We start from the raw sequence: 144,179 nt of genomic DNA, 5'->3' as shown, positions 1-144,179 counted from the left end.
TTCCCAAATAGAAGATCTAGTGTTCCCATCTTGACAGCAATAGCTGAACTTCGAAAAATTGGAACTTTTGCATGTGTTCATTAATGTGTTGAGCTGAATGTAAAGAGTTATTCATTTTAACAGCCAGCAACGTGCTGTCAATAAGAACTTTAATATCCTCTGGGTTTGATCATTTTCGCTCTTGCTCATCTGAACGCCCACGTAACATGTGCAGCAGCCCTGTAATGGGTAATGACAGGTTTTGTAGCCTGAGCTTTTGAACGCCGTCCAAATGTGATAAATTTGCCAAATGACGCTTCAAAAAGTCAAGTTTTCCAAATATTATCCCACTTCTTTCCACTAGTAAATTCAGGTGAGGTGACATAAATTAATGAGGTGCAAATGTGGGATTTGAAAAACTGACTAACTAGTTAACAGAAATGGCTAAGAGATTATTTTCTTTTTAATGTATTTGCATTGTTTTTTTTATTTTTATTGGTTTGTTCATGTTGAACAAACAATAATCGTAGATCTTAATACAATAAAATACAGAACATGAATGGTAAGTAATTTATAAATGATCTTGCATCATTGTTCACATAAAATAGAAATTCATTTAGAAAAACTTAGCTTCATATTTTATTATTGAAACGTATTCCTGGTAAATTAACTAGATTAAGTGATGTCTTCTAATTGGAAGGAACAAAAAGAAAAGAAAAACAAAAGAGAAAAATAAAAAAAAGAAAGAAAAGGAAGAAAGAAAAAAAGAAAGACCCTATGCCTTCCCCCAATGCTAATCCTACCCCTCCCCAATGCTAATCCTCCCCCTCCCCAATGCTAATCCTCCCCCTCCCCAATGCTAATCCTACCCCTCCCCAATGCTAATCCTACCCCTTCCCCAATGCTAATCCTCCCCCTCCCCAATGCTAATCCTACCCCTCCCCAATGCTAGTCCTACCCCTTCCCCAATGCTAATCCTACCCCTCCCCCAATGCTAATCCTACCCCTCCCCCAATGCTAATCCTACCCTTCCCCAATGCTAATCCTACCCCTTCCCCAATGATAATCCTCCCCCTCCCCAATGCTAATCCTACCCCTCCCCAATGCTAATCCTACCCCTCCCCCAATGCTAATCCTACCCTTCCCCAATGCTAATCCTACCCCTTCCCCAATGCTAATCCTACCCCTTCCCCAATGCTAATCCTACCCCTCCCCAATGCTAATCCTACCCCTCCCCCAATGCTAATCCTCCCCCTCCCCAATGCTAATCCTACTCCTCCCCAATGCTAATCCTACCCCTCCCCCAATGCTAATCCTCCCCCTCCCCAATGCTAATCCTACTCCTCCCCAATGCTAATCCTACCCCTTCCCCAATGCTAATCCTACCCCTCCCCAATGCTAATCCTACCGCTCCCCCCAATGCTAATCCTACCGCTCCCCCAATGCTAATCCTACCCCTCCCCAATGCTAATCCTACCCCTCCCCAATGCTAATTCTACACCTTCCCCAAACTCTAATCCTACCCTTCCCCAATGCTAATCCTACCCCTTCCCCAATGCTAATCCTACCCCTCCCCAATGCTAATCCTACCGCTCCCCCCAATGCTAATCCTACCGCTCCCCCAATGCTAATCCTACCCCTCCCCCAATGCTAATCCTACCCCTCCCCAATGCTAATCCTACCCCTCCCCAATGCTAATTCTACACCTTCCCCAAACTCTAATCCTACCCTTCCCCAATGCTAATCCTACCCCTTCCCCAATGCTAATCCTACCCCTCCCCAATGCTAATCCTACCCCTCCCCAATGCTAATTCTACCCCTCCCCCAATGCTAATCCTCCCCCTCCCCAATGCTAATCCTCCCCCTCCCCCAATGCTAATCCTACCCCTCCGCCAATGCTAATCCTACCCCTCCCCCAATGCTAATCCTACCCCTCCTCCAATGCTAATCCTACCCCTTTCCCAATGCTAATCCTACCCCTTCCACTAAACATGATCACCAACAAATTATAAGCAAAGAATCAAGTTTCAGCCGCCGGAGAACGGGGAAGTAGCCCCCAGAGCACTCAAGCTTATGTAATCAAGTTATGCTAATAAATCACAAATGGGCCCCATATCTTGTCAAATTCAATCATAGTTTATTTCAAATTATATCTAATTTTCTCCAAAGTCAAGCAAGACGTAATATCCTGTATCTATTGCATATGAGTAGGTCATAAACTATCTTTCCATTTAATCAAAATTGCTTGACTGGCTAGCAATGAAGTAAAAGCTACAATTCTTTTCTGAATTAGATACAAGGAAATATTTTCCTGTTGAGATTAACCAAACAAAGCAATACAGGGCAAGGATCTGATTTGATCCTGAGAATCTCTGATAGCACTGGGAAAAATTGTTCCCAAGAATCTTTCAGTTTTGGACAATCCCAAAATATCTAGGCAAGAGATGCCTCATAAATTTCTAGATCTGTCACATAATGGATCAATGTGAGAATAAAAATGGGATATTTTATCTTTAGACAAATGTATGAGGTTATTTTCAGTAAGTATAATTATTAATTACTACATTATTTTAGGTACCTAACTTTTATGCGCACATTAATTTCCTTTCTGCGCTGGTTGCAAAATGTGGGTGTGCACACGCACATAGTTTAGAGAGAACAGGGCAGACTGGGTGACACCATCAGAGAGGTGACACAAGAATTACTGTCTATAAATTTTTTGTGCAGTGTTTCAGCAGAAGTGTATTATGTATAATGTAAAAATATCCCTGTAGTTAGTTATAACAACAAAAACATTTTTCGTAAGCCCAGCTTACATGTATCAACATACCTACAAGGCTAAAACTCTATGCTAATTTACTTTTTAAACCTTCTAATGTGCTCCGTTCAGAGCTGTCATTATAACCCAATTACAATGACGCTTCGAATCACGTGGTTTTGTCTGTATGCGCTACAAGCACGCACTGTTGTTTTTGTTGCTGCTGTGTGTATGATATTGTAATTTAAAGGTGTAATTTTAATTTTGCTAGTTGTTTTATTACATTCAGTGATACACAGGAATTACAATTTACGAATAACAGTACTACAAAGAACATTGCTAAGGATTTCTGTATGGTCTGGCATGGGAGGAGGTCCATTGCGGGGGTTGGGGGGGGTGACACCATGAGTCACTAACCCTAATGATGTCACTGCCTTAGACCGTGCCAGTTTCCTGAATAAAAACTCCTACAAGATCTCTCCCACCACGCTGGTCTTCAAGGGGACCAATTTTGTCTGTAACTATCCTTTTCTCTTAATATACCTATAGAAACCTTTTGGATTTTCCTTCACATTGTCCACCAAAGCAACTTCATGTCTTCTTTTAGCCTTCCTGATTTTTCTCTTAAAGTTTTTCCTGCTTTTTTTTAATAGTCTTCAAATTCCTCATTTTCTCCTTATTGCCCATATTTGCTACACCCCTCTCTCTTCTTAACTAGATCCCCAATGTCATTCGAAAATCAAGGCTTGCTATGTCTGTTAACTTTGGCTTTAATCCTGTCAGGATACAAATTCTGTACTCTCAAAATTTCACCTTTAAAGGCCCCCCACCTACTTCCTTGCCAAAAAATAACCTCACCCAATCCAGGCTTTCTAGATATTTTCTCATTTCCTCAGAATTGGCCTTCCTCCAATTTAGAATCTCTACCTGAGGACCAGGCCTATCTTTACCCATAATTATCTTGAAACCAATGGCATTAAGATCACTGGACTCTAAGTGTTCAATTACACATACTTTTTTAGACATTCAGCATAGTAACAGGCCATTCTGACCCACAAGCCTGTGAGACCCAATTACACCCAATTAACCTACAACCCCTGCACATCTTGAAGGGTTAGTGGAAACTGGAGCACCCAGAGGAAATCCATGCAGACATTGGGAGAACGTACAAACCCCTTACAGACAGAGCCAAATTCAAACCCAAGTTGCTGGCACTGTAACAGCATTGCACTAACTTGTGTGCTAACCATGCCATCCTATCTCCTACTTCTGTTACCTGTCTTGTCTCATTCCCTAGTAGGAGTTCCAGTATTGCCCACACTCTAGTTGGTATCTCGATATATTGATTTAGTCAACTTTCTTGAACATATCTGACTAACTATAAACCATCTAGCCCTTTTAGGTATAGGAGGCCCAGTCAATTGTGGAGTGTTAAAATCACCTACTATCACAACTTTATATTTCCTGCAACTGCCTACAGATTTGCCTCTCCAATTCTTGCTGACTATTGGGCGGTATATAATACAACCCATTAATGTAGTCATACCTTTTCTGTTCCTCAGCTCCACCCATATCTTCTTCTTTGGCTTGGCTTCGCGGACGAAGATTTATGGAGGGGGTAAAAGTCCACGTCAGCTGCAGGCTCGTTTGTGGCTGACAAGTCCGATGCGGGACAGGCAGACACGGTTGCAGCGGCTGCAGGGGAAAATTGGTTGGTTGGGGTTGGGTGTTGGGTTTTTCCTCCTTTGCCTTTTGTCAGTGAGGTGGGCTCTGCTGGGACCTCAGTATATAAATCCCTCTTGTCTGTCCTAGCTGAGCACTGCTGTGATATTTTCCCTGATGAGCAATGCCACTCCTCCCCCACAGTCTCTGCAGCCGCACAGACTCCTGTTTGATCCACCAGCAACCTAGATCCGAACCCCTGATCAGGAAGCCACCAGCGTTCGAGGTCATTCGGGAGACCTCAGCAAATCCACGCCAGTTCCAATACCTGGTTCCCATCAGCCCGCAGGCTGAGTGGGCCCTTCGTCCGCAAGTTGCCTGCAGCTTGTGTGAGTCCATCAGCCACTGAACCCCTTATTGGTTTGCTGCTGTAGTCACCGCCCTGCAGGATCATCTTCTATGCTTCTCCTCAATGGGGGAGGAAGGTTCTCTCCGTTTCTGGTGCCCTTTGCCAATCTGCTGCTCCCCCGGAGTCTGATGCCATGAATGAGTGCATCCAATTAAAGGGAGTTGCTCAATGCTCAGAGTACACCTGTTTCTGCTTGGGCGTGTATGTAGGTGTGAGTATGATTAGTCTGTGCAGCAGAGCTGAGTCTCCAACTGCTTTGCGCCTCATTGTCACATTTCATTTATCTCCTCATTCACTTGCCAATTCCTTGGCTGTTCACCATAGGCCTCATTCACTCACATGCCACTCATTCACTCCCCATCCTCATTCACTTAAAAGACCCTCAAACACTCCCTGTCCCTAACTCATTAAATAGGGCCCTCTTTCACATCACAAATCTTATCTAAGTAGCTGCACATCTACAAGAACAAACATTGTGTATGTATATTGGACGTCCTTTGGTTCAAAGAAGACACGTTGTGCAGTTCATCTGTGAACACTAAGATGACTGCAGTCCCAGTCTGGAAGCTCAAAGTCTAGCACAATGCGGGGGAACTAAAGGCCGTTTTTGTAATGACGGTGCCTGCTGCTGCTTTGTGACTCCATTCACGGTTTTCCATCAGTTTTTGGCAGCACCTGTCTTCAAAACTGGTGTGGGCTTCATACCACAGGGCTCGCCAATGGGATCTGTCAGCGGCTGCAGCTTCTCGTTCTCTTGGCCTGATGCCACAGTCGGGTAGGGTTTCCTTCACAGTGTCTTTATACCACTTGCATGGATGACATTGAGGTCCCCTTCCGGTCTTCAGTTCACCATAAGGCATACGGTGGTCATCCATTCTGATGACGTGTCCCACCCACCGCATCTGGACTTGATGCTGGTGGGCTTTGCGTGACCCAAGACCTGTGCATGTATAGATAATATAGTGAGAGAGTTGATGGGAAAGAGGTTGGTCCTATCAGCTAAACATAAAAAATAGCAGTGTATTAATTGGTCTTAATGAACCAGGTATTATGGACTTTCAGCTAAGTTACTTTACATAATTCTGATCAAGTGAGATTCCAGACGAGACTTATTACATGGTGCATCAGACATGATCAGATGCATATTTTCTCCGTCTAGTTGAGGCATTTGTGCACCCAGAGAATCAACCATTACATCACTAATTTTGGTTGCATGGGGCCTCCATCTGCAGAAGCTTTTAACTATCTAATTGAATTACTTTCACCCAGCAAAGGTGTTTGAACATTCAGAGGTGTTTTGTCATTTACAGTGTGTTGCAATCCTTGGCGACTTCAACGCTCGCGTCGGCAAAGACTCAGATACCTGGCCAGGAATCCTGGGCAAGCATGTGTCGGCAAGTGCAACGACAACAGGCGCCTCCTGTTGGAGCTCTGCGCAGAACAGCGGCTTGTCATTACAAACACCCTTTTTCAGCAGAGGGACAGCCTGAAGACTACCTGGGGATGCATCCCCGATCCAAACATTGGCACCTCCTGGACTACGTCCTGGTGCGTGAAAGAGACAAACGAGATGTGCTCCACACCAGGGTCATGCCCAGTGCGGAATGCCACACTGACCACCGCCTTGTTCGCTGCAAGCTTCACTTCAAGCCAAAGTCCAGGAACAGTAAAGCCCCCAGAAAGAGGTTCAATGTTGGAAACTTGCAGTCAGACAAAGTGAAAGGAAACTTCCAGGCAAACCTCAAAGCAAAGCTTGAGGATGCAATCCGCCTCACGGACTCGTCCCCTGAAACCCTTGGGGTCAGCTGAAGACTGCCATACTGCAATCCACTGAAGAGATACTGGGCTTCTCCTTGCGGAAACTGCCAAAATGTTTGGCCTGGAAGTCAGCCCGAAGAAAACTGAGGTCCTCCATCAGCCAGCTCCCCACCATGACTTCCATCCCCCCCCCCCCACATCTCCATCGGGCACACAAAACTCAAAACAGTCAACCAGTTTACCTATCTCGACTGCACCATTTCATCGGATGCAAGGATTGACAACGAGATAGACAACAGACTCGCCAAGGCAAATAGCGCCTTTGGAAGACTACACAAAAGAGTCTGGAAAAACAACCAGCTGAAAAACCTCACAAAGATTAGCGTATACAGAGCCGTTGTCATACTCACACTCCTGTTCAGCTCCGAATCATGGGTCCTCTAACCGGCATCACCTACGGCTCCTAGAACGCTTCCACCAGCGTTGTCTCCGCTCCATCCTCAACATTCATTGGAGCAACTTTATCACCAACATCAAAGTACTCGAGATGGCAGAGGCCGACAGCATCGAATCCACGCTGCTGAAGATCCAACTGCGCTGGGTAGGTCACTTCTCCAGAATGGAGGACCATCGCCTTCCCAAGATCGTGTTATATGGCAAGCTCTCCACTGGCCACTGTGACAGAGGTGCACCAAAGAAGAGATACAAGGACTGCCTAAAGAAATCTCTTGGTGCCTGCCACATTGACCACCGTCAGTGGGCTGATATCGCCTCAAACCGTGCATCTTGGCGCCTCACAGTTCGGCGGGCAGCAACCTCCTTTGAAGAAGACTGCAGAGCCCACCTCACTGACAAAAGACAAAGGAGGAAAAACCCAACATCAACCCACCAATTTTCCCTTGCAACCGCTGCAACCGTGTCTGCCTGTCCCGCATCGGACTTGTCAGCCACAAACGAGCCTGCAGCTGACGTGGACATTACCCCTCCATAAATCATCGTCCGCGAAGCAACTGTAAATATGTAATTCAAAGAAACCATTCAGAATCTAATCAGACTGCCTCTGAGAATGCCTGCTTGTTGTAATGAATTAAGACCTTTTACATCCATCAGCTTCAGTTTCCAGTGACCTAATCACTGTCGCAGCATGGGTCTGAAGGGAGTTCCGACTGATGCAAGTGGTGTGAAAATGGAGTTACTGTACAAATCCTCTGAAATTTCACTGAATTAAAATGAACATGAAATCTGTCTCTTCTTTCAAAGCCGTTCCTTTGATCGCTCTCATTAAAATTAATGGCAATTCTGCATTCAAATATCCCATGCTGGAATTGCACAGCATCTTTTTACAATTGGAATAAAATGAACTTGAGGTTCTCAAAATATTAAATAAAGACAGAAGATGTTTTAAATACTCAGTCAGCTAGGCTACTTCTTAGGAAAAAGAAATGTAGTTGCAATTCTGGTCAAGTGGTCAATGATCATTAAATTGCCACCATTTCCTGGTTGTATTATTAACTACCACCCGGAACCGAGGCTGAGCTTTAGTAAGGCCCCACCCCGACCTTGCCCCACCATGGGCCTGGCTACCTCTGCCGCCCCTCGCTCCCCACCACGTCCTGGACTACCCTCACCACCCTTTGCTCCCCAGTGGGGGCCTGGCCACCCAGACACCACACGCTACTGGCCTCACATTTAACAGTACCAGCCACTGGTCAGACACCGCCAGCCACGCCCTCTCCTCGCACACTCTGCCAATCTTCATGCCGCCTCTGCCAGCTCCCAGAAACCACCATGCATGTCATCCCGGGATTGGCGCAGCGCCAACCCTGGCCCACAGTCACCAGATTTATCTGCGCAGTGAGTGTGAAACAATAAAAGGCTAGCCTTTACTTCATATAGCTGCCTCATGATTTACTCCAGCACATTTGTGTGTTGCACTACAATCACAGTGTCTGCAGCCATGGACATGGTAAACAGAATATATGCAAAAGTACTGAAATATCTAGGGTGGATCAGGCCCCCTTACCCTTCGGGCCCTTAGGTTTCAGCGCACTCAGCTTGATGGTTAATCCGCCACTGATTGTGGAGGGTAACATTAAAATTCAAAGTTATTGTCAGAGTATATACATGATATTACATACAATCCTGAGATTTGTTTTCCCCAAGGGCAAGGCAGAATTTTTACTTATCGGTAGAGTAAACTGTACTCAAGAAAAATATTTGTATACAAAGGAGAGAAATGTAAATAAAGAAATGTAGTCTGCACTATTTTTAAAAATGTATTGTTGCAAGGTGGTGTAGAGGAATATTTGTACTGGGATGTGTCACATTTGTGGCCCGAAATGTGAAGTTAATAAAACATTAAACACTGGTTTATCAGGTAAACTTCTTAGTGTCTTTTTATTCTCCGGTTTCCTTTGTTCTCCTGCTTGTGTTCTTATCTCTCTCATACCACGTGACTTCCGGTATATCTCATACATATTCATTATCATGACATCATGCTGTTGCAAAACTTGTTCGTGACTTGTTCATGACAATAAATTCTGATTAGCTAAGTTAAAGATTACATCATGGTGAGCAGTTGATTGTCGGAGTGGAGAGAGGTGAATGCTCCTCAGAAATTAGATATTATTTAATGTAGACATACAGAACAGTAACAGGCCCTTTACAGGCCCTTTCAGTCCACGAGTCCGTGCCACCTAATTACATCCAATTGACCTACAACCCCAGTATATTTTGAAGAGTGGAAGAAAACCGGAGAACCAGAGGAAACTTTAGAAACTTTAGAAAGGACAGAAAGTTAAGAAGAGGAGGTGGGGTAGCTCTGTTGGTAAGAGATGAGATTCAGGCGTTTGAAAGGAAGGACATTGAAACAGGTGAGGTAGAGTCTGTTTGGATTGAATTAAGAAATTGCAAGGGCAAGAGGAATATAATGGGGGTCATTTACAGGCCTCCGAAAAGTAGCTCAGATATCGGTAGTAGTATAAATCAGGAATTAAGAGTGGCATGTCAAAGTGGTAGCAATATGGTAGTTATGGGGGACTTCAACATGAAGGTGGACTGGGATAATCAGACGGGGGCAGGAACACAAGAGAGCGAGTTTATAGAATGTCTACGAGATACTTTCTTGGAACAGCTAGTGGAGGAACTTACCAGGGGGAAGTCGATTCTGGACTGGGTGCTGTGCAGCGACGCAGACTTAATAAGTGACCTTGATGTAGGGGAGCCATTAGGGAATAGTGACCATGGTATGGTTACTTTTAAGCTGCAATTAGAAAGGGAAATGGAAAGGAAGTCGGAAGCATCTGTACTTCAGTTAAATAAAGGGAATTTTGCAGCTATGAGGAAGGAGCTATCCAAAATAAAATGGGAAGATACACTAGCTGGGAGGACAACTGGGGAAAAATGGCAGGTTTTTATGGACATTTTTCACAGGATTCAGGACAAATTTATTCCAAAGTGGAGGAAAGGCTCTAGGAGATGCAAATGGCAGCCCTGGCTAACTAAGGAAATCAAGTGCATTATCAAGTCCAAAGGGAGTAATTATAAGATAGCGAAGCGGAGTGGGAAATTAGAGGATTGGGAAACCTTCAAAGAACATCAGAGGGTAACTAAGAAAGCCATAAGAGACGGGAAAATGAAGTACGAGAGGAAATTAGCAGATAATATTGCGGAGGATAGCAAAAGCTTTTTTAAGTATGTGAAGAGGAAGAAATTGGTTCGGTCTAAAATTGGCCCTTTGAAAATGGGCAAGGGTGAAATTATTACCGGAAACAAGGAGATGGCAGAGGAATTTAACAAATACTTTGCAACTGTCTTCACCAAGGAGGATATAGGTTATAGTCAGTTAGGGGGTAGTGGTCATGTGGTACCAAGAGACTTGGGGAACTTTACTGGGGAGGTAGGGGATCTAATGGATATCCGGATCCAGAAGCAGGAGGTTATGAGTAAATTGTTGGGACTGAGGGCTGATAAATCCCCAGGGCCTGATGGGCTGCATCCTAGGGTGCTTAAAGAGGTGGCTATGGAAATTGTGGAGGAACTGGTCAACATTTTCCAAAGTTCCATAGATTCCGGGGAGGTCCCTGAGGATTGGAGAGTGGCTGATGTGGTGCCGCTTTTTAAGAAAGGAGGGAGGGAGAAAACGGGAAATTATAGACCGGTTAGCCTGACATCAGTGGTGGGGAAGATATTGGAGTCCATCATAAAAGGAGAAATAGCAGAACACTTAGTCAGTAATAATAGTATAAGGGCTAGTCAGCATGGATTCCTTAAGGGTAAGTCATGCTTGACTAACCTTCTGGAATTTTTTGAGGATGGACAAAGAGGGTGGACTCGGGAGAGCCAGTGGATGTGGTGTATTTGGACTTTCAGAAGGCCTTTGATAAGGTACCGCACGGGAGTCTAGTGGGCAAGATCAGGGAGCATGGTATTGGAGGTAAGGTGCTGACATGGATAGGAAATTGGTTAAGAGATAGGAAACAAAGGGTTGGAGTAAATGGGTCTTTTTCAGAATGGCAGGATGTGACGAGTGGAGTGCCTCAGGGATCGGTGTTGGGTCCTCAGTTGTTTGTAATTTATGTTAATGATTTGGATGAGGGGATTATAAATAACATGAGCAAATTTGCAGATGACACTAAACTGGGTGGCGGTGTGGGGTGTGAGGAGGATGTAAGGAAAATGCAGAGGGACTTGGACAGGCTGGAGGAGTGGGTGGCTAAATGGAAGATGAATTTCAATGTGAACAAATGTGAGGTTATTCATTTTGGGGGAAGTAATAGGAAAGCTGAGTATTATTTAAATGGAGACAAGCTAGGGAGTGGGGAAGTGCAAATGGATCTGGGGGTACTTGTTCACCGGTCACTGAAGGCTAGCATGCAGGTTCAGAAAGCTGTGAAGAAGGCAAATGGAATGTTGGCTTTCATAAAGAGGGGATTGGAGTATAGGAACAGAGACGCCCTTCTGCAGTTATACAGGGCCCTGGTGAGACCCCACCTGGAGTATTGCGTCCAGTTCTGGTCTCCAAACTTGAGGAAGGACATACTAGCTATAGAGGGTGTGCAGCGCAGATTTACAAGGTTAGTTCCAGGGATGACAGGGTTGTCATATGCAGCAAGGCTAGAAAAACTGGACTTGTATCCATTGGAGTTTAGAAGGATGAGGGGGGACATGATTGAGGTATACAAAATCATCAGGGGGATAGACAAGGTGAAGTCTGATTACTTGTTCCCAATGATGGGGGAGACGAGGACTAGAGGGCATAGTTTAAGAATACAGGGTAGGCCCTTTAGGACGGAGATGAGAAAGCATTTTTTTACCCAGAGAAGTGTGAATCTGTGGAATGCTCTGCCACAGAGGGTGGTAGAGGCGGATTCGCTGACTATGTTCAAAAGAGAGTAAGATAAGACTCTTGTGGGTAACGGAGTTAAGGGTTATGGGGATAAGGCTGGAAAGGGGTACTGATGGTAATGATCAGCCATGATCTAAAATGGCGGTGCTGGCCCGACGGGCCAAATGGCCTACTCCAGCTCCTATTGTCTATTGTCTATTGACACGGGGAGAACACATAAACTCCTTACAGACAGAGCCAGATTCAAATACCAGTCGCTGGCTCTATAACAGCGTTGTGATAACCATGCCCCCCCCCCCCCACCACATTGATTTGCATCAATATTCATCATCTAGATTTGGAAGGCAACCAAATCTTCTAATTTCCTAGAGGAAGCAAAACTTGACAGTGGTGTGAACAGCAACGAGAACTGCAGCAGATATAATTCAAGCAGGTGGGATGGGAAGGGGCTTGGCAGATGACGTTTAAGGCAGAGAAGTGTGAGGAGTGCAATATGGAATAATGTTAAATTGTAAAGGGATGGGGCAGAGGTATACTGGGGGATGTGTGCACAAATAAATGAAAATGGCAGAGCAATGAAAAGAGTGTTAATAAGCATTCCCAATTCCAGGCTTTATCAGTGGCAGGGAAGTCACAATGAACATAGACAGAATGCTGATCTCAACTCAACTGGAGTATTCATTCCAGTCATTGTATTACAGGAAGAATTTAATCCCAAGGGCATCCATCAGGATAGCAAGAAGAGGTCTACCTCACAACCTCCACACATGCACCCTGACAGCTATGTTCTGTTCCACTTGTGACAGTGTGCCTTATTAGCCACCTCAAAAAGAAAAGAGCTGCTGGTCCTCAATCTGGAGGGTTTTCTTATGAAGAAGAAGTGAAACACGAAAGTCTGCAGATACTGTGATCATAGTAAAAAAACACAGAAATGCTGGAGGAACTCAGCCGGTCTTGTAGCATCCATAGGGGCTAAAAATATATTATTAACGTTTTGGGCCTGAGTCCTTCAAGGTGTAAGCAAAAACCTGGCAGGTGCCTGAACTAAAAGGCTGGGGAGAAGGGAAGTATGGGGGGGGGGGGGGGGGGGGGTGGTGACGCACAGAGCAATGGACAAAAGGTGTTAGATATGGAGAGGAATACAGGAGAGAGAAAAATAGAGAATTGATTGCAGGAGAGAGGTATTTTTGGCTCTGTGTAAGCAGAGCTGCTGGAAAAGAGACAAGAGGGAAAGGGAGACAGAGCTTAGTCCAGCGGCAGTTCTCAACCTTCTTTGGTCTAAAGTCCACTTGGCTTCCAGCCTAATATGCTGTGGCCCACTAATGGCAATGACTGAGCAATATTTTCAAGTCAAAAACAGCTCTGTAAGAAACATTTTTTTACCTTAATTAAAGTATTTTATTTAACATTTTTAAAGGACAAAAAATACTGCAAGCATACACTGAATATTAAAACCCTCAATCAAAATCAAAACTCAATCCACTTTGTAGTGATTGGGTGCTACCACCAGGAGGAGTCAGAGTATATAGCATCCGGAGAATGTTGTTGCTACTTTGGTAGATTGAAGATGGATGCCTTCCCATGAGGTTGCCATGTGTATGTTCTGTTCTTAGAGCAGTTTGCTTAATTAATAAATCAAGTTGTTTTCAAAAGAACCTGAGTTTCTTTATTGTAATAAAGAAACATTACATGGTACCAGGAGTGGAAGAAACAGCCAAGTTCTGCTGTGCACAGGAGTGAAGAAAAAACCCCCACCGTGTGCGTAGTGAGTAACAGTTGATATCAGGAGAGAAAATATGGAGGGTTTAAAAGATCCTAATGCTGTAAATTGGACTGGAAATACAGTACAACTCTGATTATCTGAAATCAGATTCTCCAAAATCCTCAGTTATCCAAAAAAATTTCAGAACCAGACTAACAGGGGATTCAGGCTCCCAGCAGTGACAGTAGAACATCTTGGGCTTCCAGCACTAGCAGCAGTGGACCTCAGGCTCCTGGCACCAGCAGCCATGGACCTCAAAACTCCCAGGTAGGAGTGGGACCCTTGGGCTCCCAGCACGAGCAGGGCCTTGGTGGGGAAGTGTGTCTGTGATCAGTGGTGGCCAGCATTTTTTTTGGTGAGAATTAAACTTTATTTTAAAGCTTAAAAAGCCTTACCTTGTTTGTTGTTGTATAAACATGGTTACAAGTGATTTGCTATTGCTGCTGGGCTGTTTTTAAAAAAATGACTGGTTCTCTGAAAAAACCTTTTATCTTAAATGGGCCCACTCCCAACTATTTCGAACAATCAAAGCTGTACTGTATTGACCATGAGTTTAAACAAAGGTTTATGCTGTACCTGCAAGCCATTGGAATGAATAGCGAACTGAATGCATGGAAGATTGCACTGCTACTTACCTTGGCGGGACCTCAAGCACTAGAGGTTTTCAACACATTTGTTTTTGCCAACGCAGAAGATCAGAACAAATTTGACAAGGTTATCAAGATGTTTGATGAACATTGATCATCAAAGAAAAATGAAACATCGAGAGGTATGTGTTTTGCTCACTCATGCAGCTACAGGGAGAGAGCTTTGATACTTTTTTAACAGACTTAAAATTAAAAGGAAGACCATGAAATTTTGGATTGCTGCAAGGTTCAATGATCTGTGATCAAAGTGTGTTTAGAATTAATGATAAGAAAGTGAGAGATTGCTGCGTGAGGTTCCGTGGTGGGATCTATGAAGGCATGCCAGTGAATTAGGTCTGCAGCATGCAAAAAGGTTCAGTGATAGTGTAAATGAAAGCATTTAATACTAGTCAACAGTAGTCGTGTAGCAAATGAACAGAGTTGAGCAGGATAAATGGACTGTGTCATTACATACAAATAGAACAAATATTCCTTTCAAGTTAGACATGGGGCAAAGATCAATTTGATCTGTGAGCACAATATCAGGACAATGAAGATAAAGTCATACATCCATGCAAATCCTGTACTGCTCAAAGCCTACAATGGACAGAGCATCGACTCAAGGTGAAAGTTAAAGATTAAGAGCACCTGCTCAGGTTCACAGTAGTCCCAGATGGACATGAATCACTGCTTGGTGACAAAGAATGTGAAAACTTAAGACTAGTCAAGAGGGTCTGTAATGGAAGATTTAAACCATGTTTCTGACTTTTGCAGTCTGCTTCTGCAAGGCTGAGAACTTGCCTGTTTTTTTTAGAATTAGTAGACCCAGGATGCCTATTTAGTAGACACCACCATGGGGCCCAGGATGCAGTTGAGGATGCAGTTTTCTTTTGTTGGTCGCAGACTGTCAGGAGACTTTGAAGATAATTAAACCATTTGTTCAAAGAGATAAGATCTGAAGTAAACAACTTTTGGGTAATATAAGCCATGGTCCCACTGCTGAAGGGAGAGACTCTCCAAGAGGAGGCAACATCTCTCAGCAAGAAGAAGAACTTCAAGAGTCCAGCTAACGTCCCAGTCGAGGGAGGTAGAGAAGCTGCTCCTGGTGCCCCGACAACTACTTCAAGTGTGCAGTCGTTCCCTCGCTTCGGCAGTTGGGACCAGTCCAGCCATCGATAAATATAATTGGGAAAGGCTTGCATATTGTAGTGTGAATTCAGCTTTAGATTCAGTAATAAAGACTTGTATAAACTGAACTGCTCTCGGTGTGTGTGTCTATTTTCTTTCGGTAGCTTGAACACTGTGACCAATCTAAAACGAACAAAATGAGAGGTATAAGTTTACCCAAGACAATTGGCGCTGCAAGCAGGATTGGTCTCAAGATGTTTCGCCGAAAGAAAGAGGTGACCCCTGAGCAGTTCTTGATTCTGGGATGGAGTTCCAAAGACGATGGGTTTGACATGTTGGCCAATACCCTGTCTTTGTTGGGACCACCCTTCAGTTGGGACGAGAAGTTAGATCCATCAAGTGCGCCTCTGGGAGAGCGGGTTGCCACTCTCCTTCGAGAAAGTAAATTTCCTGTTAAAAAGGGGATGCTGACGGACAGTTTTTGGCTGCTGGCCACAGCCTTATGCCACTGTGAAACAGAATTAGTTCAGCGAGAAGTAGAATCTCAGCGTAAGAGAGAGCAACTAGAGGAGGAGCTAGAAGCCCTGCGACAATGCTGTTCCATGATAAGTGAGATTGTTTGCACCAGTCAGGACCGAGCCAAAGAATGGGAGGATAAGCATGTCCAAATGATCTGCCGTAATATTAAACTTCGGCAGCAGCTCTGTGCAGATAAAGAAAGGCATGGAGTAGATCCTGATCCACATCGTATTCGTGCCATGATAAGGAATGGCAACGATCCTGATGTAATTGATGAATGGGACGGGAATATCTGGAAAGATGACCATGGTAATAATGCAGATACTCCTCAGCATGTGCCTAACAAACTGCCCTCTCCATCTGCTGTTCACGCCTGCCCCATAAGACAGCAGACTTCCCAAACAGACGGAAGGGGGAATGATGTAAGGGTAGAGATTGAAGGGATAGATACCCCGATCTCCCAAGAGGACCCAGGGGAAAATACCCAAACCCCTGCTTATGCTCTATGGCCCACCGCCTCTATGGGATGGCCTAGGCCTCGTCTCGTCCACTGGGCAAAGGACCCTGTGGGCCAAAGTGGGAGCAGAGGTTAAGAGCAGTCAATGATACGTGACTTCTCTATAAAAGAGCTGGCTGCCATTGGAGATCGATTTAGGCAAAAGGCAGGAGAAACTCTGGCAGCCTGGCTCCTGGGTGTCTGGGAACAAGGAGGGGATAATATATATTTAACCCCTGAGGAATTGTTGGGATGAGGAACATTGACTACTGATATCCGGCTCACTGATGAGCTGCGGGGTAGAGGAAGAGAGGTGGATTACTTACTTGCCACTCTAGGGGATGCCCTGCTACGAGTATACCCGTCACCAGTAGATTGGGATTTACATTTACAGAACAATTGGGCCACCCCAGAGGAGGGTATAGCAGTAATTCGTCAGCAGGCCCTGGCCTCTGCCTTGTATGCAGGGCAATGAGATACAACAAATGGTTAACAAGGCTCTTATGGATAATAGTGGCATGTGGGCCTGGAAGCCCCCGAACCATACTAAAGAATGAAGGTGTGGGCAGGGCTCCCATGTCTACTCCATTGAGATACGGCGGTTACACGGGGACCCACGGCCCTACATACCGTTAACAATCCATTGGGGTGGGGGGTAATGACCGCCAACATTTGGCCTTGGTCAATACCAGTGCGGAGCACTCGGTGATTCCGGGTAACCCCGACCTCTGGACTGGACCAACCTTTCGAATAGAGGGGTTTGGAGGAGCGGTCACCCTGGCAAAGGAAATAAAGTTCATGCCACAGTGGGTGATAGCCCTTCCCCTGTCTGGTTACATGCCCTGGTGGCTGCTTCTGATGAGTGTATCCTGGGTATTAATATGTTGGCCAGTACAGCCCTTAATACTAGCCAATGGGGATTTGCATTTGGAATTCGGACTATTACAAAAAAACTAGTAGTGAGTCAGGCTAAGTGGGATCCTGTGATGGCGCCTCCCCTCCCGAAACCAGTATGCATTCCACAATATCGCCTCCCTGGAGGGCAAGAAGAGATTAGTGCCACCATCGATGCTTTCCAAGAAGAAGGGGTAGTGAGGCCTGCAACGTCGCCCTTTAATAGCCCTGTTTGGCCGATCCAGAAGCCAGATGGCTCCTGGAGAATGACAGTTGACTATCGTTTTTTGAACAAACATGCCCCACCACTGGCTTCGGCAATTCCGGACATTGTTACCCTTATTGAAAACATTTCTACTGGGAACTCAGGAACATGTCATTGATCTCGCTAATGCCTTCTTCAGTATTCTTATAGACGAGGTCTCACAGGATCAGTTCACCTTTACCTGGAAGGGGCGCCAATATATCTTTACTCGCCTCCCTCAGGGCTATGTACAGTCTCCCACTATTTGCCACAGCCTAATTGCCTGTGATTTGGAGATGGTGACAGTATCGCCTTCCCTCTCAATTCACCATTATATTGATGATGTGATGATCCAAGGGGCCATGGAAGAGATGGTACAGGAAGGTATGGAGAGTGTCCAAGATACTCTGATGCAAAGAGGGTGGGCCATTAACCCCGCCAAGGTACAGGGCCTGACCCAGACAGTTATCTTCCTTGGAATTCAGTGGCATGCTGGAGAACAGGTGGTTCCCGATAAAGTTCGCAATAAGATCGCAGTCTTGGCCACTCCTACTAAGAAAAAAGAGACCTAGCGTTTCCTGGGGTTATTGGGATACTGGCGATGCCATATTCCACACTTGGCATTGCTTTAACGTCCTCTATATAAGGTTACCCGAACGAAAACAGACTTTATATGGGGTGATGATCAGGAAAGGGCGTTCCAGTCCATCAAGCAGGCTATTCTTCAGGCCCTGCCCATTGCTCCCCACATCCCAGATACCCCCTACGAACTACAGGTCTCCGTTACTGATGATGTGGCATCCTGGAGCCTCTGGCAGAAACAAGAAGGCTGCCGAGTCCCTCTGGGATTCTGGTCACGTATCATGCCCGAGGCTGCCACTCGTTATTCTGCTTTTGAATCACAGTTACTAGCCTGTTACTGGGCCCTGCTGGAAACTGAAAGAATGACAGGCGATGCAGATGTTCAATTACGACCTGCACTTCCAATAATGAACTGGGTCCTGGCTAATGACGCTAATCTAAAGACCAGGCGGGCTCAGCAGTCTTCTATTGTTAAATGGAAGTGGTATATTCAGAGTTGTGCAATCAAGAGGGCCTGAAGGGGTGGGCCGCATACACGAATAGGTGGCTGATCTTCCGTCTCATCATGAGGACGTTGTACCCCCCTTGCCGCCTCCCCTACCCCCTTCACCAGTTCAGTGGGGTAAACCATATGATTCGCTCACTCCAGCAGAACAAGAGGATGCCTGGTTTACTGATGGTAGCAGCCAGTGGGTGCAAGGAAAGCAGAAGTGGAAGGCAGTGGCTTACCATCCCAGGTCAGGAACTCACTTATTGGAGGAGGGGGATGGTGGCTCCAGTCAGTATGCTGAGTTGAAGGCGGTCACTTTACCACTAGACCCCCATGATCACACTCTTCGCTTGTTTACTGATTCCTGGGCTGTGGCTAATGGACTAGTGATATGGATGCCTGATTGGCAAAAGAACGACTGGCTGATACATGACTGCCCAGTATGGGGCAAACAGTTGTGGCAGCTGTTGTGGGATGCTTCCCATCATTGTGAGATAACTGTATATCACATTGACGCCCATACCAATGCGACGATGAACATGGCACAACATAATGCAGTAGCAGATCAGCTTGCCACTATCAGCCGTGCCGATACTGTCCCCCTGGCTCAATGGGCACTCAAACAGAGTGGCCATTTGGGGGAGAAGGGATCAGCTATGTGGGCTCGTACACATGCCTTACCCGTCCATCAGGACGATGTCCGCATGGTCGTGCATATATGCCCAGCATGTCAGCTTGTGAAGTCCCGCACCATTCCTCTTGGTCCACATGGCCGAATAAGACGGGGAGCTCGCTCAGCTGCGGTCTGGCAAATTGATTACATAGGCCCCATGCCAGACTGTATGGGTAAACGTTACGTCCTAGTAATGGTTGACACCTTTTCAGGCCTGGTTTTTGCTTTTCCCACCAAGATGGCTGACCAAGCTAGCACTATCCAAGGACTAAACCATTTAATTTCTCGTTATGATGTACCAGAAGAAATTCAGTCTGATAATGGCTCGCACTTCTCCGGGAAGGCAATCTGTGATTGGGCATCTGACAACAGTATTTTATGGGTCCACCATGTTCCTTATTACCCACAGGCTGCCGGGTTAGTTGAACGAATGAACGGCTTACTGAAGGAACAAATTCGTTTGTTAACACCACTGGGAACCCTGAAGGGGTGGTGTCATGTGCTGCAGCAAGCAGTCGACAATTTAAATCATCGCCCTTTAAAAGGAGGTACACCTTTCCACCGACTTCTTCACGCCTCTGAACTACAGCCTATTCCAGAGGAAAAACAATCATTGCCCCCCCACTCCCGAACTCGAGAATGCCGGACAAAAGGTATGGGTGGCACCACCAGGTAGTGGCCCTCCTGTAAAAGGAGAAAAAGTGTCACCTGCCCAGGGTAACACTCGGTGAGTAGCTATTGAGGGACAGGATGGTTTAGTTTGTTTAAATACTGAACTGCTCTCGGTGTGTGTGTGTATTTTCTTTTGGTAGCTTGAACACTGTGACCAATCTAAAACAAACAAAGCGAGGTACAAGTTTACCCAAGACAGGGTCTATCACATTAACAGTGACCATGCACAGAACAGCATAGAGGAAATACGGGATCAATTTCTAGACATCTTCAAGGGTTTTGGAGTTCTACCATTCACCTATAAGATACAGTTAAAGGAGGACGCACAGCCAGTAGTGCATGCCCCAAGACAGGTTCCAGTGCCACTGAAAGAAAACCTCAAGCAAGAACTCAACCAAACGATGGCACTATGGGTCATAAAGAAAGTGGAGGAGTCCACAGAGTGGGTGAATTCAATGGAGTGTGTCAAAAAATAGGAATGATGATCTACACATGTGCATGGACCCAAAAGACTTGAATGCCAATATAAAGAGGTAACATTGTCAGATTCCAACCATGGATGAAATTTCAAGTGAGATGGCCAGTGCAAAGTTTTTCACTAAATTGGATGCATCCCAGGGCTTCTGGCAAATAAAACTACATGAAGATAGCACAAAATACACATTTAATACACTGTTTGGCTGATACTCCTGTCTGAGGATGCCTTTTGGAATTTCCTCAGCTCCGGAAATGTTCCACAGGACAACGGAGCACATCTTAGAAGGCATGTGCGTGTGTACATGATCCAATGGGAATCCACATATAAGCAACACGAAAGGCTCATCAAAGTGCTACAACACACCCAGAAGTATGGATTAAAGTTAAACAGATAAAATTGTCAGTTTGGTGTGAAGGAAATCACCTTTCTGGGAGATAAAGTGACAGAGGCAGGTGTGGAGTCAGATAAGAGCAAGATTAAAGCAATTTTAGAGATGCCCAGACCCATTGACAAAAAGGCATATTGAGAGTGCTGGGAATGATCAATTTTATCAGGAAATTCATTGCAAACCTGTCTTCCAAAAGAATGTACAGGACAAATGTGAATTCAAGAAGGCAGACAACCACGAGGAAGAATGGGGATGTCTGAAGACCATTCCAACTACAGAACCAGTACTTTTGATGATTTTTTATGGGTCCAAGAAGACAAAAATATCAATGGACAGACACTTCAAAAGATGGAATAGGTGCCGTACTACTTTAGACTATAGGACAGGATTGGAGGCCAGTAGCTTACACATCAAGGATGCTGACAACATCTGAACGTCGAAATGCACAGATCAAGAAAGTGTTTAGGTCTGGACTGTGAACTCGAGAAATTCCACAGTTATGTGCATGGTCTACCAACATCATGGCAGAGACAGATCACAAGCCATTAAATGCGATAATCAAGAAAAATCTCAGTGAAGTGTCACTAAGAATCCAAAGACTGATGATGTAGCTACAATGTTATGACTTTGAAATTGTGTGCACACCAGGGAAACATAGTGTCAGCTTATGTGTTATCCAGGTCCACGACACAGAGTGAAGTACACAATGAGAGTTCCATGTGAATCTGATCACTGAAACTCTTCCCTTATCTTTCATGAAATCCAAGCAGATCACAGACAAAACAGAAAAGGACACAGTTCTACAGAATCAAAAATATGAATGAAGAATGGCCTAGAGGTGAATGTCAGCCATACTACAACTTTGGAGCTGAGCTGAGTTTTGTCAATGGACTTCAACTCAGACAGAGCAGAATTGTCATTCTTCAATCACTGCAACAAGAGATGCTGAAAAGGGTGCATGAGGGGCACCTTGAAAACATGCAAGAGGAGGGCTAGAACAGCTATTTATTGGCCAGGGATAAATGCTAATGTTGATAGGATGGTTTTATGCTGTGAGACCTGTTTGAAGAAGTGCACACTTAATAGTTTGTGTTGCTGATGTTCATGTTACATTTGTATTGAACTTTAAATTGAAAGAATACTGTATTAATCTGCCATGTTGGATTAAACATCTCATGAAAGGGGATGTAGTGTTAGAGTACTAACACCAGGAGGAGTCGGAGACAGTGTGTCACATCTGGGGAATGTTGTTGGTAGATTGAAGATGGATGCCTTCCCATACAGTCTCCATGTGTATATTCTGTTCTTAGTTCTGTTTGCTCAGTTAATAAATCGAGTTGTTGAAAAAGAACTCAAATTTATTTATTGTAATAAAAGAAATATCAGACACTTAAATGAGACCCCTGTGCAATGAGAAGGCTGACAGCATCAAAACCTTCTATGAGATGTTTTTCTTGCTGTAGAAATGCTCCATTTCCAGGTTCCTTTCCATTCCCTTGTAAAAGTCCACGTCCTTATGCTGCTGTTGCGGACGAATCTTTGTCAGGTGCAGCTGCAACTTGGGTGGCCACAGAGAGGGATCTCCGAGAACCTTATGACACAGGACACATTGACCTCTTAATTCGCCATGATCATAGAAGGATGTGAATCCGAACTTCATGTATTGGTCATCAGGTTTTCCAAATTATGAAGGATATAGACAGAGTAAATGTGAGTAGGCTCTTTCCACTTAGATAAGGAGAGATAAATACAAGAGGACATGCTTTAGGGTGAAAGGGGAAAGGTTTAGGGGAACTTCTTCACTCAGAGTGTGGAGGGAGTGTGGAATGAGCTGTCATCTGACGTGGTAAACGTAGGCTCAATCTTAAGTTTTATGAATAAATTGGATAGATACATAGATGGGAGAGGTCTAGAGGGTTATGAAATGGGTGCAGGTCAGTGAGACTAGTGGATGATGTTTTGGCATAGACTAGAGGGGCTGAATGGCCTGTTCTCTGTCCTGTAGTGTTCTACGGTTCTATATCCGCATTTCATCATTTTCGAAATGATTGTAAAAAAAATTTTTTAAATTACTTGAATATGAAATGAAGAAAAAAGAAATTTTGAGACATAACCCTTTTTAAACTTTTGGAAATAGATTTGTTTTTGAGATTAAAAAAAGTTCTGATAACTATACCCTACTATCTCATTAAACATTGATGCTACATTAAAATATTTAAAAAACACAACTAAAAACAAGAATTACGCGCCATTATATGCTGTTTTTTAAGTTTAGTGTTTCAAAAACAGTGTTGCCAAAGAGTAATTGTACTACTTCTTGGTGCATCTGTTAATTAGTAACTTTTTAAAATGGTTTTTTCATTGTTTGTCTGTCTTAATTATAAATATATAGTTCCAATGTTTATTGACATAACATGTACAGTTGTCAGGCTTTTATTATTAGTCTCAAAAATAAGTAATTTGCAAAAATCTAATAAACGGTTATATCTAAAAAAACAATTCTAGAGGAAATTAATATCCAAATCGTGATAAACCACATCAAATAACATAAGAAAACATTAAGTTTATTACAATTTATGAAGGGTTCATCTTCCAGATAAGTACCATAGATAACATGATCTGTTAGTTTATGTTTAATTTATTTCTATCGTGTTGGGACATTTCCTTGAACGTTAAAGGTTATTCATTTGTTTGCAATAGCCAAGTAAGCATAACATATGCTACAGTCATGCAGTCCCATCCAGGGTAAACCTTCAGTGAATTTTTTTCCAAAAAATAATTTGTAAGCACTTTTAGAGGAGAAATATAGCATATGTCTTCCCTCATAAACAGGAATCTCTGAGTCTTGACTGAAGAACACACTTGTGAATTATCTGAATCTGTCTTGTGTGGAGGTCTGATGGGAACTGTGACTGAGTGCTGAGTGCCAAGCTGCTTGGAGTGACTGACAGCCAGATGACCTCACTGACCTCCGTGCCAGATTGCTACCCCACCCAAGGACACCTGGAGGACCAAGACGTGACTTTAGACCCACCCTGACCTCAGTGGGTTGAGAAGTCTTCATGAATCACATGGAAATGTGGTGTGGCCTCCCAATGGGCCATGGCCCACTGGTTGGGAATTGATGGGTTGAAGACAGGGAAAGATGGGGAGGGGGGTGGGGGCTAACATAAACCAGAGAAGTCAATGTTAATGCCATCTAGTTGGAGGGTGCCCAGACAGAAGATATTGTTCCTCCATTTTGCAGGTAGTCTCACCATGGACAGACATGTCAGCAAGGGAATGGGAAGAGGAATTGAATTGTGTTACCATGGGGAATCCACACTATTTGTGGCAGACAGAGCCAAGGTGGTCAATGAAGCGATCTCCCAGTCTGTGTTCCGTCTCTTCAATATAGAGGAGACCACAATGGGAGCACCAGATCCAATAGACGACTCTTGCGGGTTCATAAGTGAAGTGTTGCTTCACTTGGAAGGTCTGTTTAGGGCCCCAAATGGTGTGGAGGAAGGGAGGAGATCATGGGTGCACGAGACAGCACCAAAGTAGTCCTAGAAATAGTTGAGGAGCCTTGCCCATGTAGGCAAGAATTAGTTATCCAGATTGGTGCACAATGATTTCCACTGAAAGGAAAATAAAGGATATCAGCAGTTGTTTTGATTTTTTTGAGCAAACTTTGTTGGAAAAATAGTTACCAAACACTGATTTCCAAACTAAGGGTCAACTTTCCTCACTTTGCTTGCTTTCCTGCCCTCTTCTCATCGGGGAGGAGGTACGGGAGCCTGAAGATGAAGCATAAGGACAGCCTCTTCTCCTGCGTAAGCAGATTCCTGAATGGACAATGAACCACAGACAAGACCTCACTTATTCTGATTTTCGCCCTAATTTCATGACATATTCCCGGCAATAAATCCCGATTCTGTAATGTGAGAAGCAGAGGTGCCTTCACAGATTTCACTCGAGACAAAAATTGAGAACAAAGAACATTTATTTTACAACAGTGCAAAGTTGGGTGCTTCCCCTTACCCTGGGAATACACACACGTACTAGGGCTTACCCAACTTTTTATACATTCCATTTCTGCACAGAGGTTCCTCCCCCCCTTAACATTCTTCTGCCTCCTGGATTGGTTTGGCATTAGGTAATTCTGCCTACTTGCAGTTTGTGTGCCTTTCTGTGTGTATAGTTGTTTACCAGGAAGTGTCATGTCTTTGTTCTTATTCATAAATCTCAACCCCCAGGACTTGCTAAATCTATCTACTATAAGACCCCTATTCTATTATACTTGCTTAACCCTTCTTCACAATCTATTCTACTCCACCCTTATTCAACCCATCATAATTCATTCCTATTTAGCACTTGCTTGACTTCCCTTATTCCTTTATCCCTTCACCCCATCCTAATTCATTCTTATTTAGCAATTGATTAACTTCCCATATTCCATTATCTCTCAATCCACCCTTTTTCTTTAGCTACGCTTAGTAAAACCTCAATCAGGAAGTATTATTTTAAGCTTGGTCTTTTTCCCAGTGAATGAGTAAATGAACTGCAGCCTCAGCATCATCAGACCGAGTTTGGAAGGCATACATCATTTGGGTTGTAGTGTCCTGACGAAGGGCCCGTTGAATTAAACACTGTACACAAGGCATTAGGCAGGGAATTATTATGAGGGCTAAAATAAAAAGCCCAGCTGCTATAAGGGCCGTGTGTATCCAACTCCAGTCGCCAGTAAAAAGTTTAGTCCACCACGTACCGGACCAAGGATGCCAAGTCTGGACCAGGACATGGGAAAGTTTTCGAATCCCTGAAGAAATATTTTTTACTGCCTGGCCATTGTCATCAATATTCAAGCAACAATTGGTAAGGTTCAATTTTCCACAAATACTGCCCTCAACAGCCAACAAGTAATCAAGGGCCAGGCGATTTTGATAAACTGTAGCACGTATCTGTCGTTGTTCTTCAGCCAATAAATCCAAGGCCGTCGCTGTCTGATTGGTGATAATTTCCAAAATTGTCTGGAGTCTGATCAAACGATTTAGTATATAAATGGGGGTTGGATATCCCCATGATCCATCCTGAGCCCAAGAAGCAAGGCCATAATATGAAATAATCTTCATCCCAATTTCCAATTTTAAGTTCTCTCTTTGGACGAGTATCTTGAGGAGATTGTGGGATTAGGCGCATATATAGCTTGGTAGAAAGGTGATGGTCGGCATGCAAAGGCAGTAAGACAAATTGAGGTTGAATGATTCCAATACAAGTGCCGCTCCAATCGGGTTCTAAAAAGGTATAAGCCATATTCCCACAAATCCAATATAAACCCTCTGGTGCATATTCATATGGGATAGTTTGGTTCCAGATCTGCCGAAGCGAGGGGATGCCCCAGTAAGGGTTTTTACCTAAACAGTTCCATATGTCACTGGTGTCATTGATACTCTCATAAGGCACACAATCCGAATCGTTTTCCATAGAGAAATACCAGGTAGGTGTTGCGGGATGTCAAACAGCTGTAGTATTCTTGAGCAGCTTAAGCCGTTTATAACTGGAATCCCCCTTATAGTGACGGCCTTTAACCTTCCGAATGCATTCGTCACCCAATGGATGATTTGCAAGATGCAAAGTTTAGGGGGGGGGGGGGGGCGGGCGTTCAATTTTATTGTTGTACCATTAAAGCATAGAAGTTCCCATATATCCAAAGGCTCACCTTGCCAGGGCCAGGTACCGTCTTTAGTTGGCCCTCCGCAAATCCAACAATTCTTCAACCCCAGCAAGTCAGCTGTTCATTGACTTAAATCTACCCATTTATTGTCACCTAACCGGTGAGTAGCAGCTTGTCTGCGAGCATTAGCATATATATCCTCTTTATTCCTACTCCAGGTATAGCCCTGACTAATATTCTGCTTATAATTCTCCCACCATCTCCTTTCTACCATATTCTTGGCACTTGTCTTTTTAATACCCGTAGAGGCTGGGACGCAAACCCAATCCATTCCCCTAGGACAGTTCTGCTTCCCTGGTCCATGTTGGGATCCTAAATTAAACCATAATAAATAAGGTACCCCACTATGAATACACTCTATACCCATGCCCTGTCTGCATTCTAAAGGTAAACTTGTCCATTCTTCAAAGTAACTATCACCTCTGCTGCCCCTATTCCAGGAAGACTTTATACATTGTGTACAATCTTCTTCAGTATGATGCTGAACCAAGCCATGAAAGACCTCAACAATGAAGACACTGTTTACATCCGGTACCGCACGGATGGCAATCTCTTCAATCTGAGGCGCCTGCAAGCTTACACCAAGACACAAGAGAAACTTGTCCGTGAACTACTCTGCAGACGATGCCGCTTTAGTTGCCCATTCAGAGCCAGCTCTTCAGCGCTTGACGTCCTGTTTTGCGGAAACTGCCAAAATGTTTGGCCTGGAAGTCAGCCTGAAGAAAACTGAGGTCCTCCATCAGCCAGCTCCCCACCTTGACTACCAGCCCCCCCACGTCTCCATCGGGCACACAAAACTCAAAACGGTCAACGAGTTTACCTATCTCGGCTGCACCATTTCATCAGATGCAAGGATCGACAGCGAGATAGACAACAGACTCGCCAAGGCAAATAGCGCCTTTGGAAGACTACACAAAAGAGTCTGGAAAAACAACCAACTGAAAAACCTCACAAAGATAAGCGTATACAGAGCCGTTGTCATACCCACACTCCTGTTCGGCTCCGAATCATGGGTCCTCTACCGGCATCACCTACGGTTCCTAGAACGCTTCCACCAGCGTTGTCTCCGCTCCATCCTCAACATTCATTGGAGCGACTTCATCCCTAACATCGAAGTACTCGAGATGGCAGAGGTCGACAGCATCGAGTCTACGCTGCTGAAGATCCAGCTGCGCTGGGTGGGTCACGTCTCCAGAATGGAGGACCATCGCCTTCCCAAGATCGTGTTATATGGCGAGCTCTCCACTGGCCACCGTGACAGAGGTGCACCAAAGAAGAGGTACAAGGACTGCCTAAAGAAATCTCTTGGTGCCTGCCACATTGACCACCGCCAGTGGGCTGATATCGCCTCAAACCGTGCATCTTGGCGCCTCACAGTTCGGCGGGCAGCAACCTCCTTTGAAGAAGACCGCAGAGCCCACCTCACTGACAAAAGACAAAGGAGGAAATACCCAACACCCAACCCCAACCAACCAATTTTCCCCTGCAACCGTGTCTGCCTGTCCCGCATCGGACTTGTCAGCCACAAACGAGCCTGCAGCTGACGTGGACATTTACCCCCTCCATAAATCTTTGTCCGCAAAGCCAAGCCAAAGAAGAGACAATTGGATGGTTTCCCAAAAATTGGGAACCAGCAGGAAAACAATACCACAAATAATAAAAATAACATTACAACAATTTTTGTCGGTGGAGCGTAACTTTCAGTCCAGAAGGATGCGACACTGCATGCCAGGTTGAGGGGATATTATCAACATCCTTATTCTGTGGATTAGCACACTTAATGCATTGTTCGTGAGTCCATCCCTTTTCTTTTGTTCGTACTGCAGTGTCTGTAATCAAAAGTACACAATAAGGGCCATCCCATATAGGTTCTAGTTTATGGTCTTGCCACGCTTTTACATATACCCAATCACCAGCTTTAATGGAATGAATAGGATAGTCCAGAGGTGGGTTTTGAGCTAATAAACCCTTCTGTCTTAAGTCATATAAAGAAGTAGAAAGTCCCTGTAAATATTTAGATATATATTGGTCATTAGCCTCAGGGGTAGGGGAATCGGTGTGGAATCCCATCTAAGGAAGACCGAACATCATCTCATATGGTGAAACCGCAAGATCCTTACGGGGAGCTGTGCGGATCCTGATTAAAGCTAAGGGTAAGCATTTAATCCAGGAGAGGCCAGTTTCCTCATGAAGTCAAGTGAGTTGGTTTTTCAGGGTCTGATTCATCCGCTCAACTCTGGGGGTGCCATGGGGTATGTAACTGCCAATCTATTCCCAAGATTTTACACACCCCCTTAGTACCTGAGAGGTAAAATGTGTACCTCGATCTGAATCAATAGTTTGCACAATACTGTAACGTGGAATAATAGCCTCTAGTAATATCTGAATAACGGTGTTAGCACGATCATTAGGGGTCAGGAAAACCTCAACCCATCGAGTAAAATGATCCACCATTACTAGGAGATATTTATAGACCCCTATCTTTGGCAATTCCGTGAAGTCAACTGTATTCTTTGAAACGGGCGTACGGCTATATCGCGACCCCCAGGTCTTACATAGCGCATTACTTTCTTATTCACTCGCTGACAAATTGGACATCCCTGAGTACTCTGTTTGGCTAAGGTGTATATTCCAGAACAATTAAAGGACCGTACAAAGGCTTCAACAAGTGCTTGCATTCCCCAGTGTGTCTGCTGGTGGAGCTGATCAATAATCTGACGAGCCAAGGCTTTATTCAGGACTTGGCGTACCTCTGCCGTCCACCATAACCCAACTGCAGTTTGATGCATTCCCTGGTCTTTCATATAAATCTCCTCCTCCAGTGAGAAGATGGGAGTCTTTTGAATCTCATGTGGGATGGGGAGTAACAGCTGCATCTCTATTATTTTTGTTAGTGCAGCCTGTTTGGCAGCTTCATCTGCCTATCTGTTACCCTGGGCTTCAGGACTGTCAATAATTTGATGGCCTCGTACATGAACTACAGATATCTCCTCAGGTAACATAAGAGCATCTAAGGATCGAACAATTAAGTTCTCATGGATCAACTTTTGTCCTTTCCTGGTTATCATTCCCCGCTCTTTCCAAATCTTTCCAAAGGTGTGTACAACACTAAAAGCATACTTGGAGTCAATATAGATTGTGCCCACCTTACCCTCTAAACCCCAGAGATCTCTACAGAGGGCATACAATTCACAGGATTGGACCGAACAATGACCGGGAAGACGGCCGGACTCAATCACAGCTCCTTCATTCCTGTCCACTACACTATACCCGCTGTAACGAATACCATCAATGCAGCGGGAAGATCCATCAATAAACCATCTTTCACCCTCTCGTAAAGGTTCATCGCTTAAATCATCTCTAATTTTTGTCTGTAAATCTATCACTTCTAAACATACATGCTCTAAATCATTGGGGACAGTATCAGAATCTGGAGAAACCAAGAAGGCGGCTGGATTCTGATCTTTATTTGTAATCAATGTCAAATCATCCCTATCCATGAGAATTGCTTCATACTTTAAAATTCTGGAATCGGTAAGCCACCTTCCGGCACGTTGTAAAAAAAATGGTGCGGACTGTGTGAGGGGTGCAAACTGTCATCGGGGCACCAAATGTAATTTTTCGTCCTTCCTCTACTAGAATGGCAGTGGCTGCAATTGCTTGCACACATTCTGGCCAACCACGACAAACAGGATCTAAAATCTTCGATAGAAAGGCAACTCGTTATCTAAAGCCTGCTCGCTCTTGTGTTAATACTCCTATGGCCACACCATCTTTCACATTGGAATATGGCTTATTTAGGTCGGGTAAGGCCAAAACTGGGGCATTAGTAAGACGCTGTTTCACCATATCAAAATCTTTAATCTCCCCCTCCGCCCAGACAACAGTTTCACCTCCTAGAGTCGCAAGTTCATCATAAAGAAATTTAACCAGGCTGGAATAATTCTCAATCCAAATCCTACAGTATCCCAACAAATCAAGGAATTTCCTAAGTTCTTGAGCATTCTTCGGAAGCAGGATCTGCAAAATACCGCGTATTCTCTCTGGACTTATCTTCCTAATTCCTTGACTAACCAAATGACCTAAGTATTTAACCTCAGATTGAACAAATTGCAACTTCGATTCACTCACTTTAAGACCCTTATTCCCTAGAAAATTCAAAAAATCAACAGTGTATTATTTAACCGAATCATACATTTCCCCCGTGATTAATAAATCATCCACATATTGTAATAATCGCCAATCCTCTCTCCGAGGGGCCTCATCTAGTACCTGTTCCAAAACTTGGCCAAACAAATTTGGTGATTCCGTAAAATCCTGGGGAAGGACCGTCCATCGGTATTGATTTTTCCGTCCTGTAAAGGGATTTTCCCACTCAAATGCAAACATGTCCCTACTGTCCATTGCCAAAGGGCAGGTCCAGAAGGCATCTTTGAGATCAATTACACTGAACCACTTACTATGGGGGTCAATCTTACCCATCAACATCTAAGGGTTAGGTACAATCGGATAACGGGTGAGAATAATTTTGTTTAACTCTCTCAAATCCTGTACTAATCGGTATGTGCCGTCTGGTTTTTGGACAGGTAAAATTGGAGTATTAAAAGGTGACATGCAGGGTTCGAGTATACAGTCTTCACCAATTGCTCAATTACTGGCTGCAGCTCCTTTCGGCCAGCCACAGGAATCAGATACTGTTTTCGTCGAACTACCTGGTTGGGGTCTTTTAGAGTAACTTGCAGGGGAGGAACATCTAACCCTCCTCTATTGCCTCTTTTCGCCCATACCCTAGGATTTATTAGTCCCCAATCCTCCTCCGTCAGCACATAAAATTGAACCCCGATACCCGAGGTCTGGTACCGATAGTCAATTGGTCCTGTAAATCACGTCCCAACAAGCAAACCCCAGCTTGGGGAACTAATAAAAGATCCTCTGTAACTATCTTTCCTCCCATTTGTATCTTTACATTTTTTAATTTAGGGACTGCAAAATCTCTTCACCCCCACCCCCGAAATCATCACCATCCCTTCTGTTTTAACACCCTCGGGCCGTTGTAAAATACTAGACCGGGCTGCCCCGGAATCTACTAGAAAAGTCATTTTGTCACCATGGGGTCTATGCTTAAATTTACCAATGGTTCTCCGTGCAGCCCCACAGTATGCATTAGCTGAGAACCGTGACCCCCCTATTCATAATCTGCCTCCATCAATGTGTAAGATCGCGTCTCCCTGGCCCGCATCGGGCATTCCCTCTTAAAGTGTCCCTCCTTTTTACAATAATAGCATACCAATGCTCTTGTTCCCAATTTCTGCCAGGGTCTCCATGGGGTCCCGGGAACAGTCGCCATCCCCGGAATCCTCCTGTTAGAAATTAAAGTACCTTTAAAGAAATTGCTCGAGACAAAAATTGAGAACAAAGAACATTTATTACTACAACAATGCAAAGTTGGGTGCTTCCCCTTACCCTGGGAATACACACACATACTGGGGCTCACCCAACTTTTATACAGTCAATTTCAGTATCAGAGTGCCCTCCCCCTTACATTCTTCTGCCCCCTGGATGGGTTTGGCATAGGTAATCCTTCCTGCCTACGTGCAGTTTCAGTACACTTGGAGGACCAGGGGGTATCCTGTGGGTGCCCCATCATGTCATTGTCCTTATTCACACCTTCCTGATTCTCTGGGCTACAGTCTCTTGATATGCAGAGTTGACTCATTCTATCTAGGGTTGGCTAATTTCATATGTATAAATCTGTGTATGGTTAGCTAATTAGAAATGTATGACTTGGTACTTCTGTCCAGGGCTAGGAGACCCTTATCTGATCCAGACTACCTCAACTTCCTACATTCTATTGTACCTTACCATTCCTTATCTTAGTCCTATGGTCTTGTCACAAAGACTAGAAGATTCTTATGTTAATCGTGCTGACTCTGCTTTCCTGTATCCTAAGCCCCAAGCTTATCCTGTTTGAACTGGTTACAGCCATTTTACTGATGAACTTTAGTTTCTTCCATGTTCATAATTTTAGATCAATTTTCCCATCTCTCACAATCCTCACTTTTCTTTTAGATCAGTAATACTGATCTTTCACCATGATCAGTGTTACTGATCTTTGGCTACTAGTGTCAGTGTGACTGATCCCCCCCCCCCCCCCCCTTCCTCACTTTTCTTTTAGATCAGTAATACTGATCTTTCAAGTGTAAGGTGTAGTTTTATCCAGCTGGTCAATAACCGAATTGTAACACCTGTGTAAAGTCTTTAGGTAGGGGAGCACCATGAAGGTCAGAGTAGCGAGTCCAGCTGCTTATTAGGGTTGCGAGTATCAGGCTCCAGTTCTCAGTAAAGAGTCTAGTCCATCCCACATCAGTCCGAAGTTGCCACGTCTGAACATGGGCATGGGCAGATTCACGTTGAAACATTGAAGCAGTGTCTTTTAACCACCCGACTTTTGTAAGCATTGTCCTGACGAAGTCTGTGAGAAACGCTGCCTTCAGCAGCGAACGAGTAGTCAGGCGGTTCCGTTGAATTGTGGTTAGTATATGATGTCCTCTTCAGCCCCGAACCCTAGGGCCACCGATCTCCGAAGGCTGTTTGGAGCCTGATATTAAAGTGTCAAGCAGCTCACGTTGTTGGAAACTGGTGCTCCCCTTCACGGGGTGATGAAAAGTGACCAAGCTGGGGGGGGATTGTTTCTTGTGATTTAACTGTGTGTTGCAGCTTGTCTGCTAACATTAGCATATATATCATTGAACTTGTGAGTTGCAGCCTGTCTGTGTACATTAGCATATGTATTAACTCTCTCTCTCTCTGCTACATGTACAATCCTGACTACCATTCTGTCTGTCTTTGTCCCACCATGTCTTTTGTGCTATCGCCTCAAAACTCTTGTCTTTAATACCTGTGTAGGCTAAGAGACAAATTAAATGTACTCCACTAAAGCTGTTCAGTTCCCCTGGTCCGTATTGGAATCCCTTGTTAACCCATATTCCACTATGACTATACATTAAATCTATGCCCTGTCTACATTCTAAAGGAGCACAATTGTAACCTCTGCTGCCCCTATTCCAGGGGGACTTAAAACATAGCGAGTACTGAAGTGACATATCCATTTAACGAACAATATTCCAAAAAATGAATAAACAACAATAAATGTAAAACCCATTGAAAACAGCAATAAAATACAACAATAACTGAATAAACAACAATAAATAAACCATTAAAATACGACAATAAATGTAAAACCCATTAAAATACGGCAATAAAGAATACAACAATAACTGAATAAACCATTAAAATACGACAAAAATGTAACATTACGGCACTTTGTCAAGGCGCAGTGTAAGTTTCAGGTCTGATGGATGAGGGACTGCACGCCAGGTTGAGGGTTGTGTCTGTGTGTCGTGATGTTGTGGTTCAGAAGCTGGTTTAATTCTTTGAATGTGGGTCCAGCCTTTCTCTCTTGTTCTTACTGCGGTGTCTGTAATTAAAAATACACAGCAGGGACCATCCCAGGCAGGTTTTAGTTGATCCTCTTGCCATGCTTTTACATATAACCAATCACTAGATTTTAATAAAATGAATAACAATCTGACTTTCCTTTGTGTTAGTGTAAAAATTGTAAAATGAAACACAAACCATATTTGCATGGGTTTTGAATATGTTAGACCTTATTAAAATGCAGTTGGAGCTGCTTGTCTGTATGGGGCACAACCCTCCAATTTGTTAGAGTGGGTACATAACAGACATTGCAGCACAAGAGCCCCTGCAAGAGAACTTGAAACATATTCAACCTTTAGTTCTGCCTTAAGTAAAATGCCTTGTGTCACAGCTCACAGGAGCTGGCCTTATTTAAAACAGTCTGTAAAACAGGCACCAAAAAAAGTTAAAAGATGTTCTTATGAAGATTGCACACACAATAATTTAAGTACAGGCTAGTTTCTATTACATTCCACTTAAAAGTTCTGCTGCATGAATCCTGGAGCTTGTGGAGTCATTATTGAATCAAGAAATATTGGTGCCATGCCAATCTCATTCTAACATGCCAATTTCTCCAGTCCTTAAGTCAAGATGTACTGAATAGCATCTGGTACAAGATCTGTGAGTTCTTAATGATATTATTATTCTTATGCACCCAATTGTTCTGAACTATGCCACCAATTTAAATCATATTCCACCTATTGCAGTACTCACACAGCACCATAGACCAGTTCGCAGGTTTATTTCTCCATTAAGCTGAATCCAGTTGCGCAGGGTTTACCTCCGTGATTATTTACAATGTAACTTCCGCACTACCGGATTTAAATATAAACCTGATGAATGGGGGAAAGTTATCATGAATTAAATAACAGCGGCAATACAGAGAAATTGTGCTGAGGCATTAATTTCACTCCGGAGGAAAATGCACCAGAGAAATGAATGATTAAACTTATAGGAATCCCCATAGGAATCCCCAGAGGTATCTTTATTCTCCAGAGGTGGGTGATCTTTAAACTCACGGACCTTGACTGCTGAATGTGTAGAAGAAATACCTCTATCTGCAAGACAAGAGCCTGAAGCCTCAATTTCAAGTGCCACAGTGCACTTAAAGGGACATGCACACTCCTGCTTCAACTGGCTGAACCAGCCACTTTACACATCAGATCCTTTCTTTATCTTACATACACTTAAAATAAGACGTGTAGAACTCACCCTATTTGCGCAAACATTTCTCCCTGCAAATGTTATAACATCACTATTCTCAGGTACTCCCTGTGCAAAATCACATTTAAATACAATTTATTTCATAAATTGGAATTAACTGGTAGTTAAATTCGCTAATTCTACAGTATTGAAAAATGATCCTTTATGACATTTAATTTTTAGCATGAATTTTAATCAATATTGGTCAGTGACTGAAGTGGGAAGTCGTGATTTATGAAATTATCTCTGGTCTCTACTCTTCCACTCCCGACGCTTCTCCCAACATTCAGGAGCTGGCACACAGTCCCTGCCTTTTTCATGTTACTCATCTACTATTACTTTAACTGCTTGCATCAAAATGTTAGCCTTTGCTTTCTGCTTATCCTCAGATGTCTGGACAAATGCTTTTTGTGTGATCTGTAGAAGCTGGGTTATTCCCTGCTCATGCCAATTTTCTGTCTTTTGTAATTTTCTCCTAATGTCTGGGGCTGAGTTGGTAACAAAACCTGTTAGTACCAATTGTTCCCCTACTGGGGATTCTATGTCGAGACCCCCATATTGTATATATATTTGGTCCCAAAAATTGGTCTAACTGTTCGGCACATCCCTGGGGATCTTCTATCAGGGAGGTCAGTTCTTTCTTAAAGTTACGCACTTCAGTACTGGTCAGGGGCACATTTACGAAACCGAGACCCTCTCCCATGGGAACTTCCCACAGTGGTCTCATCCAGTTGGTTTCTTAGCTTATTAGGTCTGGGTTCCTGCTCCCTGGGAAATGAATGAAAGGGTTCTGCCCTTTCTTCCTGAAGAGTCTCACGCTGTTCTGAATTAAAGTTACCTCTCTCTCCTGTCAACAGAGGTGGTAATCGAGTGCTTTGTGAGCAAGTTATCATACCACTCCTGCTCTCTTCTCTAGTGGTGGGGGAGGTGGGGAAGGTGCAGAAGGGTAGGTTATAGGAAGGGGAGGAAAGATAGGAGCCGGCATAGGAGGAACATAGGGTGGAGGGAGGGAATGTAACACATCCCAACCCTGTGATTCAGGGACAAGAGGTTCCTCCTCTCTCTTATCCCTGAATTCTTTCTCATTCAAAACCAGCTGTTCAATGGATCCCTTGAGCCAGCAGGCTGCATATTCCCTGCTCTCAACATTGTCTTTCTGGTTTTGATAGAGCCATAGGTTCAAAGCTTTACACATCCATTCATCCTCGGATCCGAATTTTGGCCAGTACACGGAGCTCCCTTTAACCGGGTATTTAACCCATTCAATACAACAATACCTGACCATCGTCAGTTTGTCTTTACCACGGGTCTTTCCTGTGCCCCACTCAGATAACATCAACCCAAGCGGGCTGTACGTAGCTATCTGGTGGTCACGTCCTGTGTCAGGACTCTCCTCTTTACTGCCCGTTATTCCCATGCTTAGAAACAAGTAAAATACCTGACCATCGTCAGTTTCTCTTTACCACGGGTCTTTCCTGTGCCCCACTCAGATAACATCAACCCAAGCGGGCTGTACGTAGCTATCTGGTGGTCACGTCCTGTGTCAGGACTCTCCTCTTTACTGCCCGTTATTCCCATGCTTAGAAACAAGTAAAATACTCTTACCGAGTTCTAGTAGTACTGCTCTAGCGCGCTTCCTTCCGTCGTTTGTTCTCAATGCCTCTTCTCGGATATCACTCGCTTCTTCCACTGACCAGCCACCCGTCGCCCGTGAGTCCAGCTGAATCAGCCGGGGTGCACCTACTCTCGTCGTCGGGGTACTCTGTCAGTGGAGGGAGTGTGATCCCGGACGAGCCCCCATTTGTTAGAAATTAAAGTACCTTTAAAGAAATTGCTCGAGACAAAAATTGAGAACAAAGAACATTTATTACTACAACAATGCAAAATTGGGTGCTTCCCCTTACCCTGGGAATACACACACATACTGGGGCTCACCCAACTTTTATACAGTCAATTTCAGTATCAGAGTGCCCTCCCCCTTACATTCTTCTGCCCCCTGGATGGGTTTGGCATAGGTAATCCTTCCTGCCTACGTGCAGTTTCAGTACACTTGGAGGACCAGGGGGTATCCTGTGGGTGCCCCATCATGTCATTGTCCTTATTCACACCTTCCTGATTCTCTGGGCTACAGTCTCTTGATATGCAGAATTGACTCATTCTATCTAGGGTTGGCTAATTTCATATGTATAAATCTGTGTATGGTTAGCTAATTAGAAATGTATGACTTGGTACTTCTATCCAGGGCTAGGAGACCCTTATCTGATCCAGACTACCTCAACTTCCTACATTCTATTGTACCTTACCATTCCTTATCTTAGTCCTATGGTCTTGTCACAAAGACTAGAAGATTCTTATGTTAATCGTGCTGACTCTGCTTTCCTGTATCCTAAGCCCCAAGCTTATCCTGTTTGAACTGGTTACAGCCATTTTACTGATGAACTTTAGTTTCTTCCATGTTCATAATTTTAGATCAATTTTCCCATCTCTCACACTCCTCTATCCCTACCTCTGACCTGGTCTCTACTTCCCCCCTCCCAACGCTCCTCCCAACATCCAGGAGCCGACACACGGCTCCTAACACTTCCTTGCTTTCCATCTACAACTTCCTTTACTGCCTGCATCAAAATCTTAGCCTCTCCTTTCTGTTTTTCTTCAGACCTCTGGACGTATGCCCTTTGTGCGATCTGCAAAAGCTGTGATAGTCCCTGTTCATGCCAATTCTCTGTCTTTTGTAATTTCTTCCTGATATCTAAAGCTGAATTAGTAACAAAACACGTCAATACCAACTGTTCACCTGCTGGGGATTCTATATCCAACGCCCCATATTGCTGGATGGCCGCACGTATCCATTCGCGTGCGACCATCATTAGTAGTCTTATCCCAATTTGGGTTTACCAGGGGAATTTTAGCTTCTCCAGGTATCGCCTCTGCCCCCCCCTGGTGTTCCCTATCCCAGACTTTGATCCCTGTCTGGCGGATCATTCCACGCTCATCCAAAGTAAATAGAGTCTTAAAGATAGACAGTAATTTATCCCAGGTATATATATATATATATATATATATTAGGTCCCAAAAATTGATCTAATTGTTCTGCACATCCCTGAGGGTCTTCTATCAGAGAGGTCATTTCCTTCTTAAAATTGCGCACCTCAGTATTAGTCAAAGGCACATTCACAAATCTGAGACCCCCTGCATCCCCTCCCAAGGGAACCTCTCATAAAGATCTCATCCAGTTAGTTTCTGGCTTATCTCCTCCTCTATGATGGTTAAGTTCCTGCCCTCTGGGAGACAAATCAAAGAGTCCTGCCCTTTCTTCCCGAAGGGCCTCACACTGTTCTTCTGAATGACCCTCACAATCAAAGTCTCCTCCCTCTCGTATCAATTGAGGCGGTAATTTTGCACTCTGTAAGCGAGTCATCATACCACTCCTACTTTCTCCTTTCTGTAACTGTGGAGGGGGAGGGGAAGGTGAAGAAGGGTAAAGCGTAGGGGAGGGGAGGGGATGGGAGCTGGCACAGGGGAAACAAAAGGTGGAGGAAGGGAATGTAACACATCCCATCCCTTTACTTCAGGGGCAGAAGGTTCCTCATCCTTCTTATTTGTATCTTTCTTCTCGTCCAATATCATCTGATTAAATGATTCACTAAGCCAACAGGCTGCATATTCCCTACTCCCGGTATTGTTTCCTTGATTTTGGTAGAGCCAGATGTTCAATGCCTGACACATCCAGTCCTTGTCGGATCCGAACTTTGGCCAATATACTGAACTCCCTTTTATCGGATTCTTAACCCATTCCTGACAACAATACCCGACCATGGTCTGCTTATCCTTCCCACGGGTTTTCCCCGCACTCCAATTGGATAACATTAGTCCTTACGGACTATGTTTCGGTATTTTATCCTCCCATCCTTCTTAAGGACTTTTTCCCTTGCTACTTCCTCCTCCCATATTGGCAGGAAAATGAAATTCCTCTTACCGGAATTCAGTAGCTATTCCTAGCGCGCTTCCTTAACGTCCTCCCGTCATTTGTTCTCAATGCCTCTTCTCGGATATCACTCGCTTCATCCACTGACCAGCTACCGGTCGTCTGGGAGTCCAGCTGAATCAGCCGGGGTACACCTACCCCCGTCGTCAGGCGCTCTGTCAGTGGAGGGAGTGCGATCCCGGACGAGCCCCCCAGGTTGTGAGAAGCAGAGGTGCCTTCACAGATTTCACTTGAGACAAAAATTGAGAACAAAGAACATTTATTTTACAACAGTGCAAAGTTGGGTGCTTCCCCTTACCCTGGGAATACACACACGTACTGGGGCTTACCCAACTTTTTATACATTCTATTTCAGCACAGAGGTACTCCCCCCCCCCCCCCCCCTTTACATTCTTCTGCCTCCTGGATTGGTTTGGCATTAGGTAATTCTGCCTACGTGCAGTTTGTGTGTTTCTGTGTGTATAGTTGTTTAGCAGGAAGTGTCATGTCTTTGTTCTTATTCATAAATCTCAACCCCCAGGACTTGCTAAATCTATCTACTATAAGACCCCTATTCTATTATACTTGCTTAACCCTTCTTCACACTCTTCTACTCCACCCTTATTTTACCCATCATAATTCATTCCTATTTTCCTATTTGCTTGACTTCCCTTATTCCATCCTTCACCCCATCCTAATTCATTTTTAGCAATTGATTAACTTCCCATATTCCATGATCTCTCACAGTAACAACCGTTTGCCCCTGTCAAGGTGCTATCCCAGCGTAATTTCAAAGGGAAGTGGCCACTTTAAATCTCACTCGGAGAGCTAATGATTGTTAACAGGAGCACAGAGTTTCTGGCACATTTTCGCGGCGTCGGGTCGGCGTGTAAGGAGGGACGAAACGAGTGAGGGTGCGGGCTGCCGCGGCGCGCCGCCTCCTGAACCGCAGGGATGGAGACGAGGTGCTGGATCCGAGTCGGCTTCTTTTCCCTGCTGGGGCTGGTGGCTGGGTCCATCTGGACGTACAGCAACCAGCTGGGTCAGAGTTGGGGCAGGATCACTCCTGCCTCCGGACTGTCACGGGGGGCGGGCGAGCCCAGCGCCGACTTGCAGCCTCTCTGCGATTCCTACTTCCAGGGGAGAGGGGCGTTCCGTTGGAAGAGGAGCGGGGCGGCTGAGCTGGGACGGGGCGACCCGGAGGAGGGGGGCTACTGCGAACGCCTGCGGCCGCTGCTGCACGCCAGCCGGAGCCCGCCGCCGGCGGCGGAGGAGACCCTGTTCCCGCTGGCTTTTGTCATCACCGTGCACAAAGACGCGGACACCTTGGAGAGGCTCTTCAGAACCATTTACCGGCCTCACAACCTCTACTGCATCCACGTCGATGCCAAGTCCCCCGCGCATTTTCAGAAGCGCCTGCACCTTCTCCAGAGCTGCTTCGCCAACGTTTTCTTCCCGTCCCGGGTGGAGCCCGTTGTCTACGCCGGGATATCTCGGCTCGAAGCCGACCTCCGGTGCCTGGCCGATCTCTTCCAGATGAGAGGCAGGTGGAACTACGTCCTGAACATGTGCGGGCAGGATTACCCCCTGAAAACCAACCTGGAGATGGTCCGTCACCTCAAAGCCTACAAAGGGAAGAACATCACTCCAGGCATATTGCCTCCGAAGCACGCCAAGCTCCGCACCAAGTTTGTGTACAAACAGGTCCTCTCTCTCAATAATTCCTACGTGATCGCAACGAAGAAACTCAAATCCCCACCTCCTCGCAACCTAACGATTTATTTCGGGTCGGCGTATTATGCTCTGACGGCGGAATTTGTCGGATTTCTTTTGAAGGACCGGCGAGCCCTGGATTTGTTACACTGGTCGAGGGACACGTACAGTCCCGACGAACACTTCTGGGTGACGTTAAACAGGATTCCAGGTCAGTCTTCACACGGACTCAACCTTCACTGGGATGGCAGAAAAGCCGGGGTCCTTGAAAGTCCACCTTGTACCTTCCAGTCCATTTCGAGGTGGTAGAAAGAAACGCCGAGGTTTTTTTGGAGGCAGCCCCCGTGAGTAGCAATGCTCAAACGACCTTCTGGGTCGCTTCATTGGAGTCTCCCTTCACTGTGGCTTTCCCTTGGAAGGGAAGGGGCGATTAGAGGGATGGGATGATGGGGGGGGGGGCGGAAATTCCTGGCCCGAAACGTCAGAATTTATTGTTGTGAGCAAGTCACAAAATTCGTTGTTTTACGGCAGAATCACAGGGCCAACGTGAGTGCAGGAAAAGTCAGGCGGTGTCTGTGGTTCTTCGATCGTTCAGATGGCAGCTGGGAAGAAGCTGTCCTTGCTCCGATGTGTGCTCGTCTTTAGGCCCCTGTCCCCCATGGCAGCAGGGTCTTTGAGGATCGAGGCTACTTTTTAAAGACATTGCTTCTATTGGTAATATAAATTGGTTACCCTTTTACCTCCTATTGTCTTCTGTGTGATCTGAGTCTGTCCAACACCCTTGGGTATTCCATTCCTCTCCATTATGTCCAGAGCAGGGAATGTGATGCCCATATTGTGGAGATGCTTGCACCTCCCACTCTCTTCCTGGGTCCACTCTCAAGGCCTCCAACTCCTGATCTTAAGCAATCAACCTTGCTGACCTTATCTGGCATCTGTTATATGTAATGAGATTTGGGTTTGTCAGATGATCATTTCTGGAGCTCCCTGGTATGACCAAAAAAAATCTCTGCTCCGAGTCTCTTCATTCATTTGGGTACAAAATCCAAAGATGCCAGACTGTGTGCAAGCAATGAAGAAAACGTGGAAGGTTGAGAGAGGAGGGGCAGAGAGAGCACTGAATTATGGGGAGGGGGAGAGACTGAGGGAGATGGAGCTCAGACTGATCAATAGAATGTGAGAATTTGAGAAATGACAATGAAATAAGAGAAGAAAGAAGAGATGGGGAAAAAATGAGCTGAGGTCAGAGTTGCAACCTGTGGCTGGATGGGAATGCCATTCTATTATCACCATTGGAGGTAGACGAATGCGACAGAAATTAGTAGCACTTTCCTTTTCCAGTGTATCCAATCCCAGACTGAATGCCTTTATAAATGAGGTGAAGCAAAAATGTCCAAATATTCAGAGCGAGGCTTTAAGTTCAAGCCTCTCAGTACCCACAGGGTTTCGTAGATTTGGCAGCTGGGAACCAATTAGATGGGCAAGGTGGGATTACTGAATTGTTTGCCGGCTGAGATTAAAATTGCAAAGCCTTCAACCACAGAAGTACTTAAAAAAGAAACAAAAAAAAAAACAGGTGGTTACCTGATCTCTGCTCTAATGTAAAGGTTCCATTATTGTCACATAGTACTACATTTAGACTGTAACATGTAATTCTTTAACTTTTTCTACTGTCAGGAAGACAGAGTTGCCACTTTGTCCAGTGCCCCTCTCAGAAATGATGCCCCAGTGAGGACCAACCTCATGACCCCTGGTTTTCAAGACCAATCAGAGCCTCGGTGAATTTGCCTTCTGCAAATCGGCTGTTCAGACTCTCACAATATCCTCCAACAGTTCTTCATTTGCTGCAGAGCACTTCAGGATTTTCTCTGACCATGGAGAGATTTTTTTTTTAAACTTTATTTAAAATTTTATGACATGAATAAAATAAAAATTACATTTAAAGAAATAATAAAAAATAAGATAATAAAAATTAGAATACTACATCATTAAACTACACAAATTAACCCCCCCAATAATTATAACACAACATTAATCATCTAATTTAAAATTAATCCAACCCTCCCCCCAAAATAAAGAGTGAAGAATTAATTAACAATGTTGTAAATAAAATAGAAAAAACCCCACTTACAAAAAAAGGATAAAACTTAACAACAAAAAAAATTACTAACAACAAAAAAAATATCAATACTAAAATAATACCCTTAAACATATATTTAAATCAAACATATTTCATGTATTTAACAAATGAAATCCACTTTAAAACTAAATTCAAATATTAAAATCATATGTCAACCACATATCTGTTATACAAAAAATCATAATTAATAATACATAAATACAGAATTTCCATTAATACCAAGTTTCCTTTATAATTCATCGAGAGAACAAAAACATACCTGAGAAAAACAATCAGATAAACTTTTTATTCCCTTCCCCTCCCCTTATATAAAAAAAGAAAAAAAAGTTCAAACTCTTATAAAATTCTCCATATTCTTCATTTATAACATATTCAAAATTCTCTATCAAAATTAACTTAATTTTATTAAACTCTTCTCCCTCAATGTATTTGTACTTAATTTTCTTCTTCTTCTTATCACCTTTCCCCTCATCTTCCTCTTCATCTAATTCAACATCCTCAATCTTTGACTTATTATCTTCTGTGACATCATCCTCTTAAAAAAGAAAGAAAAAAGAGAAAAAAAACCCAAAAAAAAGAGAAAAAAGGAGAGAAAAAAACCTCCTAATTCCCTCTCAATTACAATCAAAACAAAAAGAGTTTAAAAAAAATTATTTATTTTAAAAAAATAATAAAAAAAATCTTCACTTCTTAACCCAAAAATTAAAAAAAACAGGTCGGAGGTCACAACTACCTCCTCCTGTTTAAACCGCCCAAAGCGGTAACTTCCCCCAAAATATTGGGTGTGAGATAACTCACAGGTAGCTGATGACTTCTGGAAACTAGTGCCCACCCAGTTCCCTCTCCCAACTCCCATTTCATTAAACTATCATCATTATTTAAACTATTTAAACTCTTTTCAAAAAAAAGATAAAAGATTTAGTTTTTTAAATCAACGTTACCACTTCGATCACCATTGCTTCCATTTCTTTTAAAAATCTGGATACCACCTTACATCTCTACTCTCTTTGGAGACCTTGAAGGACTACATCATTCCTGAAACTGCATGATTGGGAGAGACTAAGCAAAGTCCATAACCTCTTTAGGATTGTCAAAGAATTTTGGCTAATTTCCATCCTAAAAAATCTTCAGTACCGCAGAATACCTGAATGTTGAAGCTGTATCCTCAACATTAGGAGCATAAACATCAAGCAAAGTCCATGCCTCATTAAAGATTGTACAATTTAATTTTAATAATCTTCCACCATTTTTCTCTTCACTCTGTAACTAAAATGGTAGATTCTTATGTACCAAAATTGCCACACCTTTTGCCTTAGAATTAAACGAAGAATAAAAAACATGCCCAACCCATTCACGTTTGAGTTTCAAATGTTCCTTATCTATTAAATGAGTTTCCTTTGCCATTGCGACCACCGTTTCTTCCATTTCTTCCAGAAATCAAATTCCCTTCTTGCAGCTCTGCCGTCTTTGGAGACCGTGGAGGACTACGTCGTTCCTGGAATTGCGTAATTGGTAAAGACTGAGCAAAATCCATAGCTTCTTTAGGATTATCAAAGAACTTTGGTTGATATCCATCCTGAAAAATCTTCAGTACCGCAGGGTATCTAAATGTTGCCTTATATCCTTTTTTCCACAATAATTCTTTCTCAGAATTAAATTCACGTCGTTGAAACATAATTTCCTGATTCAAATCCGGATAGAAGAAAACACGATTACTCTGAACCATCAAAGGAGATTTGTTTTTCTGTGCATTTCTAATAGCCATACGCAAAATAGTCTCTCTATCACAGTAATTTAAACAGCGAACCAGAACAGGTCTTGGATTCTGTCCTGAAAAAGGTCTCCTTCTCAAAACTCTATGAGCCCGTTCCAATATTAAACCTTCAGAAAACTTATCTTGTCCCAACACTTGTGGAATCCATTCAGTGAAAAATTTTCTTGGATCTGGCCCTTCTATGCCTTCTGGCAAGCCGACAATTTTCACATTATTCCGTCTGGATTGGTTCTCCAAATAATCAACCTTTTTTGCTAAATTTTTATTCTGACTCTGTAACGTTTCAATTGTTTTATTCACATCTTGCAATTGATCTTGTACATCAGATAATCCTTGATCACACATCTCAAGTCTTTCAATAGTTTCAACTTTAAAAGCTCCATAATCAGCCATCTGTTGAGTATTGACATCCACCAATGCATTAATCTTAGAAGTAAGATTATTCATAGAATCACCTAAATGCATCATTGAAGAAAATATCTTATGTTCAAGACTCTTGAAAAGTATATCAACATCAGTAGATCCAGACATAGTGGGATCCTGCTGTTCTTGTGGAATCAGAGGACCTTCTATCCCTTCTTTTAATTTAGTAGCTTTTCTTACAGTTTGACTCCGTGTAAGAGCCCCTGTCACAGACCCCCCAAAAGTATCAGGAGGCTGATGATCAGGGTTATCTTTGATCCAAACCTCCTTTAAAAGCTTCGTTACGTCAGTATCTGGAAGAGCTGTTATAACTGGTGGTATAGCAGTCAAATAACAACTCTTTCACTCTCCAACTGGTGGCGCCCCAGCTAATTCAGCAGTCAAAGTCTCAGTAGACGTTGTTTGAAATACTGGCATCCGGCCAGCCCTTTGTTCTAAAGGCAGCTGAAAACGACCTTCAGAAAGACTTACGGAATCAGAACGGAGCTCCAAGGCCGAATTCTTCGCTTGTTTTCCTGGATCCATTTCACGCTGAGTCGTGGCTTTTTGTAAACAAGCAGGCTCAGATAATTTCGGAAAATATAATTTTTTAACAATCTGTTGATGTTTCCTTTTACTTTTTTTTAACAAATGTACCATTAGGTATTAATTCAACATTTCATACTATTTATAAACTTTTTAAAAAAGTTTTAACGGGCACTTAAAGACAAAACAATAAGTTAGAGTCAGGAGAGGACTGGAAGGCACGTCTGTTCCTTACGCCATCTTGCCACGCCCCTGACCATGGAGAGATTGATTGGTCATTGATTCTTGTTTCTGCTGACTGGAGCGATGGTGTTTGAGATGCATTTGTATATTTTTAGTCAAATTTTTTGGTGGCTATAGACTGGTGGTGCAAAGCTCTAGATCAGGGGTGTCAAACTCAAATTCACGGAGGGCCAAAATTAAAAACTTGGACTAAGTCGAGGGCCGAACTAAATATTTATTGAAAATTTTCAACAACATCTGCATGTTTTCTCTTCTTTCAACATATGTAATGTTAAACTTTAGGATATAACTTTAGGAGGATAATGTTACAGGTCAGGAGTAGGTAGCTCAAGTTCACCCTTTGCTTGACCTGAGGGAAACCTATTTGGTCCCTGTGGAGATGTAGTCAGCATTCACAGGCTGTGTCCATTTTGGCCTGCATCAGGACTCAGCATTTCCTGCTCACTCCTCAGGCTCTAGGCCTCTATTCACCCTCGACCCACCATCCCTCTACCTGACCAGTCCTTTACCCAACCTCTACTCACCCCTCACTCCACTCGCTCTGTCTCTACCCACCCCATCCTATACACGCCCCTCTACTGCCTCTCCCCTCAACCTGTTCCTCCCTCTACCCATCTCTCACCCTCTAATCACCCCTCCCCTACTCGCCCTGCCCCTCCCCTTTTACCTCTTCCCTATCAACCCCTCCTTCTACTCATCCCTCCCTCTAACTGCCCCTCGCACCACCATAACTTCCCTTGCTCATTACTCCTCACCTGCACCCTCTGCCCACCCCTGCTTACCCACCCACTCAGGCCCAGCGCGCTGCCGATCAGCCTTTGCGGACAGCCACCATCTCTCTCTTCACGTGCAGGGCCGAACCAGCCGTCCCTGGGGTCTGCGCGGGTGCAAGCGCTGAAGGCCGTGGCGAACGGGAGAAGTGCGCTCGCGCTGTGGAAGGGCCGTCCGGTGCCAGTTGCGCGGGGCTCATGCTGCCCGGGGGCCATGCGCAGCCTGCCATGCCTGTCGCGCCGACAGGAAATCACAGGCGCTCGCCCATCCGCCGCACCGCTCGACAGGTGGGAGAAGTGACTGGTTGTGCGGGGAGCCTTCCAACTGGCTTGCCGGCTGATGACATCGACAGACTTCTCGTGTTACAATTTCTCGTGTTACAATGGGGAAGTATGTGCAATGAAGGGGGAGGATGGTGGGGGTGACATGACCAAAAAACAGCATTTGCTCTCGCTGCAGGGCGGGCCACCTCTAATACATTTTTGAAATGATCTTGCGGCCAAATATAATTATATCGCGGGCCAAATTTGGCCCGCGGGCCAGAGTTTGACATGTGTGCTCTAGATTTTGGTCACATTCAAAAACCTATGAGAAGTTTGATAGGTAGGCCTATGTTATGTGCTTGGCAGATTAGAAAACACTTTGCCATTTCTTTTCGTAATTTTTTTTTCCAAAAATTCTACATAGTGATATTTTAAATATATTAAACCTTTTCTCACAAACACAACAAACAAAAACAGTCCCTCCCTCCACCCCTTCCATACATACAGATCTGTTCACCATCAGAGCTTACATATATTTTAATATATACAGTTGGGTAAACTGTTTTTGTATATATAATAGTTTAATATCTTTGTTGTCCCTTTTTATTACTGTATCTGTGCCCCTATATGGTCCAAGTATGGCTGCCAGACCTTTACAAAAGTGTCATATTTGCTCTTTAAGTTGTATGTGATTTCCACCCCCCCCCCCCCCAACAATATATAACTGTTCATTTCCACAGTCCATCATACTACGAGTAGAGGGGAGTTAGACTTCCAAGTGATCGCAATACATTTTTGCTACAACCAGTGCTATTTTTATAAATGAGATTTGATATTTGTCACTTATTTCCATGAAATTACATGACAGATAGAGCTCTGGGTTGCCCGGGAAGGCCACTCCTGTTATCTTGGCTAATTTTTCTGCAATTTCTTGCCAAAATGGCCTCATCTTCACGCACGACCACGTGGCATGTAGAAAAGTTCCTGTCTCAGTCCCACAGCTGAAACAGATCTCTGAAATTTTGGCTTTTGATCTTTTGTGGGTTAAGATATAATTGGTGAAATTTAAAAAAACTTCTGAACCAGTCTATATCTTGCATTTATAATTGACGTCATCCTGTCCTTACACCAATCTGACTAGTTTCTTTCTGAAATCACCACTCCCAAGTCCAACTTCCATCTCTTCCTTGACCTCTGCCACCCTGGTTTTGCACTTTCGCTCTGGAGAGCACTGTACATTTTTGTTGTAAATTTGGGTGTATTCCCCATCCAGACCATTCGTTCAGTTTCATTAGTTTCAGGTGGGGGTCAACGTTAGTCTCCATCTTTCTCTTAAGAGCGATCTAAACTGGAGAAAACAGAAGGAGGTCCCATTTGCCACTCCGTATTTGTATTTTATTTGTTCAAAGGACATAGTCCTTAATATATCTTATAACTTTGTCATACCACAGATTTAATATTCTATTGCCCATATTCATAGGCAATAACATATTTACTCAATGGTGCTTTAATTGATATCCCTACATTTTCCCCCCATACATTCATTGATTTCTTGCCATGTTCTAATCATGTGCATTAGAATGGGGTTATCATCTTTTTCTTTAGAGATTTCACATTCCATTTATAGATAAAGTCCTTTGCTTCCCCCTCTTCCATTGAGTACATTCCCATGGGTTATCTTCAGTGAAGAAGGCTGCAAGAAATCTAGCATATGCAGCTAGGTAATTTTTTTTAAATCTGGATGTCTAAGTTCTCCCAGCCATGTCAGTTTTTCCAATGCAATTCTTGGAATTTATTATTCCATAGGAACTGTCTGATATGGTTGTTTAGTAGCTTTAAAAAGTTTTTAGATAATGAAATAGGCAGTGATTGAAAAAGGTATGGCAGTCTTGGCATCACTTTCATTTTGATGCAGTTAACCTTTCCCACCAAAGTAATCGGTAAGTCTCTCCCTTTCCGTAGGTCTCTCTCTATCTGCCCAGGAAGAGGAACATAGTTTAGTTTATACAGATTTTGAAGTTATTGTCAGTTGCTGTTCCAAGATATTTTATTCCATCCATCTTCCATTTAAATTTAATTCCTTTTTGGTATCTTTCATATTCAAAATTTGTTAATGGCGTTATCTTGTAGTGTCTGTGCTAAGATGAGATCGGTAGTCAGCGGGTTTGTCCAGAACTCATGAGTTTATTTTGTCTAGTGCACAGCGTTCTTAAGGCACTTGAAACTCCCACCCCCCGGGCCATAAGTTACGTCAAGGCTACGTAAGCGCGTAGCCTGGGCACGTGCGGGCTCCTTGCTCTTAACAGAAGAGAAGGACGCGCAGTGCCATCTTTGGTGTGGCTGATCCAATGGCCGGTGTGTTACACTCAGAGCCAGTTTGCCTGACCACCAAGTGCATGGATCATCACACAATTCCCCCCCCCCCCCCCCCCCCCCCACCAACCGCCCAAGAACTAGCGATAGTGTCCTCATAGTTCAGAGTGCTTAGGTGGCCTACCTCTAGGTTTGGCTGGTTTACAGTGACCTGTTGTTCTAAGTCCAGATGGGCTGGCTTCAGGCGATTGATTGTGAAAAGGTCCTCTTTTTTTTTCCCCCCCTCCCCCCCCCCCCCCACAATGTCCAATGCAAAGATGAACCCATTGCTACACATCACTTTGTATGGCCCCTCATACGGCTGTTGAAGCAGTGGGTGGTGTGTGGCCCGACTGACAAAGATGTACTCAGTTTTTTAGGTCCTTGGAGATGGAGGTGGGTGCCTGGCTGTGGTGGGTGGGGGGGTGGGGTGGGTGTCAGGTTATCAAGTCTGTCATAGAGCTTTTGTCTTCTGCCCCCCTCAGGGTGAGGAGAAACTCGCTAGGGAGGGTTATAGACCATTTCTGCTGATAATGCCTGTAGGTCTTCCTTGGGTGCAGTATGGATCTCGTTGAGGACCCAGGGGAGCTTATCCACCCATTTGGGGCCTGTGAGTCATGAGCGCTGACTTGAGATGTCTGTGGAAACGCTCGACCAGCTCATTTGACTGCGGGTAGTAGGCAGTGGTGTATTGTAGTTGGGTTCCCAGCAGACTGGCCAATGCTGCCCATAGGCTGGACGTGAACTGGGCCTCTCTGTCAGAACTGATGTGTGCTGGAATGCCAAAGCGAGCTACCCATGTTGTGACCAGAGCTCTGGCACAGAAGTTGGATTTGGTGTCAGTGAGTGGAACGGCTTCGGGCCACCTGGTGAAACTATCCACTTTGGTGACGAGGTACCGTGCACCTCTGGACACTGGCAGAAATCCCACAATATCAGCATGAATGTGGTCAAACCTGCGACTGGTATCTTGAACTTTTGGGGGGCAGGTTTGGTGTGTTTGTGGACCTTGGCTGTTTGACACTGAGTGCATGTTCATGCCCAATCACTGACCTGCTTCCTGAGTCTGTGCCACACAAATCGGGAAGAGGCTATTTGAACCATGGTTTGGATTGAGGGCTTGTGCTAGGGCCTCTTTTGCTTGAAGGAAAGTGTCAGCAGTATCGTCATTCCAGGTTATGTCTTCTTTGTACCCAATCTCAGGTTGTAAAGTGGGCTCCTTGTTCTTAATGGAAGAGAAGGATACGTGGCGCCACTTTGGTGTGGCTGATCCGATGGCATGCACATTACACTCTGAGCCAGTTCACCTGACCACCAAGCGCCTGGGTCTCTGCAATCTTGCTTTTATCCATATTTATTTTGTAGCCTGATATTCTTCCATATTTTTCTAGTGTTATAATTTTTCCAAAGATTTACACAGTTCTGATAACACATAATCGGCGAATAGACTGATTTTGTGTTCTTCTTGTCTGACTTTGAAGCCCTTTATATCCGGATCCCTTATTATCTCTGTCAGTGGTTCAATCGCTAAAACAGTGGTTCTCAACCATTTCCTTTCCACTCACATACCACAGTATTCCCTATGCCATCGATGGTCTGTGATTAGTAAGGGATTGCTTAAGATGGTACGTGAGTGGAAAGGGAAGGTTCAAAACCACTGCTCTAGACACAATTGTTACTGAAATATTTTGCTTGAGAAAAATTGTCATTAGCCCATTTCCTTTGGAGTTACGAAACTGCACATAACGAGTCAATGAGGTACAGTTAAAATAGTGGTTTTCAAACTTTTTCTTTCCACCCGCATGCCACCTTAAGCAATCCCTTACTAATCACAGAGCACCGATGGCATAGTGAATACTTAAAGTGGTATGTGAGTGGAGGGGGTGGGGGAAAATGGCGAGAACCACTGGACTAAAATAAAAAGTGTTGGAGACGAGGAACACCACTGATGTCTGATTATTACATTTTGCTATTTCTGGCTGTGCTTGATTCTGAGACTGGACATTATGGGAATCATAAAACCAAAGGAAAGAAGTGGAGAAATGGGGTCTGGTATTGCATTGCCCAAGTTAAGTTATGCTGTAACACTTAAAGTTCAGGATTAAACTTCAAAATTAAATTACAGCAACTTTGTGATTTTAATTTTTGTTTTAGTTTATCCCAGTAAAACATTTTGTGAGTGACCCATCTGCACTGTATGTCAATCTCTGCTCCTCTTTCAAAGTAAATATACACTGGACACTTCCTGGTATCCTGTAAAGAGTTTGGACTTTTAAAACTCCTGATTCTCCTAAAATGATTAAAAACTGTGCTGAAGTCACCAGTTGATTTGACCTTCCGGTGAAGGTCTACAAACTTGAAGACTTCCAGCAGGATCCAATAAGGATTAAAGCTGTTTAACCAAAACTTCATTATAGGTTACAAATTCTATAGAATGAAATCTATAATTGCACTTTTTTTAAATATAAACTTTGAAATGGAAACTTCATAATTTTATTATTACTAATTTACAAAACCAAGTGAATGAAAGATTACTTGTTTGATTGAAAACCAAAATGGAAGATTCTTGAAGTCTGCTGCTTTTAATTTCTGCCAGCTTCATTCTACAGGTGTGCCTGGTTCAATGCCTTTAGCAGCCTGGCAAGGAAAGTTGCGTGCTGTAAAGTGGCAAAATCAGAAAACCCACGATGGTTGTCATGGTAATGTATTTAGACCCTTATCCTTTGAGTTCTACTTATCATTTGTTAGTTCAGTAAAATTGACTTACAAAATGTACCAGGGGTGTAGGTTAATGGGGTGTAAATTGTGCGGCATGGACTCGTGGGCCGAAATGGCCTGTTACCGTGCTGTATGTCTAAAATTAAATTTAAAATTTAAATTTCAAAAATTTTAAATATTTTGTATGTTGATTTGTCATCTCACCCTGGATAAAATGCATTTTTTTAAAATCATTTTGCAACAGTGAAGCTTAATTGCATTGGTTGTTTAAAGTCCTTTGCATTTTATGGTTTTCATGTTTGCTGTTGTGAATGAAGAGTTTTATAGTTTGTGCATGAATCAGAATTTATTGGCATGAACAAGTCACAAAATTTGTTGTTTTACGGCAGCATCACGGGGCAAACATTCATATAAACCACATTACAGAAATAAATTTTAAAAATAAGTAAGGCAATGTTTGGTTCATTGATCATTCAGGAATCTGATGGCAGCAGGGAAGAAGCTGTCCCTGTGCCACTGAGTGCTCGTCTTTGGGCTCCTGTACCTTTTTTCTGATGGTAGCAGATTGAAGAAGGCATGGCCTGGGTGGTGGGGGTCCTTGAGGATAAAGGTTGCTTTTTTAAGACACCGTCTCATGTGGATATCCTTCATGGGGTGAAGCCTGTGATGTTGCAGGCCGAGTTAACAACCCTCTGGAATTTATTGTCCTAAATGTTGGAACCTCCATAGTAGACAATGATTCAACGGGCCAGAATGCTCTCCACGGTACACCTATAGATGTTTTTGAGAGTTTATGGTGACATACTGAATCTCTTCAAACACCTCACAAAATGGCGAGCCTTCTTCATGATTGCCTTGACATGGAGGCTAAAGACCAGATCCTCAGAGATGTTGACATCCAGGAATTTGAAGTTCTTGACCCTCTCCACTGCTGACCCCTCGGTGAGGACTGGCTTATGTTCTCCTGAAGTTCACAGTCATGACCTTGGTTTTGCTACCATTGAGTGCAAGGTTGTTGGTGTGACACCACTCAATGAGCTGATCTATTTCCCTCCTGGATGCTTCCTCATTGTCATTTGTGATTCTGCTGACAACTGGTGTCATTGGCAAACTTGTGGATAGCGTTGGAATAGTGCCTGGCCGCACAGTCATTAGTGTGTAATGATTAGAGCTGTGGGCTAAGCAAGCATCCTTGAAGTGTGCCTATGTTGATAATCCATGAGAAGTTGCTTCCAAGGTGGAAGAAGTCTTTCTTTTCTCGTTTAGCTACATTCCTGTTGCTTGCTTCAATTTGATTTCCAAATAATTCATTTATAAAAGGTGATATAAACTTAAATCAAATGACAACTTTAATTGTGTCATATAATAATTGTGTGTTCTGATCAGAAGAAAGATCAAGAGAGCTTTCATCATAGTGATCTACAGAGAGAAATACTGTGAAATTATCTTGTTGCAATTTGTGTTGTATATTTCAGAATTCTGGCCATGCCATTTGTACCTTTCTGCTGCCTAAATTGTTTCTTCACATTTTTACCCACCCATGAATTTTTGCATCATATGAAAACTGCTTCATTTCTCTTAATTTATTTTACAATGAGCAATGTAATGATGGTGATCGTGGTTGCATGGCCACTAGCAATGCTGTACTGTTTGATTATACTTGGTTGCCACCAGGGGTTGACACAGATCAGGGCCCTACAGTATGCTGTATCTGTAATGGAGACTTGCAGCCTCACGGCATGCCTCATGATGCTGTTTACAGCAAGTTTAAAGTAAAGGACCTTTTCCTTCATCCATGTGTTGTCTAAGAACTCACACATACAAATACAAGATGAAACATGGTATCAGAAGTGAGATAAAGGAAATTAGAAGGAAATACTTTAAAAGATAAAATCTAAAGTCAGCAACTTATCAGTGAAGAGAAGCTAACACATTGAAAAATAGAAGGATTATACCCACCAGTGAAACTTCAGCTGACAGGTAATGTGGCTGAAAATTGAAACAGATTTAAATAGCATTTTGAATTGTATTTAGTGACAGTTGGAGCTGATGAGAAAAATGATAAAGTGAAAGCATCAGTTTTCTCACATGTCATGGGTGATGAAGCCCTGTTGATGTATAATAACTTCACATTTGCTGCTGAAGGAGACAAAATGAAACTAGAAAAAAAATGAAACAGTTTGAGGTATACTGTGTACCTAAACGTGACGTTTGAGAAAACGTGTGAATTTGGTGGACTGACCGACTCGCTGATAAAAGACAGATGTGTGTGGTATTCCAGATAATAGTCTAAAGGAAAGACTGCTAAATGAGCAAAATCTAGACCTGGAAAAAGCCATAGCACTCCGTAGGGCTGCAGAAACTGTAAAAACACAGGCAAAAGAGCTGTTCAGTGAAACTAGCTGTAACATGTATGCAGTGAGCAAGAACAGACATAAACCATTTAACAAAAAGCTCATCAAAGTGGAAAGAGAGGTGTGGCCAGCGAACAAAAATGAAAGGGACAATCGAAAGCCATGTCGTTGATGCGGTACACAACACCTACCAAAAATGTATCCAATGTATGGTAAAACATGCAATGTGTGCAACAAAAGCAACCATTATACCCGTTGCTGTAGGAACCAAGTGCAACAAAGCAAAATTCATGAAAGGGAGATAAGAGGAATTCTATGTAGATGTTGTGACTGAAAACAAGGAAACAGAGACTGGATGTTGAGATTAAAAGTGAATGACATATACATTTCAGTTAAATTAGATACTGGAACACAAATTAATGTAATATCAGAGATTGATTTTAAGAAGATTAGACTGAGACCAAAGATATATGGAACAAAAGTGAAGGTGACAGGATATTCAGATACCGATTATACCAGTGCAAAGAAAATGCATGGTCAAAGTGAAACACAAGGACAGAGAGCACATGCTAGCATTCATCGTGGTACCAAAGGATGTACAGGCCATATTAAGTTTAATAGCCTGTGTGAAAATGAACCTGGGAAAAAGAGTCCTCATGGTGGAATGTGAAGGAGAGACAGTCTATGATGAACTCATGAAAGATTACAATGGCCTCTTTCAGGGTCTAGGCTGCCTTCCAGGAGAACACACAATCAGAGTAGATAAATGTGTGCCACTGATAATACATCCATGCAGAAAAGTTCCATTTGTGCTTCAAAAGCAACTAAAGGCAGAGTTGGACAGGATGGAAAGCCTGAATGTGATTCAGAAGATAGATGAGCCAACAAAGTGGGTGAGTTCACTCGTCGTTGTGGACAAAAAGAATGGAAAGCTTAGAATTTGCCTGGATTCAAGAGATCCAAACAGAGCAATAAAGAGAAAACACTTTTAAGCTTCCGACACATGAAGAAATCATGTTACAGTTTGCAAATTCAAAGTTTTTCAGCAAGTTAGATGCATCATCAGGATTTTGGCAGTTAAAATTGGATGAAGCAAGTTCAAGATTGTGCACATTCAATAGTCCATTTGGGAGATACAGATTCCTAAGGTTACCCTTCTGAAATGTCTCAGCTCCATAAGGTCTATAAACACCTGAATGGAGTTGATACCTCCGTGGATGACATCATAGTCTGCGGAGCCGTCAGAATGAAGCATGATGGGAGACTAAGGAAAGTGCTGGAAGCAACAAGGAAAGCAAACCTGAAGCAGAATAGAGAGAAATTCCAGCTCGGGATGACAGAACTAACATTTGTAGGAGATATTATTGGCAGTGAGGGCACCAGTCAGATCCCAAAAAAGTGTCTGCCATTGGGAACATGCCAAGGCCACAATGCAAAAAGGACATAGAGGTTTAATGGAATGGTCAACTCTATGGGTAAATTCATATCCAACCTCTCAGAAAAGATGGCCTCCATTGAGAAGATGAACAGAAAAGAACATTGAATGGGAGTGGGATCATGACCATGAAAAGTCATGGAGGGAACTAAAGAAACTGCTCACAGAGGAACCAGTTCTGAGGTTTTACGACCCAGCGAGACCCATCAAGATATCATCAGACACATCACATAGTGGGCTCGATGCAGTTATTCTGCAAAAATAATGATGACTGCCAACCCATTGCGTATACATCACGATCAATGTCAGACATGGAGACGCGATACGCTCAAATTGAAAAGGAGCTGCTCAGCATCACATATGCCTGTGAAAGATTTCATCAGTTTGTGTCAGGACAAGCAATCAGTGTAGAGACTGACCATAAGCCCTTGATTGCATTGTTTCGAAAGCCATTAAAGGAATGTCCACTAAGAATACAAAGAATGATAATTAGACTGCAGCCTCATACACTGAATGTGGCGTACACTCCGGGTAAACTAATGTACACAGCAGACACATTGTCAAGAGCTGTTGACCATGAGGGAGCCCACAAACATCAAAATGGATGGAGGCATGAATGCTTTAGTGGACATGATCACAAATGCACTGCCTATATCAGATGCAAAAATGGAACTCAAAGTCAGAGACAAACAAAGATGAAACACTGAGACAACTGAGAAAAAACATCTTGGATGGATATCCCAACATAAAGCAAGACTGCTCACCCGATGTTTCAGAGTACTTGAACTGCAGGATGGAACTATCAGTGTTTGAAGACATCATCTACAAAGGAAGTTAAATCCTTATCCCAAAGAGTCTGAAAAAATAGGTGCTAAAAAGGATCCATGGACATCTCAGAATCGAAAAGTCTATGAAAAGAGCATGAGAGGTGATATAGTCAAGAATCAACAATGATATAACAAATGAAGTGTCAAACTGTACAATTTGCTGAAATATCAAGCAAGGAATCCTACAGAACCACTAAAGCCACACCCAGCACCATACAGACCTTACCAGAAGGTAGGCACTGACCTATTCGAATGTCAAGGGAAGGACTATCTTGTAGTCACAGACTACAGATTACTCCCTGTATCCAAAGGTGTGTAGACTGAACACCACCACTGCAGATGCTGTAATAACAGGTTTGAAAGCAATATTCTCCAGACATGGTGTGGCAAGCAAGGTCTTCACAGACAATGGACCCCAGTTTTGCAATTTAAAGTTCTGACAGTTTGCCAAAGAGTGGGACTTTGTACACACCACGTCAAGTCCTCATTTTCCACAGTCCAATTGTATAGTGGAAAAGTCAGTACAGACAGTGAAAAGACTGACGTACAAGCCAAAAGACAATGGAACAGACTTCTGCCAGAGCATGCTAGTATACCGCACAACACCACTCGAGTGTGGAATGTCACCAGCACAACTCCTTATGGGACATAGGCTAATATCAAACCTACCTATTCAGGAGAACCTCCCAAAAACAAAAGAGGGGGAGAAAGTTCAAAGAACAACAGAAAGAAAAGCATTACTTTGGAACAAAAAGCCTTCTGGAACTCTACACTGGTGACCAAGTAAGGCTAAACTTATGGACTCAGAAAGGAACTGTCCTGGTGAAGTCCAACCAAGATCATACACCAGACAGATGAAGGTGGTGTACTGTGAAGAAATAGAGATCTTCAAATTGGACCAGCCACAGGAGATGGAAAGACAGATACTGTTGAACAACTTGAATGCACAGCTGAGAAGACATCGTCGGAGGCAACAACACTGATTCAAGGACAATCAATCAGTTGATCATCAAGACATGGGAATCCTCCTAAGAGACTCATTGAGCAAATTTAAAGACTCCTGTTATAGAATGAAGTAGTGTTATCTTATTCACTTTTCAGGTTTTAGTGTATGTAAATGTGAACACAAAACAAGTTTTAAAAATGTTAACATGAAAATTTAAGTTCTTGGTGTTAAAGATAAAATTGCAGTTATACTTTTAATTAACATGTTTTCTTTGTAAGCTGTCCTTCGTGAGGTTTCTTAGTCGCCTTGACATTATATGTCATACATACCTTACACTCTCTGATATGGTTCTCCACCATCATCGGCAGGAAGGGGTGCTACCAATGTATCAAATACCTTATCATCTGTTTCTTCCCACAGTGGGTTAACCCATGCGCTTCCTCCAGGAGGGGTTTCATGAGTCCAGATGGTAATACTGGCCTACCGTCCATTGATCTCCACAGTCCCTGATCTTTGGTTGCCCCCCTTTCTTTCCATACCATCATTTCCTGGGGTGATGCCTTCACTTTTTCCTGAATTATTACTCCTACCTCACAAGGTGGCAATAAGTCCTGTGCCGTTCTCTCTGCCTGCATCATAATAAACTGAAGGCCGTACCCTGCTGCTCTTTTTGCGGCTGTATCCGCTTCCTGATTTCCCCGAGCTACCGTCGTATTTGTTTTATCATGACCCTTACATTTAATAACTGCTACTGCCCTTGGTTTCAGGAGGGCCTCAGCCAATTTCCTAACATCCTTCTCGTGTTTAATTGGGGTCCTTGCTGCTGTTAAAAATCAACTTCTAATCCATTGACTAAGCTCAACCTGTATTGTCCCTTCCACATATGCCGAATCTGTATATATATATACCTCCTTTCCTTCTGCCCATTCTAATGCTGCTATCATTCCCTGTAGTTCGGCCGGTTGTGCTGACTCCTTCCCTCTCACTGTCCCTGTAATAATTTTTTCAAATCATTCTGTAGTTTTCCGTACTACCGCATAGGCAGCTTTTAATCTGTCTGTGGGGTGTCTGTAACAACAACCATCTGTAAATAGGGTTTCGTCTGGTTCTCTCAAGGGTGTAGCCTGTAAATCAGGTCTTATTTTAATATCCCTTAGAACCCTCTTTTCACAAAAGTGTGGCTCTCTCTCTCTCATATTGTCTGCCATGTTAATGCCTTCATGGGTAAATGTAATATTTGGAACATTCAAGATCTTCTCCAGTCTTATCAGCTGCAGTGACGTCATTGTAAACGCCGTCGAGTTCACAAATGCCATAATACTGTGTGTTGTTAATACCGTCAGGGCATGTCCCATCACTATGTGTGCCACCTTTTGTAAACTTTTTGCTATCTCTGCTGCATGTCTCGTACATGGTGGGTGTCTGTCTTCAGTCGGATCCAGTGTGATTCTCGCATACATGAGCACACATCTTCCGCCCACTTTTTTCTGAAAAAGGACACAATTAATTGTGATAGTAAGAGCTTGCTTAAGAAGAATAAAACTCATCTCAGCCTGTGTAGTCCAATCAAGTGTAGCCCCCAGATTCCTCATCCCCTTCTCATTCACCAAAGTTCGCAGTGGATGTGTCAACTCACCATACGATGGGATAAACTGCCTACTATAACCCGTCAAGCCCAAAAATAAAAGCATTTCCTTAACTGTCTTTGGTTTTGGATGATGTAGTATCGCTGTTCGATGCACAGGGTATATTCCTGTACCTTTCGCTGAGACCATTCTTCCTAAAAAGGAGACCACTTGTCTGCAACATTGCAACTTTAAACGAGAGACTTTAAAACCTGTCTTGAACAGCTGCATTAGCAGGAGCCTTGTGGCCTCCAAACAGAAGACATGATCAGGTGCTGCCAATAAGATGTCATCTACGTACTGGATCAGAACTACCCCACCTGGCAGTACTAGCCCCCCCAGCTGTTCTTTCAAAACCTGATTGAAAATCCCTGGGGATAAGATAAAGCCCTGCGGGAGTCGAGTATAACGTAACTTTATACCTCTATACATAAAGGAAAACACATCTCTTAATTGTTCTGGGAGCGGCAAACAAAAGAAAGCATTTGCTAAATCTATACAAGAGAACCACTTGTGGTCAGGGGTTAACGCAGTCATGGCGGTATATGGGTTTGGTATTAGAACTGTGGGTGTTCGCACAATACCATCGATGCGCCTTAAGTCATGGGCCATCCGATATTTGCCCGTGTCCTGTTTCGGAACAGGTAAGATGGGCGTATTCCAACTCGAACATGAATGCTCCAACACATTAGCCCATCAATGGTATCTGCCAGACCTGCCAGCCTCGAGTTTATGGGGATACTGTGTCTGCCAAATGAGAGTATAATCTGAAAGTTCAAAGATTATGGGATCAACCTGCTGGCAAAAACCCACGTCTGCTGGTCCCACTGACCAAAGGTCCTCAGAGAGAGAATCTAACATAGGGGCAGAGTCGGGATGATCCATCCTTTCTCTACCCTGAAAGCGTTCAATCTGTCTATGCTCAAGGAGGACCTGATCATTTGAAGCGTACAAAATCCTGTATGCCTGACCAGATGGAGAAAACTGCACTGTCGGTATTTGAGTATCGGACCAGTCCCTCAAGGACATCAAGTTCTGACACATTGGTCCCAAATCTTTTGCCTGGTGATTAGTGCCAATTGCAAGTGACATGAGGAATGGCCTCATCGGCCATCACATACCACTCAAGCTGCTCAGATGTCAGTGCAACTGTAGAGGCCACTCCCTCCTTTCCTAACACTATGTAGTCCGAATTGATTTCCCATTTCATGCCCTCTACCTCTTCATAAAAGGCATGCTGATAAATTTCATCCCCATCTCTATTGTAAAAGAGGGTAACATGGAGGGGGTCCGAGGGAGGGGTATACGGATGTAACATCTGGATCCACAGCTTCCATTTATTATAAAACTTTAGCAGCCCTCCCTTCTGTGGGTCCTCCGGTTCCAGCAGTCCCCAGTAAATGTTGGCCCACAGTCCCTCAGACGAGGATCCTCCAGCGGCTGACAACAACATCTGAGAACCGGAACGAATCGTAGTTAATGAACAGTTCACTGAATATCCATTTGGAAAGGTGACCTCTATTCCATTGGGTCTGCAAAGGACCGATGCTCCACACCTGACCAGCAGATCTCTGCCCAAAAGATTAGTAGGGCAGATTGCCGACAGAATATATTGATGTGCAAAGTGTCCTGCAAACGGCAGATTTTCTGGTGTACCCGAGAACCCTACCAACTGGACGCTAAGGGATGATTTTTTTAGATTGAAACTCAGCGCCGGTAAGTGTTGAAAATCTGGCACCGGTATCTACTAAAAAGGATACTTCTGTGTCCATCACTTATATTTGCAGGAAAGGGTCTGCCAACCCAGCCTGCTCTTGGGTGCTCGGGCCCCGTCACTGCTGGCACCATTGCTCCTCCTCCTTTAGCAATGGGAATTGTCCTGTCGGAGCTATAGCCGCATGGGGTACTTTATGTACCGGAGGTGGTACTGATGATTTCTGGGGCTGTACCCAAGGTTCATATTGTAGTGGTCCATATCCCCTTCCGCATATTAGGGGGCACTCTCTTTTCCAGTGTTCTGGTTGACCACATCCAAAACATACAGATGGCTGCATTTGTGGAACACCCCGACCTCTCCCTCTTCCTAGGAATTCCCCCCATTGGACCTCCAGTCCTGTTTCCATAGGTGGAACCCGGTGCCCAAATTGGGGCTGGGTGCCAATACGAATTATTTCCTTATGGTGGCTGTGGTGGCTGCTGAATCATCTGGTTTGCACCCTTTGAGGGATTATTTTTTGTCTCATTGGCCTTTTTCCTAGCCTATTCCAATTGGAGCTTAAGTAGCTGCACTTGTGCAGACTCCATACTTTGTTTGTCCTCCTCTTGCTTAGCCCTATAACGCCTCATATGATGGGTCAAATGCTTTTCCCATTGCTCAGTCGAGCAACCAGGAATATCAGGGTTATTCTCTAACGCCTCTCTGACTACAGCTGGCAACCCATTCATTACAGCAGACCTAAATAGTGTAGTTTGCAAGGGTTCTGTGACAGGGTGTACTCTGGCTTTATCTGTCCAAGTCTCTTTACACTGATTCAAAAAGGTCGAGACCTCCTCGTCCTCCTTAATGGAAAATGTCAGGGACTGCATGACACCGGGGCAAACGGGAAACTTATTCCGCATTGCACCTCCTAGTGCCGTAGCATGTTTTGCAAATGGTTCGGCATCAGGGCACCTAGTGATTCCTGCGACCATTTCTACCTGCTGTATTTCCCACACCCCACGCTGTTTGCCTAATAGTGCTCTCCAGTCCCCATGGCTATCTTATGTCCCATCGTATGTTTGCAGAACTTTCCCATCCACGCTCCGCCTCCCTCAGTAGGAGGTGGCATTTTATCCAAAACACAATTCATATCGGTGAACGAGAAGGGTTGATACCTTTCCCCAACTTGCGGTCCCTTATAAATTAGCGGCATCTGTCTATACCTTTCTGGAGGACGTAATTCCTCCCGGTCTCGCAACCCATATCCCGAAGGGGAGCGAGCTCTTCCCTGACCCTGTCCTTTATGTGTAGTCATTTTCCCCCTAATCGTTATTTGATGTTCCATATCTTCATCCTCACTTTCCACACTATTTGCACTTTCACTTTCCTCGTCCTGAACTCTTTCTCGCTGCCATCTTACACTCACTGGGTCCCCTCCCCTCCCTGTCTTCTCGACTCCCTGTTGTTTGTTGTGAGGAGTGGGGGTGGAGTGATCCTCTGACATTCCTAACAAGAAGGCATTCTCAAGTGTTTGTTCTTGCTCTCTCTCATTTGATTTTTCCAGTCACATACTAGTTTCCTTTACTTTACATACATCATCCTGTATTCCCTTCATCAATTCCTTTATTGTCTCCACACTTTCCTGCACAACTACTTTAAGTCTCTCTTTCACCTCCTGGAGTTCGTGACCTGCTAATTCAGTGACATTCACTATTCCCTCATTTATCTGCACCACTGGCATCTGGGGAATCGGATAAGGTGGTGGCAACGTCTCTGGTAACTTTGGATAGTGCGGGCTGATGGCTTAACCTCCTCTGTCATCTCCTCCACCTTTTTCTCCTTTGTGATAGGGGATCCCTTTTTAGTAGCATGCTGAAGGTTTGTTTCCACAGCCATGCAAGCCAATGTCATATTATGTAAATTTGCCCTCCTCTGTTCCTTCGCTTCCTTCTGTTGTTTAAATTTTCTTCTATTCAAGATAGACCCTTGTCCCTTATTCTCATGTTCTCCTTTGTCGCCTCTCTTTCGGCTTCTCCTAAGTACAATACAAGCTTGATTTTTTTCTAATCCTAGCGGCACCTTCCCCTGACTCTGCAGCTCTTTCCATATCTTATCATATTGTTTCATAACCTTTCCTTCCTCCCCCTTTCGCAGTCCTCCCACCAATTGACTCCTTGTTTTTTCCCACTGCTGGTTCACAGATGGAGGAATCCATTCACATCCCCCATACTTCTGACATTCATCCCCAAATTCTCCTTCCATCTTTTGTTCTATCTTTTTCCCTTCAGACCTCGTAATTCAATGAGTCTCTCACCTGGTAGAATTTCGCCACCCGTCAATCTACTTTGAACCTTCACACTTTGTTATAAACACAAAAGGAAAACTCAGCACAATACTCAAACAAATAACTATACAATACTCAAACAAATAACTATTATACAATACTCAAACAAATAACTATTATACAATATGTTAACTAAATGGCCAAGAATTTTAACTTTTATGTCTATGTCTCTACTAGGGGACTCTAACCCCTATTCCTCTAGGGGGACTCTAACCCCCGCTTTTTCTCCAGGGGACTCTAACCCCCGGATTTTCTCTGGGGACTCTAACCCCCGGATTTTCTCCAGGGGACTCTAACCCCCAGACTTTCTCCGGGGGACTCTAACCCCCGGATTTTCTCCAGGGGACTCTAACCCCCGGATTTTCTCCAGGGGACTCTAACCCCCGGATTTTCTCCAGGGGACTCTAACCCCCGGATTTTTTTCCAGGGGACTCTAACCCCCGGATTTTTTTCCAGGGGACTCTAACCCCTGTTTTCTTTAAGCTTTATTCATTGGCTTCTACTAGGACTTTTGCAGAGTAGTGACAACACACAATTTTATCGTTGCCAGTCACAGAACTTCGTTTAAACAGGCGTCTGCTTACCTCCTTTTGTTGAGTGGCCACTTGTTGTTATCACCACACCACAATTGACCGTTGTTTCGTCTCTTTCTCTTCCGTCACTTCTCCATCTTCATCACATCGGGGTCACCAAATTGTCGGACTCTGGCTTTACCCTCCCCTCAATTTGGACTATGTCGTCTGAGTCCAGCATGCTCGTTGAATGAAGTGACAGGTGAAAGTATTTGGTTTCGCAATAAGTTTATTACATAGCACAAGAATAAAGCTTAACAGAGCTCTGATTCAGTCGTTAGTTCATAGGTCACCTGCTCAGTGAGCTATTCCCCAAGACCGACTCCTACTGTCCAGTCTTTTCTGTTTATATAGATCAACATTGTTACACTGAACAAAAGTTGGCTTTCTTTGATAGGGTCCTTGCCTAAGATGTATCTCAAGCAATTTTCTGCTCTGCAATTATCTATGGTGCAGCCCTCCTGTCTTAATCTCCAAGGCCAGAGCATTCTGTTGTTTTAGTGTAACCTTGGGGAAGAAAGTATTTTCTCTCTTTGTATTTGGAGGCAGCAAATTCTACACATACTATAATCAGCCAACTTTTCTACATACTGTGGCTGTTACTTAATTGCATTAATATTTCCCTTAAACAGTATAATTGAAGTAAATAGTAAATTGTTACATAGTAATGGATTAATGAATACATAATGAATAGTACATAGGCATAACATAGTAATGGATTAATGAATACATAATGAATAGTACATGGGCATAACATAGTAATGGATTAATGAATACCTAATGAATATTACATATGCATAACATAGTAATGGATCAATGAATACATAATGAATAGTACATAGGCATAACATAGTACTGGATTAATGAATACCTAATGAATAGTACATAGGCATATTTTCCATGATTACTTAACCCCTTGGTTCCAACAATTGGTACCTGAATATTTAGGGAAAGTAATTTACTCTTGTGAAGATTTAACTTATAACCAGAAAAAAAACTAAATTGCAACAGCAAAGATAACAGAAGGAATTGATTTCTTGGGGTTTGAAACGTATAACAAGTCATGCACATATAAGGATAGTTTATGAATGCTTATCTCCCCAAGTAATTCCCCTTATATCATTAAAGAGGCTGACAGGTGGTTTAAGAAGGTTTACAAAATCTTGAGGGGTGCAATGAAGTTTTATTCTTTTTTCCCCAAGGTAGGGCAGTATAAAACTAGAGGGCATAGGGCTTTAAAGATTTAAAAGGGATCTGATGGGAAAACGTCTCACACAGAGGGTAGTGGGTAGATGCAATTGGCTGTAGATGCAGGTACTTATGACATTTAAAAAAAAAACATTTGAACAGATGTGTGGATGGGGAAGGTTTAGAGTGATGTGAGCCAAATCTAGAACTTGATTGGATGGACAATTTGATTAGACTTAAGGGCCTGTCTCTGTACGGTATTATTCTGTAATTCTAATACTTGTCTGATTTCATGATTTCACAAACCTCCCAGGATATTGAAATACTAGGGAGGCACATGTAATCCCATTGCATTGGGGTGGGGGCCAGGGGGGGGAAGGAAAATGGGAACAATTGATTTGTTGATCTGATCTCAGTTATGGGGATCAATTCTGAAATCCATGCTGAAAATCCATGTTCAAAGCATTGTAGAATTTAGCAGTCGTCCAAGGGAAAGTAATGCTTGACCAGCCTGATGGAGGTGCAGATGAGAAAGCAAAAGAACTTGTGTTTTTATATTTAAAAAAAAGTCCCAGAAAAGTTGAAGGCTGATCCATCCCATGAATCTAATGATGCGCATCCCAGAGATTTGGAAAAAAGATGGCTGCAGTAAAACTCTGATACTGCAGGACCCTCAGGATTTGGTAGAACCAGATTAGCAGATCTTCCAGACTATGGGATGAAATGAATGTAATTCTCCAAAATTACTTTTAATTTGTGATTTTTTTTTGGATGTTACTCATAATCATTATAAATTTTCCTATGAACCTGATGAGACCATAAGATGTAGGCCATTCGGCTCATCGAGTCTGCTCCATCCTCCCACTCAGCCCCATTCCTTTGCCTTCTCCCCCTAACCTTTGACTATTCAGATACCTAAATACACCCAACATATTAAATACACCCAACGACCTGGCCTTCTAGCAAATTCCAGAGGTTCACCACACTGTGGCTAAAGAAGCGTAAAATTCTTTAAAGAGAGTGCAGAGCTAGGGGTCTGGGTGAGTCAGAAGGAAACTCAGGGACCAGGACTGGGTGGAAATGGAGCAAGGCTTACATCTATGGTGAGCCAAATGCTTAACATAGAATATTACAGTATAGGCCCTTTGGCCCACAATGTTGTGCTGACATATCTATTTATCATTTTTAAAGAAAAACTTCCCTACCTCGTAACCCTCTATTTTTTCTTTCATTTATGTGCCTGTCTTAAATGCCCCTATTGTTCCAGCCTCCACCACCTCCCCAGGCAAGGCATTCCAGTGAACTACAAAACTCGGTGTGTTTTACCCCTGATGTCTCCCCTAAACTTTCCTCCCTTCACTTTGTACAGATGTTTTGCTACTCATACCCTAGGAAAAGGTGCTGACTGTCTACCTTATCTTTCTTTCTTTCTTTCTTTGGCTTAGCTTCGCGGACGAAGATTTATGGAGGGGTATGTCCACGTCTGCTGCAGGCTCGTTGGTGACTGACAAGTCCGATGTGGGACAGGCAGGCATGGTTGCAGCGGTTGCAAGGGAAAATTGGTTGGTTGGGATTGGGTGTTGGGTTTTCCCTCCTTTGTCTTTTGTCAGTGAGGTGGGCTCTGCAGTCTTCTTCAAAGGAGGTTGCTGCCCACCGAACTGTGAGGCGCCAAGATGCATGGTTGGAGGCGATATCAGCCCACTGGCAGTGGTCAATGTGGCAGGCACCAAGAGATTTCTTTAAGCAGTCCTTGTACCTCTTCTTTGGTGCACCTCTGTCTCAGTGGCCAGTGGAGAGTTCGCCATAGAACACGATCTTGGGAAGGCGATGGTCCTCTATTCTGGAGATGTGACCCACCCAGCGCAGTTGGGTCTTCAGCAGCATGGATTCGATGCTTGCGGACTCTGCCAGCTCGAGTACTTCGATGCTGGTGATGAAGTCATTCCAATGAATGTTGAGGATGGAGCGGAGATAGCGCTGATGGAAGCGTTCTAGGAGCCATTAACCTTTGGTGTTTCTGAATAATCGTATGGTGGATTATCAGGGCTTGACTGTGGTTACCGCTCTAGTTGTTCTGCAGTTTCTAGAACTGTACCTATGAATTGGAGGTGAGCAAATATGACCCAACCCCCACCCTGCTTTAAGAAAGGAAGGAGAGAGAAAAGGGACCAACTGAATTTTCTAGCATTTTTAATTTCGACTGTGCCTTTAACACTCATTGTCTCACAGCTAATATTGACAGTAATTAAAATTACTAATTCTATTCTAGTGCAAAAGGCCACTCAAATATGTGCTTAAAATGATCCGCATCAGTGATGGGACCAACTATTTCAATTCTACACCCCACTCCCGCGCTGACATGTCTGTCCATGGCCTTGTACTCTACCAACTCAGGGCTGCCCGTAAATTGGAGGAGCAACATCTAACATTCCGTCTGGACACTCTCCAACTGGATGGCATTAATATTGACTTCTCCGGTTTCTGCTAGACCACTCCCCATTCTCCCTGATTTCCTTATCCCTCTGTCTTCCCTCCTCCAGCTCTTCCTCTCCATTCACAGAGCCATCTCCCCTCCTGTTTGCTGGTGTGCCCTCCCTCCCTCATCCACCTATCATCCCCTACCTGTGGCACTGTGTTCCTCCCTCTGTGTGGGGAAGGACCACAGTCTAGAGCAGTGGTTCACAAATTGCTTCCCTAAACTCACATACCACTTTCAGCAATCTCTAGGCCATCAGTGCTCTGTGATTAATAAGGGATTGCTGAAGGTGGTGTGTGAGTGGGAAGGGAAGGTTGAGAATCACTGTGCTAGACCCAATTGTTACTGAAATATTTTGCTTGAGAAAAATGATAATTGGCCCATTTCCTTTGGAGTTATGAAACCGTGCACATAACGAGTCAATTAGGTACGATTTAAAAAAAAGTGGTTTTCAAACTTTTTCTTTCCACCCCCATCCCACCTTAAGCAATCCCTTACTAATCACAGAGCACCGATGGCATAGGGATTATTTAAGGTGGAATGTGAGTTTAGAGGGGAAGTTTGAAAATCATTGGTCTAAGATCCTCCCATTATCGGGCATTGAGAGGCTGAGACTGAGGAGAAATCCTTCAAACAACAGAGGGGGGAGAGGTAACAAGGTGCTACAGGGGTGGCAATGGTGTATTTTGAGAACAAATGTAACAATGTGTGTTGATGGGAATGTTGTGACAGTACATAGATATGTTTGTAGGAGATAAATTGGGGCAGGGTTTGTTAGTGTAGGTCACATACAAACACTTTAAAACAGATCTTATTTAAAGTTCTGGAGCTCTGCTAATGCTAGACATGTCGGCCCCAGGGCTGAAGTTGGGAATGTATGGAGATGATCGACACGATGGGTGTGAAAAGGTTTCCCCTTTTGTAAATAATTTATTGTGAATAAATTCTTTACAGAGAAGTATTTTGGAGAAAATAAGTGCTTGGAGAAAAAGCATCCAGCTGCACTCCGCCATGATGGTGTTCAGGAATGTAGTTGGATGAACTCAAAATCCTGTAAAGGCAGAGAAGTTGTAGAGATGTGGTCACACTGAAGATGTAGACTGCAGGCAGTTTTTATGATCTCAAGGAAGAGTGAAGGGAAAGGCAGAGAGTGGCCTCAATATGATGGAGCCTGGATTAGTACTTGGAATTATGATGTTGTGACCTTTAGGGACATGTGGTTGCAAGTGGGGTCAGGATCAGCATCGCAATATTCCTGGGTTTCAATGTTTGAGACAGCATAGAGGAGGTAAAAGATGTGGAGACTTTGTGTTACTAATCAGGGAGAATGATATAGCACCACTCAGAGAGGACTTAATGATGAGCTCAACTGATGAGGCAATATGGGTAGAGATCAGAAATAAGAAAGATGCAATCAATATGCAATAGGCCTCCAACTAATCACCAGGACAATGGAGGAACAAATATATAGACAGATCATTAGGAGTTGCAAAGACAACAAGATTGTCACAGTGGGAGACTTTAATTTCCTTAGTATTGACTGGAACATCCTTAAGTGCCAGAAGTTTAGCTGAGGCAGAATTGGAGAGGTTCTCAAAGCAGCATGTACACAGTTCACCAATGCTATCCTAAATTTGTAGAAGCGAATGTGCCTGGTAACATGATTGGAGTTGCAGTGGGGAAACATTTTGAGAAGAGTGATTGCTCTTCCTTAAATTTCAAGATGGTTACAGACAAGGATCAGCTTAAACTAGCAGAAAAGTACTTAACTGGGGCAGGGCAAATAATGACATGATTAGACAGGAGCTGGGGAAAAGTAATGGGGAGCAGCTGTTATTGGCTTGTCAATTAGAATTCCTGTCTAGCACGTTCCAGTGCTAAGAAAGGATAATGATGGCAAAAAAAAACCTTGGATTATGAGAGAGATCATGAACTTGGTCAATAAGAAAAAGAAGACGTACAGTGTGTAAAGTTTGCAAACCAACAGTCAGACAGGGTCCTGGAGAAATATAAAGATTGTAAGAGTTGAAGCAGGCATCTGGAAGGACAAAAGGGGGTCGTGAGATGCCCTTGACAAGCAGGATTAAAGAAAATCACAAGATAGTCCATACTTAAATTTAAAACCAAGAGGATGATTAGGGAGAGGATGGGATCGCTCAAGGATGAAGGAGGGAATTTGTATTTGAAATCAGACGAGTGGGTGAGGGGCTAAATGAGAAGTTTGCAACAGTGTTTACCAAGAGGAAGGATGTGGACAGTGATAGGGAGCATAATGTGGTGAATGCTCAGTATTAAGACATTTTGAGATGAAGGAAGAGGTGGTGCTGGGTCTTTCATGGAACATTGAGGTGAACTGGTTATTGAAAGAGGCATGTGAAGAGTTGGCTGGGGCTTTGACAAATGTCTTTGCACCCTCACAGATGACCGGAGCGGTCCCAGAGGACTGGAGAGTGACTAATGTTTTACTTGTGTTCAAGAAGGGAAATGGGATAATCCAATAAATTCTAGTCCAGTCAGCCTCACATCAACTGGAAAGAATACTCATGGATAGGATTTGGAAAGTCATGGTGAGATTTGGGACAGTCAACTTGGCTTTGTGATGAGGCAATTTGAGATTTCTCAGGAGCTGACAAATTTGGTTGCTGAGGGTAGGGGACAAGGTCTCTCATGGTAGGGTGATTCAGAAGGTTCAGATGCATGGATAGTTGATCGTTTGGATACAAAATTGGCTGGCCCATGGAAGATGGAGGGTAGTGGCAGAAAGTTGTTGTTTAGGCTGGAAATCTATGACCAGTGGCGTGCCTCAGTGATTATGCTGGGATCCATGTTTGTTTTTGTTTTAAAGTTCATTTAAAATGTTGCAAAATACAAGCATACACAAACAACAAAAATCCCTCTAAATTGCCCCCCATACCCCCCCAACCCTCTATCCCACCCCTTACTATCCCTCTTTCCCCCCCCCCCCCCGAGATCATCATACAAAAAGAAAAGTATTAAAACACACAAAGTGGGTTAAGTTACAATACATCATTTCAACGATTCAAACTAAAATGATATTTTTTTAAAAACTATTTACTTAACATGTAAATTCATACATTTCAAATATGGAGGTCACATTTTTTCAAAAAAGGAATAATTATTTCTCAAATTATATGTAATTTTCTCTAAACATAAGCATGATTGAATTTCATTATGCCACCTCTGTCTGCTCAACTCTACATTTTTCCAAGTGACCACTATACACTTCCGAGCTACTGCAAAACTCAATCGAATAAATGCTATCCAAGATTTATCCAAACTTACTGCTAATGGATTCATATATCCTAATAAACACAGCCATGTATCCATATATAAATCAATTTGAAAAAAATTTAATAAACTTTTCCCAAAAAGGTTTAACCTTTGGACAATTCCACACAGAATGTACAAAAGTACCTATCTGATCTCCACACCTAAAACACAAATCAGAATCTCTAAAGCCATACCTCTTTAACTTTTCAGGGGTTAAATATAACTGATGTAAAAAATTATAATTAACTAAACTATAACACACGTTAACTAATTTTGTAACACTTTGTAAAAATAAATCAGACCATACCTCCTCAGGAATAAACATAACTAGTCCTGTTCCCATTTATCTCTTACTTGCAATACATCTACCTTCTTCATTTTTGACTGTAACAACGAATACATTTCAGAAACAAACCTTTTCTTTCCCTTATCCATAAGCAATATTTTGAACTTCGATTATATTGGTAATATCATTTCTCGCCCAAACTTATTCATTAAAAAATCAAATAAGCAATATACAATGTATTTTGTGTTATTCAAAATTTCTCCCTAAACCTATCAAATGAAAGAAATAAACCTGCTTCAAAACAATCTTCAATTAATACCAAACCTTTTAAGTCCCATTCTTTCAAATAAGAATTATTCATTGAAAAAGGAATCAAACGATTTTGATATAATGGAGTTTTAATTGAACATACTTCTTTTGACCCTATAAAGTTGATTCCATTTACTCCATACTTTGAATATATGAGTTAAAACCGGTAACTTATATGTTTATAAAAGCAATATATTCCATTTATATATGAAATTATGTATTGATCTTTCTTGTATCTGATCCATCTCCACATAAGCCCACATTGGTGGTTGATCAGTATCAAACAATCTACTAATAAACTTCAATTGCACTGCCTGATAATAATTTTGAAAATGTGGTAATTGGAGACCTCCCAAATCATATGACCACGTCAACTTTTACATCGATACTCTAGATAATTTACCTTTCCCTAAAAAAGAGCATATCACTTTATTTAATTCTTTAAAAAATTTCCCTGGTACCGGACACGGAATTGATTGAAACAAATACTGAATACGTAGATATATATTCATTTTATTACAATTTATTCGGCCAATTAATGTCACCTTCCATCGATTCAAATCAGATTTAATTTTATTTAACAAAGGTAAGTAATTTAAACCATACAGATTCTTAAATTCCTTATCAATAATTACACCTAAATATTTAATCTTCTCTGACCATTTAAGTTTAGTAATTTGCCTACAATCTGAGTAAATCTTCATCAGATATAGGTTATATCTCATTTTTATCCCAATTTACTTTATACCCTGACATTGACCCACAATATTTTAACAATTCTTGTAAAGGTTGTAATGAATTGTTAGGTTTAGATAAATATATCAACACATCATCTACAAATAAATTGATTTTATACTCTTGCCCAATCATAATGCTTTGAATATTTATATTTTGTCTAATTGGGCTAAAGGTTCTATAACTAATGCAAATAAGGCTGGTGACAATGGACAGCCCTGTCTAGTTGATCTGTAGAAAATAAATACTTGAGAAATCTAACCATTTGTCACCACTTGTGCAGAAGGACTCATATATAATGCCTTAACCCAACCAATAAAAGATGGTCCAAATTTAAATCTTTCCAACACTTTAAATAAAAATTTAAATAGAGGTGGGGGGGTACCACTTCTGTGGGGTTTTTTTCTTTAGAGGGTTTTTTTCTTCAGAGGGTTTTAAGAGGTTTTTTTTTTAACCGAAGCTTCAGTGTTGGTTGTGTTAAAAGCTATTTTTTAAGATAAAATTAGTAAATTGAATTTTAACGTTAAAGGGATGAATCATCCGATAAAGAGGAAACATGTCTTGGATTACATTAAGATGATGAAAGTGGATATTGCTCTCCTACAGGAGATGCATTGGATGGAAAAAAAACATTTGAAACTAAGAGAGACTGGGTTGGACATGTTTTGGCATCCTCTTTTAATTCTAAGGCCAGGGGAGTGGCGATTTTGGTAAATAAGAGGGTACCTTTTATATTGGAGTCTGTTTTTGAAAATGTTGGAAGAGTTTTGAAGGTGAATTGTAAATTGTTTTCTGAAACTTGGACTTTATTGAATTTGTATGCACCGAATGAAGAAGATGTACAATTTGTAACTGGTACCTTTTTAAATTTGAGCCAACCAAATGAGAATATAATGGTAGGTGGGGATTTTAATTGCTGTTGAATAAATCTCCAAAAATTGTTAAGAAAACTAAGATGGCTAAAATGGTAGTAGAAGTGATGGAGGAATTGAATTTGGTTGATATAAGGCGACGTATTCACCCGACCGAGAAGGATTATGCATTTTATTCTGTTCATCATGATTCATTTTCTCAAATAGATCTCATTTTGGTTTCAGCTCATCTACAGGCAAGGGTTGATTTGGCAGAATATAAAAGTAGAATATTGTCAGATCATTCTTTATTATTGATTTCTTGTGAGATTGCTGAGAAAGTTGAGAGAAATTATTGTTGGAGGTTTAATGAGATGTTACTTAGATGATCTGAATTTGTTGTGTTTCTAAAGGACCAGATTAAACTCTTTTTGGAGATAAATGAGGGATCAGTACAGAGTAAATTTATGTTGTGGGAAGCTTTGAAAGCATATTTGAGAGGTCAAATTATTAGTTATATGGCTAGAATGATAAATCAATATACATTGGAACTTTCTGAGTTAGATAAAGAGATTGAAGATTGAGAGAAAAAGTGTCAGGAGAATGCAACGGAAGATAAGATACAGTTATCTAATATGAAACTTCGTTATAATACAAAACAAACTTATAATTATGAAAGATTGCTTTTGAGATCAAAACAATGGCATTGAGTTAGGTGAAAGAGCACATAAAGTTGAAAACTAAACAAACTTCCAGAACAATCAATGCAATATGTGGAAACTTATATGATACTTATAAACCACAGGAGATAAATGAGGAATTTTGTACTTTTTAATCAGGATTTATATACATCCAAAGATGATGTGGATATGGAACAAACTGACACTTTTTTTGTCTAATTTGAACTTAGCTTCTTTGGATAAGCGGGAGGTAAAATTGTTAGATACACAGTTTACGGATTTTGAATTAAAAGAGGCACTACAAGCTATGCCGATTGGGAAATCACCTAGTGAGGATAGATTTACAATAGAATTTTATAAGGAATTTCACGATTTGTTGTTTCCAGTGTATATGGATGTATTGAAACAGGTAACAGATACTGGGTTATTTCCTGAATAATTTTTGAGAACTTTGATAACAGTTATAATAGAGTTATAAGTTGGTTCTTATAGACCTATATCTTAATGTAAACTATAAGATTGTAACAAAAGCTTTGGCAAATAGACTGGCAATTTTTTAAACCAAAATTAGTGCATCTGAATCAAATGGGGTTTATTAAAAATAGATATTCAGTTGATAATATTACTAAATTAATTGGAATAATTAATGCATCAAGACAGCAAGTTAATCAACCAATGATATCAGCATTAGATGCTGAGTTGAGTGGAAATTTTTATTTAAAGTGTTGGGATCCATGTTGTTTGTGACGGACATAAAAATGACAGATGAAAAAGTAGGAGGGTAGGTTAGTCAGTTTGCAGATGAGGCAATGATGGTGTAGAGGGTTATCAAAGAGTCACAGGAATTAAACAGTTACAGATATGGATAAAGAAATGGCAGATGGAGTTTATTCCAGACAAGTGTGAGGTGTGGGAATTTTGCATTCAACCTGGTCATGTTCCAAGGTGAGGGCTTTCTGGAAAGATTTGGGAAATCTTCTAGAACAAATCACCAAGATTTGAGTTCTCCAGATACCAGAATTGTTTATATTGGGAAATTTAGCAGATGTAAGACCTAAAATTTTTTTATTTTTTTTGTCACTGACAAAAGGCAAAGGAGGAAAAACCCAACACCCAACCCCAACCAACCAATTTTCCCCTGCAACCGCTGCAACCGTGTCTCCCTGTCCCGCATCGGACTTGTCAGCCACAAACGAGCCTGCAGCTGACGTGGACATTTACCCCCTCCTTAAATCTTCGTCCGCGAAGCCAAGCCAAAGAAAAGAAGACCTAAAATGAGGCTGTTAAAACACCAATTAGAATTGGTAAAGATTGCATTGGTGGTGGCCAGTTACCTGGAAATATAGTGTATAGTGGTTACCTGGACTCATTGGAAAGCAAAAATATATGCTTGTATTCCCCTGGAGAAAATTACATATAAACTTAGGGAAAAAATATGATGTTTTTCTAAAAATTTAGAGTCCATATCTTCAACAAGTAGGTGTAGATTCTGAATGGTGCCCCCACACCCTCCCCCCCCCCCCCCACCACCCTCAGCCCCCTGCATCCGGGAATCACCTGGGAATCTGAGTAAGTCGGGATGTTTGTCTCTTGGCAGGAGATTGGTTAATCCAATGAAACCTTTTTTTTGTCTTTTTCTTTTTTCTCTCAATTCTATTGACTATTTCTCTCCTTTTTTCCCATGGGTAGACAGAAAGGGGGAGGGTTTGGGGTTGTTTTTATTCTTCTTATTCAAGATCAACATCGAATGATAAGATTGTTTCTTTTATGCAAATGATGAATCTCATATTTTCATATTGATTTGAAATAAAATGATCAAGAAAAAGTGTTGGGTGTTGCACTTTGGAGGCTAATGCTAGGAGAATGTATAGAGTCAGTGGTAGGGCTCTTTGAAGTAATGATGTGCAGTGGGATCTTGGAGTCCATAACTCATTGAAAGAGGCCACGCCATAGGGTGTTAAAGAAGGTGTATGGTACACTTGGCTTCTTTGGACAGGTTTTGCACATAAATTAAGGAAGTCCTGTTGCAGCTGCATGAAATTTTGATTGGGCTGCACATGGAATGCTGTGTTCAATTCTGGCTGTCCCATTACAGGAAGGAGGGAAGTGGAGGTTTTTCAAAGGGCACAGAGTATGTTTCTCCAAGATCTTGCCTAATTTAGCAAGTATGTGTTGTGGGAAGATATCGGACAAACTTGAGTTGTTTTCTCTGGAGCGTGTTAGGTCTGCTTTGTTCATGAATGAGTGAGACAAACACCAGACTGAGTCGAAATCAGGGTTCTTTGTTCTTTATTACCGGATTGTAACACTTGCGACTAACAATGTTAGTCGGAGAATGCATTCTGCCGTTATCAGCAAAATGGTGATTTTTTTATACCCTTGGATACGTGCTTAGAACATCATCATATCATTACTTGTCCAATGACTAAAACTGTTGCTATCCTTTCCCTGCTAGCTTCCTGCCTCTCAATCCATCAATGTCTCTCTTATCTTGTAAGTACAAGGATGCATTCACATCTTGTTACAGCCCTGCACAGGGTAACTCCTTACACATTCCCATCTCATGATGTTTTACCTAACAGGAGTACAAGGACACATCCCCTTCTTGTTACAGCCCTGCACAGGGTAACTCCTTACACATTCCCATCTCATGATGTTTTACCTTACAAGCGTCGGATGCTCAGGGAGACCTGGTACAAGTGTGTAAAAATAATGAGAGGCATTGATAGACTTCTCGGTGAGAATCTTTTCTCCTGGGTGAGGGGAAGAAAAACATCACATGCTAGAGAACGTGTTTACGATGAAGTGGAGAAAGCTTTAGGGAATGTGCAGAGACTATACATAGAAAGGAGTGGGTGCCTCTAAAAGGTGGCCAGGAGTAGTGGCAGAGCAGACTCAATGGGGTGAATGGCCTACTTCTGCTTCTATATCTTATGGTCTAATGGACCAAGAGAATGGAAATGGTTCCCTTGCTGAGCAATTGAACCTGCTGTAACTGAGGAAGGAAAAAATAGCACCTTTTGTAGTATTTAAATGGTGAAAAATTGTAAAATGAGAAACCTGGAGGTGCTTGTATGTGAAATCTCAAAAGGTTGGTTAGCAGGTAATCAAGAAAGCAAATGGGATGTTGGTGTTCATTGCTGGAGGGGTTAAGTTTAAGAGCAGGGAGATTCTACTACTCTTGCGTTATTCTTACAGAAGGGAGATTGATCAGCTGACTGAATCACAACAACCTTGCACTTGATGTTAGCAAAACTAATTGTGGTCTTCAGGAGGGGAAAATCAGGAGAACATGAACCAGTCCTCATCGAGGGGTCAGTAGTAGAAAGGCGCTGCCTCTTGTACATTTCCTCTGGAGTGAAGACACAAGTGAAGGTGCTACCTTATGAGGAGAGATGGGTACCCTATGACTTTACTCTAGAGTTCAGAAGGATGATGATAGTGGGGGTGGGGAGGGTCTTGTAAATGAAATGAATAGACAAGATAGAAGCAGGGGGCTTTTTCCACTGGCAGGCGAGATGAGAAATAGGGGGCATAGCCTCAAATCCTTGGGAAGTAGATATGACGTGAAATGAGGAGAAACTGTTGAACTGAGAGAGTAGTGAATCTGTAGAATTCTCTGCCTAATGATGCAGTAGATACCACCTCATTCAATGTATTTAAGACTAAATAGATGGATTTTTTTTGAAAATCAGGGAATTAAGCGCGATGGGGAAAAGGTGGGTCGGTGGAGCAGAGTGTATGCCAGATCACTGAATGGCGAAGCAGGCCCTACGGACCAGATGGCCAACTCGTGCTCCTATTTCCTCTGTTCTATTCACGCCAGGGGTGGAATGATTGCCAAGTAAAACAAAAATTATAGAACAATGCAGGGACGTGCTCCAAAGTTGAAAGATCAGCAGTGAACTTATTAAACAATGGACCAGAATCAGAATTTATTGTCATGGAAATGTCACAAAATTTGTTGTTTTGCTGCAGTTTTACAAGTGCAAGTATTGTTATAAATAACATTTGGGGGAGGGGAATTAGTACAAAAGAACATGCAGTGAGGTAGTGTCTGTAGTTCATTGTCCATTCAGAAATCTGATGGTGGAGGGGATGAAGCTGCTTTTGTATCGTTGGGTGCTCATCTTCATACTCCTGCACCTCCTTCCTGATGGTAGCAGTGAGAAAAGGGTATGGCCTGGGTAGTAGGGTCCTTGAGGATAGAAGCTGCTTTCTAAGACATTGCCTCTTGTAGATGTCCTCGATGGATTGAAAACTGATGTCCATGATGGTGCCGACCAAGTTCACAACCCTGTAGTTTTTACCTGACCTGTGCATTGGCCCCTCCTTGTCAGACAGTGATGCAGCCAGTCAGGATGCTCGCCATGGTTCACCTGTAGAAATTTGCAAGAGTCTTTGGTGAGCATTCTTCGTGGTTGCATTGACATGACGGCCTCAGGACAGATCTTCAGAGATGTTGACGCCCAGGAATTTGAAATTCTTAACCCTTTCCACTGCTGACCCCTCGATGAGGACTGGTTCATGATCTCCTGATTCCTCCTGAGTCCACATGATTTCCCCCTCCTGAGTCCACATGATTTCCCCCTCCTGAGTCCACATGATTTCCCCCTCCTGAGTCCACATGATTTCCCCCTCCTGAGTCCACATGATTTCCCCCTCCTGAGTCCACATGATTTCCCCCTCCTGAGTCCACAATCAGCTCCTTGGTTTTGCTAACATTGACACCACTCAATGAGCTGTTGTTATGACACCACTCAATGAGCTGATCTATCTCCCTCCTGTTCTCTTCTCCATTAGCATCTGTGATTCTGCTGACAACCATGGTGTCATTGGCAAATTTGTAGGTGGCATTTGAATTGTACCTGGCCCAATAGTCATGGGTGTAGAGCTAGTAGAGTAGAGGGCTAGGTCTGGTGAAAGGTTCGTTCCTGGTTCATTGTTCCAAGTTATCAGTCTGAGTTGGAAGAAAATATCTCGTTTAAAGTTTCATATGAAAGATGGTGCTTCAGTACAGCTCTAGGTGTCAACTTTGATTATATGCTGAAGTCCCTGGAGTGAGGCTGCAACCAGAGTTCTATTTACAGAGGTGTTTTTTTCTGCCCTGAACTGTTGCTCACTCAGCAGTTTCTTTGCTTCCTGCAAGTTTAAATATTCAGAATCAAAAGAATCAACATTTATTGTCATGAACATGTCATGAAAATCATTGTTTTGTGGCAACGTCACAGTGCAAATGTGGAGATAAAATTTCTTTTTTTAAAAAAGTGCGAAAATGAGAGAAAGTGAGGTCATGTCTGTGGTAAAACTATTGTGGAGAAACCAATAGGCTTTAATTCACTTGAGAACAGAGCACATCCTCACTGTTCGGTAGCCCTGCACTGAGATACAGGGGGCTGTGGAACAACCACCTTTATTCAGGAGTCTGCAAGCCTTCCTCATGACATGGAGGCAAAATGCACATCTGTTCTTCAGGTAATTTTGTCAGGTTGCATAATTTTGCAACAGGATTAGTTTAGTATCCATGGAACAGTTTCAGGTGGGGGTGTTGTAACACTCCCACTCCCCTGTGAACAAGCTTTGTTTCCCTTGGCTTTGTTTTTAATTTAAAAGCATGCAAGTCGGCCATTAATCTTGTCAGATTCAAAAGACAGGTATGCTGTAGCATTTTTTTAGAAAAAGAGATCTGAAATCTTAATGATGTCCCTGATTAATCTACTGCTTCTGCCTGGTTTCCATCAATGCCTCTACAATATTTTGCATAAGATTATGTGAACCAGCCACACCGAGATCAATTTGAGGTGTGTTGATTAATGAAACACTGATTTTAAAATTCCATTTCTTGTTAGAATTATGGTTGCATATAATTGATTTTCAAATACACCTCTCATTTGAACAATGTTAAACAGATGGCAAGTTTACCAAGAATTTTTAGCTTTCCATTGTCCAAATGCTTTCATTAAAGGGGTCCTGATCAAATGATGTCTGACCATTTCTACCCATGGATGCTGCCTGACCTCTTGAGTTCCTTCCAGCATCTCTTTAGGCACTTTCAGACGGCCAATTGCCCCACTTGTAAAGCCGCATGTTTAGGCAATATGCAGCTGTTTTGAGGCCACCTGAATGTGCAGCAGGCGCTCTTGAGGCAAGCTTCGTAACCTTTCTCCGAGAGGGATTATCAGCTCAGCTCAGTGGCTCCCCCAGCCACCTGAATGCAGCTGGCTGAAAGCGGATGTTAAAGGGTCTGGCTGCTGATCACAGCTGACACTGGGCAGGAGCTAGAGTGTGCTCACAGCCGCACCCTGTGCAACTGTGTCCTTCAGGTGGCCAGCGTTGCGCTTTAAACGCTTCCGCCTGAACAGCAATTTAAAGGGCCGCTTCTGCTTCTTCAGGTGCATTCTTAGTGTAGAATGCACCTGATAAAGCCTTTTATTTGCTCAAGATTCCAGCTGATTGAAGGGTGTCTATTTAGAACAGACAGGCGGAGGAATTCCTTTAGCCAAAGCATGTGGAATTTTTTGCCACAAGCTGTTGTGGCAGTCAAGTCATTGTGTGCATTTAAGGGAGAGATCGATAGGTTCTTGATTAGCCAGGGCAACAAAGATTATGGGGAGAAGGCTGGGCAGTGGGGTTGAGTGGAAAAATGGATCAGCTCATGCATGGTCTTATTTATTAGTTTGATAATTGTATCGATGCCATTTACAATCAAATTAAAGGAAGCTCTATTTCCCTCTTGCAAAGTTTACATATCCTGTTTTTATAATCCAGTGAAACAAAACCAGAAAGTGCCAGAAATATTTAGTGGGTCAGGCAAAGTGTGTGGGAAAAGAAGCAGAAAGATATGGAGATGGAGATAAAATAAGCTTGCAAAACTGCAAATAAAGAAGAATGACTGGAGGGATAAGGTGTAAACAGGATTATCTGGTTAGTGAGTAAATAGCAACAATTAAAAAGTAAGAACCAAGACAAAAGCTAAACCCAATCTGCTTCAGGCCAAGGTGATGGTCTTCCATTCTGGAGACGTGACCCACCCAGTGCAGATGGGCCTTCAGCAGCATGGATTCGATGCTTGCGGACTCTGCCAGCTCAAGTACTTCGATGTTGGTGATGAAGTCATTCCAATGAATGTTGAGGATGGAGCGGAGACAACGCTGGTTGAAGCGTTCTAGGAGCCGTAGGTGATGCCGGTAGAGGACCCATGATTCAGAGCTGAACAGGAGCATGGGTATGACAATGGCTCTGTACACACTGATCTTTGTGTGTTTCTTCAGGTGGTTGTTTTTCCAGACTCTCTTGTGTAGTCTTCCAAAGGCGCTATTTGCCTTGCCAAGTCTGTTGTCTATCTCTTTATTGATCCTTGCATCAGATGAAATGGTGCAGCCGAGGTAGGTAAACTGGTTGACCGTTTTGAGTTCTGTGTGCCCGATGGAGATGTGGGGGGGCTGGTGGTCATGGTGGGGAGCTGGCTGATGGAGGACCTCAGTTTTCTTCAGGCTGACTTCCAGGCCAAACATTTTGGCAGTTTCTGAAAACCAGGACGTCATACGCTGGAGAGCTGGCTCTGAATGGGCAACTAAAGCGGCATTGTCTGCAAAGAGTAGTTCACGGACAAGTTGCTCTTGTCTTGGTGTGAGCTTGCAGGCGCCTCAGTTTGAAGAGACTGCCATCCGTGTGGTACCGGATGTAAACCATTGTTGAGGTCTTTCATGGCTTGTTTCAGCATCATGCTGAAGAAGATAGTAAAGAGGGTTGGAGATCGTATTCTATGGCGAGCTCTCCACTGGCCACTGAGACATAGGTGCACCAAAGAAGAGGTACAAGGACTGCTTAAAGAAATCTCTTGGTTCCTGCCACATTGACCACCGCCAGTGGGCTGATATCGCCTCCAACCGTGCAGCTTGGCCCCTCACAGTTCAGCAGGCAGCAACCTCCTTTGAAGAAGACCTCAGAGCCCACCTCACTTACAAAAGACAAAGGAGGAAAAACCCAACACCCAACCCCAACCCACCAATTTTCCCTTGCAACCGCTGCAACCAGGCCTGCCTGTCCCGTATCGGACTTGTCAGTCACCAATGAGCCTGCAGCAGACGTGGACATACCCCTCCATAAATCTTCGTCTGCGAAGCCAAGCCAAAGTCAAAGTCACATGGCCAGGTTCCAGGTACAGGAACAAGAGGGGGCAAGTCCAGGCACACCAGCCTTTATTGGGAAATCCGGGGAGGAGCCAAGGGAGGGGTTAGGGAAAGTCAGGGAGGTTCGGACTTTTCAGTCCATACTTCTATGCAAATGCCTTTCACCACATTCACCCCTTCTTTGAGATAAAACCCGGCGGGGTGATGTGGTGACACAGAGCACATAATTTATTTTATTACATATATACATCGTTCATAGTGTCTGTCACAGGTTCAGCCTGCCCAGTGGTCTCATGATCTTTTGTGACTTCTGCGGTGCTGAGCGAGGCCCCTGTTGTTCCTGCATCGAGCTCATAGGACTAAGTACCTGTGTGTGTGGAATTTTGGTTATTGAGCCCTTCGCTGCCTGTTGGGGTGGGCTCCTTGCTGGCAAGATCTCTGTGGGATTAACTGCCACAGGTGCTTGACTGGTAACTGGTGCTGGAGGGAGGGATTGTACAGTTATCTGGGGGGGGAGGGCAGGAATACATCAAAACCCTGGCGTGGATGGACGCTGTTTCAAATGACCATCTGGTTCTTCTGGGGTTACCTGATCAGTATTAGTGTACCCTGCCCGGGCCAGGTCTCGTACTGACACGGTGTCCTTCCTCCTGTCCTGGTACCACACAAATGCCTATTGTGGGTTTGCGTGTACCAGATGCATTCTTTCCACCAGGGAATCTGTCTTGTGGGGTCTAATATCTCTGTGAAGAAGTACCGGCCCTGTTATCGTCAGCCAGACTGGCATAGTGGATCTGGATGTGGACCTCCTGGGAAAAGAAGAGTCTCTCGTGGGGGGTGGCATTCGTAGCCGGGCACATCAGGGACCTGGTAGCATGCAGCATGTCCGGTAGTACCTTTGGCCATTGGGAGACAGACATTCCTTTTGAGGTGAGGCCAACAGGATTGCTCTCCAGATTGTACCATTCATCCTCTCCATTTGCCCATTCCTGCAGGGGTTGTGGCTAGTAGTTCTGCTCATGTTCTCCAGGACAGAGCATTGGGTGGCTCATTAAGCTTCCCAGGCTGGTATAGGATCTTATAATTGTAGGTGGAGAGTTTAATTCTCCACCGCATGATCTTATCATTTTTTATTTTACCCCACTGTTTGTTGTTAAACATAAATGCAACAGACCTCTGCCTACAGATACTGTTTCAGCTCCTGACTCATGAAGGAGGAACCCCTGTCACTGTATGTAGCTGGGGTATCCAAACATAGTGAATATGGTCCAGAGTGCTTTGATGACCATGGTTGCAGTCATTTCTGGACAAGGGATAACAAATGGGAACCAGGAAGTAGAGATTCCTATTATTGGATGGGAGGGGACCCTTGAAGTCCATACTAAAATGTTCGTAGAGATGGGTTGCCTTAATCAGTTGGGCTCTATCCGGTCTGTAAAAATGCAGCTTGCATTCAGCACAATCCGAGCAGTTACAGCACAGTTCCTGAACTCCTCAACTGAGTAGGGTAAATTTCTAGCCCTCACAAAGTGATACAGGTGGCAGAGCTTGTCATGCAGGAACTTCAGATGATCCACTTGTGCACTGGCACATGTTCTCCAGGACAGAGCATTGGGTGGCTCATTAAGCTTCCCAGGCTGGTATAGGATCTTATAATTGTAGGTGGAGAGTTTAATTCTCCACCGCATGATCTTATCATTTTTTATTTTACCCCACTGTTTGTTGTTAAACATAAATGCAACAGACCTCTGGCCCGTCAGCAGGGTAAATGGTCTACCAGCCAAATAATGCCTCCAGTGGTGCACAGCATCCACTATAGCCTGGGCCTCTTTATCAATTGCCGAGTGCCTAAGTTCTGGGCCCTGGAGTGTTCTAGAGAAAAATTCCACTGGCCTGGCTGCCTGATTCAGCATGGCTGCAAGGGCAACATCAGCGGCATCACTTTCCACTTGGAATGGGATGGATTCATCAATGGTATGCATTGCCACTTGGCAATCTCATCCTTGATGCCCTCGAAGGCTTTACGAGCCTCCGCTGATGGGGGAAAGTGTTGTCTTCACTAATGGCCGGGCCTTGTCTGTGTAATAGAGGACCCATTGGGCATAATAAGAAAAGAACCTAATGTACATTTTCAGGGCTTTCAGGTTCTGGGGTAATGGTCGTTCCCTAAGGGGGGGGTGCATTTTCTTGGGGTCTGGGGACATGATCCCTCCCTCCACCAAGTACCCTAGTATCACCAGCCATGAAGTGCGGAACACACTTCTTCTGATTATATGTCAGGTTTGGGATTTTTGCTGTGGCAAAGAATTCCATTAGATTCATATGGTGTTCCTCCACATCATGGCCGCATATAGTGACAATATCCAAATACAGGAACATTGCCTTTAGCTTGTGATCATCCACCATGCGGTCCATCTCCCTTTGGAACAACGATACCCCATTTGTCAGACTGAATCGCACCATGCGGAACTGATACAGCTGGCTGTCAGCTTCAAAAGCCATGTAGGGCCTCTCCTCTGGGTGGGTTGGGATCTGATGGTATGCTGACTTAAGTTCTATGGTGGAGAAGACCCTATATCCCCCTTTTATTACCAACACCTGAGCTCGCCAGGGGCTGTTGCTGGGCTCAATGGTGCCCTCAGCCACAGCCTCTGGACTTCAATTTTAATTAAACGTCTGTCCTCCGGGCTATATCTCCTGCTTTTGGTGGCTATTGGTCTGCAATTCTCTGATAAGTGCTCAAATAGCAGACGTGTAGGGACTCGAAGGGTGGACAACCCATACATACTGCCAAGCTTACTCTAATTGGCTGGGCCGAATTCCTCATTCTGAACCATGATCAAGGGTTGTGGACCGTCAAACTGCATCATTACACTTCCCAGCTGACACTGGAAGTCTAACCCCAGGATAACAGGCCCACAGAGTTTGGGCATTACCATGATTTTAAAATCCCTGTCTGTACTCCCTGCCCCGCACCCTTAACTCAACCCAACAGTACCCACACGACTGCGGAGTGGACTTTAGATGCCAGGGATATTTGACGCTTTTCTGGAGACACCTTCAGTGTACAGCGCTTTATGCACTCCGTGCGGATAAAACTTTCGGTGCTCCCTGTGTCAAACAAACAACCTGTGACATGACCGTTTATCTCAATGTTCATCATCGATAGCGCCAGCTGGTGAGGCCTGTACTGATCCAGCGTCATGGAGGCCAGAGTTAGGCCTGATTCAGAGTCACCATTGAACCTTTCCTGTTGCTAATATGTTGGACAGCGCCTCAGGAGATGGCTGCCCCCAGTACTCACACATGGCTGGGACCGGAGGTGAAGTTAGTGATCGCAGATCCAAAGCCAGAAGTGATGTTAGCAATCGTCATCCTGGTGACTGCTCCCCCAAAGATGGTGACCCGTCCCTCGGATCACACGTGGCACTGCTGGTAGTGGGCTGCCCCGGCACACCTTTGCATAGTGCCCTTTCTTTCTGCAATTTGAGCACACTGTATTCCTAGCCGAGCAAGACTTCCAGGGGTGCCTGACCAGCCCACTAAACTCGCACTTGCCAGCCCCGGCCGCTGCTGCCGTTGGTGCCATATCCCAGTATGGCAGCACTCTCGTTCCCCATGTGGATGCCAGATTGCAGGCAACGTAGGCCTCCCCCAAATCCAATACTTCGTGCAACATGCAATTGCCTTTTTCCAGGAGACTTTGACGGACCTGGGTCGATAGCATGTTTGTCAGCAGTCTTTCCCACTTCAGCTCATCAGCATACTCGGACGCACTCACTGCGGTACACCTGCAGGCTCTAACCAGCTCTCTCATCACCTGTGTGAACGGTGTGAAGGGCTCCCCAGGGGCTTGACGCCGGGTCATTAATTTGTATCTCTTGAACATTGGGTTTGTCGGGGTCCTGTACTGCTTCTACAGCAGGGCCATCACCTCGTCGTACTTGGCCAGGTTCTAGGTACAGGAGCAAGAGGAGGCAAGTCTGGGCACACCAGTCTTTATTGGCAAACCCGGTGAGGAGCCAAGAGAGGGGTTAGGGAAGGTCAGGGAGGTTCGGACTGGCCAGCCCATACATCTATGCAAATGCCTTTCACCATGAGCATATGTGGGATTGGTGAACCATGGCAAATGGGGAATGACTGGCATAGGCAGCAGATTCTAGATAAAGGGTCCAGACAGAACCTTGGAGGGTGGGAAAGTGGAAGAAAATGGGAGGTTCGTAGCTAAATTGATGAGTTCTGCATGGGTGCAAGAAATGGCCCCGATACAATCATCAGTGAAACAAGGGAAGAGTTGTATTTCATGAAGCCAGCTTAAATGCAGGGCCAGCGCCAAGGGGAGGACATTTCCCCCCCCCCCCCCATTAAGGGATTGTGACCCCCCCCACACACTCGCAGCCATTTCCCCCCCCAAATGAGGAATTGTGACCATTCCCCCCCCCCCACCACATCACTAGTCTCCACACATTATAAGCAACATGTTTCCCTGTTACGTTGGAGATCGGGGGGAGTGTGATGGTGACGGCGCATGTGGGCATTTCCAGGGGAATACAACTCTACATTTCCCGATTCCATCGTGCAATATTCCATTTGTTTATCCACCAGATCTAGTTGATAATATTTTTCGATTGAATCCTTCTCAGAAAGGATTCATTGGAATTGTATATGATGGATTATTGAAATTACATCCAGTACTTCATGATAAGATTAAAAAGGTTTGGGAAATGGAACTTGCAAGGCCCTTATTGGAGGATCTATGGGACAAGATTCTTAAACTAGTGAATACATCTTCAATTATGTGCCCGACATTCATTAATCCAACTGCAAGTAGTGCATTGTGTTCACATGTCCAAAGTTAAGATGGCTTGTATCTTTTCTGATATTAACCCTACTTGTATCAGAAGCAAATTTGATACTGCTACATTAACACGTTTTGGCCTTGTCCATCCTTAGAAATCGATTGGAAAGAAATGTTTAATATCTTTTCAACTGTATTTCAGGTGGAACTACGACGCAATCCAATAAATGCTCTTTTTGGGGTTATTGACCCAGACATAGAGAGTTTTTTTGTACCTGGGCAACAGGTTGTGGCCTTCTCTACATTATTGGCTGGAAGAGTCATCCTGTTCAAATGGAAAGACTCTAGACCTCCAACATTATTCTCATATTGTCTTTTTTAAGTTTAAAAAAAAATTAGGTATCATGTATGTGATTCATCGGGAAAATTTGAAGATTCATGGTGACCTTTTGTGTTGTAATGTTATTAAATGTACTCACTCTTCCAGATGAGATAAAGTTTTACCTTTGTTTTTTTTTGATTCATTAAATCAAAAGCAACAAAATATCTGTAACCCTCAGGACAAGCTGCTCAGATGTTTTTTTGGTTAGTTTTTTTAAATAGAGTAGGTTGGGTGGAGATTTTTTTTGGTCTTTTCTGTCTTTATCCAGTGCTGCATACTTCCTGGCTACTGACAAGGTGACATGCACAGACTGAATTTGTCCATGAGGTTTCCCTGAAGGTATAATTCCGGATCCTGTGGAAAATCCACCTTTGTAATTTTATTTTCAGAAGGTCTCCCAGGTCCTCCCAGGAGGATCTCACCTTTGTACACAGCCAGGTTGAACACATAAAGGTTCCAATCTCCACACTACATCAAAAACACATTTCTGAGATTTTGGGTTTAGCTCTATGTAATTTTTGTGGTGTGAGGTACAGTTGATGCAGGAAATTGTACCTGACATTAATAAATGCTGTCATGCTGTTCAGACATGGATCTGACCAGCATCACTTGTGGATTGTTGTGCCCAAATCCGACTCCTACTTTTCCCTCGACCTGTCTTAAGCCCGGCTTCAGGCCTTCACTTTGGAATACGAGATGCATCGTAGAGATAAAGTTGCGCTTATTCTCCTTTTGAATTAGAATCTCCATGTCACTACACACAGGCAGGGCCACAGAGAGTCCTGAATTATCCCTTAAGAAAGGTTTTAGCTGAAGATAGCAGAAGAAAGTTTTTGTAGGCAAATCATATTCATTCCTCAGCTGTTTGAATGAGATGAACTGTTCTTGCTGATAAAAATCCTCGATAGACCTTCTGGCACCAGGTGTCCAGGATCTTATTATCCAGAGTCATGAGTATTAATTTGTTCTGGGTCAAGGGCGTTTTAGGAAATATCCCCACCTTTAGTCCGATACATTGATTTATTTATTTTTTTTGCCATGCCTGATTACATGTTTTAATATGGGTTTGTCTGTTTTCCTTATTATCAATTTAGTGTCCCATTTATATATAAACTCTCCTGTTAACTTTTCTCCTACCATGTTCAGGCCAATTTGTGCCCAGAAGGGGGTACCACCTTCCTCAAAGAATGAAGCAATAAACCTCGACTGGGCTGCCATTAGTATTTTTTTTAATTCATCAATCTCAGACCTTCCAATTCATAACCCCAGTCAACTTTTCCATGGAGTTTCTAGCCACTTTACTGTTCCATAAGAACTTTCTGACACATCCGTTAAACACTTTAAAGAAGCCCTGGAGCAATGGAATGCGCGAGGACTGAAACCAGTATTGTTGTCTTGGCATCACTTTCATTTTAATACAATTAATCTGGCCCACCAAAAATTGAGCAGGGTTCCCCAAGGTCATCCTCAATCTTCCAGAGCAAAGGGTGATAATTAAGTTTATATAAATTGTGTAGATCCTTATCTGCTTTTATCTTGTTATGAACTGCGTGTAACGATCAGCAATAGGCAATGAACCAGACAATGTTTAATTTTAAAACACTAATTTTATTTCTAACTCTTGGACATACAGACATAAATTTAATGTTAAGGATAGTTTAGTCTGTCTGTCTGTGTGTTATAACTAAACCATTACCGTCCTGGCCAAAATCTAGAAAGTTACTTCAAAGTTCAGTATTTCAAATTCAGTGTTGAAACACAGACCTTTGTAATTTGCTGCCCAGAATTAATGTTGAACTGATGGGAAGACTGGAGTTGTGGCTGCTACAGACTCCGAATTCTCCTGCAGTGCCTTGAAGAAATGTCCATCCATGTGAGCTGTGGTCATCCCAAACCTTTTGTAGGTAAGAGTCAAACTGGGCGGCCTCACAAAGCTTCCATGACCCTGGCACAGGTTTCTCCAAGTGACTCTTGCTTCCCAAAATGACCCTCCTATCTCGGGTCAATCCACTGAAAAGTCATTCACAGAGCAAGCTTTGCTCTGAATTCCACAAAAATGGCTGGCCACATGAGCTGCTTTCAAAGAACTGTTTCCTCTCCAGCAGTCAGGTTCTCCCTTGTAAAATCACAATGTCTTTATTGAATCTGGAACAGACTGTGACAAGCCTTCCCTCAGTTCTTCCAATGTATAGAATTGTCGCTGTGCTGTAACTTGTGAAATTTTAAATGTTAACTGTAACCATTCAGTCCCTCCTGTCTATACAGTGATAATCCCATTTTACTAAAACAGGAACTCATGATACCCCAAATATTTAATGCCCTCCTGCAGCCACTTAAATTGACTCCCTTGTTGGTATTGTCTGTAATATCCCCCTCTATCAAGGGCATAATTTCACTCTTGTCCAGATTTATCTTGTACCCAGAGATCTTGCCATAATCCTCCAGTGTGTTCCACAGCTTGGCAAATGACCCCCACCCTCACCCCCGGGACAGTCAAATATACTAAACATGATCAATGAATAAATTGATTTTGTGTTCCTCCTGGCCCACTTTGAACCCCTTTATATCAGGTTCCTGTCAAATAGCTTTTGCCAGCGGTTCAATGACTAGCATAATCAATCCGGGGGACAGTGGACAACCCTATCTACTGAACCTGCCCAGTGGGAACACTGGAGATGTTGACCCATTTGTAATAATTTTAGCTTGGGGTTTATGAAAGAGCATCCTTACCCAATTAATAAATGTTTGTCCAAATCCAAATCTCTCCAGTACTTTGAATAGTCCCATTCCAGTCTGTCAAAGGCCTTCTCTGCATCTAGAGCTATGGCCACACCTGGATCCACCCCTGACTGTGCCAGATGCACTATATTGAGTAATCCACATATATTTTCTTCTGAGTGTCTCTTTTGTACAAATCTAGCTTGATCTGTTAGCTTTGGTAAATATTGAGCCAACTTATTGGCCAGTACTTTAGATATAATTTTATTATCTACATTCACTAATGAAATGGGCCCATCTTTTTTAGGGATCACCGTAATAATTGCTGTTGAGAAAGACTCCGGTAGGGTATGTGTCTCTGCCATCTGGTCCACCACCCCCATAATAAGGGGCATTAAAAGATCTTTAAACTCTTTATAAAATTCAGCGGGGAACCTATCTTCCCCCGGTGACTTGTTAGCCTGCAATGAGCCCAGGGATTTCTCAACCCCTTCCCTAGAGAAGGGGGCACTCAGGCCTGCTTGTTCATCTTGATCCAAACTTGGTAATTCCAATGTAGACAAGAAATTGTCTATTTTGGCAGGGTCTCCCGTTGATTCTGATTTCTACAAGTCTGTATAGAAATTCCTAAATGTTTCATTTATCTCCTTTGGTTTATGTGAAATCTAAGAAGTGGGGTGGGGGAAAGGAAGAACAGTGAATCGCATTATTTGTTCCTGAGACCTCCTCCACCCTCACCTGCCAAGACAAGACTTTATGGGCCCTTTCCCCAGCTCATAATACTGTTGTTTTGATCTTACGATCATCTTTTCTATCTTGTATGTCTGCATTGTGTTGTATTTGAGCTTTTTGTTCGTTAAATTCCTGTATTTATCCTCAGAGTCCGATCTTTGAATGTCTTTCTCCAATTGGGTTATTTCCTTTTCCAAATTGTTTTTCTCTTTCATATGCCTCTTTTTGATATATTCAATTATCTGGCGCCTTAAACAAACCTCAATGTATCCCATAATAAGAAACTATTGGCAGAAGAGGGACAGTTTGTCTCACAGAACAAATCTGAGCTCTGATAAAATGACAAAATTCCGGTTTCCCCAACAGCAACTGATTAGGACACCATCTATACGCCATGGCTTGTTTATCTGGCATTACAACGGACAGAGTCAAGGGTGAATGGTCAGACAGTAACTGAACTGTGTACTCAGCCTCCACTATCCTACCCTCCAAATGGGACAGTGCCAAAAATAAGTCCATTCCAGTGTTAGCTGCACTGGCCCTTTTTACTTTCCACACCAACTTGTCTAAGACTAGATCTAGATAAAAGTTAAAATCCCCTCCAATCAAAATGTTCTCATACCCCTCTGTTACTTTCAAAAATGTATTTTGTATAAATTTCTCATCATCAAAATTTGGGGTAAATAAATTCATAAGTGTCCATGATTCTGACAATGTATCATCACAAATCTCCCAGCTGGGTCAACAACCATGCCCCGGAATACCACCAGAACACTTCCCTATGAGAATAGCTATTCCCCTGGCCATGGAATTAAAGGAGGATATCACCATTTGGCCCACCCACCCCCTTTTTAACTTCGGTCTTGATTTGTTAGATGGGCCTCCTGCAGAAATACTATATCTGCTTGCATTTTCTTTAAGTGTGCCAAAGCTCTTTTTTTCTTTATCACCCATTCAACCCATTGACATTAATACACATGAATTTAATTATCTTATCCATTACCCCAGAGCCTCTCCATTATTTTCCCTCCCTTTATTCTTTTTTCATAATACGTCCTCTATCCAACTTGTCTTCCACAGATCCCTGACGCAGATGGCCACGCTCCAAGTAAAATCTGAACAAACCAATACCAACAAATCAGGAAAAGAAAAAGACAAATACTCCCAAAATTACCCCCATCCTCTTCACCACCCCCTCCCCTCTTGACCCTCTCTTCCCCTCCCACCACTAATATCCAAGATACTGGTGCCAACTCCCCCATTATTTTGGAGTGTGTCTATTGCACCCATCTAACTCCTTCACTGTTCTTTCTCCCTTCCTAGAGGTCCCCATATTAACTCTTCATTTAACTTTAACATTCATATTCTTAAATAATATTTCCATCCAAATTCTTGTATCATTTACAAGCATTTATTCCCCCTTTTTATGCCTTTTTCCACCTATTAGTGCTCAATCCCGTGAGGATGGCAAGGCTTCCATATAGGGCATTGCCTCCCTAGCATCTGTTTAAAAAAAAATTCTCCCCTCCAGATTGTATTACTTTTAAAGTTTTTGGGTGAAAGAGAGTGAACTCTATCCCGCTCTGTCTAAACTTTTTTCTAACCTGGTCAAATTCTTTCCTGTGCCTTAACAGCACAACAGTAATATCTGGGTAGAAGAGAACCTTCCTTCCCCTGCATTCTTCTGGACCCCCACCCCCTTCACTTCAACTACTGCCGCCCACAAAATTTGATCTCTGTTCTGGTAATGAAGAATCCTAAACAGGACAGAGCAGAGTTGATTGGGGCCCGGACTTTGGGGGATGGGGTGGGGGAGGAGGAGAGAAGAGACTGGTGGATCTTCTCAATCTTCAACTCCCCCTCAATTTGGTCCTGCCTCAGTACTTCTCAGATACATTTTTTTTTAAGAATCCCACTGGATCTCTTCCCTCCTTCACCCCTACTATTTTAATATTGTTCTGCCCATAAAATTGACCAAGGAGTCAATTTTCTCCCTTATCTTCTTCCTTTTCCTCACCCATGCATCTATTTCATTTTCATTCCTGTCCAATCTCTCTTCCACTTTTTCAATTCTTTCTTTGTCCTGTCTCCAATATTTTTAGTGTCTTTTTAATTCATAAAAAGGACTCCATAATGTCTCTTTTAGAGGGCATCAAGCCCCTTGCCTCTTTCATTTCCCCCTTACCATTCATTGCTGTCTGGTGCCTTGGGTCATTTTCTGATGGATCCTTCTCCCTATCTGAGTCATTTTCTTCCTCCTTCGATGTTGGGCAGAGATTGCCTGCATTTCCCGGCCACCTGCCTCTCTGTCGGGCCTTGATACCTGCCCAGTCGCATCATTCCCACGGTCTGCGAGGCTTGTTGCCAGCAGTGTCTGACACCATTCCCGTTGCTTTGACCGCAGCTCCTTCCCAGCCCCACTGTGGATCGGCCTTACCAGCATCTCTTTTGCTCACCCCTCCGGGTGAGCCCTTCTCCTGCAGGGCTGTCCTGCTGCTGATCTAGACATAGGCCCGAGGTTGGCCTTGCTGTCCCGGCCGCCATGAGGTGGGCTTTCCCATCGCTCCGTGGGCTCCGACTTCTCCTGCCATTCCAAGGTTGGTGTCTTTTCTTTCCATTTTTCTCTCTATTCTTAATTTGAAAACATCTTCTGTACTGCTGAATCTTCTTTTCTTGGAAGAATTTTGTTTTTTTTTCTATCTTTTATTTCTAATTCAATGGGGAACTCCTACTAGTTGTCTGTTGCCATTTCCAGCCCCAAATTTTCTTAACCATCATTTTGTGTTGTATTTTTGTAAACCATCTATGATTGCACAATATTCACGGCATGGTTAGTGCAGTGTTAGCATGACGCTATTACAGTGCCAGTGACCCGGGTTTGAATCTGGGATGGTCTCTGAGGAGTTTAAGTTCTCCCCATGTCTGCATGGGTTTCCTCTGGGTTGCTCTGGTTTCTTCCCACTCATCAAGACATATCAGGATCATAGGTAAATTGGGCAGCAGGGGTTGAGAGCTGGAAGGGCCTGTTTACCATGCAGTAGGTCTAATTAAATTAAATTCTTTTCACCAGCTTTCTACTAATTGGTTTGGTCAAACACTATTCATCTTTGACAGGTTCACATTGATTCTCCTTGGTTAACTCATCCTCTATAAGTGCATGTCAATTTTAATCCCTGATTATTCATTAACCCAGCATGCAGTTGTTATTGACCTTGAATCAAGTGTCTTTGACTCATTTTTGTATCCTTAATCAAACAACTTAATCATGAGGTCTTTTAAGACTGCAAAGCCACAGTATCTTCGTAGACATGGCCCGTCATGGGAAGCCAGCTTGTGTTTGCACACTGAGCACAAAAAAGCCAGCTCTGTGAGATATTTCACACTGCAAGCCGGCTTCCTGAGGCAAAGGAGGCGGGATGTTTATCGCATCAATGTCGGCATCAACTGTGACGTAAAATATGTATGCCTGGAAGTATCATTGCAAAATTATTTGAATTTCCCGCACTTTCATTGTGGGCTGAAGATGTCATCACCCCTTCACGTTTTGGCCTGGCAAAAGGTGGAGAGGGAGGGAGGGAGAGAGAGAGAGAAAAAAGCCCTCTCTCTCAGCTGGTGTGTGTGAGAGACAGTACAATCCAGGAAGAACTGATGAAAAGTTCGAAAAGTAGTGGATGGCTGGAAGTGCTATCTGTCTGATGTGAGGAACAGAAGGTGCTCTGTTGTAACCATTTTAGATTGGTCACAGAGCACTATCCCCCACCGCTGACAGTACCCCTCTTGGTAGATTGAAGACTAGTGAGTTTGGACCCCTTGTGATGCACTGCTGCAGCAGTAAGCTGACACAAGACTCGAGAAAGACTTTACAACAGGCTTTATTCAGTTAAAAGTCTCTGCTACAGTGGTAACTGTACTGGTGACTCCTGAGTGCCTGGCTCGGGAGGGGCCGGCTCAGGATTGTATCCCAGGTGGTTGATTGACAGCCAGCTGGGTGGAGTTTGGTCTGTTCAGATTGGCTGATTGACAGCAGGCTAGGTGTGGTTTGTCCTTTGATGATCTTCCTGTAGGTGCACAGGTCGCCCCCTGCTGTAGGCTGGTGGTGTATCACCACATCACTCCAATCCACCTTTGATTTTTTTTTACAAAGAGCTCGAAGGCAGAGAAAATCCAGCGTTCAAGATTTGTGTAAAAGGGCTTGTGCAGATATTAATTTAATCTCCTAGTTTCTGCATTTTAGAAACAGAATGAGGAAAAAACTGGAGAGAGAAGCAAAAAATAAAAATATTTAGTTTTATTCAGAATAACCAAATCAGTTTGCTCATCATACCTTGGAGGGCTGAAGCCTGAAACATTAGTCATGCATGAAGAACTGCTGAGTTTCTCCAGCACTGTGGATTTATTATAAAAATATTTAACTTTTGTTGAAATAATCCAAAACCCTGGAGGATTGATACCGCACATTTGTGATTGAAATTTAATGGGAGAACCAGAAAAGCAGACCTGAAATGTTCACTAAATTTGAATGGTGAGTAAAAGGGCAAAAAGTTTGTTCAAAGCTAGCAAAGGGGCTGTCTAGAATTTACAAAGAAGCTGCAGGTCCTGGAAACATAAGCAACATCATTGGAGAGAAAAACAGCTAACGTTCATCAAGGAGTCATTCAATCATAGGCAGAGCCTAGAATAGTATTTTTGGATTCTGGTGTTGAGCAGGGCCTGTAAAGTCCAGTGACTTCAATACTAAGGGTAGCCAGGGAGAAAGAAATCCATTTCTGTTAATTTCGTCCTCCTGTCTCCTTTTCTCTTTCTCGCTCCCAGCTCTTGCTCCTGTCGCCCCTTCCCTCCTGTCACAGAACCAGAACCAAAATCTATTCTCACCTTTCCTCTCCTATCCAATTAATGCCTTTTGTTTGTCGGCCTGGACTCCTCCCCCTCCCATTCTTCCCCCTTTCTCTTTCATTCTTAATTGAGATGCCTGCCTGCTTTTTTTTCTTGTGCCTTTGAGGAAGGCCACAGGGCCCGAAATGTCAGCTCTACATCTTGCTCTCCTCTGGATGCTGAGAGACCAGCTGAGTTCCTCCTGCTTTTACTATGTGTTTTTGGCCTGGAAGAAAACTATTTGTTTATCCTTTCAGTGAATTTGGAAGGTTTTGCGGAGATGGCACTGGTGGTGTTTTCCAGCGATGTACTTCAGTGATTACACTTCTTTAATGTGCATCTTAACTACAGCTTTTGAGCCAACATTCAATTTTTCCTTGGTAAATGTAACATGGCTGCCTATTCTTGGGTATGATTTGTATTGGGAAAAGAGTGATCGACTGTGTTGATTTATTTGGGAGAGGGAGAGAATTGTTTCTGTTCAGCAACTTTGTCGAAGAAAGCAAATGCATTGATGATATTTCCTATGACAACCAGAGTACTTCCCATACTCTTTTGCTAAGAGTTTCTTTTATTGCTTACCTATGGAAATTATTGTCTTTTGCCCCTTCATGCAATAATTGGTAATCCTTGGTCTGTCAGCAAATGCTTTACTACAGTTTTAGTTGCCCATTCAGAGCCAGCTCTCCAGCGCATGACGTCCTGTTTTGCGGAAACTGCCAAAATGTTTGGCCTGGAAGTCAGTCTGAAGAAAATTGAGGTCCTCCATCAGCCAGCTCCCCACCATGACCACCAGCCCCCCCACATTTCCATCAGGCACACAGAACTCAAAACGGTCAACCAGTTTACCTACCTCGGCTGCTCCATTTCATCTGATGCAGAGATCGACAAAGAGATAGACAACAGACTCACCAAGGCAAATAGTTCCTTTGGAAGACTACACAAAAGAGTCTGGAAAAACAACCACCTGAAGAAACACACAAAGATCAGCGTGTACAGAGCCGTTGTCATACCCACGCTCCTGTTCGGCTCCGAATCATGGGTCCTCTACCGGCATCACCTACGGCTCCTAGAACGCTTCCATCAGCGCTATCTCCGCTCCATCCTCAACATTCATTGGAATGACTTCATCACCAACATCGAAGTACTCGAGCTGGCAGAGTCCGCAAGCATCGAATCCATGCTGCTGAAGACCCAACTGCGCTGGGTGGGTCACGTCTCCAGAATGGAGGACCGTCGCCTTCCCAAGGTTGTGTTCTGTGGCGAGCTCTCCACTGGCCACTGAGACAGAGGTGCACCAAAGAAGAGGTACAGGACTGCTTAAAAAAATCTCTTGGTGCCTGTGTCGGACTCTGGCTTTAACTTACTCTTAATTTAGTCTATGTGTAGTCTGAGTCCAGCGCGTTCTTTGAATGAAGTGATAGGAGAAGGTATTCGGTTCAACAGTCAATTTATTACACAGCACAAGAATAAAACTTAACAGAGCTCTGGGTCACTCATTAGTTCATAGGTCACTTACACAGTGAGCTACTCCCCAAGACTGACCCCTATTGTCCAGTTGGCACAGTTTATATAGGTCAATCTTATCACACAGAACAAAAGTTGTTTTCCCTGCTAGATCTTTTTGCATAAGGGTTATCACAAGTCATCTCCTGTTTTGCAGATTTCTGGGGTGTAGCATTCCCATGTTAATCCTCCAGGCCAGACTATCCTGTTGTTTAGATCTGAAATTAATTCATCCCCAGATATTTCTAATCACCATTCGGTCCCTGTCTGGCCAATTTCTGCTGTTCTCTTTAACACCTCCTCGTGCCTTAATCTTCCTCCTAGACTGGTTTTCCATTCCCTTTGATTCTTGCGGGCCATTCTTTGTTCTGATCTGGCCTGTGTCTCCTGTGCTACTTCCCACCTCCTTCAGTTGAGCATTCCTCCTAAATCGTTTTATGCATATCCTCTCCCTGTATCTTGGGAGCAGCCAATTTTGTTCAGCCAACTTTGCTCCATGCTGTGACAGCCACTTAGCCACATTCCTCTTTCCCTGACTCATGCAGTCCAAATGAACTTATTGATTAATCATTTATTTCATACTGTTTTAACCCCTAGATTCCAACAGTCCCCCTTTTGGTCTCATGAAAATGAGACCAACCACCAGTTAACTTATTAGATAGAGAAATCCGGGTTACATGCCAGGGTTGGCATTTCTGATCCCTTGTAATCATTACACTCTTGAGAGGGCAGTAGGGACAAATACATGCCTTGGGGTCTGGGGATGTCTCTCTGTGACAGCGCTCGTTGAATGAGGCACTGGAGGCAGGGAAGGATGCATGGGATCAGAATCAACGCCAAAACCACAAATCCAGCAACTAGTACTATAGTATGTATCCATCCCCAGTCTCCAGAGAACAAATTTCCCAGCCATGCGCTGCCCAAGGGTCGCCAGGTCTGAACCGGGACGTGAGCTAATTTGCGAATACCTGAAGAAATCTCCTTTACTGCTTGCCCATTGTCATTGATTTTTAAACAACAATAGATTCTACCATCAACAGTCCCCGGAGTCCAATATGTTATTTAAAGGGACCCGTTCAGAAAGTTCTTAGTCCGTAGTTGCTCACAGGTTCTCAGTCGCCGCCGTACGAATCTGTTCCAGGGTCCGTGCTGGTGGGTCCGTGGCTGCACACTGACTCCAATGATACCACGTCTCGCCTTTTCCCTGTAGTCGAACCGCGTGGGACGTCCTCTCCACCCCTCGGTAGGGTCCTGTCCACCTGGGCTCCGACCACTTTCTCTTGATGACCTTTAGCAGAATCCACTCCGCGACTGAAGGTATCGGTGTTTCCCCTTCTCTGTTGGGACCTGTGACCTGTTGTGAAAAATCTGACACCAGAGCCGTTAGTTTATCATAATACATCTTGCATCCCATTGAACTTACCTCATTCTTCGTAGTCTGACTTCCGGCTCCCAGTCCCGGGAACTGGTGCCCCGTTCGTAGTTCATATGGAGTGAATCCTGTCACAGAACTTACCGAACTCCTTATTGACATTAATGCCAGAGGCAACGCATCCACCCAATTTAGTTTGGTCCGTGCCTGTACTTTCCCGATCTTACCTTTTATTGTTTGGTTCATCCTCTCCACTATTTTCTGCCATGTTAATGCCTTCATGGGTAAACGTAACATTTGGAGCATTCAGGATCTTTTCTAGTCTCGTCTGCCTTAACGAAGTCATTGTAAATGCTGTCGAGCTCACAAATGCTACAATGCTATGTGTTGTTAATACCGTCAGGCCATGTCCCATTACTATGTGTGCTACCTTTTGTAAAATCTTTGCTACTCCTGCTGCATGTCTTGTACATGGTGGGTGTCTGTCTTCCGTTGGGTCTAGTGTGATACTCCCATACATGAGCACACATCTTCCACCCCCTTTTTTCTGAAAAAGAACACCATCAATTGTGTGTGCTTTTTCAGAAACATCCAAAAAGAAAGGTAGTTTATAATTTGGAATCGCCAAATCTGTAGCTGTTGTAAGAGCTTGCTTCAATAGAATAAAACTCATCTCAGCCTGTGCAGTCCAATCCAGTGTAGCTCCCAGGTTCCTCATCCCCTGCTCATTCACCAAAGTTCGCAGTGGATGTGTCAATTCACCATACGATGGGATAAACTGCCTACTATAACCTGACAAACCCAAAAACGAAAGCATCTCTTTAACTGTCTTTGGTTTTGTATGATGTAGTATCGCTGTTTGATGTGCAGGGGAAATCCCTGTGCCTTTCGCTGAGACCATTCTCCCTAAAAAGGTGACCACCTGCCTGCAGCATTGCAGCTTTGAGTGAGAGACTTTAAAGCCTGCCTTAAACAGCTGCACTAGCAGGAGACAGGTGGCCTCCAAACAGGAAGCATGATCAGGTGCTGCTAATAGGATGTCATCTACATACTGGATCAGAACTACCCCACCTGGCAGTGCTAGCCCCCCCAGCTGTTCTTTCAACCTGATTGAAAATCCCTGGAGATAAGATAAAGCCCTGCGGAAGCCTAGTATACCGTAACTTTCTACCTTTATACGTGAACGAAAACACATCTCTTAATGGTTCTGCCAGCGGCAAGCAAAAGAAAGCATTCGCTAAATCTATGCAAGAGAACCACTTGTGGTTGGGGGTTAAAGCAGTCATGGCAGTATATGGGTTTGGTACTGGAACTGTGGGTGTACTCACAATACCATTGATGCGCCTTAAGTCATGGGCCATCCGATATTTGCCCGTGTCTTGTTTAGGAACCGGTAAAATGGGTGTATTCCAACTAGAACGCGAATGTTCCAACACCCCTGAATACCTAAGGCCATCAGTGGTCTTTGCCAAACCTTCCTCAGCATCAGGTTTGTGGGGATACTGCATCTGCCAAATAGGGGTGTAATCTGACAGTTCGAAGGTTATGGGATCAACCTGCTGACAAAAACCCACATCTGCTGGTCCCACTGACCACAGGTTCTCAGGGAGAGAATCTAGCATAGGGGCCGAGTCGGGGTGATCCATCTTCTCTCTACCATGAAAGCGTTCAATCTGTCTATGCTCAAGGAGGACTTGATCATATGTAATGGACCAAATTCTGTATGCCTGAGCAGATGAGGAGAACTGCACTGTCGGTATTTGGGTGTCAGACCAGTCCCTTAGGGACTTCAAGTTCCGACACATCGGTCCCAAATCTTTTGCCTGATGAGTAGTGCCAATTGCAAGGGTGACATGAGGGATGGCCTCACCTGCCATCTCATACCATTCCAGCTGTTCAGATGTCAGTGCCACCGCAGCGGCCACTCCCTCCTTTCCTATCACTATGTAGTCCGAATTAATTTCCCATTGCCTGCCCTCTACCTCTTCATAAAAGGCATGCTGATACATTTCATCCCCATCCCTATCGTAAAAGAGGGTCATATGGGGAGGGTCCGAGGGAGGGGTATACGGGTGTAACGTCTGGATCCACGGCTTCCATTGATTATAAAGCTTTAGCAGCCCTCCCTTCTGTGGGTCCTCAGGTTGCAGCAGCCCCCAGTAAATGTCAGCCCATTGTCCCTCAGACGCGGATCCTCCAGCTGCCGCCAACAACATCTGAGAACTGGAATGCAGTGTAGTTATTGAACAGTTCATAGACTATCCATTTGGAAAGGTGACCTCTATTCCGCTGGGTCCACAAAGGATCGATGCTCCGCACTTGACCAACAGGTCTCTGCCCAAGAGATTGGTAGGGCACCTGGCTGACAAAATGTACTGATGTGTAAAAGTCTGTCCTGCCACAGAAGTGACTAGTGGTGTAGAAAACGGCAGATTTTCTGGTGTACCCGAGAACCCTAACAGCTGGACGCTAGAGGATGATGTTTTATCTTGAAATTCAGTGCCAGTGAGTGTTGAAAATCTGGCTCCCGTATCCACTAAAAAGGATACTTCCATGTCCATAACTTTAATCTGCAGGAAAGGGTCTGCCAACCTAGCCTGCTCGTGGGTGCTCGGGCTCCGTCACTGTGGGCAATATTGCTCCTCCTCTGTCAGCAAAGGGAATTGTCTCCTCGGAGCTAGAGCCGCATAGGGTGCCTGATGTACCGGGGGTGGCACTGACGATCTCTGGGGCTGGACCCAAGGCTCCTGTTGTGGTGGTCCATAGCCCCTTGCCCCCGGGTCCCGAGGCTCCCAAACTAGGGGACAGTCTCTCTTCAAGTGTCCTGGCTGACCGCATCCAAAACATACGGCTGGCTGCCTTCGTGGAGCACTCCGAACTCTCCCTCTTACTCGAAATCCCCCCATTGGACCTCCCATTCTGCCCCCATCGGTGGGACCCGGTGCCCAATATGGGGCCGGGTGCCAATTAGTATCATTCCCTTGTGGTGGCTGCGGTGGCTGCTGAATCATCTGGTTCGCACCCTTTGAGGAAATCTTTTTTTTTCTCATTTGCCTTTTGCCTAGCCTCTGCCAATTGAAGCTTAAGGAGTTGCCAGACTCCGTAGTTTGTTTGTCCTCCTTTTGCTTAGCCCTGTAACGTTTCATGTGATGGGTCAAATGTTTTTCCCATTGCTCATTCGAGCAGCCAGGAATATCAGGGTTATTCTCTAATGCCTCCCTAACTACAGCTGGCAGTCCACTCGTTACTGCAGCCCTAAAGAGTGTAGTCTGCAAGGGATCTGTGGCTGGGTGTACTCCTGCCTTATCAGTCCAACTCTCCCTACACTGACTCAAAAAAGTCGAGATCTCCTCATCCTCCTTTATGGAAAAGGTCAGGGACTGCATGACACCGGGGGGAACGGGGAACTTATCTCTCATTGCCCCTCCTATTGCCGTAGCATGGTTGGCAAATGGCTCAGCATCGAGGCACCTAGTGATTCCTGCGATCATTTCTACCTGCTGAATCTCCCACAGCCCAAGCTGTTTCCCCAATAATGCTCTCCAATCCCTTATGGCTATCTTATGTCCCATCGTAACTTGGCAGAACTTTCCCATCCACGCTCCACCTCCCTCAGTCGGAGGTGGCATTTTATCCAAAATACAATTCATGTCAGTGAATGAGAAGGGTTGATACCTCTCCCCAATTTGCGGACCCTTATAAATTAGCGGCATCTGTCTATATCTTTCTGGAAGCCGTACTTCCCCCCTTTCCCGCAACGCATATCCCAAAGGGAAGCGAGGGTTCTCCTGACCCTGTCTTCTGTGTGTGATCATGCTTCCCTCTCTGCTTCTCCTAAGTACAGTAACAGCCGGATTTTTTCAAACCCTCGTGGTACCTTCCCCTGACTCTGCAGCTCTTTCCAAATCTGTTCGTACCGTTCCCTAGCCTGTCCTTCCTCTCCCTTCGGTCATCCTCCCAGTAATTGATTCCTTGTATTTTCCCACTGTCTGTCTACAGATGGGGGAACTCCTCTGTCTTCCCCGAACTCTTGCCCTACATCCCTTATTACTCCTTCCATCTCTGTTCCGATTTTTATCCCTTTAGACCTCGTACTCCCTGGCTCTCTCTCCTGGTAGGATTTTGACACCCTGCACTCTACTTCGACCCTTTCCACGTTATATAACCACCAGATGACCAGCAGCTCCCTGAAAACAGGTGTTCCCCTTCAGAGATGATCAGAGAGAGAGAGCCAGCTGGGGGATTATGTGTCTCGTGGTTGTGTTAAGTGTCTATTGTTTGTTTTGCGGTTAGCTTGTTAGTTTCCCCCTTTGTGTGAAATGTACATTGTTTGTTTTGCGGTTAGTCTGTGTACACTGATGCCTCACTGTGTGACTGCCTATCCCCACTGTGTTTCCCTGATCCGTATTCTAAATACCTTGCCTCTATGCCCTCTCTACCCTGTAAAACAGTACAATCTGTAACCTCTGCTGCCCCTTTTTCAGAAGTACTTAAAACATCGAGAGTAATACAGTGATATACACAGCAACAATACCAGCGTGCATGAAAAAACAGTTAAATGCCGAACACCTTATACAGATACTTATTACTATTATGGTACACGATTCTTAAACAAATACTTATTACACACTATAGAAACAAATAACTATAACACAATACACCTTATACGAATACTTATTATACACTACTATGGTACACGATTCTTAAACAAATCCTTATTATACACTATAGAAGCAAATAACCATCACCATACACCTTATACTAATTGGCCAAGTGTCTAAAGCTATCTCTCGAGATCGCTACGAGGGGACTCCAACCCCGTTCTACTAGGAGGACTCCAACCCCCTTTCTACTAGGAGGACTCCAACCCCCTTTCTACTAGGAGGACTCCAACCCCCTTTTACTACAGGGGACTCCAACCCCGTTCTACTAGGAGGACTCCAACCCCCTTCTACTACAGGGGACTCCAACCCCGTTCTACTAGGGGGACTCCAACCCCCTTCTACTACAGGGGACTCCAACCCCGTTCTACTAGGGGGACTCCAACCCCCTTTTTGTTTTATTCTTTGGCTTTAACGAGGGCTTTTGCAGAGTAGTGACAACACACAATTTATCTTTGCCAATAGCAGAACTTCGTTAAAACAGGCGTCTGCTTACCTCCCTTTGTAGGATGGTCACTTGTTGTTATCACCACACCACAATCGACCGGTGTTTCGTATCTTTTTCTTCCGTCACTTCTCCATCTTCATCACGTCGGGGTCACCAAATTGTCGGACTCTGGCTTTAACTTACTCTTAATTTAGTCTATGTGTAGTCTGAGTCCAGCGCGTTCTTTGAATGAAGTGATAGGAGAAGGTATTCGGTTCAACAGTCAATTTATTACACAGCACAAGAATAAAACTTAACAGAGCTCTGGGTCACTCATTAGTTCATAGGTCACTTACACAGTGAGCTACTCCCCAAGACTGACCCCTATTGTCCAGTTGGCACAGTTTATATAGGTCAATCTTATCACACAGAACAAAAGTTGTTTTCCCTGCTAGATCTTTTTGCATAAGGGTTATCACAAGTCATCTCCTGTTTTGCAGATTTCTGGGGTGTAGCATTCCCATGTTAATCCTCCAGGCCAGACTATCCTGTTGTTTAGATCTGAAATTAATTCATCCCCAGATATTTCTAATCACCATTCGGTCCCTGTCTGGCCAATTTCTGCTGTTCTCTTTAACACCTCCTCGTGCCTTAATCTTCCTCCTAGACTGGTTTTCCATTCCCTTTGATTCTTGCGGGCCATTCTTTGTTCTGATCTGGCCTGTGTCTCCTGTGCTACTTCCCACCTCCTTCAGTTGAGCATTCCTCCTAAATCGTTTTATGCATATCCTCTCCCTGTATCTTGGGAGCAGCCAATTTTGTTCAGCCAACTTTGCTCCATGCTGTGACAGCCACTTAGCCACATTCCTCTTTCCCTGACTCATGCAGTCCAAATGAACTTATTGATTAATCATTTATTTCATACTGTTTTAACCCCTAGATTCCAACACCTGCCACATTGACCACTGCCAGTGGGCTGATATCGCCTCCAACCGTGCATCTTGGCGCCTCACAGTTCGGCGGGCAGTAACCTCCTTTGAAGAAGACCGCAGAGCCCACCTCACTGACAAAAGACAAAGGAGGAAAAACCCAACACCCAACCCCAACCAACCAATTTTCCCTTGCAACCGCTGCAACCGTGCCTGCCTGTCCTGCATCGGACTTGTCAGTCACCAACGAGCCTGCAGCAGACGTGGACACACCCCTCCATAAATCTTCATCCACGAAGCTAAGCCAAAGAAAGAAGAAGTAAATAGGGCCTTGTTGGTGCAGTAGGCAGCACTTTAGTCTCCTAATCTGTAGGCAGTGAGTTCAAGCCTCACACAGGGAATTATTGTACCAATATTAATATTTGGGGAGAATTTGTAAGATTTAGAGTCGGTCACATACATTCACACATTTTAAAAGCGATCTTATTTGAAAGACTGAAGAATTCACATTGCAGGATCTCTTGGAGAATAAGCACCTTTCATAAGTAGATGTTAATTGAACTGACTTCTTCATAAAATGCTTGACCATTGTCTTGCTGGAGTCCTGCTGTCTATCAGTACCCTTTGACAAAGTGCTTACAAGTATGGTCAAGGATCAACTCTGGATTGTACCCTAAGATAACAACTTGAAAGAAGAAAGAACTCCTGTTGTTTTGCTCAGGAAGGTGGGGGTTTTGCAATACATGAGTCACATGCTCTCTTTGGAGTTTCAGTTGGAGAGGGAGGGAGGGAGAGAGAGAGAGAAAAAAGCCCTCTCTCTCAGCTGGTGTGTGTGAGAGACAGTACAATCCAGGAAGAACTGATGAAAAGTTCGAAAAGTAGTGGATGGCTGGAAGTGCTATCTGTCTGATGTGAGGAACAGAAGGTGCTCTGTTGTAACCTGAAAGAAAGAGGTTACCATCTGAAACAAAACCCTGATGGGGGAAGTTTAATCAGCGAGACATTGAGGTGACTAGTTGTGGTACCTCAGTTTGTGGAAATCCTGGAACAACAAATCTCTCTCTGCAAACTTTACGAGAACCTTCCTGAGCGATAAACATTTATCTTTCAAGCACCAAAGCCTGGTGAACTTTTTACGTTAAATTCTGTGCATTGTATTGTGATTGCCTGCAACCAGAGAACTTGGAAGAAGGAGAAGTGAGGTTGAACTGTGAACCAAAGAACTTTCCTTGAATTAGAAGGGGGTAATTTGGGTTAGTATGGAGTATAGTTAAGTATAGAGATAAGTTAAAGTTTGATTCTATTTTCATGTTTGAAGTTGATTAAAAATAACTTGTTTTAAAAACCACTTGTCTTGGTGAATGTCTATTGCTGCTGGATTTTGGGGTCCTTTGGGCTCGTAACACTAGTTTGGGTAGCATGGTTAGTGCAATGCTGTTACAGCACCAATGACCTGTGCTGTCCGAAAGGAGTTTGTATGTTCTCCCCATGTCTGCTTGGGTTTTCCCTGGGGGTTCGTTTTCCTTCCACCATTTGAAACATACTGGGGTCGTTGGTCAGTTGGGTCGGCACAGGGTCGTGGGCCAAAGGGGCCTATTACTGTGCTGTCAGTGTACACTTTATAAAAAAAACTTTGCCTTTTGTATTTGTTGAGACCAGGAATTCAATATTTTTAAATGGGTGTTTAACAATTCAACTGCATTAACCTCTACTTCTAATTGATGTTGCTTGAATAATATTAATGTGATTGTGAACTTAAGACTTTTTCTTTGTCTCACAGGTCATTATTCCAGAGGTATTTGTATCTATGGACCTGAGGATTTGAAATGGTTAAATGGAAACGATGCATTATTTGCTAACAAATTTGAACTCCACACCTACCCACCAACTTTGGAATGCCTTGAATACAGGATTCTCAACCGCTCTCTAAGTCAGAATAACATTACCTTGCGTTAAGATTTCTGGTGGAGGGGAACTCGAGGGAAGCATCACAACACATGAGAACAAGGGAAGGATCAAAAACCGAGGCATGATCTGGAAAAGACTTGAGTCATCACATTATTTCTGCTTTAGCAACTGTTTAAATTGGTTGTATGAGCATCAATTTATCTTTTGGTACTGTAAAAATTTTGTACACATCTCTTTATAAATGATTCTTAAGAAATTCATTCAAAAATAAAGCAGTTTTTAAAAAAAAAACTTGAATACGTTACTGGGTGTAACTTGCTCTCCAAGCTTCCATATTCATTTAAAGATTGGGAAGCAGAGTGGGAAGTTGTGTAGAACTTGAATGCATTCATTGTACGTATTTGTGAGAAGATTTGCTGATGAATTTTGGACCGTAAGGTAAGAGTACAGAAGTGACAGGAGACAGGAGTTTTTCCCCATTGTTGTTTGTTAATTTGAAAGCTACCAACTCCTTTTGAATGCTGATGGGTGGGAGAGTAGGTCAGAAAGTAGACGTGCTAAAATTGTTTGTGTGACTGTGGTGCAGCAGGCAGATACAAAACACAGAAAGATTGTACTACAGGTTTTAATCCACTTAAAGTCTCGCACACCAGTTCCAGTCTTGATAGCTCCACGTATGACTGGCCTGGGAGGGGCCGGCTCAGGGTCTATAGCCAGGTTGGTTGATTGACAGCTGGGCAGGTGGTCTTCCTGCAGGTACAAAGGTCACTCCCTGCAGTAGGCTGGTGGTTGTATCACCACATTCACCCCCTTCTTAAGTCCGGGCGGGGGGTGCGGAACGGTGCCGGTTGTATCTTACAAGTTTAGGCGGTCTGGCTGCCTTCTGTGCCTCCAAGACCGTTGCAGGGTTGGCTCCTGGTCAAAGGTTGATGAGGTGGGGTTGCCTGAGGGTCGGCTAGGCCCAGGGTGGGCAGTGTGGTGTCTGGCAGCAAGGGGGTGGGAGGGCGTCTGGTCCTTGAGAAGTAGAGGAAGGAGGTCGGCTTCTTTTTTTTTAAACTTTATTTAAGATTTTATAACATGAATAACATATAGGATTACATTAAAAAAAAATTAAGAATAAAATAATAAAATTACAATACAGTATCAGTAATCTAAATAAACTATACCCTCCCCAATAATTATTACACATTAATAACCCAACTCAAATTAGCCCAACCCCCCCTTTCCCCCCAAAATAAAGTGTGAAGAATTAATAAAGTTAATAATATATGTGAGAAAAAAAACCCACTTACAAAAAAAAACAAAAACATAACCGATTAAAATACTAACAAAAAGAAAAGTAATTAATACTAAGATATCAGACTTAAAAAACATATTTAAATCAAACTTAAATGCATATATTTAACAAACGGAGTTAAGATGAAACATATATTTAACTCAAACTTAATATAAAAAATTAGTAAAGTTAGTAACATTATCAAAAATTCTTAAACAATAATCAATTCTTAAAAAAAATTGTAGCATGAAAAAAAAGATGAAAAAAACTTTCTCTATAGAGATAAACCTTCACCAAATATCAACTAACTTCACATCTATCATCATATTAGTCACATAAACCACCATCTTAAAACAAAATTCAAACCTCATTAAGCATTGTACAATTCAATTTTAGTACTCTTCCACCATTTTTCCCTTTTACTCTTGAATAGTTATCCAATAAAAGCTCCAATACCACATTTAAATATCCCCAATCATTACGTTAAAATTCAGATATCCAAATAATAAAAACACATCTACAACGAAATCTATATCTTCAACAAATGGAGCATAAACCACAAACAAAATTCAAGCCTCATTAAGAATTGTACAATTCAATTTACAACTTTCACCATTATTCCCTTCGTTCTATAACTAAAATAGCAAAATAATATACACCAGAATTACCACTCCTTTCACCTTAAAGTTAAAGAAAAAATAAAAAAAAAATTATCCATCCCATTCACATTTAAATTTCAGAAATTCCTTATCTACTGAATAAACTTTACAAAAAAAACCACATCAATTTTTAGTTTTTAAACAATCAAATACTTTCTTATGCTTTTTTTTATATTTAAACAAAAAAAAACCCCTTCACTCTTTAATCTAATAATACAAAAAAAGGGGAAAAAAACGGGTAGGAGGTTAAAAATACCCCCTCCCATCTAAACCGTGCAATGTGGTAACTCCCAAAAAAAAATGGGTGTGAGATAACTCACACGTAGCAGATGACTTTCAGGAAATAGTGCCTATCCAGTTCTCTCCCCCAACTCTCACTTCATCTTAAACTGACATCATCATTATTTAATATCCCTTTTTTAAAAAAAAATTAGAAAAAAAAAAGGAACTCTTCTTTTAATCAGCTCCAACTGCCGAGTCACCATTACAACCATTCCTTCTTGGAGCACGGCTCTTTTCTTCCATCTCTTGTCTCCTTAGAGATCACGGCGGACTATGTCTCTGTTGAATCTGAGTAATTGGCAGCTCTTGAGCAAATGCTATAGCTTCCTTTGGAGAATCAAAGAACTTTGGTTGGTAACCATCTTGAAAAACCTTCAAAACAGCTGGATATCTAAAGGTTGCTTTGTAACCTTTCTTCCACAACAACTCTTTAGCAGGATTGAATTCCCGTCGTTGGAACATAACTTCTTGACTCAAATCCGCATAGAAGAAAACTCAATTATTTTGAATCATCAAGGGTGATTTTCTCTGTTGTGCATTTCTAATAGCCACTCGTAAAATTATTTCTCTGTTGTAATAATTCAAGCAACGAACCAAAACAGGTCTTGGACTTTGACCTGAAATGGGTCTTCTACGCAAGGCTCTGTGAGCACGTTCCAGTATTATACCTTCCGGAAAATGTTCTTGACCCAGCACCTGCGGAATCCATTCAGTAAAAAATTTTCTTGGGTCTGGTCTCTCCATACCTTCCGGCAAACCAATAATCTTTATATTGTTCCATCTAGATTGGTTTTCCAAATAATCAATCTTTTTCACCAAATTTTTATTTTGAGTTTGTAAGTCTTCAACCATTTTGGTCACATCAAAAACTTGATCCCGTATTTCGTCTATATCTTCACAAGAATTAAATTTATCTCTCACTTCAAGCTTAAAAGCTCCAAACTCAGCCATCTGTTGAGAATGTATTTTCACCAGAGTATTAAACCTAGTACCAAGTTCAGTCATAATCTTGGATAATCCCTGCATTGTATAAGATAATTTAGATTCAAGATTCACAAAAATCTTTTCAATTGGAAGAGATTTTGGCTCAACAGATTCCTGCTTCTTCTGCAAAACCAAAGGATCTTCTGTTCCTTCCTTCATTCTGGTTGCCTTGCTTGTAGTATGACTGCGTGTGGAAACCCCAGCCACAACCTCTCCAGCAGTGACTGGAGGACGCTGGCTGGGGTTTTCCCCAGTCCATAATGTATTAAGTTTTCCCAGTACATCAAGTTGTATAGGTTCTTCTATCTCAAGAGGTGCAGTTTGCAGCGCCACCTCTACAGTTGACAAATGCCTTTGAGTAACTCTTTGTTCTAAAGGCTGTTTGAAGCCCTCTTTAGGGGGCTCTACCGATGTAACATAGAGCTCTACATCTGAACACTGTACCTCTCTCCTGGGATCCATTTCACACTGAGTCCCGGTGTCTTTCTTGCAGGTAGGCTCCAAAACTTGAACTTTTGGAAAAAGTAGATTTTTGATGATCTGTTGTCGGTTTTTTTGCTCTTTTTCACCAATTGTACCATCATAAGTTAAATTAACAGCACTGAAATTATCTAAACTTTTAAAGAATTTTAACGGGCATTTCTAGACAAAACAATAAGATAGAGTCAGGAGAGGACTGGAAGGCACGTCTGATCCTTACGCCATCTTGCCACGCCCCTGGAGGTCGGCTTCTGAGTGGGTCAAGGTTGGGCGGGGTACTCATGGTATGGGGGGGGGAGTGAGGCCCCTGCTGGTACCAGATCCCTGGTCAAGATAGTCTCACATCCATTGAGGTACTTGATGTAGGCATAGTTCGGGTTCGAATGGAGAAGGAGCACCTGCTTGACCAAGGGGTCGAACATGTGGGTCTGCACGTACTTGCAGAGGAATACCGGTCCTGGAGATGGCAACCACGTTGGGAGGGAGACACCAGTCACAGATTTCCTGAGATAAGGTACTCATGAGGGGTCTGATTGGTAGCCATAAACAAGAGCAACTGTATGGGGTGGAGTGCCTCTTGCCAGTAGTTGAAGGACCAGCCTTTGGACCTCAGAGCCAGGAGGACTGCCTTCCAGATCACCCTGTTTTCATACTCCACCTGCCCGTTTCCCCTGGGGTTGTAGCTAGTTGTGTGACTAGCCGCAATGCCTCACGCTACCAGGTACTGGCGCAGATCCTCACTCATGAAGCTGGACCCCCAATCACTGTGGATGAATACCGGATATCTGAATATGGTGAAGATCTGTGTCAGAGCCCTGATAATGGTGGCTGTGGAGATGTCAGGGCAAGGGATGGTGAAGGGAAAACAGGAGTATTCATCTACGACTGAGAAGAAGTAGACGTTCTTGTTAGTGGAAGGCTGGCCGATACTAAGCCACTTGAAGGGCCGAGTAGCCTTAAAGACATGGGCCTATGGTGGGTGGAAGAAACGCGGTTTGCACTCTCCACAGACCCTGCATGACTTGGTCATGGTTCGGACTTCTTGGATGGTGAAGGGGAGGTTCCGGGACTTGATGAAATGGTACAGGCACGTGACACCCGAGTGACAAAGGGAGTCGTGCTACGCCTACAGTTGGTTGGACTGCACAGTGGCACAGGTCTGGAGCATAGAGTCAAGGGAGTCGTTGAACTTCTTCAGACTGTACTGGATGTCGTAGCTGAACGTGGAATACTCGACTCTCCAGCGCAAGATCTTATCTTCTTCAACTTGCCTTTGTAGGTGGTGCTGAACATGAATGCCACTGCACGTTGGTTAGTAAGGAGGGTGAACTTCCTGCCAGGTAGTGGCGCCAGTGGTGGGCCACTTCCTCAATCACCTGGGCCTCTTTTTCAATGACAGAGTGTCCGAGATCTGAACTTTGGAGGGTCCTGGAAAAGAAGGCCACAGGTCAGCCCCCTTGGTTGAGGGTGTCTGCAAGGGCAACATCAGAGGCATCACACTCCACCTTGAATGGGGTGTCCTCATCCACGGCCCACATCGTGGCGATGTCCTGCCTGATGTGAGCAAAAGCTGCTTGTGCTTCGGGTGGGGGGGGGGGGGTGAAGGTGGTGGCTTAAGCCAGTGGGTGGACCTTGTCTGAAAAACGGGGAACCCACTAGGAGTAATACAAGAAGGGCCTTGAGTGTGTGAGGGAGGGACATTTCCATGAGGGGGCACATGCGTTCGGAGTCGGGGCCAATGACACCATGTTCCACAATGTACCCTAGATTTTTTCTTTCATTTAGTTTTTAAAATATAATTAACTTTGTCTTAGACCAGTGGATTTCAAACCTTTTCTTTCCCACTTAAGTAATCCCTATGCCACAGGTGCTCTGTGATTAGTAAGAGATTACTTAAGGTAGTATGTGGGTGGAAAGAAAAAAGTTTGAAAAAAAAAGTTTTAGGCTATTTATGGTCAAATTATCATCTTTGTTGTATTTTAAAACTTTATTCATAATCTTTTTCCTCATTGGTAACTAATTTAGACTAATACATGCAAATATGCTGGAGAAACTCAGCCAGTCTCGCAGCATCCACAGAAGGTAAAGATATATTACCAACATTTTGGGCCTGAGTCCTTTAAAGAATAAACAGAAAACAGGAAAGCTTAAGAATAAAGACTGAAGACAGGGTGGGGGAGGAGTCCAGACCTACAAAAGGTGTTAATTGGATATGATAAGAGGAAAGGTGAAAATTGATTTTGGCTCTGTGAAAGGAGACGGGGAAAAGGCCACAGGAGGAAGGAGAAGGGAAAAGGGGGAAGGAGAAAGGGAAGGGGGTGGTTAATATAAATTGGAGGAGTCAATGTTAATGCCATCTGGTTGGAGGGTGCCCAGTTGGAAGATGAGGTGTTGTTTCTCCAATTTGCGGGTGGTCTCAGTCTGGCAGTGCATGAGACCATGGACAGACAAGTCAGCAAGGGAATGGGATGGGGAATTGAAATAGTTGGCCATTTGGAGATCTATGAGACAGAGCTGAGGTGCTCAACCAAACGGTCTCCCAGTCTCTCCAATGTAGAGGAAGTCTCCTCTTGGAAGGACTGCTTGGGGCCCCGAATAGTGCTGAGGGAGGACATATAGGTGCAAGTGGAGCACCTCTTGTGATCATAGGACTAGCTGCCAAGGAGACAATTGGTGGGGAGGGAAGAGTAGACAAAGGAGTGTTGGAGAGGGCAGTCCCTGCAGAAGGCAGAAAGGGGAGGAGAGAGGAAAATGTGTCCAGTTATAGGATCATGTAGCAGGCAGCAGAAATGGCAGAGGTGAATATTGGATGTGGAGGCTGGTGAGGTGGTAGGTGAGGACAAGAGGAATCCTGTCCTTGGGGGCGGAAGGAACCAGGGCAGATGTGCGGGTAATGGAGGATCTGCAGGTGGGTGCTGAGTTGATGGTGGAAGAGGGAAAGCCACTTGTGTGGAAAAACGAGATATCTCTAATGAACTGGCATAGAAGACCTCATGCTGGGAGCAGATGCAACTGAGACAGAGGAAATGAGATAAGGGTATGGAATCCTTACAGGGGACAGGGTGGGAAGAGGTGTAGTCGAAGTAACTATGGGCGTCTGTTGAGAGTTTGCCTCCCAAGATGGAGACAGAGAGATCGAGAAAAAGGAGCATGTTGCTAGAGATGAACCAAGTGAATTTGAAGTTGGGGTGGAAGTTGGCAGCAAAGAGGATAAAGTCAATGAGCTCATATGGGTGCAGGAGGCAGCACCAAAGTGGTCATTGACGTAGCAGAGGAAGAGTTGAGGGACCTTGCCTGTGTAGGTTGCAGCATGGATTGCTCCATGAGGCCATCAAAAAGGCAGACAGTGCTGGGGTCCATGTGGGTGCCCCTGACTACTTTCACCTGGAGAAAGTGGGATGAGTCCAAGCTATTGAGTGTGAAGACAAGTTATGCCAGCTGGAAGAGGAGGGTGGTGGTGGAGGGGGACTGGTTGGGTCTTTGTCCAGAAAGAAACAAAGGGCTTTGAGGCCTTCAGTATGGGGAATGGAGGTATATAGAGATTGGATGTCCATGGTAAACATGAGGCGATTGAGTTCAGGGAACTGGAAGTTGTTGAAGTGATGGAGAACGTGTGAAGTGACCAGGATGTAGGTGGGGAGGGACTGGACCAGGGGAGACAAAAGGAGTCGAGGTAAGCGGACAGGAGCACGCGGACACAATGGGTCTGCTGGTTCAATGGAGTTTGTGGATCTTGGGTAGGATGTAGAAAAGAACAGTGCAGGCTGGAAAACAATAAGTTTGAAGGCCATGCCAGGGAAGTGACTAGAAGTGATGAGTTCAGAGATGGTGAGTAATACAGTGGTTTGATGAGTTTTGGTGGGCTCCTGTTGGAGGCGTAAGTAAGAGGAGGTGTCTGAGAGTTGTCGTCTGGCTTCGGCCAGATAGAGGTCAGTGCGCCAGACCACAGCAATGCCACCCTTGTCTGCAAATTTTATGTGAGGTTTGGATTAGTGTGGAGAGATTGGAGAGCCAGACGTTCTGAGGAGGTGAGATTGGAATGAGTGAGGGGAGTAGTGAAGTCAATACAGTTGATGTCCGGACCTTTATATTTCTAGTCAGAAATGTAAAGGTCCAGAGCAGGTAGATGTCCGGAATGAGGTGTCTAGGAGGAGGAAAAGGTTTAAAGCAGAAGTGATCTAAGTGAGGGGTAGAGAATCCTGGTTGTGGTAGAGGGCATGGTGAAGACCAGGCTGGGGTTGGGAGGAGAACCAATGGGGTGCAGGGTGTCGGGAAGGGGAGGAGGATGGGATAGATCAGGAGATAGAAGATCCAAGGGAGGGGAGGGTTGGGGAAGTTAGAGGGTGGAGAGAGAGAGGCTCGTGCACTCCCAGAGCCAGGGTGGGAATTGGTGATGGAGGTTCGGCCCCGTCAGTTGCAGGGGCCAAGTTGAAGATCTATGTCAGGAGGTCACCAAGGCAGCAGTCTCCAGGTAGGTGAGCTTCGGATCCTTGATGGATGCGAGGTGTGCTTACAACTGGTGGTTGAAGGCAAATTTAGACTAAACCCTTAGCTCAAGACAGAGAAAACAACAAAAAAGCTGCCACACTTAATATCATTCATTCTATGGCTCTTCCTGACTCCGAGCACTGACACCTCCATGCTGGTTATTTTGGGAAAAAGGAAAGCCAAAGACAAATTTGCAGACTAGGGTGATAATTTGAAGCTTTAAGTGTAAATGAACACATGGACAACCTTAATGGTTAAGGGGTCATGAACTTTTCTTTTCATCTTTTGAGTTTGTTAAACAATTGTACTATTAATGGAATTAATAGACTATGTTTGCACCTTGGAATCTGCCTCAGCATTAAATGCAGGGGATTGTTTGGTCAAATTACAGTTGTGTCTTAGGCTGACTGATTGATGTGTGGTATTGTAGCAATGTGCCATGATAACGACAGAGTCCGTGGCAACCACATGGATGGGCGGGTGAGAGGGCGGGGAAGCGAGCGCATAGAGCAGAGGGGGCAGTGAGAGAGCAGTGTTGTGCCATTCACCAGGGGATGCTGCACATCTGGAGTGGTTTCCATACAGCTGGAGGCTGACCCAGAGGTCAGAGTGGAGAGGAAACAAAAGGTAGTGGCTTGCGACAGGCCGTGAGAGCTGAGGAAGGAGCTGGCTGCAGCTCTTTCCAACCTGATGACATATGATATTTATCAGCACCAAGATGTTTAAACAGGACAAGAATCCAGTCCTCAGCTGGAGTATTGTGTGCAATTTTGGGCTCCTCGTTTAGGAAAGGATGTGTTGATGTTGGAGCAGGTTCAGAGGAGGTTCACTAGGATGTTTCCAGGAATGAAAGAGTTATATGAGGAACATTTGATAGCTTCTGGTCTGTAGTGATTGGAATTTAGGTAAATGAGGGAGGAACCTCAGTGAAACATTTTAGATATTGAAAGACAAGATAGATAGAGCAGATGTTAAAAGGTTGTTTCCCCATGGAGGAAGAGTTTAGGATAAGATGGCACAACTTCAGGATTGAAGGGTGTCAGGTTAGAACAAAGATGTGGAGGAATTTCTTTAGCCAGAGGGTGGTAAATCTGTGGAATTTGTTGCCAGGTCATTGGGTGTATTTAAGGCAGAGATTGATAGCTTCTTGCCAGGGCATAAAAGGTTATGGGGAGAAGGCTGGGCAGTGGGGTTAAGTGGGAAATATGGCACCCAAAACTGTACACAGTGCTCCAAGTGAGGTCTTACCAGTGTTTTATATGCTGTTCCTCCTCCACTGACTTAACCTTTAGGGTATGCACATGGTGCTGCTGCCACACAACACTGACTTTCATGACATTTATGATAATAAATTCTAATTCTGATCCTGCATGAAGACTCCCAAGCCCCTCTGTACCTTGGAATTTTGAATTTTCTCCCCATCTAAAGAATAATCTAACTGTCTGTTTCTTCTACCAAAATACATAACCATACATTTTCCAACATTACATTTCACCTGCCACCTCTTTGCCCATTCTCCTAATCTGTCCAAGTCTCTCTGCCGTCTTTCTCTATCTTCACCCACCCTACCACCTATCTTGGTGTCATCTACAAATTTAGACACAAAGCCATCTATCCCATAATCCAAATCATTTATATACAACATAAAAAGAAGCAACCCCAAAATCAGCCCCTGTGAAACACCACTGGTAACTAACTGGTAGACAACCAGAATAGGATCCCTTTATTCCATTCTCTGTTTCCTGCCGACCAGCCAATGCTCTACCATGATTGTATCCTTCCTGTAATTCCATGGGATCTCATCTTGTTTAGCATCCTTATGTGTGGCACCTTGTCAAAGGCCTTTTGAAAGTCCAAATACAGAACATCCACTGCATCTCCCATCTGTCCTACTTGTGATCTCTTAAAAAAACTGCAATAGATTTGTCAGGCCTGATTTTCCATGCATCTCCAGGTATTCCATAATCTCATACTTGAAAATCGACTCCACCAGCTTTCCAACCACTAATGTCAGGTTAATAGATCTATAATTTCTATTTTGCTGCCTTGCTCTCTTAAACAGTGGTGTGACATTCGTGATCCTCCAGTTCACCAGAACCATGCCAGATTTCATTGCCTTTGAGGAACCAGCATTGAATTTTCTTCATAAACAGCTATGGTACTGGAGGTGAAGTTACACTCAGAGTGCTCCTAGCAATGAAAATATATGTTTTAAGAAAAAAAAACAAAGATATTTTCCCATCAGAATTACTTGTTTCCTTGTTAGTTATGTCACAAAACTCATTTTACTGTTTCCACTGTTAAATATGCATTTGAGATGCTGGATCTTATTTTTATGCACAGCTGGTAATGAACCACACTAAACCCTTTAATGGGGAAGGGTTGATGTTAATGGTAGTGTAATGGCAATGCCATGCCATGAGATTACAGATTAAAAAGGAGGACAATTCTTGCCAATGCCTCAAGACCCACAGGACTTCATGGTTTTAAGCTGGCAGATCTGTTGTGCATTTATCCTGTTTTTAAATGTGGAGATAACATAAAACATGATGAAAGTATCTTTATGACCCCCCCCGCCCACCCCGCCCAGGATACTTCTTCTAGTGGAATGATGCAACTGCAGCGGAAAGATTGGTGAGGACGCATTTTTCCCTGTGAAATACTTCTCCCACTACCTGTACCAGATCCAGTCCGGCAGGTGAGGACTTGGCCAGATTATCAGTGATTGACACTGAAGTCCTGACCAAGAAACATGTTCTGCACTTGTTCCTCTCAGAATCTCTTTTAAATGTTGTTCAGGATGGAGACATACCAGTTCAGCTGCTGAGGTGAGGTGGGCCATGAGATGACGAACATTATGGGGGCGATCTAATTCACTGAGGTTTCATGGGGTCAAGTCATTGCTGAGAATGTCTTGACCACCCCCTCTTGACCATACAACTGTGCCAGATCCTGCCAGTGATGGAGGAGCTGAGGAATTTTTTTTTGAATGAAATTATTTGGCAAGAATGGCAATGTCTGACTGTTACTTATATGGTTTGTGACAAAGTTCTCACATTTAAACCATCTCCTTAGATGTTAGATGTGGATTTTACAGAGTGCATTGAGTTGGTGTTTTTATTGCCGTAAGCCAGACAAAGATTCACCATCAGCAGAAATTGCCTGGTGCCTCTTACAGTCAGAGAAAGAAAAGCAAGAGATTCCCCTCCCCAGTCAGTGAATGACCATGGATTTGCATCCAGCGCTCCCACAGCCTCTGCAGTACATAGAGCAGTCCAAACAGTGTGTGTGTGTGTGTGTGTATATTATACAAAAAATATACATACACGCATACATACACATGTATAAAATACACACACACACACTCATTCACTCGCACACACACTCTCATGCTCTCGCATATATCTATCTATCCATGCACCACTCAACATCCATGATGTGTTCTGTGAAACTGGGCGTTAAGCGATGTGGATGTTCTGTGAATACCATATACTGTATATACTTAGCAAAGCTATATGGGATACTGAACTTGTGCTAAATTAAACTGGTTTCTCTGGCATTGGTTTGGTAAGATGAGAGAATTATTTCTCCATTTTAGCAGACAGTGAAGTGTCAACTGGGATCACATACAAGGGTGGCACAGGAAAAATCTTTTCCTGGAAGACAATACTAAACGTGTGGGGTTTTCTCACAATCCAGTAGTTCCATCATACTCATCATGACCTGATAAGATCAGATACTATTATTTGTCATGAAATAAAACAGAAATGAAATATTACACAAAATTGCCTTTAGTCCACAAAGATTTGCCATTAGCATTGCCGGGCACCCTTTATGAGGCCCTTTCAAACTGCTGTGTTAAATTAGGTTAACTGGGCAATTTGCCCAGTTAGCACCCCCGTCATGCAGCAGTTAGAAAGGGTCTGACCCAGTCAACCCTGTAGGAATCCATCCGGGTCCCTGACCTACCTCAGGGGTAGTCAGGGAACCCAGTTAAACTTACCTAGGTCTCATCCACAGGCGATTTAAAAGCAAAAATGGCCCACCCGCTTATTCAATTGACGTCAGCGCGTGCATGTGTCCATCACCAGGCAGCCAGCATCCAAACATTTGGTGGTACTTCTGGTGAGTATGTGACGCATCATTGCAAGGGCGGGATCCCTCTTAAATCGCCAAGTTTACAATTTAATGGGTAGATCCCCCTGCAATTTAAAAGGTGTTTCCAGCACCTTTGCCCCAGTAATCGCTCCCAGGACCCAGGAGGGCTACCAAGGTGTTATCATTTCATTACAGATTATTTGATGAAATATTGTTAAATTCCCAAAGTTGGATTCAAATCTTGTCTCTGGACTCATAGTTTGACCAGTATGTTACTCCCATCAGTTGGAGCTTTACTTAGTGACCCATTCAGCCACCTCTTTGCAATGCTTCCAGCTGGTCTGACAGATAATTTATCTTGTACCTCAGAAAAAATGCAAGGCTCAATACAACCAAAGGACACAAAAGCACAGGTTGAAGCATTGTCAGATTGCGCCTTGTATTTAAGTACACTGGATGCTGTTCTGGGTATGCTCAGAGGTCACCAATATTGTCTCATTTGATAGGATATGAGAGAAAGTGAATGAGGAAATTGGAAGTCAAGGTAAAATATCTGGATATACTCCTTTGTATCAGAATCAGCTTTTTCCCCTTTATGAATAATAATTAACTTAGGATTTGTGATCAGAAAGGTATTAAGATAGTAAATAATTGTTATGAATTGAATCATTATTTTTCATTTGAGAGAATGAAAGAGAGATACCAAATACCAACCCATACAGTTTTTTGTTATTATCAAATCATTGTTGTTGCATGATTTTTATGGGAGAAAATTTGGAGCTTCCAAAGGAATCAAAATTTGAAATGTTAATTAGGGAAGGTGGAAAGAAAGGATTTATGTCTGAAATGTATAAATTACTGCAACAAAAAATGTTTAAGATTGATTTACATAAGTCAAGATTAAAATGGGAAAAGGATTTAGGGGTGGAATTTAGTATAGATCACTGACAAACTATTTGTAAAAATAGTATAACTAAGATTATTAATGTTAGATATAAACTTGTGACAGAGTATATAGAAAAATTTTTGGGAGATAAATTGGGAAAGGTTTGTTAGAGTAGGTCACATGCCAACACTTTAAAACAGATCATATTTGAAATACTCGAGACAGTGGCTTCTCACACCTTTTTGCAAGAGCTTTGAAGAGTGCTCCAGAGACATCACTAATAGATTCTTGTTTATCAAGGCAACAGATGAAAGAGCAGGCTGAAGCTGCTATTGTCTGCAGGAGAGTTTTTCTCTCAGGTTCAGTATGTGAGAGTGAGAGAAAGAGAAGCAGAGATCACTGGACAGTGTCAGCCAGCAGAAGTTGCTGGGACTGAAACAGGACAAGCTGGCCAGCTTTTGGAAGATAACCTGGTCGAAGCCTTTGTGGTTCATGCAAGAGGAGAGGACTGGCTGGCTATTGTTTCACTTGGAATAAGAAAACCAGAAAGGAACTCTGTGATGAACTGAAAGAAAGAGGTTATCATCTGGAGAACCCTGATGGGGCAAGTTTCATCAGCAAGACACTGAGATGGCTGATGGAAGTACATCAGTTGTGGATGTCCTGGAACAACACATCTCTCTCTGAAAACCAACAAGAACCTTCCTGAGCGGTAACTATTTACCTTGCGAGCACCAAAGCCTGGTGAACTTTATATATGTTAAATTCTGTGCACAGTATAAGAATTGCCTGCAACCAGTGAACTTCAAAGAATGAGAAGTGAGATTGGACTGTGAACCAAAGAACTTTTCTGAACTTACACACACATTACACATAAGTGCGCTTAGAATCAGAAGGGGGTTAAGTTAGGTAAAGTAAGTTACTTGTGATAAGTTAAAGTGTAATTCTGTTTTCATGTTTAAAGATAATTAAAATCAACTTTTGTTTAAGTAACCATTTGTCTTGGTGAATATCTATTGCTGCTGGGGATTAGGATCCTCTGGGCTCATAACATTTTATGGGGGCTCATCTGTTCAATTTGAAAATTCAAGTTTTTGTGATTTATTAGTTAATTGTTTTTTTTTTCAAACTAATTTAAACCTTGTATGTGGAAAAACAGCAGCAATGGATGTTGATAAATTTTTGTCACAACCATCATCTGCAGAGCTGAAGAGCAAGAGGAAAGAGGAACTGATGGTTATTTCTAAGGCATTGAAACTGACAGAAGTCAAGCATTGGATGAGGAAAATACAAATACAGAGGATTATAGTGAAATATTATATAGGTGATGGAAAATTTGTTGAGACTTAGAAAATTGTACAGAAGATTGATCTGTTGAGTTGCAATTGGAATTGGAGAAATTGAGGGTGGAAGAGGAAATGGCGAAACGTAAATTCGAGTTGAGGACACAGCAATATGAGGCTGACCAAGCTGAAAGGCAAAGAGGCTGAAAAACAGAGGAAATATCAGGCAGAGGAAGCTGAAAAATGGAGGAAATATGAGTTAGAGGGAGCTGAAAGATGGAGGGAGGATGATGAAAGGCAAAGAAAATATGACTTGGAAAAGATTGAAAGGGACAGACAGTTTCAATTAGAGAAGATAAAAATGGAGATGGAGGGAGGTAAGAGAGTTGAGGCTGTAATTCCTGGGGAGATGTTTTTGGCTAGTAGAGAGGTAAATCTACTTCCTCCTTTTGATGAGGGATTTTATACATCAATTATATTTAACTCAGGAATGATTAAAAAGATATCATTTGATATCTTCTGACTTATGTTTTCGATGTTAGAAGGAGAAGGGGGCTTTTTTGCATTCAGCATGGACATGTGAAAAAGTTAAATATTTTGGTCTAGGATTAGAGAATTTAAAAAAAAATGTTTTTAAAATTAAATTTTCTTTGGACCCATTAATGTTTTTAATTAGTGATATAAGTACAGTTGGTTTGAAATTAGGTTTGGACAAATTTCAAGTGGCTTTTTTAAGACTAGCTTTAGCAGTAGCAAGGAAGTGTATTGCAATTCTGTGGAAAGATCAAATAGAACTTAATTTACAAAGATGGCATTCAGATTTGAGATCTTGTATTCCTTTGGAGAAAATAACATATAATTTGAGAGATAAAAATATTGTTTTTAGGAAGCCTTTAATTTGGATTACAGGGATTTAAAATTTTAAAGATCTGGACCTGTATGTAGCAGGATATTCCCATCACACAATGATTAATTATGGTTATTTCTCCTCAACTCTCTTTTTCTTAATTTCTTTCTTTTTAATTTTCTTTCTTTTTAAGGGTAGAGGATTTTAGAAGTTAAGCATTGGGATGTTGGAGAGGGGGGATTAGTATAAGGGGTTGGGGAGGTGTAAGGGGAGGGTTATTTCTTTTTTCTTCTTTTTATATTAACTATGTTTGTTTGAAGATGTATTTTGCCTAATTATTTTGTATGATCATGATTGTTAAATTTAAATAAAATATTCAAAAAAAAATGTGCCCGTTCTTGAACAATAAATTGCACTGAAAGACCATGAAAGACCTCAACAATGAGGACAGTGTTTACATCCGGTACCGCACGGATGGCAGTCTCTTCAATCTGAGGCGCCTGCAAGCTCACACCAAAACACAAGAGCAACTTGTCCGTGAACTACTCTTTGCAGACGATGCCACTTTAGTTCCCCATTCAGAGCCAGCTCTCCAGCGCATGACGTCCTGTTTTGCGGAAACTGCCAAAATGTTTGGCCTGGAAGTCAGCCTGAAGAAAACTGAGGTCCTCCATCAGCCAGCTCCCCACCATGACCACCAGCCCCCCCACATCTCCATCGGGCACACAGAACTCAAAATGGTCAACCAGTTTACCTACCTCGGCTGCACCATTTCATCTGATGCAAGGACTGACAAAGAGATAGACAACTGACTTGCCAAGGCAAATAGCGCCTTTGGAAGACTACACAAAAGAGTCTGGAAAAACAACCACCTGAAGAAACACACAAAGATCAGTGTGTACAGAGCCGTTGTCATACCCACGCTCCTGTTCGGCTCTGAATCATGGGTCCTCTACCGGCATCACCTACGACTCATAGAACGCTTCCATCAGCGCTATCTCTGCTCCATCCTCAACATTCATTGGTATGACTTCATCACCAACATCGAAGTACTTGAGCTGGCAGAGTCCGCAAGCATTGAATCCACGCTGCTGAAGACCCAACTGCATGTCTCCAGAATGGAGGACCATCGCCTTCCCAATATCGTGTTCTATGGCAAGCTCTCCACTGGCCACTGAGACAGAGGTGCACCAAAGAAGAGGTACAAGGACTGCCTAAAGAAATCTCTTGGTGCCTGCCACATTGACCACCACCAGTGGGCTGATATCGCCTCCAACCATGCATCTTGGCACCTCACAGTATGGTGGGCAGCAACCTCCTTTGGAGAAGACCGCAGAGCCCACCTCACTGACAAAAGACGAAAAACCCAACAGCCAACCCCAACCAACCAATTTTCCCTTGCAACCACTGCAACCGTGCCTCCCTGTCCCGCATCAGACTTGTCAGTCACCAACGAGCCTGCAGCAGACGTGGATATACCCCTCCATAAATCTTCGTCCGCGAAGCCAAGCCAAAGAAGGTATATTGGACTTCTTATTTTCAACACTAGATGTCACTGCAACTACTCGACTGGCCGTTACAATATTACTCATCAATGAAAATGTTTATCTCAGTTTAAAAAATGTTTACCTCGGTTATTAAACATGGCAGAACCGGAAAGATGGAAAATAGCAAGGGAATGCCGAAAATTTCAAACATGGTGGAAGGAATCTATTAACTTTAATTGCCTATCTACAGATTTGCACAATACATCATGATCATTAAGGTGGACACTGGGCCATGAACTGTATTCACTGTAGAGGAATATTGGAGACTGCCTTGACCCTTTCTTGATCTTTTCTCCTATTCTTATTTTGCACCCAGGGTGCAAACTACTTTTTGAATGAATTTTTAAAGAGTATTATTGTATTCATTTAAAAGCACCAGATTCAGAAATGCCTCCTGTAATATGTGAGCATATCAATAAAATACTGTAATGCCAACAGTTAAACTGATGTATAGTTATTTTGATAGAAACTGAATTTTCCATGGTACAGGGGTTTTCTTGTCTAAAAATACAATTTTTCTTGCCATGTAACTGCTGGTTGAAACTGCCAGGTTTAGCATTGTTTCCTTATATTTTTCTGTATGTGGCCCACAACCAAAAAGGTTTGGCCACCCCTATCTTAAAGCATTTATTCAATTTCTTTTTTAAATGTACTTTTCTGAGAGAGCATTCCAGATCATTGTAACTTGCCACATGAAGGCAGCTTTCCTTATATACTCTGAAGTTCTCTCACCATTTGCTGAATCCTCTGGTTACTGAATCCTACATGGTGGAAACAATTTCTCCTCATTTGTTCATCAAAATCCTTTATAATTTTATGCACCTAATAAATATTCTCTTTATTTTCTTCTTGGAATAGAGAAATTCTGTTTTTTATCCAAGTGTAAAATGAAATGGAAATGGCCGAAAAGTTTTGTTGTATAGAATTTCTAACAATACAGTCTCCAATGTTGCACATTTTCTTTCTGAAAATATTGCCAGTGACTGATGGAATAAATATAATATTTATTATCAACAATAACTGCTTCGTTAAGGAATGTGTCATGTGATGAATTATTCTCCAGGGAGCAGTAAATGTAATATTTGATATGAACAATATCTGTTTTTGTCAGGATTATGTAATGTGACTAATCTCTGAGGTACAGCATTATTTATAAAAAGTTCCAGTGATGCATTCTATGGCGAGAACTTCAATAAAGAGGAAACACCTTGTCTTGAGTTACTTCTGCCTCATGTATTTGTCTGCATTATATTGACTCTGTTCAATTTTAGGAACCTGCAGAGAACAATGTCCCACATTGTTGCCGTAGATAAAATGGCAAAGAGTCATAGCCTTCAAAAGCAACAGAATTGTGTTTTATTGGCAGGGTAGTCTGGGAAACACACAATTAATCTTGTTGAGATGTGGACTCCAGCACCAGAAGAGTGGCATGGTTGGTGTAGCAGTTAGTGTATTGCCTTTACAGCACCAACAATCAGGTCCTGGATTCGAATCCACCGCTGTCTGTAAGGAGTTTGTACATTCTCCCGTTGTCTGCATGGGTTTTCTCCAGGGGTTCTGGTTTCCTCCCACTATTTGAAATGTACCGGTGGTGTAAGTTAATTGGCTGTAAATTGGGTGGTATAAAGACATGGGCCAAAGTGGCCTGTTACCGTGCTGTATGTCTGTACTACCAATCAACCACAATCTGGCAGAGAATTGTGATTAATACGATTTCATTACCTTAAAGGGTCAGAACAACTTGCACGCTGCTGGCCCAAGGCAGGTACTGAGGGAGGGGTTTGGGCATGACAGCCTTTATGGGGATATCTGGGAGGGAAGAGTCACAGGTTCATGAGGTGGACCAGCCCATACAGAACATACATACATTTATATACATAATGGTAGCATCACATTGTCTAAATTTAAATTGAAGGAAAGCAGGAGTACAATTGATTACAAAGGCCAATCTCGTAATGGATAGAGATTAAAAAGTGGCAGCTATGGCAGGGATCTCTGCTGCTTTTGCCAGCAAAACCACTCAGTACAAGCCTGTCAGTGTGATGCTGCAAAATGTGTTAATTGTTGAAAACAAGGGGACATAACATCTGACCCAAGGCTAATCCAAACACAGCAAACCTGAATAGAGCCAGTTAATTAATGCCTCTGATAGGCTCTATCAATAACCACAAATAAACACAAGACTTTGGCTGGCCCAGATCCAGGTACAGGAATGCTGGAAGAGGGGAGGGAGGTCGACCTTTATGGCCAAGTCATAAGGGGAGGAGACATAGGAGATGAGTCACTAGTGGGCGGGCCAGCACACAGGTAGGGAATAATGTACAAGGAGAAAACATATCATTACATTCATCCCTTCTTTTAAAACAGGACCCCACCCCCCTTTCCTTTGAATGATCTCATTCCTAGAGGTTTAGCTGCACTGGCATTTTCCTCTGTCTATGAGATAGGTGTGGAGCGGGTGTGGAGTTTGCCTGCTCTGTTGCCAGTCGAGCGTCTGGAGGTGGGGCCGCTGGCTGTATATTTGGGAGCAGGACTGTCTGTGCAGGGGGTGTAAAGAAAAAAATGTGTGTGGGTCGGTGCCGCTGGAGTGTGTTCCGGGAGGTTTGTCCTGGATGTCTCGGTCCCTGGCGATGAATCCCATCCGATGTGAAAGGTGGGGTGGTTGGGGTGGTTTCGGGTTCCCTGGCCTGTGCCAGATCCCGGGTGGGGACTGTGTCCTCGTAGCCGTCGGGTTACAGCACAAAAGCATACTGGGGGTTGGCATGTATGAGTTGCATCTCTTCGACCAGCAGGTCTGTCGTATTACCCCTCACATGCTTTTGGAGAAGGACTGGCCCTGGAATTGCCAGCCAGGGGGGCATCGAGATCCTGTTTGCCGACTTTCTAGGGAAGGAAAACATGCGTTCATGTGGGGTTGTGTTAATTGCAGAGCACAGGAGCGATCGGATGGTGTGTCGTGCTTCTGGCAGGACGTCTTGCTAGCAGGACACTGGCAGGCTTCTAGATTTGAGGGCCAAGAGCACAGACTTCCAGGTGGTGGTGTTCTTTCTTTCCACCTGCCATTCCCCCTGGGGTTGTAACTGGTGGTCCTGCTTGTGGCTATGCCTGTGGCTAGAAAGTACTGCTGCAGCTCCTCACTCATGAACGAGAGCCCCCGGTCACTGTGGATGTAGTTGAGGTACCCGAAGAGAGTGAAGATGCTGCGGAGGGCCTTAATAACCGTCGCTGAGGTCATATCCGGGCAGGTGATGGCAAAAGGGAACCTGGAGTACTCGTCTATGATGTTGAGGAAATAAATATTCTTGTTGGATGAGGGTAGGGACCCCTTGAAATGAACACTGTTGGTCAAAGGGGCATGCGGCCGTGACGAGGTGTGCCTTATCGGGTCGGAAGAACTGCGGCTTACATTCGCCGCAGACCCGGCAACGTCTGGTCATGGACCTGACATTCTCAAGTCTTAATGAAGTGGAACAATCTTGTAACTCCGGGGAGGCAGAGTTCATTGTGGAGGGATTGGAGGCGGTCGAGGTGCAAGTTGACGCACGTCCCCCGGGATAGGGCAATTGGGGGGGGGGGTGTCTTTGAGCTTACCTGGCTGGTACAAGATGTCGTAGTTGTAGGTGGAGAGCACAATTCTCCACCAAAGGATCTTGTCAGTTTTTTTAAATTTTGTCCCTCAGTTTTGTGTTGAGCATGAAGGTGACAGCTCGTTGGTCCGTCAGCAGAATAAACATCTTACCGGCCAGGTAGTGGCACCAATGGAGCACTGCCTCAATGATCACCTGTGCCTTCTTCTCAACAGAGGAGTGCCATGTTTCAGGGCTGTGAAGGGTGTGAGGAAAAAATGCTACTGATCTGCCTACCTGGTTGAGTGTGGCAGCCAGTGCAAAGTTGGGGGCATCGCTCTTCACCTGGAAGGGTATGGATTCGTCCACAGCATACATTGTGGTTTTAGCAATGTCTCCTCTGATTCAGTTGAATGTAGCCTGGGCTTCTGCCAATAACGGGAAGGTGGTGGGCTTTATCGGCATAATTGGGCACCCATTGTGAATAGTATGAAAAGAGCCCCAAGCAACTCTTCAGTGCCTTCAGGGTGTTTGGGACGGGAAGCACTATAAGGGGTCACATGCAGTTGAGGTCTGAGCAATGACACCATGAGCCACGATGCATCAAAGGAGGGCCAGGAAATTAGTGCTAAACAAACACTTGTCCTTATTATAGGTCAAGTTGTGGGACTTTGCTGTACGCAAGAATTTAGCAAGGTTCGCGTCGTGATCCTGCAGGTTATGGCCGCAGATAGTAGCGTTGTCTAAGTAGGGGGAGATTGCTGCCAGATTATGCTTGTCCACCATCTGATCCATCACCCTTTGAAAAACAGAGACACCGTTTGTGACATCGAAGGGGACACTGAGGAAGTGGAAGAGCCTGACGTCAGCCTCGAAGCCCGTATATATGTGGTCTCCCAGGTGGAGGGGGAGCTGGTGATATGCCGACTTGAGTCCAGTGGTTGAGAACATCCTGTATTGGGCGATCTTATTGACCATGTCAGCTATCCGGGGGAGAGGGTATGCATCTAGCTGTGTGAAGCGATTGATAGTTTGGCTGTAGTCTATTACCATATGGGACTTGCTCCCACCTCTGACCACCAATACTTGAGCTCTCCAGGGACTGGAGCTGGGGGCGATGATCCCCTTCGACAGGAGTCGCCGGACCTCAGCCGGGATGAACGCCATATCCTCGGCGCTGTAGCGCCTGCTTTTGGTGGCTATGGATCTGCAGTCCTAGGTTAGGCTAGCGAACAATGAAGGAGGGGATACCTGAAGGGTGGAGAGGCTGCAGGCTGGTTCTGGGGGTTGTGGGGAGGGGGGTCAGTGAGCTGCGGATTGTACACAGTGGTGGTTGTGAACCTCTGAATGCCATCGTCACACTCCTGAACTGACTCTGGAAGTCGAGGCCAGGAGGATCAGCGTGCACAGAGCTGGGGCATGACCAGCAGTGAAAGGTTGTCATAGGGTTCCCCCTTCACCGTTACAGATGCGACACAGTACCCACTGATTTCAGCGTGGTGGTCTTTAGCCGCCATTGAGTTTGAGCCACTCATCAGCCAGACAAGGAGAGAGAGTCTGTGGGCAACGTCCGGGTGGATGAAACTCTCTGCACTGCTACTGTTGAAGACACAGTTTATTTTGTGCCATTTACCTCTATTTCCATCATGGAGTGGGCAATCGGGCAAGGGTTGCCCTGGTTCAGCGTCACTGAAGCCAGGAGTGGAGCATCGTCACCTTCGTCGTTGGTGAAGAGGAGGTCCGATGGGCAAGGTGGCAGCCTCTGTGTTGATCACGTGGTCATCGCTGCCAAGGTCATGGAAGAAGACAGAAGTGATGTCATGGGGCTGGGCAGGATCGGAGATATCCATGAAGATGGCAGAAGTGGAGTCATGGCGCCAGCCGGAAGTGACATCAGCGTGGAGGGCAGTAGTGGTGCTATCCATGCGGATGGCAGGTAAGATGGCGCCTCCCTCATAGCGCACGCGCCACTACTGGACGTGAAGTTGGCATCCCCCGTTGATCGTGCATGTCGCGCTGCCTCGTTGGGAGATCTTGGCCTTGAAAACCTGCTGATAATGCCCCTTCTTACCACAGCCAGAGCAGGTAGCATCTTTAGCGGGGCCAAAGGTCACGGGTGCTTCGTTTCCCTGCAGAAGTAACACTTCGGGTGCTCAGTTACCATGGCTGCAGCGGTGGGGATGGCTGTCCCGGATGCCATCTCCCAAGATGGTGGCGCCCATGCCGCGCACATGGAGGGCCTGTTCTTGCTAGCAATCGATTCGGTGTGACACTGGGCCGAGTTGAGTGTCCTCGCCAGTGTACAGCCCGTTTTAACGGTACCTAGTCCTATTCAAGCAGACGTTGCCTGATGTAATCAAACTTTAACCCCAACACACAGGCGTCCCGGACCAACTCTTCTACGCACTGGGTGGTCGTGGAGTTACCCCAGCAGTCTCTTCCCAGCATGAACAGGGAATGAAGGAACTCTTCTAATGACTCACCAGGCTGCTGTTTCCAGGATGCAAGGAGGTAGCAGGAGTACACCTCGTTGAGCTTAGGCTTGGAGAGGGCACAGAGTTCAGTCATCGCAGTTACAGTAGTGTAAGTAGTGTAGCCTTTTATTGTCTGGAAGGCTCTTTGACTGTCACTTGCTTGAAAGACTTTCAGCCTTTTGTCATCAGAGTCCACAAGATCGGCAGTGGCTTCCAGGAAGATGTTGAAGCAGCTGATCCACTGTTTGTAGTACTCGGAAGCCCCTGGTAATTGGGGGTCCACTTCTAGGCAATCGGGGTGCAGCAGTTTTTCAATTACCGGAGAGATGTTTGTGTTTATTAAATTGATAGGCTCTATCAATAACCACGAAGTCGAGAGCAGGGGAGTGATAGGCTTTAATAAACACAAGACTTTGGCTGGCCTGGATCCAGATACAGGAATGCCAGAAGGGGGGGAGGGAGGTCGACCTTTATGGCCAGGTCATAAAGGGAGAAGACATAGGAGATGAGTCACTAGTGGGCGGGCCAGCCTCATACATACAACAGCACACAGGTAGAGAATAATGTACAAGGAGAAAACATGTCACTACAGCCTCAATGTGAGAAACCAGGAAAAGTTAGTTTATTAAGCATTATCAAGAAAGAATGAGCACTGAGAGGAACACATTTTGCATTTCACAAGCAGTGAACAGAAATTTTAGAGATTTCAGAAATGAAATGCTGAGTGAAGATCAAGATATTGATATATAATGCTGACAGGATCACTGACTATTCAATCAAGGCCAAGGGCACTTATGACTGCGTACCAATAATTTTAGAAGTAAGATTTTTAACTGCGTGAAATTCAGCATAATTATTCTCCATAATGAGCAATGGCTAATTATGTTTAGAGAATGACTCCATTAGGTAGAGACTGGCTGAGTGGTTCATGAGGACCAGGGACGACCGCCCTCCACAGTACATTAATAGCACAGTATTGGAGAGCACCAGGTTCCTCTGAGTCCATTAAGAAGTGACCTATCCTGGACACACATCTCCTCTCTCGTCAGGAAGGCAAAACAGCAACTACACTTGCTGAGAAGACTGAGGACGGCAAGACTACCAACTACCATCCTGCCAGCTTTCTACAGGAGCTCGGTCGAGAGTATGGTTGCTGTCGAGCATTGGATTGGAGGGCAATACAAGTGACAGAGAGGATCACTGAGGTCTCTAACCCCACCATCATCTATGTGATTTACCACTGTTGTTGTCTAAAGAGCTTGCAAAATCAGTGAGGACTCCTACTACCCTGCACGCAGCATCTTCCAGGTACTTCCGCCGGGAAAGAGATACAGGAATATCAGAGCCAGGACCACCAGAGTGAGGAACAGCTTCTTTCCATGGGTAGTGTGATTGCTAAACAATGAATGAACTGCTCATACAAACTCTGCATGACTCAACTATTGATTTAAATACTGTTTCTTCTTTGGCTTGGCTTCGCGGACGAAGATTTATGGAGGGGGTAAAAAGTCCACGTCAGCTGCAGGCTCGTTTGTGGCTCACAAGTCCGATGCGGGACAGGCAGACACGATTGCAGCAGTTGCAAGGGAAAATTGGTTGGTTGGGGTGGGTGTTGGGTTTTTCCTCCTTTGCCTTTTGTCAGTGAGGTGGGCTCTGCGGTCTTCTTCAAAGGAGGTTGCAGCCCGCCAAACTGTGAGGCGCCAAGATGCACGGTTTGAGGCGTTATCAGCCCACTGGCGGTGGTCAATGTGGCAGGCACCAAGAGATTTCTTTAGGCAGTCCTTGTACCTTTTCTTTGGTGCACCTCTGTCACGGTGGCCAGTGGAGAGCTCGCCATATAACACGATCTTGGGAAGGCGATGGTCCTCCATTCTGGAGACGTGACCCATCCAGCGCAGCTGGATCTTCAGCAGCGTGGACTCGATGCTGTCGACCTCTGCCATCTCGAGTACTTCGACGTTAGGGGTGTAAGCGCTCCAATGGATGTTGAGGATGGAGCGGAGACAACGCTGGTGGAAGCGTTCTAGGAGCCGTAGGTGGTGCCGGTAGAGGACCCATGATTCGGAGCCGAACAGGAGTGTGGGTATGACAACGGCTCTGTATACGCTTATCTTTGTGAGGTTTTTCAGTTGGTTGTTTTTCCAGACCCTTTTGTGTAGTCTTCCAAAGGCGCTATTTGCCTTGGCGAGTCTGTTGTCTATCTCATTGTCGATCCTTGCATCTGATGAAATGGTGCAGCCGAGATAGGTAAACTGGTTGACCGTTTTGAGTTTTGTGTGCCCGATGGAGATGTGGGGGGGCTGGTAGTCATGGTGGGGAGCTGGCTGATGGAGGACTTCAGTTTTCTTCAGGCTGACTTCCAGGCCAAACATTTTGGCAGTTTCCGCAAAGCAGGACGTCAAGCGCTGAAGAGCTGGCTCTGAATGGGCAACTAAAGCGGCATCATCTGCAAAGAGTAGTTCACGGACAAGTTTCTCTTGTGTCTTGGTGTGAGCTTGCAGGCGCCTCAGATTGAAGAGACTGCCATCCGTGCGGTACCGGATGTAAACAGCGTCTTCATTGTTGGGGTCTTTCATGGCTTGGTTCAGCATCATGCTGAAGAAGATTGAAAAGAGGGTTGGTGCGAGAACACAGCCTTGCTTCACGCCATTGTTAATGGAGAAGGGTTCAGAGAGCTCATTGCTGTATCTGACCCGACCTTGTTGGTTTTCGTGCAGTTGGATAATCATGTTGAGGAACTTTGGGGGACATCCGATGCGCTCTAGTATTTGCCAAAGCCCTTTCCTGCTCACGGTGTCGAAGGCTTTGGTGAGGTCAACAAAGGTGATGTAGAGTCCTTTGTTAAATACTGTAATATTTGTATATATGTACTGTGCATCTACTTCGTTTGTCTCTGTGTGTAATGTCTGTATGTGTGTTTGCAGTGTTTTACACTGAGGGTGGGAAAATGCTGTTTTGTCAGTTTGTACTTGTATAATCAGATGATGAATAAACTTGAAAAAAACAAACAATATTTATTTATTTATTGTAATATTTGTATATATATACTGCGCATATGTATAGTTTGTCTGTATGTGTATTATGTCTGTATGTGTGTTTTACCCCGTGACCCTCCCATTACACTCTGTTAAGGACTCTTACTTTTGCACTTTATTGATTTTTTTTCCTCTCTATATTGCACGGTCAGTTGGTTACATTTCTTTATTTGTTTGCATGTGTACGTTGAGTACAGTTTTTTAGCATTACTAATAAGTGGTAATTCTGCCCTGCCCAAAGAATGTCAGGGTTGTCTGTGATGTCACATATGTACTCTGATAATAAATATAATCTAAAGCATTAAAGGCCAGTTTAACACACAGATGGTGTAATGTGCTAAAAATCATTGCCAACTGAGGCTTTTCCTGCACAAGTCTTGGCCCTCTGGTTGTAGGCACCTCAGCTAAGGACAGAAGTTCAAAGTTTAAGTTTATGGTCACATAAGACGTGTAACAGTGAGAAGGATTTGTTTCACAAGCAGTCCTGCAAGTCAACTCTGACAATCATACAGAAGTGCAAAGTAGAACTGCAGTGTGTAGTGTCAGAGTGAGAAAATCAATCAGTACATAGCAAGGGAAGCATGAGATTACTATTGTGAGGTTTGTTCCGGAGCCTGTTGGCTGTGCAGAAGAAACTGACTTTGAACCCGTCTCGTGCTCTTGAACCTTGTCCCTGACAGGAGGAAGGAGTAGCCAGGGTGGGACTCAGTATGTGGCTGCCTTTCTGAGGCAGTGGGAGGTGTTTTTGGAAGGCAAGGGCATTTGTGTGATATTCTGTGTTGCATTCATCATCTTCAGCAGCTTCTTCTGATCTTGTGGGAACAGATCTCATACCACACTGTGACCCAGCGAGGATGCTTTGAATGGTGCACTGAAAGAAATTGTGAGGGTTCGTGGAAGGAGCATGCCGAACTTCCTCAGCCTTCTAAGATGTGGAGGCACTGGTACTCTTTCTTGGCATGGTTGGTTTAGGTCAGATCACTGGAAATATTTACTCCCAAGAAAACTATTTATAGTCTCCATCTCAGCACCATTGATGTGGACAGGGAAGTGGGCTCTCACATTTCCCCAGCCCTCCCAAAGTCTATGATGAGCTCCTTTGACCTAATGACATTGAGAGATTGCTATCTTGGCACCAGGCTACTGGGCTCTTAATCTGCTTCCTGTATTCCATCTCATTTCTATTTGATATCTTGTGGTGTCATAGGTTTGTGGTCCATTATCTACTTTAACCACGCCATTCATACTCACCCCTCAGCCTACTATGCTCTGAGGGAGTGAAACCCATCCTGGTTTTGGCTCAAAACTGAAACTTTCCATCTCCTTTCAAGTCTCTCCAGTGCAATGACATCCTTCTATGTGTGTAGAAAACAGTTGCACATTGTACTCCAGCTGTGGCCAAACTATTGGTTTGTACTCTGACTGTAGGCTAACATGTTGCATAAATTGATCTCTGCCTGGTAAATGAAGGCAAGTGCCGCATTGCCCTTCTTAACCCCAGTCTCCATGTGCTGCATCTCCCCCGGATCCTACCACTTATTGTGTGCGTCCTGGCCTTAATATATTGCCTCACACTTATCAGGATCTGTCAATTTTACCAGAATCAGGTTTATTGTCATGAACCTGTGTCACAAAATTTGGTGTTTTGCAGCAACATTACAGGTGCAAAAAATTGTTATAAATTACATTTCCATAAATGCTCTATTTTAAAAATAAATAAATGAGTGCCTCATACTGACTCATAATTCAGTGAACCTCATTAGAATGCAATTCATTAATCTGCAGAATCGCTATACTGAGGGTGTCTGTGGACCCCAAACATTGATTTTCGGATGCCAGGCTAACAGCCACAAACTCAAAAATGAATTCTTATGACAAGATGTGTATATTAATATGTGGAATTTAAACAATATTCTGTTTTCCTGCTTCCTGAATCATGACCTATATACATCTGTTCCGCGACTCGGCTGTAACGCGCTATGAAATCTTGGACTCCAACTATCGCGTTCTAACAAGGTTTTACTGTATTGTCTTTAACTTAAGATTAAATTTAACTCCCATACCATCAACACACACCATATTGATTTTCATGTTATTTGCAAACTTGCTTATTATACCTTCTTCATTCATAGCCAGGATATTAAAGTATATGTCAAACAGCAAGTGTCCAAACCTTGATCTATGTGGCACACCACTGGTCACGGGAATTAATTTCCTAGAACACCCCATACTATTGCTGGAAGCCTCCTAGTATTAGACCAATTCTGGACCCAATTTGCCAACCTGTTTCAATCCTGTAGGCTCTAACATTTTGTCAGAGAATATTTTACAGAGTTTTCTCTGTGTTTTCTCTGTGTTTTTCCCTCTGACAGCATGTGCAGAAATCAGGGTTGGGGAAAGTGGTCCATGTTTTTTTTAAAATGTAGACATACATTCTGGCCCATGAACCCATTTCTGCCAAAGTACATGAATTGACCTATAATTGGCTTATGTTTTTGGAAGGTGGGAGGAAACAGGAGCACTAGGGGAAAACCCACATAGACACATGGGAGAATGTACAAACTTCTTACAAATGTTAGCAGATTTGAACCCAAGTCACTTGTGCTGTAACAGCGTTGCTCTAACCACTACACTAACTGTGCATCATCTAATTAGCAGGTGAGGTGGCTGGACATTTAAGCAACTTGAGCTGGGGATACTGGATAAAGTACAGATTTTAATTAATTTCAACATTTAATGTTACCACCTTTATAATGTAACCAAACTGGGACTCTTATAATACATAGAACAATACAGTAGAGGAATAGGGCCCTGCAAATAAGTGAATTTTGCAGTTGCTTGAGATTGGTGAATCGGTAAGGTGCACCAATTTTTAACTTTGGTATTTTTTACCTATTTATTTTATGGGGTTTTTTTGCTGGTTGCTCGAGGCTGCCAGTTACTTGAATTCCAGATAATGAGGATTTTACTCTATATACAATGCATATATCTTGAGGCATCTTAAAGGCTATTGTTGTATCTGCTTCCAAACACTACTTCTGGCTGACCTTTCCAGGCACCTAAAAAAATACTTGCCTTGCACATGATGTGCAGCCGTACCTTGACTTGCATCCAGGCTACATTCTGGAAGTGGGGGCGCAAATCGATTTGAGCGTTAATTGATTAATATAGGTGAAGTATACTCATCTAAGCGTGGAACCTCAGCCCAGCTGCCCACTTACCAGAGCTGCCGCCACCCTGACTGCCCACCCATCCAAGCTCTCATCACCCGACCGTGGATCCTCACCCCACCCACCTGGCTGCGCAAATGCCAGAGCTCCCAACGCCCCAGCCACAGGCTCTCTCCTAGACCCAACGACTTAGTGTACAACATAAATTTATGGCGTAAATGTTAAAATTTTTATTAAGCCCTTATGGTGTCCTCAGATGTATCTGTGACTGGACGTTACTTGATCGGCTGTAAGTCGAGGATTGGTTGTATTTAGATGTTCAATGGCCATGTCTGCTTCATTCTGATCTTCAGGTAAAGGAGCTCTTCTTGTACCTGCTCCTGAGAAAGTCACAAAGAAAATTTGCTGCCTGGGGCTCTAACATGAGAGAATTCATCAAAGTTTCATGTTCTTTACCACTAGATCCACTCTTTTCTTTGAAGCAACTGTTTCCTGAATGCTCTGGCTTTAGGTGTGATAGAACCAGGGGGGCAAGAGGGGGTGGGGTTGCACTACTTGTTAGAGAAAATATTACAGCGGTGCTTAGGTGCGATAGAATAGAAGGCTTGTCCAGAGAAGCTATTTGGGTGGAATTGAGGAATGGGAAAGGGGAAGTTACAATTATAGGGGTGTATTATAGACCACCAAATGGGGAACACGAATTAGAGGAACAAATTAGTAGGGAGATAGCAGCTATTTGTAATAAGCACAGGGTAGTGATTGTGGGGGATTTAAATTTTCCGAATATTGATTGGGAAACCCATTCCATGAAAGGGCTGGATGGGTTGGAATTTGTAAAATGTGTGCAGGACAGATTTTTATGTCAATACATGGAGGTACCAACTAGAGAGGGAGCTGTGTTGGATTTACTGTTGGGGAATAAGATAGGTCAGGTGATAGAGGTATGTGCGAGGGTGCACTTCGGGTCCAGTGATCATAGTTCCATTAGCTTCAAGGTAATTATGGAAAAGGATAGGTCTGGGCCCAGAGTTGAGGTTTCTGAGTGGGGGAAAAGCTAGGTTTGAGGAGATGCGAAAGGATTTACAAGGGGTGGATTGGGACAATTTGTTTTCTGGGAAGGATGTAATAGAGAAATGGAGTCTTTTAAAGGAGAGGTTTTAAGAGTACAAAATCTTTATAAACCTAGTAAGGTCAAAAGTTTGAGAGAGCCATGGTTCTTAAGGGATATTGGAAACTTGGTTCAAAAAAAGAGGGAATACTACAATGAATATAAGAAACAGGGAAAAAAAGAAGTACTCAAGATGGCAGAGGCCGACAGCATCGAATCCACGCTGCTGAAGATCCAACTGCGCTGGATAGATCACGTCTCCAGAATGGAGGACCATCGCCTTCCCAAGATCATGTTATATTGCGAGCTCTCCACTGGCCACCGAGACAGAGGTGCACCAAAGAAGAGGTACAAGGACTGCCTAAAGAAATCTCTTGGTGCCTGCCACATTGACCACTGCCAGTGGGCTGATATCGCCTCAAACCGTCCATCTTGGCGCCTCACAGTTCGACGGGCAGCAACCTCCTTTGAAGAAGACCGCAGAGCCCACCTCACTGACAAAAGACAAAGGAGGGAAAACCCAACACCCAACCCCAACCAACCAATTTTCCCTTGCAACTGCTGCAACCGTGTCTGCCTGTCCCGCATCGGACTTGTCAGCCACAAACGAGCTTGCAGCTGACGAGGACATTACCCCTCCATAAATCTTCGTCCGCGAAGCCAAGCCAAAGGAGGGAAAGGGTACTATATTGAATGTAAAAAGAATCTTAAGAAAGAAATTAGAAAAGCTAAAAGAAGGTATGAGGTGGCTATAGCAAGCAGGGTGAAAATAAATCTAAAGGGTTTCTACAAATATGTAAATAGCAAAAGGAAAGTGAGAGATAAAATTGGTCCAATAAAAAATCAGAAAGGACAAATGTGTGTGGAGCCAAAAGAGATGGGGGAGGTCTTGAACAATTTCTTTTCCTCAGTATTTACTGAGGAGAAGGATATTGAACAGTGCAGGGTAAAGGAAGCAAAGGGAGTATATACGGAGACTATAGTGTTTAAGAAAGAGGTAGTACTGGAGCTTTTGAAACATATAAAGGTGGATAAATCTCCAGGTCCTGACAGGATTTTCCCTAGGACCTTGAGAGAAATTAGTGAGGAAATAACGGAGGCACTGGCAGTGATTTTTCAAATGTCATTACAGACGGGTATGGTGCCGGAGAATTGGCATGTTGCGCATGTGGTTCCTTTGTTTAAAAAGGGTTTGAGGAGCAAGCCTAGCAATTATCGGCCTGTAAGTTTGACATCTGTGGTAGGTTAATTGATGGAAAGCATTCTTAGAATAGTATATATAAGTATATGGAGGGACAGGGTCTGATCAAGGACACTCAGCACGGATTTGTGTGTGGAAGGTCGTGTTTGACCAATCTTGTTGAATTTTTTTGAAGAAGTAACTAGGAATGTTGATGAGGGTAGAGCAGTGGATGTTGTCTATATGGACTTCAGTAAGACCTTCGATAAGGTTCCGCATGGGAGGTTAGTTAGGAAGGCTAAGTCCCTGGGTATTAATTTGGAGATAGTCAAATTGATTCAACAGTGGCTGGAAGGTAGGTGCCAGAGAGTAGTAGTAGATAATTGTTTGTCAGGATGGATGCCAGTGATAAGCAGTGTACCTCAGGGTTCGGTATTGGGACTATTGCTCTTTGTCATATATATTAATGATCTGGAGGATGGGGCAGTAAATTGGATTAGTAAATATGCAGATGATACTAAAATAGGGGGAATTGTGGATGATGAAGAGGGTTTTCAAAGATTGCAGAGGGATTTAGACTGCTTAGAGGAGTGGGCAGCAAGATGGCAGATGGAGTTTAATGCTGATAAGTGTGAGGTGCTTCATTTTGGAAAGAATAATCAAAGCATGACATATGTGATAAATGGGAGGGCATTGAAGAATGCAGTGGAGCAGAAAGATCTAGGAATAACAGTGCATTGTTCCCTGAAGGTAGGAGTGCATGTGGATAGGGTGATGAAGAAGGCCTTTAGTATGCTTGCCTATATAAATCAGTGCATAGAATATAGGAGTTGGGAAGTAATGATGAAACTGTACAAGGCATTGGTGAGGCCAAATTTTGAGTACTGTGTGTAGTTCTGGTCACCGATTTATAGGAAGGATATTAACAAGATAGAGAGAGTGCAGAGAAGATTTACAAAAATGTTACCTGGGTTTCAGCATCTGGAATAAAAGGAGAGATTGAACAAATTAGGTCTTTATTCCTTGGAACATAGAAGGCTGAGAGGGGATTTGATAGAGGTGTTTAAGATAATGAGAAGGATAGATAGAGTTGATGTGGAAAGGCTTTTTCCATTGAGAGTAGGAGAGATGGATACAAGAGGTCATGGGTTGAGAGTTGACGGGCAAAGGTATAGGAGTAACATGAGGGGGAACTTCTTTACTCATAGAGTAGTTACTGTGTGGAATGGGCTTCCGGGAAAGGTGGTGAAGGCAGGGTCAATTTTGTCATTTAAGAAAGAGTTGGATAAGTATATGGATGGGAGGGGGATGGAGGGATACAGACAGAGTGCTGGTAAGTGGGATTAGAGGAGGGTACTTGGATCAGTGTGGACTAGAAGGGCCAAATTGGCCCGTTTCCATGCTGTAGTTATATGGTTATATAACTTAATAAGTGTTATATGGTTATTCTAGATCTACGTTTCCCTCTATTTTCTGTGAATGTCATATACAATATCTACTCTTTTGGCTCCAACTACCTGTGACTTTCTATTTCTATCTGTCTGACTGGCAGAATAAAAGCCAGGACTGAGAATTAAATTAACATTCCGTCAGAACTTGAAGATGTGCGTGAAGCGAAGAAGAGTTTTACAAATCCCCAAAATACTTGTGCAGTGAGCCTTGATGGTCTCTCTTCACCAATAAATAGGAAAATGTTTATGTATGTGAAGATAAAAGAGGTGTAACTAAGATTAGGTGTTAACAGAGCAAAATCGAAAAATTTCAGTTTGAAATAAAATATTTTAATTCATTCTTTTATTTTCCCTTTTAGATTAAGAACAGAAAAAGCAGCAAATTAAATGTAATTGGTGCTTCACCTCAATCCAGAGTGTCAGAGGAAGATTTAATAACATTGCCTGGGGCAGTTCTGTGAAATGGATTTAATTATGGTATGGAGTCATCTCATTAACATAGTGAATGGGAAGAGTAGTACTTACTGTAGTTTGTAAATAGCTGTGACAGACCCTTGTTCCGAGCTTTATAAAGTGCCCGTGCCTCATCTGAGCAACATTGTGGGATATTTGTACCTACCATCAGCCATTCTCAACGGGTCCTATGACCCCCTTCCCGTCCCCAAAGGCCACAACACGTTCAAGTAAAAACATTTTCACCTCATGTGACATTAATTTTTTTTACCTCCTGCCTTTTGGTCTGTGCCCTTCCCCTTCTCCCTCCCCTCCTACAGGTGCCTGCCTACATTTTACTCAAACCTTGATGAAGGGCTTAAGTCCAAAATGTTGGTTATGTATCTTTACCTTTGCTGTATAAAGGCTTTCCCAGTTTCTACTAACCCATTCCCTGTCTCCCTCTCTTCCTCATCCCTCTGTCTTCTCTCCTTCAGCTCTCCACACCTAATAGCCTGAATACACCTGGGATTGTCTGATCTCAGAAGCTAAGCAGGCACAGGCCTGGTCAGTACTTGGAGGGGAGACCGCCTAGGAGCACCAGTTGCTGTTGGTTTCTGTGAGGGGCGTTGGATAAAATGGTGCCTCTGTCTGCCTTATGGTAGACAAAGGTTGAAGAATTTCATATATGTTACATTCTATATGTAGAATAACGTGACAATAATAGAACCTTTACCTTAACCTCTACATTCACAGAGCCATCACCCCTCCGTCATTTGTTGGTGTGCACTCCCTCCCTTATCCACCTATTGCTGAATTACTCCAGCACCATGTTTTTATTTCAAATCACAGTGTCTGCAGTCTTTTGATTAATATTTTTTATGTTTTTTAAGTACTCGGTAGGAGAGAAGTACGGAAGAAACCAAAATGTGACTTCTCCACAGGAAAGGGGGCCATAAACTTTGAGCAAAGACCTACTGGGGATATGGGGGTGGGGCAGAGCAGAAAAAAAGGTTGAGGATGGTGGATTTAAATAATGCTTCTATTCTACTCAGCATTTTCATTCGAAAAGTACAAATCTGCAGGCAATGTGCAGGAAGGATGCTACTGGTCTGCTACTGGCAGATCACATTACTGAGAAGGGAACCATGTCATGGATTGACTTTGTTCTTGGCTAAAATTAAGTTGCAGGAGCATAATAACAGCCGTGAGGCTATTGAATTAATTCAAAAACATTTCCCACATGAATCAACACAGTTGTAGTTGGTTGCACGAAACATCTCTATCCCGAGTAAGTAAATCATCATGGGACAAAATGAACACATCCCTCAGTAGTTGCTCAGGTTAGTATTTGAGGTCAATTAGTCTGGGTAGACACCTGACCAGCTGAGTAAAAACACAAGGTTTGAGAGTTAAGTTGTCATTTGCCCACCATTAGGTAAAAAATAAGAATGTTTACTGCAGGGTGGCGGGGTGGAGGTGGGGGGCCGTGCCACGTGATGACATGGGCTAGACTTGAATTCTCTACTCTCTCCGAAAAAGTTTTTAAAAGAGTCAGGAAACCTGAACTGACTGCAAGAAAATAGAAGTGGAAGCTATCAGAAGGCCTATACAACAATATACAATGTCACCTAAGAAAGATAAATTGACGGTTACTTTTCAAGAACTTGAAAAAGAAAAAGAAGCTGAAGAACCTTCAACCTTATGCACAGAGCATGAAAAAGGAGCCTCCAGCTCCAGTGACCAAGAAGAGGAGCAGGAAGAAGAAGAAATGTACGTTGAACATGAAGTTTTGGCCCAAAATCAGGAGAAAATAAGAGAGTCTTATATATCCACAATTGAAATGAAGAAATATATGGATGCTTTCCAGCAAACTTTGCTACAGTTAACAATGGAAGTTAAAAAATGTAATGAGGGTAGAATTGAAAATAAGGGTTCTACAAAGAAGGTGGAGAGAATGCGGTCTCAAATGGGACAAGAATTTGAAGTGATGGACACAAAAATTAAAGGTAATGAATTTGAAATTCAGCATGCTAAAGAGCAAATGAAGAAAGTTCAAGCCGAAGTGACTGCAACTAAAGATCAATTAACTCAAAAATTGATATGTTAGAAAATTTCAGTAGAAGAAATAATATAAAAGTTGTTGGACTTAAAGAAGGTGATGAAGGACAAGATTTCTACAATGTTGGATTCAGCAATCTTTGGGGGTAGCTGAATTTCAAGGAGATATTGAGATCGAAAGAGCTCATTGAGGATTACAACCTAAGCCACAGCCAGATCAAAAGCCACGTTTTATTCTGGTCAAGTTGCTTCATTATGAAATGAAGAAGAAGATCTTGGAGCTGGCTATGAAGCAAGCGAAGGAGAGACAATCACCATTGATTTATAATGATAGGAAGATTTTCTTTTACCCTGATATGTTTTGATTAGTTGAAAAAAAATTCAATGCTCTTAAAAATATGCTATGGAAAATAAGGTTACACTGTTGTTTTAAGGTACCCAGCAGTCTTAAAGGTTTTTGTTTCTGAGGGCAAAAATAGATTTTTTACAGAACCCAATGAAGCGAAAGTGTTTGCAGATTTGTTGTCTGAGGAAATAAAAGGAGAACTGGGAGATATCTGAAGAAAGAGAGGATGCAGAAAGATTGCAGTTGGGGATGTATAATGAAATGATATAAGTTTAGGAGAAAGAATATTAGGGAGGACAGTTTTTACCCAATCGATCGGTGTAAAAAATGAATTGATCATTATAAGTTTGAGTGGATTTGATGCATAAGAGAAAGTATAATATTTTGGAGAAGTTATGTGGGAGTATGAACCTGGCCTCTACAGAATCAAGAGAGCAGGTATGGTTTTGGATCACAACTCCTACAGATTAGGGGTGTAAAGACGTATTATTAATAATGTATGCCTTGGGGGGAGGGTAGGGTTTCTGTTCTTTGTTTCCTTTCTTTTTTTCTTTAATACACCTAAATTTAACAATTGTATTATGAAATATTTAGTTAGTATTTTGGATGTGAGAGGAGTGGAGATGGAAAGTTGGACGGTTATTGGATTTTATGAAAGATTAGATGGCTGATCATTTTAATTTTATTAGTATTAATATTAATGGGATTCAGAATTAAATAAAGCAGAAAAAATTATTAGTTTATATGAAAAAAATTAAAACAGACATAGCTTTTTTACAGGAAACACATTTGATGGAAAAGGAACAGCAAAAATTAAAAAGAGATTGGGTATGGACAGTAATAGCATCATCTTTTAATTCTAAGGCTAGAGGTACAGCAATATTAATTAATAAAAAATTACCAGTTAAAATATCAGATATTAGTATAGATATAGCGGGAAGATATGTTATGGTAAATTGCCAGATTTATTCAGAACAATGGACCTTAATGAATGTATATGCACTAAATGTAGATGATGGCAAATTTATGCATATTTTCATGAATTTATCATATGCCAAGGGATAAGTTATATTGGGAGGGGATTTTAATTTTGCTTTGGACCCGAAATTAGATAGATTGGGAGATAGAATGGTGAAAAATAAGGTAGCAAAAATGGTAACAAATTTGATGAAAGATATAGATTTAGTGGATATTTGGAGAAAAATTCACCCAAATGAAAAAGATTATTCTTTTTATTCTTTTTGATTTAAAACATATTCATGGATAGATATGTTTTTAATTTCTGCGCTATTTCAATACAGAGTATGAAGAGTGGAAAATCAAGAGTGGGTTCTATCAGATCATTCACCTTTAATTTTGTCTATCTCACTGGAAGAAGAACAAAAGGTAGGTTATAGATGGAGGTTAAATACTACTTTGTTGAAGAAAGGGGAATTTTGTGATTATATGAAGCAACAGATAAAAAAAATTCTAGATACTAATAAAGATTCAGTTATGAGTAAGTTTGTATTATGGGATTCTATGAAGGCATATTTGAGAGGTAAAATAATAAGTTATATTTCAAAAATAAAGAAAGAATATATGAAAGAAGTAATTCAATTAGATAAAGAAATAATGAAATTGGAGAAGGAAATTCAAGTGCATTAAGATGAGGAGAAGAAAATTGTTAGAGCTGAAGAAATTAAGACTTAATGCTGTGCAGACTTATAGAGTGGAGAGAGATATAATGAGAACACGACAAAAATATTATGTTGTGATCTCATAATATAAAGTTTTAGCATGGCAATTAAAAATGGAACAGATTTCTAAAACAATAACTGCAACTAAGAAATTATCAGGACAGACAACATAAAATGCAGGAAATAAATGATAATTTTGAAGACTTTTATGCTAAACTTTATCATTCATAATCTGAGATATAATAATAAATAAGAGATTATTTAAGATAAGTTAAATTACCGGTGTTAAAGGAGGATGAAAAGTTAAGACTGTCCAAGACATTTTCAGAAATAGAAGTTTATGAGACCCTAATATCTTTACAGAATAATAAGGTGCCAGGTGAAGATGGTTTTTCCACCAGAATTTTATAAGGAGTTTAAGGAGTTATTAATACCTGTATTAATGGAGGTATTAAGTTAAATAAAAGAGGTTCAGAATTTACCAGAATCTTTTAAAACAGCATTGATAGTGTAATTCTAAAAAAAAGGGAAAGATTGTTTACAGCCTTCCTCATGTATAGACTATAAAATTTTATTGAAATTGTTAGGTAATAGATTATTTGAATTTTTCCCAAAAATTAATAAATTTAGATTAAAATCTGAAGAC

General features: G+C 43.2%; 1 protein-coding gene across 3 annotated transcripts; it reads left to right on the top strand.

The window, feature by feature from the left end:
* The first annotated feature begins 40,062 nt into the window (after nucleotides 1–40,062).
* Nucleotides 40,063–106,471, top strand: LOC138748408 (N-acetyllactosaminide beta-1,6-N-acetylglucosaminyl-transferase-like). 3 transcript variants are annotated; one of them, XM_069908546.1, is made up of 4 exons: nucleotides 40,063–41,148; nucleotides 44,512–44,589; nucleotides 52,038–52,127; nucleotides 106,074–106,471. In XM_069908546.1, exons 1-4 carry the CDS (start codon nucleotides 40,179–40,181, stop codon nucleotides 106,247–106,249), a joined length of 1,314 nt encoding a protein of 437 aa, XP_069764647.1. In that variant the 5' UTR covers nucleotides 40,063–40,178; the 3' UTR covers nucleotides 106,250–106,471. The 3 variants fall into 3 exon arrangements, with proteins under 3 accessions (XP_069764647.1, XP_069764665.1, XP_069764656.1); XM_069908555.1 differs by lacking the exon at nucleotides 44,512–44,589 and having other exon boundaries at nucleotides 40,064–41,148; XM_069908564.1 differs by lacking the exons at nucleotides 44,512–44,589; nucleotides 52,038–52,127.
* Nucleotides 106,472–144,179: the final 37,708 nt, after the last annotated feature.

This window comes from Narcine bancroftii, chromosome 1, assembly GCF_036971445.1.
Source record: "Narcine bancroftii isolate sNarBan1 chromosome 1, sNarBan1.hap1, whole genome shotgun sequence".
In the NCBI taxonomy this organism is placed as follows: Eukaryota; Metazoa; Chordata; class Chondrichthyes; order Torpediniformes; family Narcinidae; genus Narcine; species Narcine bancroftii.
The sequence above is the reverse complement of the archived record's forward strand: the minus strand, read 5'-3'. Positions and strand labels throughout refer to the sequence as shown.

Excerpts from the sequence above, each read along its gene's own strand:
- LOC138748408 (XM_069908546.1), top strand. The coding sequence starts at position 40,179 with ATGGAGACGAGGTGCTGGATCCGAGTCGGCTTCTTTTCCCTGCTGGGG. Across the intron at positions 44,590-52,037 it reads TTCCTGGAATTGCGTAATTG|GTGTGCCTGGTTCAATGCCT; the intron begins GTAAAGACTGAG and ends TTCATTCTACAG. Across the intron at positions 52,128-106,073 it reads AACCCACGATGGTTGTCATG|GTCATTATTCCAGAGGTATT; the intron begins GTAATGTATTTA and ends TTTGTCTCACAG.